General features: G+C 34.1%; 5 protein-coding genes and 1 long non-coding RNA gene across 6 annotated transcripts in view; 1 reads left to right on the top strand and 5 right to left on the bottom strand.

The window, feature by feature from the left end:
- Positions 1 to 9,981: 9,981 nt before the first annotated feature.
- Positions 9,982 to 13,922, bottom strand: Prosalpha2 (proteasome alpha2 subunit). The gene has a single exon (XM_076469117.1). The coding sequence runs from the start codon at positions 13,736 to 13,738 to the stop codon at positions 13,031 to 13,033; it is 708 nt and encodes a 235-aa protein (XP_076325232.1). The 5' UTR covers positions 13,739 to 13,922; the 3' UTR covers positions 9,982 to 13,030.
- An 8,766-nt stretch (positions 13,923 to 22,688) lies between these two features.
- On the bottom strand, positions 22,689 to 29,671 carry LOC143235618 (uncharacterized). Its single transcript, XM_076473852.1, has 2 exons — positions 27,871 to 29,671; positions 22,689 to 27,504 (listed from the first exon to the last, which is right to left on the bottom strand). The coding sequence occupies exons 1-2, from the start codon at positions 28,968 to 28,970 to the stop codon at positions 26,262 to 26,264; spliced, it is 2,343 nt and encodes a 780-aa protein (XP_076329967.1). The 5' UTR covers positions 28,971 to 29,671; the 3' UTR covers positions 22,689 to 26,261.
- Positions 29,672 to 44,257: 14,586 nt separating this feature from the next.
- LOC143233163 (serine/threonine-protein kinase H1 homolog) lies at positions 44,258 to 85,773 on the bottom strand. The gene is made up of 3 exons (XM_076469116.1): positions 84,165 to 85,773; positions 46,951 to 47,270; positions 44,258 to 46,365 (listed from the first exon to the last, which is right to left on the bottom strand). The coding sequence occupies exons 1-3, from the start codon at positions 85,125 to 85,127 to the stop codon at positions 46,362 to 46,364; spliced, it is 1,287 nt and encodes a 428-aa protein (XP_076325231.1). The 5' UTR covers positions 85,128 to 85,773; the 3' UTR covers positions 44,258 to 46,361.
- Positions 85,774 to 116,382: 30,609 nt separating this feature from the next.
- LOC143233162 (uncharacterized) lies at positions 116,383 to 118,337 on the bottom strand. Its single transcript, XR_013018005.1, has 3 exons — positions 118,180 to 118,337; positions 116,926 to 117,223; positions 116,383 to 116,539 (listed from the first exon to the last, which is right to left on the bottom strand). It is a non-coding gene; the product is annotated as an uncharacterized LOC143233162 (long non-coding RNA).
- Positions 118,338 to 137,861: 19,524 nt separating this feature from the next.
- Positions 137,862 to 139,082, top strand: LOC143233161 (cuticle protein 7-like). The gene is made up of 3 exons (XM_076469115.1): positions 137,862 to 138,019; positions 138,461 to 138,687; positions 138,832 to 139,082. The coding sequence occupies exons 1-2, from the start codon at positions 138,008 to 138,010 to the stop codon at positions 138,677 to 138,679; spliced, it is 231 nt and encodes a 76-aa protein (XP_076325230.1). The 5' UTR covers positions 137,862 to 138,007; the 3' UTR covers positions 138,680 to 138,687; positions 138,832 to 139,082.
- A 4,348-nt stretch (positions 139,083 to 143,430) lies between these two features.
- The window catches only part of LOC143233160 (uncharacterized), a 3,861-nt gene continuing 3,112 nt past the window's right edge, over positions 143,431 to 144,179 (bottom strand). The window contains exon 3 of the mRNA XM_076469113.1: positions 143,431 to 143,674. The gene's annotated coding sequence lies outside the window, so the exon portion shown is untranslated. The remainder of the gene's footprint in view (positions 143,675 to 144,179) is intronic.

Genomic DNA, 144,179 nt, shown 5'->3' with positions numbered 1-144,179 from the left:
GAAAAAGTTTACCTACAGAAAAACATAATTAATGATAGCATGTTTCTGCATTAAGTTGTTAATTCCATGTTTGAACAGCTGTTACACTTTTTGATGACTTCCTGTAACTAGTAGTAACAAAGTCGGAGCTCGTGTTTTTTCCCACAAACACTGGAAATATGAATGTTATGGTAACATGTTTGAGTAAGACATAAAAAAAGATATTCATTTGCAGTTAAAACTAAATAGATTTGTTAAATTTTGAATTACGGACGGATAAATTAAAATAGTGTTTTGGAAGTTATCGTTTTGAATTGGTAGAAGACTAAATTTGTTTGTTTTGTTTACCAAAAGAATTGCACTGCACTATTACTAATATTGGCACTGCATTATTACTAATATTAGCATTGCACTATTACTAATATTTGCACTGCACTATTACTAATATTATCACTGCACTATTACTAATATTTGCATTGCACTATTACTAATACTAGCACTGCACTATTACTAATATTTGCACTGCACTATTACTAATATTATCACTGCACTATTACTAATATTTGCACTGCCCTATTACTAATATTATCACTGCACAATTACTAATATTTGCACTGCACTATTACTAATACTAGCACTGCACTATTACTAATATTTGGACTGCACTATTACTGATATTAGCTCCCTAGATACTCACAATTTCTGCTTTAAGTTATATGTTTTACTGGCATGAGTATATTTTGGTTAGGCTTATTATAATAATCATTTAACAAAAATCATCAGATTACTTTTTCACACATCACAGGTACATTATAATAATTATTTTAAAAAATAATCAGGTTATTTGTTTCCCCACATCAAACATATATTTTAATAAAATCATCAGGTTACTTTTTCACACTTCACAGATGTTCTGTGGTACCTCGGTTCTCGAACTTAATCCGTTTCAGAAGGCTGTTCGAAAACCGAATCAATTTTTCCCATAAGAAATACTGTAAATTAAATTGATCCGTTACAGACCTCCAAAAATTACGCATTATGAAGCATTTTAAGTAGAAATATTGCTTATTTATACCTGTATAATAATACTTAAATGCAAAAAGTCAACCACAAAAACTATAAACACAATAAAAAACAATAAATGAAAATTTAACTGCACTTTACCTGTGCTGAGGAGAGCTGATGGCATAAGTGAAAGGTGGTGAGGAATGTGGAGAGTAGGAGAGTTATTATTGTTTGGAAGGGGAGTCACCTTCCATAAAAACGTCAGGTAACTCTTCTTCTGGTGTTCTTTCTCTTTTCTGTCTCTTTGTATCGCTACAACATGCTTGAGACTCACTGGACCTATTTCTCACTAAAAACTTGTCTAATGAGGTTTGTTTCTGCCTGCATTTTAAAATGTTTCTGAAGTAAGACAGAGCATTGTCATTGAAAAGGTTTATGCTGCAGTTTGCTACAGCTTTGTCAGAGTGAAATTTTTCCACAAAACTTTGTAACTCTTCCCATTTTCCACACATTTCCTTGATTAGTGAACTAGGAACATCCTTCCTTCCCTCCTTCTCATCTGAAGACACTTACTCAGATGCCTTCTGTTGATTCTCCTTCTGAAGGTCTTGGAGTTCTTCCATGGTGAGCTCAGTGTTGTGGTGTTTCACCAACTCCTCCACATCATCACCACTCACATTTAAGCCCATACATTTGCCTAGTGAGAGAATATCCTCGACAATAGGCTCATCCTCAAAGCCTTCGAAGTCTCTATCTGCTACTGAGTCTGGCCACAATTTCTTCCAGGCTGAGTTCATGGTCCTCAAAGACAATTCCCTCCAGGCTTTGTCTATGATCCTCAAGCAATGGAGGATATTAAAGTGATTTTTCCAGAACTCTCTGAGGGTTAACTCTGCGTCAGAAGTCACTTCAAAGCACCTTTGAAGCAGTGCTTTGGTGTAGAGTTTCTTAAAGTTCGATATGACCTGCTGGTCCATGGGCTGAATGAGAGGATTCGTGTTAGGGGGAAATAGCTTCGCCGTAATGAAACTGTACTCCTCTACCAACGCGTCCTCCAAGCCTGGTGGGTGAACAGGTGCATGTTCTACCACAAGAAGGGCCTTGAATGGCAACTGTTTTTCCGTGAGGTAATTCTTTACATTTGTGGCAAACACTTCATGGATCCACTCCATAAAAAATTGTATGGTGACCCATGCTTTACTATTAGCCCTCCACATGACATTTAGTTTACTTTTCAGGACATTATTTTTCTTAAAAATCCTCAGGTTCTCAGAATGGTACACAAGCAAAGGCTTAAGTTTAAGTCCTCACTTGCATTACTACATAACAATAGAGTTAACATGTTCTTCATTGGCTTGTGTCCTAGCAGTGACTTCTTCTCCTTGGTGATGTAGGTCCTCTTTGGCATTTTCTTCCAAAAGAGGCCTGTCCCTGTCTCATCACAGTTGAACACTTGTTGGGGAATAAAACTCTCAGCTTCTACATAGTCCTTAAATTCCCTAACAAATTTATCAGCAGCGTCTTTGTTAGAACTGGGGCCCTCCCCATGTCTCACCACACGATGTATGCCACTTCTCTTCCTAAATTTTTCAAACCACCCATAATAGCCTTAAAGGCATCACTTGTATCAGCACTCGTTCCAGGAATGTTTTTCAGGAGGTCAGCATGCAACTGCTTTGCTTTCTCACAAATAATGGTCTCAGAAATGTTGTCACCAGCTAACTGTTTTTCGTTTACCCAAATCAGCAACAGTTTTTCTACCTCTTCCATTGTTTATGATCTTTGTTTCGTAAGCACTGTCACTACTTTTGCAACACCAGCTCCTTTGATGACATCTTAATTTTTCAGTATGGTGCAGACTGTAGACTTTGCCATACCAAACTGTGTAGCAAGGTCAGACATGCAAACACCACTCTCATACTTCGCTATGAGATATTTTTTCACCTCTATTGTAGCTCTAACAACTTTTCATTTTGGTTTGCTGCTTTCATTATCCTTCTTTGAACCCATGGTGGCTTATTTAATCAGAATATTTGGAAAAACAAAAAGAAAAACGAGAATGTTCACAGCAGATTTTAACAGGGGTGTGGACTGAGCGACAGGTGCGGGTAAAATGTTTTGGGCAAGCTTGACGTGAGTCGAAAATGGTCGAAGAGTCGTTCGGGTCATCAGTCAGGTTATTTCGGGGGTTCAGACCACGACAGATTGATTCGGGAACCGAGTTTGTGTTCGACAACCGAGACATATTTTTCTTAAACAGTATTTTCGAAAACCGAATTGTTCGAGAGGAAGTAGTTCGAGAACCGAGGTACCACTGTATTATAATAATTATTTTTTAAAACTTATCAGGTTACGTTTTTCACACATTACATCGAGAGGGGAGTAGTTCGAGAACCGAGGTACCACTGTATTATAATAATTATTTTTTAAAACTTATCAGATTACGTTTTTCACACATTACAGATACATCATGACAATCATTTAAACATTATCACGTTATTTTATTCACACATCACAGATATATTGTGATAATCATTGAACAAAAATCATTGGATTACTTTTTTCACACGCCATATATACTGTATATTATAATAATTATTTAATAAAATCATTGGGTTACTTTTTCACATATCAGAGACACATAATGGCCCGGCACTCCACTCGTAATCCGAGGGTCGCGGGTTCGAATACCGGTCACACCAAACTTGCTCGCCCTTTCAGCTGTGGGAGCGTTATGATGTTACAGTCAATCGCACTATTCTTTGGTGAAAGACTATCCCAGGAGTTGGCGTTAGATAGTGATGACTAGTTGCCTTCTCTATAGTCTTACACTGCTAAATTACGGACGGCTAGCGCAGATAGCCCTTCATTAGCTTTGCGCGAAATTCAAAACCAAACCAGATACCTAATAGTTATTTTTAAAAAAAATCATCAAATTACTTTATTCACACATCACAGATAAATTATAATAATCACTTAACAAAAATCATCAGATTACTTTTTCACACATCAAATATATATTATAATAATCATTTTAATAAAATCAAAGGGTTATATTTTTACATATCACAGATACATAATAATTATTTTAAAAAAATTACCAGGTTATTTTTCCACACCTCACAGGTATATATTACCCACATAATCGAAAGAAACAAGTATATATAGTCAGTGGATTACATGTCACTGTAGCATCCATGACATTGTTAGGAGAATTTCTGTCACCTGTGGCTCATTACATTATATGCAAACATTTAAGCATATAAAATGTTTATATGTTATTAAGCATATCAAATATTTTTAAAATGATATATATATACAAATTGCACGGAATATTTATCAACAAACACATTTATTGTATGTGAAGACGACAAATTTCCGAGTTATCGACACTTATGTCGCTGAACTACGACTACAACTTGGGCAATTCCGAAAAATACTTAGATCACATGGCCTATAAAAGTAGACAATGAAACAACACGTATGCCTAGTAGCATTCGTAATTTAATACTTTTAACTTGTCTGTTGACAAGTTGTTGTTGTTGTCAGATATTACACTTTTTAAATATTTGTTGTTGTCTGTTTTATGGAACATCCACATTGGGTTATCTGTTGTAGCCCCTGTGGGAAATCGAACCTCAAAATTTAGCTTTGTGAGTTTGTAATCTACTACTGAGCAATTGAGGTACAATTTTTTTTTTTGTATACGCCTATTATAAACTAGTTTAAATTGTTTTTGTGATATATATTACAAACAAATACACGCCTAGAAAAAACTTGAAATGAAAATCTCGTCTCTGTTGTTATGGTGAAAACGTTGAACATTACGTTTTTATTCAATTTCTAAGTGCTTTAATTTAATCTCTCGATTGTATACGGATATAACTGGGTTTGTGTCTCACGTTGCAATCCATCAATGGCTCAGCGTTTTGTGTTTAACAACAAATAAGGCCTGGCATGGCCTAGCGCGTAAGGCGTGCGACTCGTAATCCGAGGGTCGCGGGTTCGCGCCAAACATGCTCGCCCTCCCAGCCGTGGGGGCGTTATAATGTGACGATCAATCCTACTATTTGTTGGTAAAAGCGTAGCCCAAGAGTTGGCGGTAGGTGGTGATGACTAGCTGCCTTCCCTCTAGTCTTACACTGCAAAATTAGGGACGGCTAGCACAGATAGCCCTCGAGTAGCTTTGTGCGAAATTCCAAAAACCATTAACAACAAATAAACTGAAAATTCTATGGAATTTACATCAGTTTTTCCGTTGTGTCTTACAATTCACGTTGAAGTAACGTCTTTGTCATGAGTATCATAAAGGAATTTTGTGATAAATAAGTAAAAAAGGCAGTCCCTATAGTAATTAAATCATCACTTGATTTGACAGACATAAACTTTCCGTGATGACGAGAAAACCCACTTGTAGAGAAAATTATATATTTAAAAACGGCTGAGAACCTAACGATGACCGAAGAAGGTCGAACCGTTGTTCGCTCCTCTACTAGTGCTTTATTTATCCATACAAGCCGTTTTTAAATATACAAACATAAACTTTATTCTGTGGAAATTTTCAGATGTAGATTGTTGTCATTAGACTGATGCCACAAGGTAAATAACTGTGCAATAACTTTATAATTTACTAAATTGGTGAACTGTTTCAGTGTAATCACACAACTGTTGGACTCAATAATTATTTTAAGTTCATAGTAGAAAATGTATCATGAAACTGTTTGTAGTTATAAATTTGCATGTTTTCCAAGAACTATTGGTTTGGGCCTTTTAATTCCTACAACACTTAACGTTAATGAAGTTATAGTTCTGGTGACTGTTTAACAACTGGGAATGGCATCTTAATAGCCAAAGTAGGGGCTGGCATACAACCCAAATTAAATCAAAGACCACAATGTAAGCATTAATATGTGGACTTAGATTTTATGCTAAATAAAAAAAATTTCAGGAGGTACAGAAATCCAAGCTTTAGTTAATGGTGTTTTAAATGGTAAACTCCTGCACAGATACTGATAGCAGGTATTTAATTTCAACTGAATCATATTCTCTCCAAGTTATAATAATGATTATGTAAAAACTTTAACTGTTGTGAAATGAAGTATTTGGAGACATTAATACAGAAAGAAAACAGTAGTGACAAGTGAAAAACCATGTTGGCTCACAAAGTGAATAAAAGGAACAAAATTAAAGAAAAGAATAATAAATTTAAGCAATTTAAATTGACTTGTATGGCATGAGATTAGAAGATTATAGAATATCAAGAAGGTTGGTGAAACAGGAAATTAGGACAACAAAAAGCATGTATGAGAAAAGGTTGGAAAAAGTAAAAATTAACACTAAGGATTTCCTTAAATACATTGATGGTACACGAAATGTTAGAATGGTGTTAGGATCCTTGAGGGGTGATAAAAGAAGGCTAGTATCTGATGATTATGAGATGGTTATTATATTTTGCTCTTTCTTCAGTTTTACTAATTAAGATTTAAGCAGTGTTCTACATCTTTAACAGTTGATAAATGGAAACAAGATCAAACAGGATGATTACATTAATTCTGAACTTGTCAAGAAAAAAATTGGGAAGTTTAAAAACAATAAGACTCCTTGGACAGATAATGTTTCCACAAGAGTTTTGAAGGAGACTGGGTAAATGTGCCACTTACTACTATTTTCTGTCAGTTCTTAGATAGTTGGCAAATACCAGAAAATTTGAAGATAGTTAATGTAACTCCTCTTTTCAAGAAAGGTTATAAAAATCTTCCCAGTGATTATGGACCCATTAGTTTTACATTAGTTGTAGAAAAACCTTTGGAAAGTTTATTAAAAGAGGCTTTGCAAAGTTACTTAACAAATTTAGAATTTTATTGGATAATCAACATGGTTTCACTATGGGAAAATCTTGCCTTAGAAATCTTTGACATTCTTTGGAAAGGGTACTGCTTATGTAGATGAGGGTAATGATGTAGATTTGGTGTATTTAGATTTTAGAAAGCATTTGACAAGATACCACATGAAAGGCTTGTAAAATAAATTGTCTGTGTAGATGTGGGAATAAGTTAGCAAATTGCATAGAAAAGAGGAAGGAAAAGAAAGCAAGAGGTTGTTACAAATAGACTTCAGTCAAACTGTATTAATGTCATAAGTGGGGTACTTCAGGGTTCTGTCTTAGGACCTTTGTTCTTTTTGATTTACATCAATAACATAGATGAAGGAATAGTCAATAAGTTACTTAAATTTACAGATGATATTAAGGTCTTATGTGTTGCTAGAAATGAAGGGGAGGCTGCTGCTTTTCAAAAGGATTTAGATAATTTATTGAGTTGAGCAAATAAATAGCAGATGGGTTTTAAGTATAATAAATGCAAGATGATGCATGCAGGATATCACAACTTGAATTATAAGTGAAAGTTGGATAGGAATAACCTTAAAAGTGTCACAAAAGAAAGGGATCTTGATGCAATAGCCAATCAGTCTCAACAGCCATCCAAGCAGTATGCTGTTGCTAATTGCAAAGCTAAACTAAAGAAATATTAAATACAAGTCCAATGAGGTTATAAGTTCACTGTACAGGTCACTGTTTAGACCACAATTGGAATATTGTAATCAGTTTTGGGATCCCTACCTTAGAAAAAACATTGAATTGTTGGAAAGAGTTCAGAGAAAGGTTTCTAAAATGGTGCCTGGGATGGACGGGTTTCTATATCAGAGAGGCTTAAATCTCTCAAATTGTTATCTCTTGAAAAAAAAAAAGTTAGGGGGAATCTAATTGGGGTGTTTTTGTTTGTAAAGGGAATTGATAATGCTGATGAATCATCTTTTTTCATATTTAACACTGAGAGTAGTAGGACTAGGGGACAAAAGTATAAATTTATGGCAGGGTAGAAGTTATCTTCAGCTAAGAAAGTTTTATTTTTCTAACAGGGTGGTTGGTATTTGGAATGGGTTGCCTTCAGATGTAATGGAAGCAGTGAATTTAAGAGTTTAAGAAAAAGGTTGATGAGTACATGAATGATAAGGGCTGACTAAGTTTTCTAAGTAAATTTAGAGTGTGTAATAGCCAAGATGGACCAATAGGTCCCATGTCATCACAAAACATTATGTTGTGAGTAATTCAATAGATGAAGAAATTAAAAAAAAAAAAAAAAATTTTGGTATACCAACTAATTTTGTGTTCTTATAGAATTTAGAGAATAAAATATTTTGAAAATAAACTTTATGATGAAATACATCATTAGATCTGTAATACATTAACTTTCACAGGGACTAACTGCATCAAGTGTCTTCTGATCTGATTCTCTTACAGGAATAACAATACTCTTTTAATTATTACATGAAATTATTCTTAAACCTGCTCACTAGCCAACTGATGTATTAGGTACCAATCACTGTGTCATAAACTCAAGAGTTTATTGCCATATTTAAAAGTGCTGAGGACTGGGAGAGCAGAAAATTACCTATAACTTTACACAGGTTTTGCATATACATGTTTACCAAATTTCCATCTGGTGTTTCTCCAGCTTTCACTTTTACATAAGAACTCTTATCCAAAAAATTCCCAGTTTTGATTGTGGATAACAGGTTTGTGTAATTTTATTGGCCAAGAATTCCTCAAGACCTCTTTTAAGTTTAAAATTAATTTTTACTTTTTCATTCATGTGGGCACTATTTGGCTTTTGTCTATAATTTAACTAAATATTTAAGCATTTGTTTAAGTTTACCATTAAGTGAATACTTTGTAACTGGCCTCACGTGACAGTGAAATACAGGTTTGTATTTATGGCACAGTTTGGTATTGTTAGTAAGGTTAAGTCGAGAGTTAATTTTTAATTCTTATGTTGCATTTTAACATGGAGATACTCTCTGTTTGTAATTCTTTTATATGTTAAACTAAATTAGAGATGGAGGCATGAGTACTAGGAAAGGCCTGTTATTTAAGTCATTGTTACTCTGTAAAGTCACACAACTGTTTATTTTCAATATATGTAGATTAACACAATCTCTTCGTTACATTGTGTAATGGTGGTTTGTTGTTTTTTATAAACTGTCAATATTTCAATTAAACATTGATTTCTTGTGTAAACCTGCACATTCTTCATTACACTTGACAGAACGCACACAAGATCCATGAATCTCCTGTTCTTGTAGGCACAATTTCTCTGCTTTGCTGGATATCAAAAGACACTACATAATTATCTCACAGAGAAATTTAAATATTTGTATTGATAAACCAACAGTCAGTAATATCTTGATCTCAAAACATTCCTCAAGTGATTTTTCTTACTATGCCGAGGAAACCAGAAGATTATTACCCAACGATGACTTTACTACAATTTAAATAAAAGTGTAACTTTACTTCTGTGTAAATGGTTCCCCCTGAATTTAATGATTAGGGTGTTAATGTAAAACTAGTACAATGCTTCAGTAGTATTAACTGATTTATCAACATCTTATAACTTGTATTAAGTGGTTGAGATATCAAAACATAATATCTTGGCATTCATTGTTCCTACAAGAAAGCATTTTAGAAACTAAGTAACTTTCATAAAGCTGCAATATGAGTCTTGCTCTAACCCTCTTAAAAATCCATAATTAGTTTTCATTGCATGCATCCATCTGTATTACACTTATAAAACTTCACCAGATAGTCTAAATATAAAACAGAATATGTCAACATTTCCATTCTTAATAGTTAATGAAAAGCACAATGATTAACACTGACTTCAGGTTAGTGTGGTCCATAAATGACTTATGTAACTTCTTTAGTTAGCAAGGTTACAACTGCAAACCTCGTGGTGAGTATGACAGAATACTGAACATTGTAAATAATGAGTAAGCTCTTGGTTTAAAAAATAGCTCATGATACAGTCTTAAGTGGGAAAACCATGTACATGAGCTTTCAATATCCAATAATTGAGTAATCCCACCAAACTTTGAGTTACATTTCATAAACTTATGACAGTAGGCTTAGCAAATTTTATTAACATCACACTTTATGGCAAATAGGTCTAGAAAGCACTTTTAAAATGCCTGTCTTTATTCATTAATAAAAAAAACTACAACATAAAAGTGAAAAAACAAAAAAAACTGTTAATGATGCCCCAGTATTTTATTAAACATCACAGCTGTAGTGTCACATCTTTCATCAGCAAGATACTGTTAGAGCTGGGACCTGCAAATTCTTTAATATTCACTTTTCCATCTCACTGTCCAAATAATATCCAAAGTTATATTTATTTATAATTCTAAAAACTAGACATCAAAGCTATTGGAGAGCACAATGTTTGTTTTTACTCTTTAAACAGTTGCAACTAATATACAGTTTTCCTGAAATAATAATCTTCTTGTGAACAATCCATACTATTTATTACAGTCTTTAAACTAATTATACTTGATAAATATAAAGATTTATATTTTAGCACAATCAAAGTTAACAGCGTACAAGTGCTGGGCTTTTGAACATAACAAGTATATTAAAATTACTTACAGAAATATTTGGTAGGAGTTTCACATCAGTAATTGAAGTTTACTATTATACTACTTTTACTCACAAGCTATAGTTTTGAAAAAAATAATGTTCAAAGAAAAATCATAATGAGTGCTTCAGTTTTCAAAATAATATGAACAACAAGGGCCTATTAATCAGGCACTTTCCAAACATGTTCATGTAATGACAACAAATACAACAATTTCAATGTCATCTGTATTATTTCTCTTTGGTTTAACAGTCATTTGTCTTTTTGATGCATAATTCACAAGTATAGTAACATACTGTATTTCAAAATGAAATACATTATTTTTACACTGTGTGGTACTACTACATAAAGTGGAAAGACTGTAGACCGAAGCTGTATTACTTTCTGTAATATCTTGTTTGCAAACAGAATTTGACTGGTCAAATATTTTACTTTTTGTTTGCTATTTTAACGTCTTTTGTGGTTGTTTTTCATTTTGCACAAAGCTACACAAGGGCTACCTGCACTAGCCATCTCTAATGTAAGACTACAGGGAAGGCAGCTAGTCATCACCATCCACCGTCAACTCTTGTGCTTCTCTTTTACCAATGAATAGCGGGATTGACCATCACATTATAATACCCTCACATCTGAAAGGATGAGCATGTTTGGTGTGGCAGGGATTAAAACTCACAACCCTCAGATTATGAATCGAGTGCCTTAACCATCTGGCCATGCCGGGGCAATTTTAACTTCAAACATTAAATTTTACTTACATGAATTTAAACTACAAGAAAATAAAAATGAACTAGTTTTTTGTCTAAAGCCTTCCAATAATCCAGTGGTTCGCAACCAGGGGTGCTCACATTCTAGGGGTGCGAGATAACATTTGTTTTGGCCACCTTTACCTTTATTCTTAAATAAATGATTACTGTGAGGGGTGTGAGAACATATTAAAATTTTTTTGGGGTGCAGAGCATAAAAAAGGTTGGAAACCACTGCAAGTAATCACAAAGCCAGTGTTGCATAAAGTACAGTATTTTTAACTTTGTGTATTGTAAATAAACATTATTATCAGTCATTAAACAAAATAACTTTTTTAATAATGTTCCATTATTATGAAGTTGTATTGCAAGTTTAAAAAAAAATGATGGCTACTGGTTGTATAAAACCGAAGGGTATAAAAAGAACAGGAAACAGTCAACTCCATAGCTTTCAATAGGAAAGGAACATTAAACCCACACATTATTATACATAGTTACAAGATAAATGAAAAATAAATATTATGCTATGACAAAATGAATTTTTTTGTTTTAACTGATCTCCTTGAAATAGCAGGTCTATAATTAAGCTTAAAGTTAATTGACATTTGGTTAATGTGTGGATGTTTAACACAGGTTTTATATTATTTGAAAGGACAAAAAACAAGTGGTTAACTTGACCAACTTACAAGCCCTTTTCATAACATGTGATTGTGCTGAATAAATATTGATTTCAGAGGTGTTAGGATATTTCTGTAAATTACTGAAACTGCATTTGCCGAATTGATAAAATATTGGCAGCCATTTTGTTTTGGTTTTAAAGTATACATGTTTAATGCTGGCAAAAAAGAGCTTTTGTCTTCATTTTGCTTATTGCTCATCTAATTGGCTGACAATTAAATGTTAAAACTTAAGCTGAAGATATTGTGTTGAAGTGTGAAAACATGCAAGTGTATTTAGGACTAAAAATAACTCGAAGTAAAAATTATTTTATTGCATAAACAAAAGAAAAGGTTGCTACTCTTAACTGTACTTATTTGTGATTTTACACGTGTTCAAGAATTTAAAAATAATTTTGTATATTTTAAAAATAAATTACCAACTGATACATTATTTTATAAGAAGTACCAATACAGATTCAGAATTATTCTTAAAAAAAAAGAAAAAAGTACATGATTGTGAAGTGGCAACATTTAATTTTCGTTATTTTCTCTAAGGGTAACATCAACAAGCTTAAAGGCCTTATTTTGGTCTAATATATTTCTGTTGTATCTTGTAGCCTTTTCAAAACAATGTAATGGTAAACTGAAATTTTAAATTAGAAAAATATAACATGTAAAGTGTCACACCCACTTTTGAGGGTCATAAAAACAAGTCTTTGAATTATAAAAATCTAGCTGTATGCTTGATAAATATTACTTAACAAGAAAGATTGGTCAATTGTTCACCATTTTTCTTTTAATTTCCATTATATATACTTTACATTAGTATTTTAGCATCCATGTTTATTTAAATATCTTTACCCCTTAACATTTTTGTTTTCCAGAATAAACATTTTAAAGATATGCATCAACTGAAAAATACAACACCAATAATTAAACAGAGTATATGTATTATTGAATATTTTTCTCAATACAATATGATAGAAAACTCCCAGAGAAAAAAAAATCAAATTCATTTAAAATTCACTTGAAAATGTAAAAGAAATAGGCAATAACTAGGTAACAATTTAATTGATACACACAAGTAACATGTAGTTAGCATTGTACAATACAATAATTAAGACTTGTAGCTGAGTTAGTTTTCTTCAAAATTAAGAAAGCTGAAACTGAGTGGTTATGAAATGTTAGCTAAATAATCCTTTACTTCAGATGGCAAAAGGCGTTGAAATCCTTTGGCATTGCAGATTCCAATTTCAATATTGTCTGCTGTCATCTGTCCCTCGAACCCTTCCTTCAATGTCAGAATCGCAGTGTGTACAGCATCCTCGAGCTCTAAATCTTCACTGTATCTTTTTTCCAAGAATGTTTTACCATTTACATGGTTTTTCCCCATAGCTGTGGCTTTCCATGCAAAATATGCTCCTGAAGGGTCACATTGAAATAAATATGGCCTGTCATCATCCCATCCAGCAATAAGTAAGGAAACACCGAATGGTCGGACTCCACCAGACTGTGTATATTCTTGCATGATATAAGCCACTCGTTGAACTAGCTGTGCTGTTGGAATTGGTTCATCGTAAGTCAGATAATACTGTTGAGCAAGTTTTCTTGCTCTCCTCACTAAGAGTCTATAATCAGGGCCCATTCCACTATAAACCATTCCTATGTGGTTTGTAATCATTTCTACTTTGTGTATACTATGCTCTTCATATAAAATAGATTTATGCTTTTTCTCTGTAGCCAGTACAACTCCATTCGAAGCTTTGATGCCAACAGAAGGGGCGCCAGCTGCAACTGCTGCAAGAGCATATTCAATCTGTACCAACTTTCCTGAAGGACTAAAAGTTGTCAAAGAGAAACTATATCTTTCAATACCTGCCATACCGATTAGTTGTACTGATAGAGTAAAAAAGAAATTCTTTACCTTTAAAAAAATTCCACTGCAATTCCACTCACACAGTAATGACAAAGCACTAATAACGAACTTACAGTACACAGGAATTATACAGAGCCCTCTAACATCTATAAGCAATTATAAATTATACAAATTGACAGAAGTAAAAATTAAAATATACTGTGATTTAAGCAAAATGTAAAAACTCATAACTTGAAAAATTTATGGTCCATACTCTTGTATTGTTGTTTGTTGTTTACGGTAAAAAAAGTTTGTGCTTTTCAGATTGTGTAAATTCAATAATATATTTTTAATATTTTATTGAATTTATGTTTAACTGTACAGAATTTACCTAATTTCCATTTTTGGAACATTATTCGTTATTGATAATATTAACTAAATTGACAAATTAACTATTTAATAAGTCATTTAGTATCGTCACTGTATTAGTGTATTTAAATCTGCTAATTTAACAATACGTATATGAATGTGTTCGTTATGGCCAGGTGGTTAAGGCACTCGACTTCTAATCTTGGGGTACTTGGTTTGAATCCTCGTCACACCAAACATGCTCTCCCTTTCAGCCGTGAGGGCGTTATGATGTGACGGTCATTCCCACTATTCTTAGTTAAAGAGTAGCCCAAGAGTTGGCGGTGGGTGGTGATGACTAGCTGTTTTCCCTTTAGTCTTATACTGCTAAATTAGGGACGGCTAACGTAGGTAGCCCTCGTGTAGCTTTGCGCGAAATTCAAACCAAACCAAACGTATATGAGTTATTACAAACTTTTATTTTTTTTAAAGATTGCCATACGTATAATATTCCGTAAAAATAAGCACACAAAAATCCCAAAAAAGTATCTGTCATGATGGTAATATTCATATATAGATGAAGACAAATACAGTCAAAAGCATGCGTATATGATACGTTATTACGTTATGAAAACAGATTTAATTCTCATTGATCATGCAAAATAAGGGGTCGAGTGTACATTTTATAAAGTTATGAAACTCAAGTATAATTTTTACTTCTGATTGCAGTACGATAGAGGTAGTTAACTGTTTCAGAGACCTGATGATAAATTCTAGAGAAATATCATTAAAATAAAATAAAAACACAGTAGTTTTGGAGATAGCAGAGGAGTATTATGCGAAAAAGATAACGTTAGAAATGTTTTAACTTCCGTAAATGCGTCTATGAAAACATAAAAACACGTGTTTTAACGGGCTTAAAAGAACTTTCATTGTTTGTTAACTTAGAATTAAGCACAAAGCTACACAATGGGCTATCTATATCGAAAACTGATTTTTAGCGGAGTGAGTTCACAGACATTCCACTACGCAAATGGGGGCAATAAAAACGTATATACTAGTAGTGATAAACAAACTATCTATGGCATCGTACACCGTTACTGTGGTCCAAACAAGGGCTTTTCACGTACGTTCCGCGTTGATAGTTGCAGTGCTGTTATGTACCACCACCAGTGAGCAGTTTCTTTTCAGGCATTATGAAATATAAAATCCGACTAGATGCAGTTGGACTTAGGCGTTTTGGATAAAAATATTCTAATCAGGACAATTATTCCTGCTGTCGTCACCTTAGATATCAGACACATTCTTATATCAATCTAGGCTAAATCCAATAATACACACTATATTCACTGTCCTAGACAACTGCCAGCATCAATAGCCAAAACAGTAAACTCATTATAATCATTAAAGAAATGACCCAGTCATTACAGTTGGTATCACATAAAAACCAATAAATTAAGGCCTGTTCCATTTGGATTCACTGTTATTTGATTTTAATTATGTGTTGACTAAGAATATAGCTCTCATTAGGTATACATGGAGGTAATATACGTTCTCATATAATGGAGAACACTCTTTGTGTGGTCCCGAATAACTTTAACTGCTCAACTAGGTCATGAACATTCCTAATGAAGCACTGGCAGGTTGCTTCAATGAAGAAAGTTGCTCAATAGTTTTGAAAGTGAGAAGAACAACACTTTTTCAGCTGAATTTTTGAATTCCTGGTGAACACTTTGAATTGTGAAAATTAGTGGAGGTCTTGTGATTACATCTCCCAATATCATACATTTTAAATAAACAATAATCAAGCACCTATCTCTCCAATATCTAGGGGATATTACATGTGACACTGCTCAACAGCTTAAAAATATGGATCACAAAGCCTTATTGTTGTTTTATTCCATCTTACTATCAACAAGTGTATTAACTTAATGACAATTTAGTGGTAATCACAAAATACATTTTATTACCAAAACAACAGTACTGATAACTCAGAAAGCAAGGAAAACATCATCTTTTCAGTCACTAGTTTCCATACCAACTGGTCATAATAGTAGTGATAATTGAGTGGTTGTCACAAAATGTAATCCATAAATTTTGTTGACAAGACAATACCAACCAGTACCTAGGAAAATAAAGAGTTGCAAACTCTTTTTCAATCACTGGTTTCCCAACCAAATGATTGTCCTAGATACTGGTAATCAAGTGCTAGTCATAAAATGAAGACCATACATCTTGCTACACACACCACCATCCAATAGCATTGAAAGCAAATAATACTACTTTCTTTTAGTCAGTGACTGCATAAACAACTGTTCTCCTAACTTCTGCTCTAGCAGTTAATCTCAACCATAGTAATAAAGAGGGTGTTGTCAGCAACTTGGTTGACCACTTCAGTTATCTAGCACTTCCTCATAATACACAGCCAGATAATATCTTATGCTCCTTCCCTTTCATCAGCTAAACTGAGATGATATAATACAGTACTCTCATTTCCTGCAAATAGTTGCTCTTAATCTATTATTCTTGAACAAGCTAGTATGTGAGAGGTATGTGAACTGACATCTAACTTCAAGTGGATTTATTACATTCTGTGTTAGTAACTTTGAAATTGTTTTTAAATGCAAGTATGAAATACACATTATCTCAGAGTGAAATATATCTCTCTCTGTTTATATGTATATATAAAGACCCCAACATAATGCTATTACTGAATAAATATTTTGTTTGTGTGTTGCTGGATTCATACAGAGTCTCGCGTATTGAAGTGCTAGTTTATGGTTGGCTACTCAGCATTTCTCTTAGACTTCTACTTTCCACGTTAACTGATTTCTTTGAATTTTATTTAGGCATTTACCTAAAGCACAATACAGAATTCAGTATAAAAAAAAAAAAAAAATATTCTGAATAACATTGCTAATTAGGTATTATTATTTATTTTCTAAACAAAATATATAGTTGTATACATGATACAACTTCACAACAGGTAACAGAACAATGACTAACTAGGAAAATATTTTTTGAAGAATGTTAGCAAATATCAATCCAGCTATATAAATAATGCTATAACTCACTGATATTCTTCATATGATTTTAAATGGACTATTTAACTGCAAAAGTACCTTTAATTGTTAATATTACCATTAATGCAATGTATTGAAAAAACTTGAGTTACCTTCTATCACATTTTATGCACTCAGTGTTTTGACAGTCCAATTCATATTTATCTGTATAAATATTAATTTTGATTCTAAGATGGTTCTGTACCAAAATTAAGTAATGCTTAAAAACAAGTAAAATAACTGGTTTAAAGGAAGTAAAATAACTGTTTTAAAGGAAGTAAAAAACTTACACAATCTGTACAAATTTAATTAAATATTTAAAAACATGCCAAATTATTTATTCTGGTTTTAAAATTGTGAATGTGGTATATTCACATTAAAAAAATACTTTTTTTGGGTTTTATCCAGAAAAAAAATTACAAAAGTTCTCACTTGAAAACATTTATTTTTATGTTATGTAAAAGTAAATAATTCTTTAGGTGCACATATGCTGCTGATGTCAGCATAAAAGCTCTTTTGATAATTAACAAAAGCAACTCTTGCAAAAAAAAGAAAGTTATTTCATTTCAAGATGCAGCTCTATTAAAACACTTGAATATTTTACTTAAGGCAAAGTAAACAGTTTTATTAAAGTGTATTAAGTAATAAATCTGCAGCTTTGAACCTCAGATGAAACTAGTTTGCTTCCATTTACAAAACTTATTGGGGTCATTGCCTGATATATAAATTAAAAAAAAAAAAGAGAGAGAGTAGCAAATCTAAAACTATATACATGGTTCCAGGAGCATGTTTTTTTTTTTAAATAGCAAAACCATTTTGGGCTATCTGCTGTGTCCACCAAGTGGAATCAAACTCTTGATTTTAGCATTGCAAATCTGAAAACTTAGTGCTGCTCCAGTGGAGGACAATTCCAGGAGCATCTGTATTCTTTATACAGTACACATATACATAAAATAAGCCTTTACAAGTAAATACCACAGTAAGTTTGAATAGTTTTTAAGCATAATTGACATTTAGTAACTTAATATTAACACTTACATAAAATTTATAACTTTTCACAAAGTAATCAGTCTTATACTCTTCATTTTTCATGAACCCTTAGAGTTCAGCTTAAAAACATCATGGGATGCACTTGTCTTCTTAACAATTAATCAACTGCATTATGTTTACTGTGAGCTACTATACTTCCTTGTGTGTTAATTTAAAGCTGCAACAAGCACAGGCTTTAATATGTCAAAGTGAAACAAACTGTTAAAATTGGGATTAGACCCTTAAAAAGATACTTAAGGTAGGGATTTTGTTAAAGATTATGAGTTGTGTTTTTATATGTTCCAATATTTCTCATAAAATGCTCAGAAAGAGGAATGTTGCTAACATTCTTTCTTGTGAAAACAGAAGAAAAAGCATAAATCTGCATCTTGTAGATATTGATCTCTTGATGGTAAAGAAAATAATTGAAAAATTAAAAATAAAGCATTGTGTCCTGACAGTAATTTTCCTGAAGGTTTTATGGGTGGTCAAATTTCAGATGAAAGTTACTCTTGAATTTTCAGTAGGCTGATAAATGATGAGCAGGAACCTGAGATTGAAGAGTTTCTAATATTGCAACTGTTTTTAAAGTGAGTGATAAGGTGCTGTGTAAATTACAAACCAGTTGGCTTTACTTCTCTAGTGGAAATAATTCTAGACAGACTGAAATGAAAAGTTTCACAAAATGAAACAGTGAAGTATCATATTATAAAAGAAAGCCTACATGGATTTACTAAAGAGAAAAACTTGCTTTACTAACCTGTTGTTTTCCATTGCAAGGATATTATTTATTCTCTGGATTACTGAAATACTGTACAAAGTTTAAGACTTTTGATAAGGCACAACAAGAAAGATTTACTATGAATATAAATTCAGTTAAGGTTAGGAGAAAAATACAGTTAACTGAATATCAGGCAGTTGGGTTAGAGAAAGGAAAATTTTTTTTTTAATGGAATTCACTGAAACTGGACACCTGTTATCTGTCTTAGGGTTTAGGTGCTTGGTTTTTTGCTGTTTACAGTATATTCCCTAATATTCCTATGGAATTTAATCAATGTAAAATTTATTGAATGCCTTTAAACTATTTGATATTTCTAGTTGTACTAAGGATGTTAAAGTAGTATGAATGACTTGAATCAATTAGTAATCTGAACAAATAACTTCAAATAATCTTAATTAGATGCATCGCATTTCAGTTATCATAACCAAGTACACATTTAATATAGATTAAAACCCACTGAATAGTGAGTTAAGAAAAAAATACTTGGTATAAAGATCAATATGTCATTTATGCCATTAAGACAATGGCTGCAATAGAATATTTGGATGTATTTTAATAAATGCTGATAAGAAGTAAAACGGATAATTGTTGCCATATAAATCAGTTGTTAGATATTGAGTGGAATATGGTGTAAAGTTTTGGTGTCCTTATTTAAGAAATAATACTGATTTCTTTTGGAAATGGTTCTGAGGAGGGTTACTAGAATGATTCTAAAGATGGAAGAGTTACTTTATGAGAATAAAGTACATTTATTAGGACAAGAAAGGTATTGTTCATTTATTTAAGGCACCCTGGGATATGTTTAGAAAGTATCCATTGCAGTTTTAAGCACTTTGGAAAGTTATTGTATGTTAAATAGGTAAATGCCAAGCAGTGGAGACTAGTTTGTTTTTTTTAATTTTGGACAAAGCTACTTGAGGGGCATCTGTGCTAGCCATCCCTAATTTATCAGTATAAGACTCGAGGGAAGGCAATTAGTCATCACTACCCACTACCAACTCTTGGACTACTCTTTTACCAATGGATAATGGAATTAACTGTCAGAAAGGGCAAGTATGTTTCGTGTGATGGGGATTTGAACCAGTGACCATTAAATTATGAGTTGAATGTCTTAACCACCTGATCATGCCAGGCCTATGGAGACTAGAAGTCATTGAATAAGTCCTTAATTCTTTAATCATTTCAGTGCACTTGAATATATGGTAATATTTTTTTTTTTACATTTACTTATGACGTTTGCAAGACTGTTTGAATAACTAACAATAGAAGAGCTTCTAATTTCTTTAGGCTGTATTACAAATAAACAGAATGAGAAGAAATAAGTTTAAAATCTGGAAAAAAAGTAGTTTTATTTTCCTGACAGGGTAATGAACTTGTGGAATTAAGTATATTGGTGGTAATACATGGTAGCATCTACACAAGGGTAATTCACAATTTTGTGAAGAAATTAAGAGGAGATTTCAATGGTTTTTTAAGTGGTTGGTATGGATTGCCTTGAAGGATCAAATGGTTCTTTGTTGTCTACACATTAACTTTCTTAAATACTCATATTCTAGCACCTGACATGCTTATAGTGATGCCATGAGATTCTTGAACTGTAATGGAAGCATTTCTAAGCAATTTCCAAACTGTTTGCCTCCTATTCAGTCATTAACAAGCAACGTGGCTATTGCCTTGTTGTCTATTAATATAGTTTTGGCAATGCTTCTAGCATTCAGATCTGTTCAAAAATACCTATTTTATATAAAGTAATAAAGTGTAACCTAAAACATTCAATTTAAAAATATCAAGCCAACATAAATCTTTAGCACAGCCATTTCAGCTACACTATTCGTCTAGATAATATAGATGATCAGAAAGCACTGAACAATTTTACAAACCGGATGAAATTAGCATGGATAAATATTTCTGTTCACAAAGTAAAGATCAATAAAAGAATCTGTTTGTGACTGGGTTTAAAAGTTTTACTTCAAACAATTCTATCATCTGCTATCAAATGCTTATTTAGAGACTGAGTCATGAAAAAAAAGTACTCAAGTGGATTCAGTATTGATCTGTGCCAATGTAATTACTGCAAATTAACTTCTTTTATTCAGTAGCCTTAGTTGCAAAAACTGTCAAGAACTTTAATAAAATATTGTAATACAAGTCACACTGTTTAAAAATCTATTGAATCTAATGTACTTCTCATTGTTTACCCATCAGCTTTCCTTACACATAACATAATTTTTTTTTATACATCATTTTGAATATAACAAAATGCATAACAAAAGAATAAATCTACAAGTATTAAAATAATTCCAGGGTTTGGTTTGTTTGTTTTGAATTTTGTGCAAAGCTACACAACGGATATCTGCACTAGCCATCTCTAATTTAGCAGTGTAAGACTAGAGGGAAGGCAGGTAGTCATCACCACCCACCACAAACTCTTGGGCTACTCTTACCAATGATTAATGAGATTGACTGTCACATTATAACACCCCAACAACTGATAGGGCAAGCACGTTTGGTGTGACAGGGATTTGAACCCGCGACCCTTGGATTACAAGTCGAGTGCCTTAACCACCTGGCCTTAATTCCAGTGAATATGTTTAACAGTTTTAACTGAGTAAGAGAAATTAAACTATTAATAAATAAAAATGCCCATATTCACTAAAATAAACTAAAAAGTAAAAAAAGCTATGGTTAAGGCTAAATTCAATAATGTATGGGTGTCTGTACATGAGTATGACCTAAAAAGGTCAAAATGTTGTTCTGTACTTTATTTTAAAGTTTTAATACTCATACCAGCCATCTTGAGAATACAATTTTATTTCAAGTGGGTTTCTCGTCATAACATACATGTAGGTGTTTTAAAGTATCATCCAATTACCTCAGCTTTCTGATAAGTACCAATAATTTAATTTAGGTTGAATGAGGGCATGATCATAGGGAGTAAAAGAAGGACTTCTTACAGTTCTTGAACATATAATGTGTTTATTTTTCAAATTTGTGCAATGCTACATAAGGGCTAGCTGTCCCTAATGTAGCAGTGAAAAATTAGAGGGAAGGCAGCTAGTTATTACCACCCACATCCAACTCTTGACCTATTCTCTTACTAATCAACAGTGGGATTGACCACACATTATAACACCCTCCCAACTGAAAGTGCAAGCATATTTGGCATGACATGGATTTGAACCCATGATTGCGAATCAAGTTCCCTAACACCTGGCCATTTAATTTGAAGCTTTGTATGTGGAATAAAAATGAACTTGCTGTCAAACAAAAGTCCTAACTTCATCTCAACCATGATAGCAATATGTGTACATTTCCAGGTGTAGCTCAAGAATAAGGTGCACTCAATGCTGGCAGCATAAATGCATATAAATGGCTTTAGATGACACAAATGTAAAACTATTTGCACTGGTCTACAACAAAATTTACTTGAAGGAGGGAGTTTGAAATTGCTGGTCAATCTATCTTTTCTTTGATAACAAATAGATAATCTAAAAGTCATCAACATCAATACTCTTTGCAGCTGAAAGAGAGCTGTTTAGTAATGGCATTTATTTTAATGGTAAAAAGAATCTGATATTGAAGACAGAGCTGGGGTACTATGCAAAAGATCAAGTTAAGAGTTCATCCCAGACAGATCTGGAATGAACTCTCTGCTAAATATGAATAAAAATTGATAAACTGTCATACAACCTATACAAATGAAGGTCATGTTATATGTCAAATCAAGTTGTAAACAACCGAAAAACACTGAGGTAGGAATAAAAGGGAGATGGTACAACATTTTAAATTAGATGTTATCTGTTCCAACTAATGTAGTGTCAGACATATGAAGAGCCAGTTTAAGATATAAAAGAGAGAAAGGTTAATTACAGTTGTAAAGACAGTATGTGTGAAAGAAAGATAAAATCCCTAAAGTCCACATCTTGATGGCTAAGGAGGAGAAACAAGTGGAGGTGATTGAATGAAAAGAAAAGCACTTTCCAACTGTTGACAATATTCTGTAAGCCAGATTGTAAAATTGTAATGAGATGGAACTAATATTTTCTCTTTATCTTTCAAATTTTGCTCCAACATACCCCAACTGGTGGTGAAAAATAATTTAATCTAAGATTTTTCTGATTTTGATGTCTGACTTGCTAGGCTTTGCAGTTGATTAGAACAGGATATTTGCCAAAGATATCACAACTTTGTTTCTGAACACAATGTATCCTACGTGGTAATCATATGACCATCATAAACGATACTATAAAAATGTAAAATTTTAGGTATGGTAAGGACAACTGCCTAGAGATTATGATCAGTTACAGTCATAATCATTACAGATGATAGGCTAATAAAGATAGGAGCAAGCTCAAAAGAACAATGCTCCCCCTGTTCCTATCAGTTTTTGTCATTACAACAAACATAGGTGTAGCGATATGTTTAGTATGTTCAGACCCCTGACAATGAACATGTAAACAGAGGTTTCAAATTTAGGGCCAAATTTAAAATTTAAAAAAAATTTCCTTTACATTAGGAGTTTCATAGAGAGATGTACAATAAACATTATAGTCAAATTACTAATTCTATTGTTCAGTTCTCAAGTGGAGGTGTTCTTAATAGCTAATATTCCTTGGTTGAAGAGACCAGCAAGAATATCAAGCTCTAGGATGCAAAGATCCCTCTTGATTAATTTAAAATACTATGATAATTGTCTTCAATGGATATTTCCTCTATAGTCTTCATTCAGAAAAAGAGTTTACTTCCATGAGATCTTTATGTTTTGACCAGAAAGTCCTCATACCTAATTTTTTTACCATCTTTGGAGAGCTAGCAAGTTACTTTTGTATAAAGAAGGAAGGCATCTTTGAAAGAGAACTTTCTCATAAAGTGAAATTGCAAACTGAGGTAGAAGAATAGAGAATGGTGACTTTATGACAATCATCTGTTTGTGGTTGATAATCAGTGAAGTTGAGATTGTTTTGTTTTTTATATAATGAAAAAAGAAATTAGGTGTTCACTTACCCAATCCTCAAAGAAGTCCTACTTGGAGATGTGCTATACTGTCAAAAGCTCAAAAAAGTGACTACTTTAACAAAACACGAATACCTTTCACCACATAGAGAAATCTGACAATTGAACAATTGTGTTATATGATCTTCAGAAGGAAACTTAGCAACAGTTATAAGTTTAATTAAATGTTTATGGTGGTAATTTAATGGCCGACTAGAGTTGTAATAGTATTCCTATATAATGTAAAAACATCTAGAACAACGAAAATGTAGCTTAGTGTAGAGCAATATTATCATCACTATCACTGTTTGAAATACTTAATATGACTTTGTATTTGAATTTAAATGCATGATCAGATGCATGATAAGCCTAAGGAAGAAACATCTATGTTCAAACAATGCAAAAATAATACTGTTTACCTTCATGATAAAGATATTTGTACACAACAGTGATATGTACACATTACAATCACCTTATATCTAAGTATAGGTTTTTCCTTTGAAAGCTGTTTCTCATTTGTCTTTATTAGTAGAAACTTGTTCAAGTCAGCAGTTACAGGAGATGCACATCTGTTTAGTTATTAGAGAAAGAAATGAAATCAGTAAACTGTGTATTTGTTATAACCTTGTCTAGGGATTTGGTATGTCTCAAAAGAGAGTACACAAATCTATGCTTCCTAGTTTTCAACATATAATAAAGTTGAATCTTGTCCGAATTACCTTAGAATTAACCAAAATACTTGGTAAAGCTGGACAATTCTAGTGAAATATACATGGTATGAGCAATTTGTCACTACACCTATCAGTCACAACCTGAAAATGTTGCTACATATAGTTGGATGCATTTTACACTATACAGGAAAAATGTAGTAACTGTAGTATTATTTTTTTAATATTAAAATGAAAATTATTATTTCTAAGTACAGGGTCATTTTATAACAACATTCATGCAAGTTCAATTTAAAATACTGAGAAAGCTTCATCAAGCCAGTTTTAGAACAGTAATAATGAAATTTTTATTACTATTAATGCTATTTTCCCTCTTGTCTGTTATACATACATGGGGGTGAACTTCATCCAAGTTTTTAAAAAATATTCAAAACTTTCCTATAATTAATTGCTTACCTTACAACTGACATTACTAGAATGTAAATAAAAATTATTTCTTTTACACTTTTCATACCATGTGAGATTTTATTTAGATGGTAAAAAACGTAGTAGTAAAAATAGGTAAAACATTTTATTAGTGCTGTTTTTTTGCAGGTAACTATCTTAATGTCTAATCTGGTTTAATATAAACCAAAGTAATATACTTTAAGTAATACTTAGAAACATTCAAACATGCACATGAATTGTACGAAATTTTGGGCTCTAAAATTTGGCCTTTATTATTGTTTACCTAAATTTTAAAAAATCTACATTCAGTCATTTTTGCCAGCTAAAATGATCATAGTTTTGCTAAAGTACTAGTTTATTTTCATTCACAGAATATTGATTCAAATATATTATAGTATATTTTCAAATTAGTCCTAAGGTACAAATTACCAGCTTTGAAAACGTCACATACATAGATGTATAAACATGCACATTAGGCCTACAATTATTCAGTTCTACTAAACTTTTCACAAGGTACAAACCAATAAAGATGGAAAACACAGGAATTTATACAATACATTATTCTAGAAGTGTCCATGTATGCTAAGAGGGAATTTGTGCATTTATGATATGTACTAAATAACAGATTTCAGTTATTTTGTTTATGGTAAAACTTTTGTAAATCCTTAATCTTTTTCAATTCACAATAACAATAATGTAAATAGCTCATCCCTTGAGGTTAAAACACTTTTCTTAAATATTACTGCTATGCTACTTTTCTGAATTTACAGCTGATGAATTATTATGAAAATACTGGTGTCTGTGACAATTTCACTACACTTCTCACAAAACTGAACTAATTATTATGAAGTAAAAATTAATACCACAGGCTTACAACTGTACAAAAATTTATTTTAATACAACCTTATTTCAAATCACCATAAAATAATTCATAATTTCAGAGTTTCCAACAGGACTGATTGAACATTACAGCATATTGTATTTCATTAAGTACACTGTCAGGTAAAAATCTGAATTTTTTTACATAAAAAATTTTCCCAGAACTTAAAGACAAAGTAAATGTACTTTTTTTTTAAAACAAGAATTAACATTAGGGCAAAATTATCTTTTGTAGTACAAAAAAAAAAGTTTAAAACTATTTTTTTTTCATGGCTGTTTTTACAATTCAAATATGGTAATTTTTGGGTTACTGTTAAGACAACCCTGTGATATGATGCCTAATTTTAACCTACATTTGAGTGTATAGTGCCTAAATAACTGTTAGTAATGAAGTCATTCTCTGGTAGTACTTGAATTGCCTCGAAAATATCACTAACAGTTATAACAGCTGGATGACAGCTCATCCTTTCATAGTATTTACTAATGGCTATTCTTAAAATGTCACTAGCAAACTCCCTGCAGGCAGAAAGCAACATTTCTTCTAATACTGAACACTTTACTGGTGGACACAATTCTTGAGCTTCTAGATGTACCCCAATTTCTGCTGTAATATTCCGCACTTCTTCAGCTGCAGAGGAACAAGGTATGTAAAAATTTGAAGTGTCAAGATGTGAAGAAACTTTGGATATCATACTAAGTTTTCCTTTTTCAGATTTCACATTGTCGTCAGTGCTCTGAATTGTAACCACATCCACGTTTACTTCTTCAACATTAGGTTGAGCTTTGGGGTAATCTTGAACCAGGTGATTAATAATGTTATCAGGAATAGAATATGTAGTTAAGTGTTTCAAATCCACAAGAAAAGAATCATTTCTTCTGGCTTTTGAAGTAAGAGGAGTAAATCCAAACCTACGACACCACCATGCTATTTTTTTTGTGTTTCCTATTTCATCTTTAAATTTCAGAAGGGAATCATGTTCTTCAATAACTTGTACAGCAGTCTGATGTACATGTCTTGCTCGTTGCCATTCAGAAGCTCTTTGTTTTCCAAGCGTCCATGAAAAGAATTGCTCTAAAGATGAGGCACAGTATGGATGGATAGAACGATCAACATCTTTTTTCACCAAAGGAAATAATTTCAAAAGATGCTTCAAGAAACTGTAAGCATCGCCACAAGTATGTTCATTTAGTAAACTCTTTACTAGACTAACTGGATCACAAGGAGGTTCTTTCAGTTTTAATGTGGGTTCTTTATTTATGATAAAACTTTCATTATGTTTATTAACTAATATGCTTGCCAAGGGTATTGGAGATGTTTTACATTTTGGCAAGTGTAAGAAGTTAGCATCATTAAACTGGCTGACTTGTTCTGTTCCACATACAACAGTATTTTCTAATGATGCCTTCTTAGAAACCACAATTAACTTTAATGGCTTTTTTTGAAACAGGTTTGGCAATTCCACTGTTCTTTCCAGTGGTGGTAACAGATCTAACCAAACTACTTTGAATATTTTTAACACAATCATCACTTGTACCTTCTGTAATGGAAAATTCCGGTTTTGCAATTTGTAATGTTGAATTTGGTATCTTTGGTAATGATGAAGCGGGTACAAGAATAAAATATTTTTCCCCATTAACAGTAATGTAAACAAGGAATAAACACATTTGTGGAAGAGAAATTCTTATTTTGAGTAATGCTGTTGGCTTTAACTAATGTAGTATCATTCAAAGACAGAGAATTTTGGGCATAAGAATGTTTCATATCTTCTGTGTTCAATGATGAAGTCTGATCCTTCGGAGTCAAGGCTTTATCATCATTATTTTGGTTTGGTATTTCTTTTCTTCTAATGGTTGAATCTGTACTGATGATAGTTTCACTACATCCTTGTGGACATGGTCTGTGTTCTCTTTTATAGTTGTTTCTGTTCGTGGCATATTACTATGTTCTTCTAGATCAGGTATCCCTCTTCATTCTTCTCTAAAGACAAAATTTTGATATCGTGATCATTAGTTTCTTTTTCTTCCCCAGACAGTGGAACAGAAAACTTTTTGTCTTCAGACTTGGTAGATAATAACCAAACTTTAAATACTGTTTCAGCACCTAATGTCTGAAGACCAGTGTAAGTCTTATCCAGTTTTAAGTTATGAATTACATCCACCGGTTTGTTGCGTGTGTCCCAAAAATGAAGCTGAACTCTGACAGGAAATTCTCCCCATCCTCTACGAATCAAGTGGAAAGGGGAAGAATTAATCTCAACCAAATCATTTGGTCTGTAACTCGGGTGCAAAAAAAACAAAACTTTTCTTACTGTACCACTAATGTCTGGACGTTCTTTAGTTCCTCTGACATAAACCATCCATTTGTGAGTAGCTTTATCACTTTCCGGTCTGCTGTCAGGAGCAAGGTATCGAGATACGTTGCCAACAACAAAAATATGATGTTCTTTAAACCTAAATCGACCTCCTTCAAATTCTTTGATGACAGGGGCACCATATCCAGAAGTAAAACTCGATCCTGTATTGTCTGTTTTTATCACATTTGTAGTTGGCATTAAGAATGAACACTGCACTGATGTTGGCTCTTCTGTGCTGTTACCATTTTTTTGTTTAATAACTTCATTTGTCTTAATGTTTTCGTTTTCATTCTTGGATCTATTTTCTACTTTTATGTCTGAATGTGAGTAAGGAATACATTTTCCAAGTTGCTTTTTCAGAGTAGGATGAACAGATGAAAAAACATACGAAGTATTAGCGTAAACATGAGACTGATCTGTTGAGTCCGAAAAGGTTGAACTATAATATTTTGCTATTATACAGGCTCTCAGATGGTCAATTACATTACGAGCTTTACTCAACATTTTGTCTATTCTATCTAGTTCTTCTTCTTTATAGGAAATTTCTTCCTCAATCTCTTTCAGAAGTATTTGTTTTATCTTTTTAGTGTTAACTTTTTTAGCATCTTCTTCACAAACTCTTAGTTTTTTCTCTCTGGAATCTATGTCAATACTTATATAATCAGGGTCTAAGTCTACAAATGAACGTTTGCGATCCATTTAAGAAAATATAACAATAAAATTTCAATGTTATCAAGTTATCCCATGGTAATGTACTATTAATATCATTTTAAAATAATTTGCACACTCAGTTTTGTGAGCTTGTACAAAGGATTCGATGCAAATTATACTTTAACAAATCGAAACTTCTTGAACTTGGAAGTGGAAAACTCTTGTAGATTGCCGAAGTTGCACTGTAATCAAATCCAAATTACAGCTTTCTGCCTGCACTAAATATTATAATTAGTAGTAGTTTTGATAATACAGTATGAAATTTATATCGTCAACTTGCAAACGAAAATTCACAACTGAAAACAAAAGTCTAACTGATCGTGTAAGACAATATCGTACAAAAATTTTTTTCTTAGGCACACTGACTAGCTACACAACTTCACGATACAAAATGTCACAACTTAATACTCAGTAGTTGATAATTAAAGTGGATATCGATGTTGTAGAAGAAACTACAAATGGTATGTGTCTATAGCAGTGTAGGGAAATTCACCCATAAATATAGGAAACGTAATAACTCAAGTTTAATTGTCCCATACTTTGCTTAACTACTGTACATATGACTTGCCGCTCATATTATTTTTATGGATAACTTTTTACTCACTAACCATTTCACATCTTAACTTACTTTTAACATTGTTCGAACACATGGTTTACATCACTGCTTCCCGCCATCTTAAAACAAACTTTTACTGGTAGAGGACGCATATATCAATCTCTCTCACACTCAAAAGTTAAGAACGATAGAAAAATTATAACAAAAGCAATCATCGACCATTTAGTCCTCTGAGACTGTTTTAGCAAACTCATCATTGGGAAAATGTAAAACATAAATTCAGGTGTTATTTTTCAGAAAATGATCGATTCCATGTTAAAATTCTTGTAAACTGCCGACCTCCACTACTGCCGTAGCAATTCGTTTTATAAGCTAATCGCCTTAGTAAAATAATAAAACTATACGTATTTTTCAAATTGCCTTTTGTACAAGGTTAGTGATTAAGGGTAAAATTTCCCGACAATATCATAAATCAATGATAAGTAGGGAATTGAATCACAGAATGAACTTCCTATTTATTGTTGTAACATGTTCTATCGTTCAGTGGGTTCTTTTAATTATATGGTAGAATTAGCGCAAAGTTCAGACCACGTAATGATAACTAGTTGATTTATTTTTTCACTGAGTGTTTACCGTAGCCACGTTCATTTCTAAGTTAAAGTTCATAGATCAACTTTTCAACATAAACTAATACAAACCTAACTTCAAATGTTTCAACTAGAATTCCTAGACTGATGGTATGTAAGCCCAACTTGCTTATAAAATTATGACTTATGCTAATAGATAAATGACAATGACGCTAACGCACCAAATAACTGAAAATGCACAGTAATTCTCACTCATATTACTGAACTGTACCTCATGGAATAATGGTCTTATAACGTTAATATCTGGGGGTGTATTCCTCAGGCAAACAGACTCCACATATCTCATTATGCAGCTTTGCAAAGAAATTAGTAACAACAACAACACTTAAATTAATTCACATAAATGATCAATAGATTATTTAAAATTTCAGATAATATTAAGGTATTGGGTGTTGTTAGCTGTGAAGAGAGGACGCTGCTGGTTTACAAAAGTATCTTAACCATTATATGTGCTGGGCAAATAAATTCTGAGTATGAGCCATCTTAACTCAATGGTGTTGAATAACCCTACCATAGCTCTCTATAGCTCATTTACAACTAAACTGGCACGCCACGTGGCTTCTTAGTGCCATCCTTACTACACTACCTAACCAAGATGTTCATTTTATAAAAACAAAAGCTTGGTCATTATTTAATGTGGTATTTGAAGCATGTTTTACTAAAACAGTGGCTAATTGCACATTTCATGCTAAGTAAGTGAGTTTACTGCTTTTTTACTTAAACATAGAACGTATACAGCATATGTTCTTGGATCACAACCTGTCTCTTTAACACTAGTTCTTATACTTATTTTCATGCACCTAGTCAGTCTTTTACTACTATAGATCTTTCTATAAGTTCTCCTTCACTTTTCACTTACGTTTCTTGAAGAGTCGACGGTAATCCATGGGGCAGTAATCATTTTCCAATAATTTTGAGAGACTGGCTTTGGTCGATGCCACCTAACCCACGTGCCTCGATGGAAGTCGGACCAGGCTAACTAGCCTTCTTTCACCACTTTCTCAGAACTTGATTTTGCCATCGATCGATGACTGTGTGGCAGCAATAACTGACTGTATTATACAGGCAGCTGCTCAATATATTCCTAAAACCTCAACACGTTTCCCACGATATCCTTGTCTGTGGTGGAATCCTGCCTGCTACATGGTACGGAAGGCTTAAAAACGGGCATGGGATACCTTTCAGAGATCTCCCACACTTTTAAACTGCATTGCATTTCAGCAGGCCACTACACATGCTCGGCAGGTCAGACGTCAAAGCCAAAAGGAATCTTTGATTAAGTACACCTCTAGGATTTCTTTTACCACCAGTTCCAAAGTCATAAGGGACAAAATTCGAAAGGTTGGTGGCCAATAGAGAGGATGGTTAATGCTTGTCTTGTTTGGTTCCTTGAATCAAACAACCTCCTCTCTAAGGACCACTCTATTCGACTTGAAATATCAGTCAGGAAACCTTTCTCAAACGACAACATTTCGTTTCTGTATTTTTTAATCTTGAGAAAGCTTATGATATAACGTGGAGGTATGGTATCTTGCGAGACCTCTACTAGTATGGGTTGCGATAGCAATTTACCGATTTTTTTTTAAGAATCGGGGATTCCAGGTCCGTGCGGGTTCGACACTTTCCCATTCTTTCTCACAAGAATTTGAAGTCCCTCAGGGCTGTGTCTTGAGTGTCACACTTTTCATTATAAATATTAATGACATCAGTGGACAACTACCCTTACAGTTGCAAATGGTCTCTTTGTTGACGACTTTCACACCTCGTGCCAGTCGTCAAATATAAAGTATATTGAGTAGCAACTACAGACTGAGCTCAATTATTTACTGACGTGTACCACAGCAAACGGTTTCAACCATTCTCCCTCCAAGACTGTTTGCATGCACTTTTGCCGTCAACAGGGTATTTAATCTTATCTTTAACTCCGTATCGGTGAAGCTGTGCTTCCCGTGGTCCCTGAGGCAAAGTTCTTGAGACTTATAATTGACCACAAGCTGGCCTTTATTCTACACATCAAGCAGCTATGTGTCAAGTGTACAAGGGCACTGAACATCTTTCGTGTCCTCTTGGGGGCGGATCGATGTTCTATGATAAAAATCTATCATGCCCTTATTCAATCAAAACTAGACTATGGGTATCTGGTCTATGGCTCTGCTAGAACTTCAGCCTTGAAAATGTTGGACCCTGATTACCACCAGAGGCTTTGGCTCTGTACAGGGGCCTTCCGCACTTCTTCAGTCCAAAGTTTGTACACAGAGTCTTATGAGCCCCCTCTACACCTTCGTCGTTTGCATATGTCTTTAATGTATGCTTCAAAACTTCGATCTTTACAATAGCATCTCACATGGGGTTGTGTTTTCCTTCCTCAGTGGGCCGCACTTTTTCATAATAAACAGTCTGCCACTGTTTCTTTTAGCCTTCATCTCCAGGTGCAGTTGAATGAATTGGGTTTATCTTTGGATAACATAGCAGTATCCACTGATCAGCTTATCTCACCATGGCTAATTATTATACCCAAAAGTAACCTTTCTTTGAGTCATCTGAAGACAGATACTTCTGATTGGAAGTGTCACCTTCTATTTGCTGAACATCTTTCGAAACATCCTTTAATTCTTATTTATACAGATGGTTCGAAATCAGATGACTCGGTGGGCTTTGTCATTGTTTGCCGTGATTTGGTTGTTGCACACAGAATTCCCCCTACAGTTTCTGTGTTCACTACCGAATTGTGTGCTATTTCTCTTGCCCTGGATCACATGGAAGCCATGCAGTGCACGAACTGTACTATTTATACCGATTCACTTAGCTTTCTGTTAGCCTAGGAATTGCTTCACGTCAATTCTCACCCTATTCTCGCTGATATTCATTTTTTCTTTAACATCTATTTATATCCAGTTCTTCTGGATACCAGCTAGCCGACATCGTAGCTAAGTCTGTCTCTTCTGGTATTATCACTGATGTATCTGTTCTCTTCATGGATTATGATTCTGTATTCAAGGCTCGGCTCTGTGCCAGTTAGCAGTCGACTTGGAGTGAGCAACTTTATTGGACTTTGGGTGTCTTGTTTCCATAAGAATTGGAAAAAGGAAGTTGTTCTCACTAGGCTACGCATTGGCCACAGTTTTTTTAACTAATCATTTTCTTTTATTTGGGACTATTGCACCAATGTGTAGTTTGAGTGATACTCAGGTCATAAGAAGCAACATTTTACCGTCTTGCTGTCATTGCGACTCTCAACGAGGGCACAATTTCAGACATCTTTTGTCCTAAGGTTTGTCCTTAACGTTGGAAAATGTCTCGATGATGGTGACACTGTTCACCTTACAAATATTTTTAGTTTTTTAAAGGCCATTGACCTTTTTAAATTTTAATTAATAAATTAGACGTTTTTTATGATTCCTTTTTGAAGTACAACTAGTTCCATATGAAATTAGAAAATGGCCGTAACGTCAAATAACTCGAAACCAGGACTGGAAAGGCCAACTTCATGTGACTGACGCTGATGTTTGAACTTACCCGTTAGTCATCCTGGCGAGTTATAATAATTAAAATTATACAACAGAGAGTCTTTTACAACTTCTATTACTTTACTTTCTGGACATGGCCGTAACTTCACATAACTTGAAATCAGGACTGGAAAGGCCAACTTCAGGTGACTAACGCTAGTGTTTGTACGTACCTGTTAGTCATTCTGGCGAGCTATGACCATTCAACTTGTGCTGTTTGTTTGTTTGTTTTTTGGAATTTCGCACAAAGCTACTCGAGGGCTATCTGTGCTAGCCGTCCCTAATTTAGCAGTGTAAGACTAGAGGGAAGGCAGCTAGTCATCACCACCCACCGCCAACGCTTGGGCTACTCTTTTTACCAACGAATAGTGGAATTGACCGTAACATTATTATAACGCCCCCTCGGCTGAAAGGGCGAGCATGTTTGGCGCGACACGGGCGCGAACCCGCGACCACCCTCAGATTACGAAGCGCACGCCTTAACGCGCTAGGCCTTGCCAGGCCTCAACTTGTGCTACAGAATGCCTTTTAAAACTAGTTACTGTAATTTTCTCTTACTGCTGTACACTGGATTTAAAAATTGTATTTCATGCTGCTTAAGTTTTAATTCAAACATTCAACTTTGTCTTCTTTTACCTTGATTGACTTTTGTGAATTTTAATATTTTTACTTTACTTTTAACTTTTTACCGGATGTTTTGGTGCAGGTAGCTTAGTTGCTTTGTGTCAGGAAACGCCAAACTCACCCACACATCCACTCAACAGTTTTTGAAGGAAATTTATTGATTAAACACTTCTCCAACATCAACAATATCAATTAATACCAAGCATTGTTAAACCGAAAACAACCAAAGAAGGTTGGAACGTTGTTCTGTACTTTATTTTAATTAAAGTTTTAATGCCCAAACCAGCCGTCTTATAAGCACTTGTTGTAAGAGTATTTATTAGTACCAGTGTTATCATTTTCTTTTCACCTAACAATTAGTAAGAACACTTTTATTTATTGCATTATGATTGTTAAGTGATACTGAAAGTGATAGACATTGATTGTTTTCTAATATCAAATTGATGTATTACTATAAATTATAATACTTCATTCATAATAAATGTAAACGGAACATCCTAAGTATGTGGGTGTTATCAAACCAATCTGACATATTGATATATTATGTAATTAAGGAAAAGCACAGCAAAGTATCACTATAAAGATTTGGTGTACGTTTCTAAAAGAAAACCTGAAATGGGAGAAGCTATAAAACTATAATAATTTGTTTACAATGTTTATCCTAAAAATATGTAACAGAGTACAAGTTTTGTCATGACAAATAGAGAAGTTTTAGCTCATGAAAAGGAGTCCTCTAGCTTTAAAAAACAAACATACACCTTAAAAAATATGAACAAAAAACAATCAAATTTGTTCTTTTTCAGAAATGCTTAGTTTTCTTCTCATAAATCATTAGTTAGTAAGTTGGATTTAAGTGTTATTCTTAACAAAGGTTGTATAAATACATCTGTTTATCTTGCAAACCTTCTGAAGAACAACAGTATTTAAATTTTAAAACATAGTACTTTACAATCTATAAAAATATAATATCTTATAATCTTATTAAAGTTATGAAATACATGTTTTTGCCAAGAATATTTTAGAATAATGGAAACTACCTAAAGAGAAGGAAATATATTTCTTTTAAGTCAACAAATATCAAAATCTGTTATTCATTGCTGTGTATCTATGTTACATAGTCAGTCAAAGAGGTTCGTTTTTCTAAAGTATATTGCCCTTGTGTTTAAAAACTTCATAACTGTTAAAATCAAATCTTTCAATCATATTGATTGCAGACTTTATTTTGTATTCTTTGTTTTTTTAAAAAGTTAGAAATCAAGTGATTTTTACTGCCAGTCTCCTCACAATATATTTTTCTTCAGTCTTCTTTCAGTATAAATTTTCACATTTTATCAGTTTGAATCCTTCCACTAGTAGTGTCACTAGATGCGTAAAAGATTTGGGTTCATGGGCATGGTAATTTTTAGTGATTTACTATGATATCTGTTATGGTGTTCTCTTCCAGTTTTTCAAGACATTAAATGGGGATTCGGGGTGCTTTCAAATAGAATCGTGACACAGGCCCTGTGTGCCAGTGCCTAGCAATGCCTTTGGCTTCCAAGCACATTTGTGAATATGTTTATCAACATATTTCTTACTAATGAATAAGATATAAGAAGCTAATTTGTTTACCATAGTCTAATATTTATCATATCCTTAATATTTACTTCATCCAATCATTTTGTTTGAGTGCATAATTTCTTACATTAGACACTTTCTTGAAATAAATATCAAAAATATTTAACAAACATAAATGATCAAAATTAAGAGGTCAACATTTTACTTTATTTTGGTTGCAAATGTCTAAAATATTTCAATGCCACACTTCTTTTGTACTTCGAAATATTTTAAAAAAATATTTTGGATATTACTTTATTTATCCTAGTATTTGTTTTAATATCCAAGCTTTAATTCACATATTTGCTTTTTCTTTCATTCATTATAAGTTTAGTGAAATTTATATCTTTTGGAGTTGTCACCTTTGTAAACTTTATTTTTCTGACCGTTATTTCAGATCCTGGAGAAAGTGTAGGATGGCCAGTTGGTTAGAGCACTCAATATGCAATCTGAGTTGTGCAGATTTGAATCCCTGTCACACCAAATATGCTTACCCTTTCAGCCATGTGGGCATTATAATGTGATGGTCAATTCTACTATTGGTTGGTAAAAAAGTAGCTAAAGAGTTCATGGTGGGTGTCAGTGAGTAGCTGCCTTTCCTCTCGTCTTACACTGCTAATTTAGGGATGGCTAGTGTAGATAGCCCTCATGTAGCATTGCACCAAATTTAAAACATACCAAACTCAGATGAAATAATTCAAGAATTGCTGGTTGCTAGGATCATCTTTTTTGTGTCTGTGCTTATTTTTTCTCTCATTTGTTAGAGTTTTCTTCTTTTGTCAGTTTTAAATCCCAAAAAGACTTCTTTTGTTTTGTTTATTTGTTATGAAGAATTCAAGTTTCATGGATCTTCACCTTGCAGTGTTTGTATTTTCTTAAAAATTCTGGAGAAATTGATTTGTTTATTACATTTGTTACCTGAAATAAACACTTCAGTGATACTGAACACTTATTTTGTGTTTGGAAATACAAAAGTAATTAATTCATTTTTTCACTCTGTACAGTACACACACACACACACACACACACACACACACACACATAATATTAAGAAGTTTTAATAACCTGTCTTTTTTATATAAGATGGTGTTTACTTCAGTGTATTGAAAGTGAAAGGTTGGTTGTTAAAATATGAAATAGTTATTATTATGTGGCATTTAAATTATGAAAATCTATAAAAATAATTTTATGAGGTTATTTAAGAAATTTGTATTTATTCATTACCAGCCAAAAAAAGTAATCTTAAAATTTTAGTGCAGTTTTATATATAATATGACTTTCATTAAAAATTTTATTATCATACACTTGTATTCATATAGTAGTATCTGATACCAGTTTTCATCAGCAGGTTATGACAGTTAAGTCATCTATTATCATGTCATTAAACAGTTTATACTATTCAAGGTCACAAAACTCATATATGCTTGTCAACAAGAGTGTAGTAGACTTGTTAGAACTTGCAGTTCACATTTCAAGTGTAAATTTTAATGATTTTTTCTTTTTCTTGATATATGTGGCATGTATCCTTTAAATATCTTTAAAACATTTGTCTAAAGTAAATAAGCAAAGATTAAACTTATTTATTCATTAAGGCTTGAATTTTTATTCATTTTATATTGCAAAACAAATTACAAAGTTTATTTATTTAGCTTTTGAGTGTTAACTAATACAGGCTAATCTGTTACTGAATCCACCATAAAAGAAATAATATGAATGTGTCTTGCACAAGTATATATTTCAGTATACAAAACTCCCTTCCAAATTAGCAGATGTTAACGAAAATTTTAAGAAGATTACAGTACAGACATAGGAACACAAAAAACAAACTTGAATGTGAGTGTCATATAATAGTTCACGTGACAGTGATGAAGGAAATAAATGTTTGTGTATTAGGTAAAAGCTGCCTAAATGATTGAATAGTAAGTAATGTCTAATGTTATATTTTAGTCTTTTGTTTCAGGACCATAATAAACCAATATGAAAAATAATTTTCCAATTAAATTACCTGTAACTAGTAGAAAGAAATCCAAAAATAATGTATAGAAAAAAAAAAAGGAAAAGTTTCTGTATGTGAAAACAAAATATTCATCAGAATGTTCTTTCATTTGTATTTCCTTGGCATGGAATTAAACCCATGTGAGTGCTGTTCCAACTGAGCTAAAGTGGCTAACAGTTGCTAGCAAGACACTTTTTAACAAGTTAAACAGTAACTTTTTCTTGTAGCCAAATCAAGTGTATTTAGTTTTAACAACTTTTCAACCCTTTCAGTTTCATCATATAGTGACTTATATACTGCAACCAAAAGTTATACATATTTATTGACCACTGCTCTTTTCCATTATAAAATATTATACATTGACTATGAAGGTTATTATAAGTAATAGAATGCTCCACATCCAAACATTTCTTTTTTAAAACTAGTTTAAAGGATGATATTTTAAATTATGTTCAGGAACATACAAAATGCTATGCTTTTAGTTACTGGTCTTACAAACTGAGGTATAAATGTAAATTTGGTTTGTTTGTTTTGAATTGTGTGCAAAGCTACATGAGGGCTATCTGTCCATAATTTAGCAATGTAAGACCAGAGGGAAGGTAGCTAGTCATTACCATCTACTGTCAACTCGTGGGCTACTCTTTTCCAATGAATAGTGGGATTGACTGTCACATTATAACACCCCAGTAGCTGAAAGGGAAAGTATGTTTTATGTGATGGGGATTGAAACCCATGACCCATGTAGACTTACTCCACTCAAATAATTTTGTAAAGAAACAGCATGAAAAGTATATTTTTTATCATTTTAGAAGTTAAACCAACATTTAACTGCCTTTTTTATTTATTTACTTGTTTTTGCTGAAGGCATTTGTTAATAATCTTTGTTCAACAACAATTTTGTCTACTGGTTGTACTAGGAACCAGCAGGTAGTGGTTCTACAGATATTTTTATTGGTTTCCAGTAGGTATATCATTCATTCTTTCTGGTATTTTATTCTAACTGGTTCAAAGTTGTTTTGCTCTTCTTACTGGTGTTAACTTCCTGCATGTATAATATTTTACATTTCTCTTGGTTGTATCTTAATGTTACATTTCTTTGAAGTTTCTGTGGCTTTCCAATGAAATATTTTGTCATTGACCTCTAATTGTTACATGTCACTTTGTTTTGCATAATGTTTTCAGTCACTTGTAGTTGTGTTGTTTAATACTTACTGAGTAAGCAAGATTTCATACTAATCAAAGAATTATTTGAGATAAATAGACATCTATAAATATATTTTCCAAACTTGGTGATTAAATATGCCTAAACTGCAACCTAGCTAAATGTTCTGTATTTGAAACCTTGGCATTATTGAATTATTTTCATGCTAATTTATCTGTTTTATATTGTTACTTTCAATAATGATTAATCTGATGTTTAAAAATGAAAATATTTTTGATCAAATCCATTATAATATCATGAATGTTGGAAACATTTACTGTGTGTTTTTAGTAGCATTACATTACATAGCTAAACTCAGGAGGAAAACTCATGATTTTAAATAAAGCAAGCAAAAACTGCTTTTTGCCAGAAACTGTTTTTTAATGGAAGAGTAATAGTTATTATGTAGTCAATACAAAATCTGCAGTGTGTCAATAGTTTAACATGTTAACACAGTTAAGGTCATCTCATTCACTAAACTTTAACTCATAGCTAGTTCTTATCTTTCAAATATTTACCAAACTTTTCCTTAAATTCATTGCATATATCACATATGAAAGCAAAATTGCAAATGCTAACCAAACTTAAGAAGATAATACAGTCTTATTTGAAGATGTCTCGTACACTGTCAAAATTAATATTTCTGTTCCTTGTGGAACCACACAATTAAGCATAAAAAACAGCTTAATCAGATCCCCTTCTTTTGTTTTTTTAAGAGAAAATTTCAGGGAGCTAAGCCTCTTTTTAAGATTATCTTTGTATCATATTAAACTACTTCTGAACACTTTCTGACAATTCAGTGCCCCAAGGTAAGAAGTCCATGACTGAATACTCAAAATTCTTTCTAGCTACATATCTATAGAATGAAATTATAACCAGTTTGTACTTGTATTTACCTATTTTATTGATATTTCAAAAAATTATTTGCCTTACCACTAGCATGATTATTTGTTAAAATTGAAAGTTTAGCCTTAGTACCACGAGATGGGGAAAATGGTTTCTGCAGTTCCAGTGTCTTTATTGATTTTTTGCATGGAAATAGAATCAATAGTATATGTCCTACCCATGTTTGATAAGAGAATTTCATCTTCAACTGATGTAGGTTGTTTCTCAATATAGAGTAAACAAGAAATATTACATCTTAGATAGAAAGATTAGTTGCCTTTGGTCTACTCTAAGCAGTTCTATAATTTTGATATTGTTCAACCTGTTTCAGTGAGATTTATGTGTGAACAAGATTTGTTATCCACAGTAACTAGCAAGAAGAGAACAAAAAGGGAACTAATAATTTTACCAAAACATATCTGGATTTACAAATGTTATAGAAATAGTACACTGTGAACTTCAGGGGAAGGGAATAAGTAATATTCTCAGTGTCTTGGTGTTCACAATTATATTGTGATCTGTTTGTTTTCTGTATAAGACTGTAACTAAACTAAATCTATATAGTCCTTACTACTTGCAGATCAGGCAAAGTAAATGTGTATAATAATGTGTTTTGTTTTTCTTTGTTAATGAAGTTGTAATAAAATACAACTGAAATTAAAAAAAAGGAGGGAGACCAGATTGTAATTTATGATGCTGGTGGTTACCAAAGATATTATCATTCTGTAACTTGTAAGTATCAGTAGCATAGTCAAACAGTCAGGCAAATAAGGTTTTGAGAATAATAATATATGTAAAGTAATAATGTTGGCAGTTTTGGAGTATTCTGAGTACATTTAAAAATAACTTTAAACACAGTTTTCTGTATCAATTCAAATCATGTTTCAATATTGGATTTTGTTAAAACATTGTGTATGCTATGTATCTGTTTGGGCAAAAAATGCTTACTTCTTTTGTGTATGTGTTATAATCTTTTAAATTTTCCATTGGTTACTTTTTAAAGTTAGTGACCAATTTCTCAGATCTGTTTATGTTGACTGTTACTTCCAGAGTGAAGTCTGTACAATGCCAATACCTGATGAGTCCTGGTACTGGGCAAAAGACCTAGTCAGCAATGGATATAGCAAGTGTTGGCATGTTTTAACGTATTCACCTTTCCTTTCATGCATGAAATTTTTGAAATAATAAAATTCTTTGAAATACTTAAATATTTCAAAAGTAAGATTATTGCTGACTTTCTAATGTTGAAAGGAAGCATTTGTGTTTTGAGATATGGATTTCATCATATATTAATTTGGGGACTTTAAAATATTTTTAGTATTGAAAGTACCACTGGAAGTATGTTACTGTAACTGACTCTGCACTGCTTTAAACAGCTTAAACTAATTCTAAGATTAACATGTTCAAATGCAAATATATAAAAATAGATGTACCTTGATTTCTTTTAAAAATTCAAATAAAAGTTTTGAGTACAAGCTTAAAACAACAAAATATGTTTCAAATGAATGGATGATTTATTAAACAGTTAGGTGTAGTCTATTCTTAGGTATGTAACCTTTTTTTTTTTTTTTTTCTCTAGTGGCTAAATAGTAGAGTCAAAGCAGTATTCCCTAAACTGAAGAAATAAATTACATACAAGTTGGTTGGCTGGTTTGTTAAGCACAAAGCTACATAGGGAGTTGTCTGTGCTCTACCAACCTAATTAAAACTATTAAAACCTAATTTTTAGCACAGTAAGCACAAAGAGTTACCAATTAAGTTGCTGGGGGTCATTACATACAAGAAGAATCAATCTTTAAAGCATAAGAAAGCTAAGGGATATGTATATCATATAAGGAGCATTAATAACTTTACTGATGTGCTATTTACTAAATATATTTTTTCTTGTATAAAAGTAGTAATGTTTGACACACTTCTACAACTGTCTGAATAAAACAGCCTGGCATTTGGTGAAAGTCGTAAAGGCTCTGCATTTGACAAATGATAGAATGTATGCTATGGGGTTTATAAAAATTACAGGCTAAAAAGCAGAAAACTTTTTGAATGAAATTACTCTGCAGGATATAATAAAAACATGTGAATGATATACTAACAAATTCGAAATTAATTTACCATGTATACACTGTACATTTGCCCATAATGTTGATGATGTGAACTTAAGTCAAAAGTTATAATTACAAAGGAAAATGTTGAGTGCGAGTTAAATTGGTTCCTTGTCTTTATTTGCTTATCATTTTTATTGATACAGCATGTAGTAATTTTTAATGCTCATTTTGTAAGGTTTGACAATTTTGGTTTTATAAAATGCTTAGTACTTTTATTATGAGTGGTCATTATGAAATTTTGCTTTTATATTTTAGAAAAATTTGTAGACACTAACATTTTGTAAGTATGAAGATGGACATTTTACACATTGTAGTATTTTCAGTTTTCATCTATACATATTTTAATGTAAAAATTTCTACTTTCTTTTAATATTTTGAGCAAATGTTTTTGTGAAGTTTAGAAATGGTTTTGAGAAAAGCAAGTATATAAAACAAAATTTTATAGCATGTCCAAATACAAGTAGATTTTTTGCATGTTTGTACACATATGCTCAGTATACATGTATATGCAAGTTGTTTACGTTACTGATGTATACTGTTAAAACAAGTGATTTTTTTTTGTTAGCCAGTGTGATAATGAATTTGTATATAGCTGGATAAACATACATATATGTATGTACTGACATCTTTGGCTGCACACATAGTTTCACCTATACTTCTAACAAATACCAAAGCTTTTATTTTAATCTCAGGAATTAAATCCTCATATTATGATAGAGAAATGTTCAAGAGAGTATAATGTTAATTGTTAACTTCTTTTATTGGAGTCTGGATATAGCAAAATTACGTTTGTATGTGATTCAGTAGTGAAATATGTCTAGTCTTAAACTAATGAATTCATTGTCTCACTGGAATAGTTTGTAGTTAAGCACAAAGATAATAAAGGGCTATCTGTGCTCTGCCCACCATGGGTATGGAAACACAGTTTCTAGAGTTGTAAGCCCACAGACATACTGCTTTGTTAATAGGGCGACTAAAGTAGGGGGAAAAAAGATGAGCAGTGTTAAAAAGTAAGAAATTAAGGTAAACAGTATATTGAAATCTTTACTTCTTTTTTTTTCAAAATGACATCTAATATTTTTTGTCTTTGCAGGTGCTTGCTCTGTATTTCGTGTATATATTGTTTATTTCAGATTAATATTATTTATAGTAATAGTTAATATAAAAGGTTCTGAAACTATTAGTTGTAATGTAGAATAGTAAATATCCAATGTAACAGGTTCATAAAGTTGGTATATTCTTTTAGGTTAGGCTTAGTTACATGAAAAGTAGTTTGTTAGTTACTTGAACTTGTAGCAAAAGTGTTTCTCCCCCAAGATTGAGAGTTCATAAAATATTCTGTATTAAATATTCTTGTGGACAAAGAATAATGGAAAATGGATATTTTAATTCATAAAATCAAATTATTTCTTGATCATTATTTGTTTCTTAGTTGCATTTAATAACAATTTCTCATAAATGTGAGAGATGGTAAAACATTAATTTTCAGCACATTTTCATTTATGTCCTGTAACCACATTTTGCATGAAATTGTTCTTAAGCCTTCAAAGTGTTAAATGTATCCACCACAGCAACAAAGAATGTGATATACCAGGTTAATGTTATTTATGGGCTTTTCTGGGATAGAAATACTCTGTAAAATAAAATTATGAAACATGATAATTTCTTCACATTTTCAGAAAAACTCTTTGCAAACAGATTCACCTAAATGAAATGACTGTTGAACAAATGTGTACCATTCAATATCATGAAATGAATGAATACAAAAAAAAATATTAGTTTGGTTATTCTTAACACTTCTACAAATTAAAACCATGACTCTAAAGTATGGTAATTAATACTGGGTTCCACCCTCCCCATTTACAATGTCAACCACCAATCACTTATTCTACTGAGAGTGCCAATATTATTTAAAATGTCCTTTCAATATTTTGTTAGTGGTTTTACAGTAAGCTTCTTAATCCTTGCAGTATCTAATTTATATTTTCATTTTAGATCTGTTAATGTATTAAATATTTGCTTTATGCCTATAAAATAAATGTAAGGGACATGATTTTTATATACTGCAAAAAAAAAAAAAACTTTAAAAAAAAGTTAAGTGCAGTCATTATTTGTTCTTTTACTGTTTACAAAGATGATTTAATAAATCACTGTAAGAATTAAAATAAAATACATTTATTTTTCACCTGAACATTTTTGATATGCCAAAAAATGTACAAGTAACTGCCAGATGTTGTTTGCGACCAAAATGTTTTTAATACATTCTGCACTTTTTAAAGAGAAATTAGTGTGGAACTAATTTACATGTTTTTTTTTTATTCGTTTCTCTAGACAAGACTGATTCAAAGAAGGTGTATCAGTAACTGCATGAAGAAATCTTCCAACATTATTGTTTAAATGTTTAATTAACACTTTCATTTCAGCTGACGCCATTATGTCTAACAAAGAATGCCCTCTTGTCAAATTAATATAACCTTGAAGAATGGGCCTAAACACAACGGGCCAACAATTTATGAGAAAAACACTCGTACAAGTTTTTAAAATTATTATGGTACAGTAACACTCCCTATAAAAACTCAGTACTTGCCACTCTACACAAATAATAATTTTGGGTTTACTGAAATATGCTTATGTAACAGTAAATTTACATAAGGAAAAATACAAATATACATGGTGTCCGAAGTAAATAACACTTGACACGAATGCATACTGATTATTTTGTCTTCCCCAAATCCTTATACATATGCCAATATTCCATTTATAAGATATTATGAAGGAAAGTGTACTTTCCACACCAAAGAAAATGCAAGTTATAAATTAAAAGCAAAATGGTATGACAAAAAAAATGACATTTAAAGATTATTAAGTGAGCATGCCACAATTTGACAAAGTATTTTAAAGCAGTATTAAAATAATTGCACTATGTATAAATTTTGAATTGTTTTAGAAATATGAAAAATATTTTATTGTTACAGAATAAACAATAATAACACAAAGGAAGTCCAGAAGTGAGTAGTAAGAAAAACATAAACTTGTATAATATTTAAAATTAATCTGCCTAAAATAATTTTAATGTAGGTTTTGACATAAACATAACAAAACTCACATTTTGAATTCTAGTATGAATTAAATTCTTAATTTATGTGGGAAAGTTTCATATTTTTGCACAGGAATAGCTAAAATGTTGTTTCAGGATTTAAAGGTACATTAGTTATAATTACCCTAACAACAACAGAAAAACCTTTTTGAATTAAATAACTATTCAGGTTGAACATAACTTATTTGAAAAATTAAAACTGATAAATTAGGACTAATGAATTTCATTATTCTCAAATTATGAAAAAAGCCAAAATTATATTTTTTAAAGTTTGTTTTGGTACTAAAAAGAGAATTACATAAATAAATAATAATCATACACTGTATGGGTATAAATGCAAAGAAATATTCATGACTTGAACAGAATACACTTGTTGTTAATAGTTACAATAAATGTAGAAAAGAAAAACAAGTTTATTATCATATTGTGTTTGAAGTAGTTAAAATTAAATAACGAATTAAAATATAAACCTTGAAGAAGAATATTCTGAATTAATCTCAGTTTTTCTTTTTGTTTTTTCCCATAAATAGAAGTTGGACATACAAATTTGACTGTATATATAATCAAAATACACAAACATTGGCATAAAGTGTACATTTACATCTGATTACTTATTATGTACAGCACCTAAAAATATTATTAAGCAAATTATGAAACAATATCTACATCTGTTAAGGTTAGCTATTAAAATGGGAAAGATCTGTAAAACTGTAAAAGATTATATTACATGTACCAATATAATCTTTATATTTTAAATATTTTAATAAAATAAATACTTTTGTAAATTGGTATTTTTTTTATATTGATTATGTAACAGCTGATGCTACTAGTAGTAAATTCTGTTTATTTTTTAAGTGATATTTGTTTTTGTGATCCAGAAAGGTTTGTACTAAGACTGTTTTTACCATTATTTCTAACAGTATTTATGAACATAATTATGATGACAACAATTAAACATGAGTAAAAAACAGTTTTACATGTTTGAAAACTTTCTTTTTCCTGTATTTTTTTTACTGATCACAAAATAAAAATGAAATAACTTAAAAGTAAAACAAGAAAAGATGTGGCAAGTTATGAAACAGATCTGATGGTTCGTGAAATCTTCAATTATCAACATAAACTGTCTCTGTGGGAAGTTTACTCCTACAAAGTTGCTGTATGCAAAACTATCTGTAAGAAAAACACAACATTAAAAGTATATTCCAACATAAAATTCACATTCAGACTATATGTTTAGTAAAAGGAATTTAATGTTAAAATCATTATACAATAAATAGTTATTAAAAGCAGGAATTTTGCCATAAGAAAGACTTTGTGTGTGTTTTGGTATCCTATAACACCATCATCAGGAGTAACAGTAGAAGGCATGGTTAAGACTTGTATACCCACATGTTCATGTACATATTAAATCATGTTAGTGTGTGTTCAAATCTTGGTAAATTGAATAGATTGATTGTAAAAGTAGAACTAGAAAAGTCTGAACAACATCTTAGGAAATATGTGAAACTTAAGTATTGAAAGTGACGTTTTCTAATCAAGAAATATGACTAGTATATATCTAGTATAATATGACCTGGATGTGAATTGGTACTTCTTGGAATGTAGCTAAACCTAACTAATACAGCTTACCATGTTTAAACAGAAAACAATGAACAAATTAGAGAAAAAGTACAAACTGGTAAAATAATGTATTCAATTAAAGCTGTACATAAAAATTTAACGGAACTAAAAGTCCTATACCTTTGCAAACATTACCTTATTATTTCTGCTATTTCAGGATCTGTTTCAAGTGCCTTCAGGTGGTGGACACCTACCCTACGGTGTCCAGAACGCAAGGACTGGACAGACTTGCCTGAATGAACTGACCATCCAGATCCAGATTTCTGACTAGCAGTATAAGGAAGACCTTGTGCAGAGAGTGTAGTGGATTTTCTACGGCCTGAGGACGGACTTCTGGACTCTTCCATGATCCAAGGATGCTTTAATGCTTGGGCTGCTGACATACGTTGTTGAGGGTCACATTGGAGAAGTGCCTGCACAAAATTTTTGGCTTCATTGGAAACGTCTTCCCAAATCTGTTAAGAAATGAATGTCTAATGTAGTGTGCAGCCGTAAGTCATGTAGTGCACAGATTATAAATAGTAATTTTCTTTTCCTATAAGAAATAAATAAATATTATACTTTTGGTTAGCTGGGAGGAATATATTCTCACAGATTTTCTACAGTTAACTATCTTGGCTGTTGGTAAATCTTCTTGATTAAAATACTGCTGGTCAGATTATTTGAAAGCAATCACAACACGTAATATTAGTAATAATATTAGGTGCAGAACAAAGGCATAACTACAAAATTTAACCCCATCTATAAAAAGTAATTTGGTCTCCTATGTTTTCTTTCCCATAGTTGTAGTTATTACTTACACTTTCACTTGAGAGTATGTGGTCAAATACTATTTAAAAATTGAATTACAGAAAGTCAATTAAACAAAAAACTATTTATTTTAATGAATGTTGGTAACAATGTTAATCTTTCAATCACCTTCCTGTGACACAGTAACTCAAGATGGAATCTGAAAGTGGGACAAATATAATGCTTTTAAGAAAGATATTTGGTTTGAATTTTGCGTGAAGCTACAGAAGGGCTATCTGCGCTAGTTGTTCCAAATTTAGCAGTGTAAGACTAGAGGGAAGGCAGCTAGTCATCACTATCTACCACCAGCTCTTGGGTTACTCTTTTACCAACGAATAATGGCCAGGTGGGTCAAGGCGTTAGAGTCGTAGTCTGAGGGTCGCGAATTCAAACACCTATCACACCAAACATGCTCGCCCATTCAGCCGTGGAGACGTTATAACGTGACTGTCAATCCTTCTATTCGTTGGTAAAAGAGTAGCCCAAGAGTTGGCTGTGGTTGGTGATGACTAACTAGCTGCCTTCCCTCTAGTGGTAAACTGCAAAATTAGGGACGGTCAACGCAGATAGCCTTCATGTAGCTTTGCACAAAATTCAAACCAAACCAAAACACATACACACACACACACATACAGTATAAGTTATAGTTTAATTTTCTATCACGGTAACAAATTGGTAAAAGCTATTATTCCCATATGCCCTCACCAACTGTGCACAATATGTTGTGCTACCTTTCACTTAGCATAGATGTAAAACCAAATTTATCATTCGTCTTCCACCATATTCAATCTCCTTTCAATCACTTAGTTCACCTTTTCATTTAAACTACACCAAATTACAACTTAGGTCTGCAATTCTGATAAATAAATAGCCCAGAATACATCTCAAAGCATCTACAAGAGGACCTACTGCCTGAAGGTAGATGTGAAATTGTGCTCCACTTTGTAAGTATACAACTCAAGCTCTGTTCATATGTGTACATCTAAATCTGCCATCCAGCTTATATTGTAGTTTAAAAAGAACTACATTGGCAAAATGAATTATAATGCAAATCCTTCAGAAGAAGTATAATTTACAATGGAAAGCTGTATTGGATAGCATCTGTAATAAATGCTTAACATACTGTTGTTTTCTATTATCATTCTAATGTAGTTTAACTTTTACAATGAAAAATATGTAGTTTCCTCTGTAATCTCACATATTTTGTAATCTTTGAAATTCGTGCTGAAACTGAATGTAAGTGGTTGGACAAGTTTTTATGTTTAAGTTTTTCTTTCTCTTTTAACTTACACTACATGGTCAAAAGTATGTGGACACCTGATCATCACACCCATATTTACTCGTTGAACATCTCATTCCAAAACAATGTGCTTTAATATGGAGTTGGTGTTGGTTTCCACCTTTGCTGTTATAACAGCCTCCTCTTCTGGGAAGGCTTTTCACTAAATTTTGGAACATGGCTGAGGAGATTCTCTCCTATTCATCCACAAGAACATTAGTGAGGTCAGGGACTGACTGATGTCGGGCGTGAAGACCTGTCTCACAGTCGGAGTTCCAATTCATCTCAAAGGTGTTTTATTGGATTGCAATCAGGGCTCTGTGCAGGCCAGTCAAGTTCTTCCACACCAACTTTGGCAAACTGTCTTTATGAAACTCGTTTTGTGCATGGGGACATTGTCATGCTGAAACAAAAAAGGGCCTTCCCAAACTGTTGCCACAAAGTTGGAAGCACAATTATCTAGAATGTCGTTGTATGCTGTAGTATTAACCTTTCCCTTCACTGGAACTTAAAGAGCCTAACCTAAACCATGAGAAACAACCCCAGACCATTATTCCTCCACAAAACTTTTCAGTTAGCATTATGCATTTAGGCAGGTAGCGTTCTTGTGGCATGCGCCAAACCCAGATTCGTCCTTCAAACTGCCAGATAGTGAAGCGTGATTCATCATTCCAGATAACGCGTTTCCACTGCTCCAGGGTCCAATGGCGGTATGCTTTGCATCATTCCAGCCGACACTTGGCATTGCGCACACTGATCTCAGACTTGTGTGCGGCTGTTCGGTCATGGAAACCCATTTCATGAAGTTCCCGACGAACAGTTCTTGACGTTGCTTTTAGAGGCAGTTTGGAACTCGGTAGTCAGTTTTGCAACTATGGACAGACGATTTTTACGCGCTACGCGCTTTATCACTCGGCAGTCCCGTTCTGTGAACTTCTGTGTGGCCCACTGCTTCGTGGCTGAGCTGTTGTTGCTCCTAAACGTTTCCACCAAACAACAAGAGCACTTACAGTTGACTGAAGAAGCTTTATCAGGGCCGAAATTTGACGAATTAACTTGTTGGAAACGTGGCATCCTATGACAGTGCCACGTTGAAAGTCACTGAGCTATTCAGTACGACCCATTCTACTGCCAATGTTTGTTTATGGATACTGCATGGATGTATGCTTGATTATTTGCACCTATTAGCGAAGGGTGTGGCTGAAATAGCCGAACCCACTAATTGGAGGGGTGTCCGCATACTTTTGGCCATGGAAAATTAGCCCCATAAAATACAAGGAATGACAAAATGTTATCTTGTCCTAGCACTTTTGAACAGTATCGTGTGTGTGAGTGTGTCCAATCTTGCTAGGACAAGATAACATTTTGTCATTCCTTGTATTTTATGGGGCTAATTTTCCATGCCATTACAGAATATAAATTTCAACACTATGGTAAAGCTTCACTGATCCCTGTTGACAACTGAATAAGTCAGGGTGAGAATACTTATCATTCTTCAGAATTCTTGTATACCTGTACCAAGGACATGTCATAAGGGTTCAGCTTGTTTTGGAATTTCGCACAAAGCTACTCGAGGGCTATCTGTGCTAGCCGTCCCTAATTTAGCAGTGTAAGACTAGAGGGAAGGCAGCTAGTCATCACCACCTACCGCCAACTCTTGGGCTACTCTTTTACCAACGAATCGTGGGATTGACCGTCACATTATACGCCCCCACGGCTGGGAGGGCAAGCATGTTTAGCGCGACGCGGGCGCGAACTCGCGACCCTCGGATTACGAGTCGCACGCCTTACGCGCTTGGCCATGCCAGGCCCTGGTTCAGCTTGAATGAACCCATTGATCACACTTAGGGTGTGTCATGGTACCACATGCAGGACCTGCCATGGCCAGGTGGTTAAGGCGTTCAACTCGTAATCTGAGGGTCCCGGGTTCGAATCCCCGTCGCACCAAACATGCTCGCCCTTTCAGCTGTGGGGCGTTATAATGTGACGGACAATCTCATTATTCGTTCATAAAATAGTAGCCCAAGAATTGGTGGTGGGTGGTGATGATTATATGCCTTCCCTCTAGTCTTACACTGCAAAATTAGAGATGGCTAGTGCAGATAGCCCTCGTGTAGCTTTGCGCGAAATTCAAAAACAAACAAACAAACCTTATGCAGTGTTAAACTATATAGAAAGATGCTAGCATATAGTACTGGTGTATTCTAGAAAAATCCATTTAATAGCACTCAACAAATGAACCTTAATACAACAGTGTTTAACACTATATTAAGTTTTGTTGCCACGATAGGTCCAAAAAACATAGATACTTGTTAGTAAAGCAGAGAGTTCGCGTCAAAGCTTTACATTATGCTGGTTGGACTCTCCAACAATTTCTGCAGATTTGAAATGCTCCCCAAACACTTTCCTGTATACCTTGGATCGGGAGAAAAAGACAAGTAAATACGAAAATAAGAGACAGAACACCTAAACTCAATGATTCTGATGCTAAGTATCTTCGTTTTTGCAGACTAAGGGACAGAAGGAAGATTGTCATAAATCTCAAGCATGAGTTAAACGACCATGTACCAAAGGGCAGAAAAGTGTTCAGATCTACGATATCAAGACTCAACAAGAATGGAATATGTGGTCGTGTCGCAGATAAAAAAACAACAACCACCATCACTTCGATCTCCAGATATTGTCAAGAGACTGAAATGTGCTAAAAAGTACAAACACTGGACTGTTGAAGATTTAAAAAGGGTGTTATGGAAAGATGAGTTCAAATTTGAAATATTTGTTTTAAAGCATAGGTTGTATGTTCTGAGGAAGAAGGGTGAAAGATACCTCAATGAATAGCACCTAATATGAAGCATTGGGGAGGCAGTGTGATGGTGGTATTTTTCTGCTGAAGAGACAGGATATATTTGAAAAGTAGATGAATGAATGGACCATTGCAAGTACTATCAGATACTTATCCGTCGTGATGTATCAACTGGCTTGGGTATTATTGGTTAAGGATGCGACTACCAAGCAGATAATGATCCCAAACGCTCATCCCACCTGGGCAAAAATTACCTAGCGAAGATAGAAGCTGATTGAATGATTCAAGTGGTGCAGTATTTTCCAAAAAAAACAATCTCAACACGCATGAGCAGATCTGGAATTTGATAGATCAAAAACTTGTCAAATCAAAAGTTACTTCCAACGCAACTTTATTGGAGTGTATTAGTAAATTTCCAAAAAACACTTGGTTAAATATGTTGTAACAATGCCTGAAAGGTTGTCTGGAGTTATTAAAACGAAATGGTGACACAAAATATTAATTGTTTGCTGCAAGCAAGCACTTCTACGGGTTTTCTGTAGTACTAAATGTGAAGATTAATAAAAGTTTAATGTTTCACCTGTGGTTTATCTTTAATTGCTGTTTGAAAGTAGCCTGAAATCTAATTTTTGACATTGTTCTAACACTTTTGCACAGTACTGTATATGTGTGTGTGCATGTATGAGATATATGTATAAATCAGTAAGCCATGTAAAAACCACAATTGATGTAAAGTGTAAAGTCTCGTTACGAAGAAATGTACTGGAACTTCATTTGGATGTTGTTTGACCTTTTTCTGAGAGTGGTATGTAATGACCTTTTCGGACATACTTTTCGACTAGAGGATATCTTTTGTATTTAATGGCATTAGAAAACAAAGAAATATTTATCAACTTGGAGCTCAAGGACCACTCAGATAGAGACCTGTTACAAATGGTACCCTAGCCATAGTAAGCAAAATGCAGAATCTTGTAACAGGTGAGAATCCGTGGGCACAAAAAGAACAGCAATGGAAAAGTAATGCAAGTCATATGTACACATATTGCTTCTACAACACATCTGGTCTGCCATTGCACATTTAAAGCAGCTGTACAATAAAAGAGGCGTCCATATCAGTTTACATGCAGATATATTGGTCAAATAACCAGATGTAGTACGTAAAGATGAACACTGGAAAACCATCACCCTCTTAAGGTAGATAGATTATGAAAAGTATTAGAGAGGGGGATATATTGTGCTTCAGACATGACAGTCTCACGAAGAGGCCTTTTGCAGTAGAAACTATGTTATGGGGTTCTTTCAAAGATGCATGGTCGTCGGAGAGAATATGACCGAATGTGGTGGCATTAACTGTAACGACGTCACGAGGATTCAATCTTTTTAATGTAACGTACTCAACCTTCGTATATTGCATAGTACGCTACTGTTAGCTAGGGTATCACTGGAAGAAAGGAAATATTTCCATTAACAACTGCACATAAAAACTATTCACATTTATGCAGACGTCACTCAAGAATGGATAAAAAAGGACGAACAAATAACTTAGAAGACGAGAAAGTGAAACTAGATATATATTGAGGACATAATGGGGGAAGGAGCGGATACATGGTAAATAGCCTACGCTCGTTGTTAACATAGCATCATTCATTTTATCAACCTCTTCAATGTAATTGTATATCGTATCGTTAAATAGACTACAGACATACTTTTCCAAGAACCGTGTACATAAAAACACATTTAATGCTTTTAACGACTTAACGCGTTTGTGGAAGTTGTATTTGGGGGCAAGAATTTAAAATTACTTTGAATACAGACAAACCTCGCATCAAATGTTTATTATATTAGGCTCGTTTTCCACTTCGTAAAGGCCACAGTATCAAACATTTGATAAATAAGCTTGAATTATTCTAAAACAAAAATTCAGAAATTCCCCGGCAACTTTTTAGATACACAAAATACTTTTAGTCCAACTCAAGTTAGCACACATAGGTCGACTATTTTAAGCGGAAAGATTCTTAAAGTGTACAAAACGCTTGTTTGTTTGGAATTTCGCACAAAGCTACTCGAGGGCTATCTGTGCTAGCCGTCCCTAATTTAGCAGTGTAAGACTAGAGGGAAGGCAGCTAGTCAGCACTACCCACCGCCAACTCTTGGGCTACTCTTTTACCAACGAAAAGTGGGATTGACCGTTACATTATACACCCCCACGGCTGGGAGGGCGAGCATGTTTAGCGCGACGCGGGCGCGAACCCGCGACCCTCGGATTACGAGTCGCACGTCTTACGCGCTAGGCCATGCCAGGCCTATGTACAAAACGCAAAGCAAGAAGAAATAAGTCTAACAAATTCCCTCCTCCTATTTGGTAATTTCTGTTAATTCTTTATCGCTCATGTATTGCAAACAATTAGTTTGAGAAACAAAACACCAAGAAATTTCGTCTCCAAATTAACTAACAGTAAATTTAGCCTATCAAGTAACTTTTAACAAAATTAAAACGTATCATTCTCCCCGAGGAAGGATTAACAATCCATAAGAGGTCAATAGAGCTTAATTTCATTTGTTGTAATTTTAAAAAATCTAAACGCTGAAAAAATTAGGTATATATATTTATATATATATATTAAAACGCAGCTTAGAGATCAGGAATTTTTTTTATCTCTATCTATCTATCTATATAATGTTTTAAAATTACTATATACACAACATGAATAATGTACCAGTCAACGATATACTTATGTAACCTACTACACACCAACACATGAATATACATAAAAACTAGGTCTTTATGAGGTCGCAGTATGCATATTAGTCAAATACGTGTTGCGTCATGATGAAAATAATGGTTTTTTTATTAAAGACGTACGTTTAACTTGAGTCCATGCCGCAAGCATAATTCATAAAGGGAGCCTTTCTTCCACCCAATGTGAATCACAGGTCTCTTTCGGAAGATCGTTTACGTTTAATAAAGAAACCATTGACTAACAGTGGAACTTGAAACTTAACCTCTCGATGCTGACATTGCGTGAAGACGCCCAGTTTTAACCCAGACTGTGAGGAAAATAGAAGCGTTGAATACTTATAAAATTATGTCTGGTTCTTATTAAATCATATGAAGCCCCACCCACCGGGTAACAAATCCATTCTGATAGACAGATGCGAGGCCAGGGCGAGACCTTACAAGTAATAACTTCCCACTGTCAGAGAAATGTATGTTGTTGTTTGTTTTTTTGCAAGCATACACACATACTCACATTCTTTATATCAAGATAATGATTTACACATGTAATGATGCATAAGAGGACTAAGCTATATTTATGGCAAGTTCTTGTAAGTATATAAAAACACACACAATAGAATGCCAAAAAAAAAAAAAAAAATAACAGACGGATTACTAGATTACACAATTTCATATTCACTTGTACGTATATTTTTAATGAAGAAATTTATCTACAATATGTAGATTGACATTTTGAAGAAAACAACTGTGCAGTTAAAGTAACTTCAGGGAGCTAGGCTTCATCAGCCTGTGCTTTTATATTTTAGAAAGTAACAGCGTGTTTGAATAAAGACTAGATATTTGTTTGAAGTTGCGTTAACAATAGCGATTTTGAGAAAGGTAAGTTGGTACTTTGTTTTCTCTCTAAAAAACTTAGGCTAATTCTTTAGTGGATTTTACACATTGACTATATAAAGAACTACAAATATAAATGTTATGATACAAAAGACTTACTATTTGTTTTACTAATAACTTGTTTATAGTAGAAGTTCCCCATCAATTTAAAAAAGCTGGTTAGATTTTCTCTGATGTTTTATTATTAGTTGTTATACACTTATACCATTTGATTGAATTATATGAACTCAAAAACGTTTGAAAGGAGTTACTGTAAAACATTTACCACCAATTTGACTTCACTAATAAGCCCACCGCTGGTACAGCGGTAGGTTTATGGATTTACAACGCTAAAACCAGGGGGTTCGATTTCCCCGAGTAGACTCAGCAAATAACCAGATGTGGCTTTGCTATAAGGAAAACACACACACATATGAATAAATAAATCTTAAACTTAAGAAAACCACAGTTTTATGGCACACTATTTGAAAAGGTTTTGTTTAAAAATCCCTCTTACATAATTTCTCATGAATAGATTATGTGTATTTAGAGTTATGCAAAAATTACACAATGGGCTATCTGTGCTCTGCCCTCCACGGGTATCAAAACCCAGTTTCTAGTGATGCGAGTCTGCAGACTTAGATTAGCAAGGAACTTTTCTGAACCACGTGCTTATGCCGACACTGCATAAAAACTGAACAATATCGTGAAAATATTGGTTTTTATAAACTTATTGATCAGAAATAAATGTAAGTTTTTGTAGTTTTCTTCTAATTTATTTGGCAAACAGCCAATTTTCCAACAACAATTACTCATAAATCACAATATTATTCTGACCAAAATAATAATTTTCCCTCATAGAATACTTACCAATCGAATTTTTGTTATATATATAGGTTGATATAATAAAACACACACACACAGTGTAATATAGTTATTGTCGTGAAGTTATCCACCATGCTGCCAATGTGTAAAGACTATAGTTACTATTTCTCTTCAGAATACAGTTATTATAAACGTTTGGTAACTATAAACAGAAATACTAAAAGCAGTGTGTGTGTGTGTGTGTGTGTGTGTGTGTGTGTGTATAAAAGATATTTTAAATATAATTATATAAATACATATTATGGTTATAGGTGAAAATTAAACCAGTCATATATTAAAAAGACTACTAAAAACATTATTTTACTCACTTTACTATAGTGTACGTGGACGTGGAGTGTACTTATCTATGTATCTGACCGAAAAATAACCACAATGTGGCACCATCTATTGAATAGCACCACAAATACAAATTCCATAAAAAAAATTCACATTTTGGGCTTTAAAGATCCAGACAGAAAAATGACTACGGTGTGTACAACATTATTTGAAAAAATAATATAACATAATTTTAAATGAAAGTGATCTCGACTTTCACTAGAGCTGTATACGAGAGTGTGATTTTATCTTTATTATTGTGATTTTTAAAGAGTACTAAAAATGTTCTTACAATACTGTTACCACTTTTAACACAGAAAAACATTACATTTTATATTGCGTAATCTGAACAATATTCCCGTGCAGTGCTTTCCAGAAAAGTTCTATTTGTAGAAAGTGTTTTTTCTAAAAGTTTTCAATGAGGTTTGAATACTGCGTAGGACGGCGTTTCTGCTAGTAGGGTATAATGCTCATTGCGTACTGTTTCACACAGTCATAATATATAGCTAGAAAACACGAACAGAAATTAGAAGTGTGCCCTGAACTATATATATATGCACAATATGAGTTCACTGAGTATTTAAGTGGAAAAAAGAAGAAAAAGTTTATTTTAAAGTATGCCACACGTCTTCTAGTTTTTACATTAATAGTTATTTGCTCAAAACCATAATAACTTGCATAAAATAATAACAAAAAAATAACTACACCTAAATATTTTAAAGTCTGAATAGTATTTCATATATATATTGATTATGTACATGCTACTTTGACTAGCTGGTTCTAACAAATTAAAGGTCTTCACTTGGGTTTATGATATCGTGTACTGTATGGACAGACATGTCGCTTAAAAGTACCTTGAATTTTCTGCGCGAAAACGTTAAATATCCGTGAAAATCGCATATGTGATATACCAAGTGCCCTACAAATATCATCCACTATTATGTTCATTTGTAAATCACGAGATTTCCGTTTCCTTTCATACTTTTTTGAACAACAACAACAAAAACCCACTAAAGTCTTAAATTCCAATCTATGTAGCAAAAGAGTGTCGTTACGGTTGTACACAACTCTTAGCCCAGTATGCAGGTTTAACAAGAGGTTATGTCCAGATAACAGACACTCTGGAGTACTAAGAAATTTTGAGTGACAACTCAAAAGTAACGTACGAGTAGTGAAATACAAAACCACGTTGCTCTTGAGCCAAAGGTTTATATATTACATGGAATAAAAAAAAAAACAAAAAAAAAAGCCTGACAGCAATCACGTACGCTAGATAATATTTCATAAAAGAGTTCGAAAGCTATCTGTATGTGTGTGTGTGTATTAAATACGCTACTCTTAAACTTGTCTAGAATTCTTCAAGTGGCTATTGACTTGGGCGCTTCTATGTTTTCTACGGTCTATTCCTTACGACAAAGAAGTCTTTAAGGTAACTCGCCGCTTTTCGAGAGCGAAGTATTCTTTATTTATCTTAAATAAATTACATTGTAAGAGCACAACCAGCCAAAGAGACCTTGTTTACAAAAGGGCTTGTAAAAGAATTGGAGCCTTGTTGTTCAAGGACCCATCCTTACCGACCATCAAACAGCTGCTAACAGACTACAATTGATAATGCCAAGTGACAGGCCAGCCACTTTACACAAACCGTCCAAATGCACAAAATACAAAAAAATCTGAACCTGCCTTCGAAAGCGACTAAACAGAAACTCAGACTACATTTTTTTTTAATAAATTCGACCGTACGTATATATTAGTAAATTAGGTAAATTCTATATTAATATAACGTTTATATACATTACCATTTCATCGTGTTTTCCTGTTTTCTTTTTAACTTTTGTTTTTAGTCAAGTGCAAAGCTATACTATCGAAAATGGGGATTTTATTGTCATAAGAAATAAACATACGAGTGACCCAGACGAGACCTTTTTTTTTGGCTCGGCATGGCCAGGTGGTTAGGGCGCTACACTCACAACCTATAGGTTGCGAGTGCGAATCTCCGTTCTATCGAACATGCTCACTCTTTCAACTATGAGAACGTTGCAATGTGACAGTCAATCCCACTATTCGTTTGTAAAAAAGTAGTCCAAAAGTTGGCCGTGGGTAATAATGACGAGCTACCTTCCCTTTTACTACCCATTTAGAGAGGACTAGCGTAGACAGCCCTCGTGTAGCTTTGTGCGAATTTACAAACAAACCAAACCTTCTTTTCATGATCCATTTATAGTTGTGTTTTATAATTCATTATTGCTTTTAACTTATATTTCTTTTCCACGAATACTGATAGACAGTCCATTATCTGAAATGTTAACTTTTCCAAAAATCTCCAAGAATTTGTTACGTTAGTTTTAATTTTGAATGTCTGTATGATAAACACGAAGAAAATTTTTGTTCTAACTGAGACTACAAACAATTTATTTTTAAAATTAATAGTTGTCCGGTGAGCCAACAGAGTTTTGCGGACACGATTAACCCGCGGGTTAACCTCCCTCTCTTTCCCGCCTCAATTTCTCCCTCGTATCAAGAAGACGCTTCATAGGTTTAACTGTGAAGTGTGTGCCCTGGTGAGTCAGCAGAAAGGGTTCGGACTTACAACGCTAAAATCCGGCATTCAATTACCTGAGCTAGATAGAGTAGGGATAATCCATTGTGTAGCTGAACTGGATGAAGTGAAGACAGTTCATTGTGTGTCTTTGCATTAAGAGCTACTTGTTAAATGTTTTCACGCCAGGTTATGTTATGATTATTAGAACTGCTTGTTAACTGTTTTCATTTAACTCGGAGGAAAAACTTTTACAAAAAAGTCATATTTTTCTTAATAAATCAATTATCTTTGTCAATTGCAAGAAAGAGCCAATTTATTTCAATGTTTTACAGAGAAGAAGTATGCTCTATTTTATCCTAATGTGTTTGTTTGTTTGTTATGAATTTCGCGCAAAGCAACTCGAGGGCTATCTGCGCTAGCCGTCCCAAATTTAGCAGTGTAAGACTAGAGGGAAGGCAACTAGTCATCACCACCCACCGCCAACTCTTGGGCTACTCTTTTACCAACAAATAGTGGGATTGACCGAAACATTATAACGCCCCCACGGCTGAAAGGGCGAGAATGTTTGGTGCGACCGGGATTCGAACCCGCGACCCTCGGCTTACGAGTTGAGTGCCTTAGCCACCGAGCAAATTAAAATAATAATTAAATATTTATAAATATACTTGTTAGAATTGTGAGCGATAATGCCAAGTGACAGGCCAGCCAGTCATACACCAAACATGCTCACCTTTGCGCGAAATTCAAATCAAACCAAAGAAAGAAAAACATGTTCCTCATGCTACCAGTAGAACTATTCAGTATCAGCCTAATAGACTTGAGAATACAAGCTCGATATCTATCAAATATACTTCTATTTCCTCATAAATTAGAGCGGCGTATGATGCATATGTACGTTAAATTTAAAACTATTTTGAAGCCTCAGTATATTGTTACAATCCACGTCATTACGTTCAATCATGCTGTATCTAACGGCTACCAATCTTGTCACAAGTGCAGTGTCATATACAAAGCACACTCCTCCAACCTACTGCTTTTCGTCATCTGTCTAGCGTACAAAGACGATAGGTTCCCAGCGCCCGCATTAGGACGTGAACAAGCTATAGTAAATCCTATATAAAGGAATGCATCATTTAATTTTTTTTTTATTTCTGGGGCATTTACTTTTTTGCTTTTTTCCATTCCACAAAACAATTAAGCCCTCAGATATAAAGTCTGGAAATCTCGACTGATAGAAGAAACTTGAGTGTAAAATACACTATTTTTACAAAAAACTATCTGTGCTGAGCTCCTAACGGGTATCGAAACACAGTGTTTAGGGCTATAAGCTTTCAGGCTTACTGCTGAGCTACTGGGAGGTCCACAAATACCAGTGAAATATGATATTTTTATATGTTTTTTTTTTGTGTACCGATCAGAAAAACTTTCTAGTAATGTTTTTAAAGTTTAAATTATCGTGGCAATCTATTATGTTTGTTTCCGTAAAAAAGTAAATAAATAAAACTTAACTTGGAATTTATTCTTAGAAATTAACAGCTATAAAGTTGTTTCTTAAATGTTACAGGAGGAAAGAGGGAAATAATTAGGTAACTTCAATATCAAAATTTCAAATTTTGTCACATTCAGACCAGTTGGTTAAAAGGTAAAATATTATCGTACGCGGTTAGTCCGAGACTTTTCAAAATCATTTTATTTAGTTACAAGGCTTGGTTTAGCATTCCTTGGTGAGACAGCGATAAGCCTTCGGAGTTACAACTCTAAAATCAGGAGTTCGATTCCCCTCGTTTGACACAGCAGATAGTCCGATGTGCTTTGCTATAAGACAAACACACATACACTTTGTTTCGCAGAATATGAAGCTGTGTGATTGTTTAAAACGTGAAGGAAGATGGCTGAACTAACAGTGTTTGTATACTGTATGGCCTATATATTTATACATGCCTTTACTTGTTGCGCTGATTAATTATAACATAACTGATTAAGTTACAACAATAGTGAAACATAACAGGCGAATTTTTGTGTAATTTGTAAAACTTACTAACAGTTTCACGTTGACTTCGTAAAGTGATTCTGCTTACACCATGGTAATCTTACATAAAAATAAACAACATCTATAATCGTCCGCATCAGATTTTTTGAAGGCCAATAAACATGCTTTTTTTAGTAACGTTTATCACAACGTAAGTTTCACAACGATTCACACTTATTTTGTAATATTTTATAATGTTTATCTGTATGACACAATCAACTTTTTAATGTCTAACTTAGAGTAGCTTTTAATCCTTTCTGAAGTAAAAGTGCAACCTGAGTCGTTTAATTATACTGAGAGTCAACCACAGGTATACAGTATGTAATACATCCTTGTGCAAATTAATTGAAACAAGACGAAAAATCACGATTTTTTCATTTTTTTTGCGTTTTATTTCTGAGAATCCAAAAATTACTCACAAATTAATACATGATGTGACCGCCTTTATTTTTCAGATCATTAATCCGCTTTGGCATCAAGTCCACGAGTTGACTGCAATCTTTACTAATTTTTGGATCGCGGTACCACACCTCAATTATGGCCTCAATTCGCTTATCTTTCGTAGCACAGTCTTTTCCCCGAAGTCTTTCTTCACAAATCGCCCAAAGATTTTCAATAGGATTTAAGTCTGGAGAGTTCCCAGGCCAGTCCAGCACCTTTATTCGCGTTGTAGTCATAAAATTCTTCACAAGTTTCGATTTGTTGCACGGAGCCAGATCTTGCTGAAAAATGCCAGATCCATCTGGAAATCTCTTTTTCAATCCTGGAACGACTCTTCTCTGCAAAACTTCGATGTACTCGCATCATACTTTCTACGATATGTAAGCCTCCGACGCCATAGTAGCTGAAAAAGGCCCAAAACATCTTCTTCAAGGGATGTTTTACGAACTGATTGATGCGAGATTCTCGAAGTTTCTCACCTGGAGATCTGCGAACATGCAGACTTCTTTGACCCTGTACGAAGAAATTAGTTTTGTCACTGAATAAGACCTTCCTCCATTGTTCTTGCGTCCAGTTCTTGTATTTCAGACCTCATTGATACCGTTTTTTCTTCATTAAGTTGGCAAGAAGTTGTTTTTTGACTGGTCTCCTTACCCTTCTAACGCAATTTCAAAAGACGCAATATTCCTCAAAATTTCGTCATATATCCCAAAAAATAGATCTACCGTACTGCAAAACACAGCTAATGACGCCGTCTGTGTGAAAAAATGACTATTAAAGGAAATCAGCGGGTCCAACGAGCCTACATCGGCCGCCATGCTGAAAATATTGTAAAATGACCATTTGTTTCAATTAATTTGCAAAAGGGTGTAGTTATAGTTGTTTGAACTCAAATAACAGGAACTAATGGCGGTACTCAAGCAAGAAAACTTTTCTACCTTTGATATGAAACCACTTTTGTTCCTTTTTTGTTTTTACAAAATAACATAACAAACTAAAATTTTACTTATAATAAGCATTTTTAAGAGTCCTGCACAGATTTCTTAAGGAGACCTACAAGTTTCAAGTGGTTATCATGATAATATACATATATAATTGTCTCTGATGGAAAAAGATCTACCATTCGAAAGACCTGGGGTAATATGGTTTCGTATTTTTTCTATATTTACTTATGTATATACATAACACTGGAAAATTTTATTTTATAAATAAGTTATAGCAGAAGCTATAAAACCAAGTATTTTCTACAAGTATGGAAATTTAATTTTTATAAAAACCTGTCTGAGTACAAGAAAAATATTATAAGTTCAGGAAAGTAGCGAATAATGAAATATATTATTCTTACGTCAAAAAATATGTCGATGAATATAAAGCACGTGTGTTTTGTGAAACCAACAATGTGGGTTCCAAAACAATTAAATTACACGTATACACACACACACACGCGTGAAACAATAGCACATCAAACACAACGCTGGAACGATAATAAATACGAAACAGACAGCAAATATCCTATCAAAACAGTCCACGCAGTTGTATACACGTTCACGTGAACATTACTAACCGAGTGATTCAGTACTGTATTACAGACGAGAATTACCGTTGATGAAACACCCGAAAACATCAGTCTCCATAGCGTCATTTAACTTCAATTATCTGAAAAACCTAATATACCAAAATACGTATATGTATGTATACACTAAATGTTGACCTCAAACTATTTACATACATCAATTCCAGCATTTAATCCACAGAACGTAATAGTTCTGTCACAACAACAACCGAGCCCGTTAACCTATAACAAACTGCTTTACGTCAAATCTAGTGCAGCAGCACATTAAACACACTGTTTCACATCCTGAACTTCATGAGTCTCCTGCCATCTAAATGTGTGGTCCCGAAGTTACAAGAACCATTCTAATATTAACATTGAGATTTACGCTTTCTCTTTTATGCATGACAAAAGCGGACGTTTTTTTTTTTAGAAGTATTAAAACTCTCCCACTGCGAATATTTAATAGTGGCAAGTGGAAAACGAGATAAAATTTTACGTTTCGCTGTAATTTAATTTAAATTTGTTTAATACTTCACCACAACAGTGTAGACTGTCACGTGGAACCTGCGTTAAATAAATCATTGCATTAGTAGTGAGCTGTTTAATATTTTACAAATTGTTTGCTGTTAAACGTTAAACTGCGAAATGTGATAGAGTTATCTGTACTGTGCTCATCACAGAAATCGAACTCCGTATGTTAACGTTATATGTCCTGAGGCTTCGGATTGGTGCTCTTTCCTAAAAATCATTTGTGGTTGCATAAAATTACTAAAATATATTTCACATGTCAATATGCTATTCCCACAGAATTATATTACATCAAAGCTTGTGATATTTCGACAAAAGACATTTAACTGCAATTGAAGACACGATGTGATGGGCTCTAAAACAACAGTTCGTTAGACAAATATACAACCAGTCCACGCATTAGGCTTAAAGGAAACGAATTTAAGAAACGTAAGTAGTACATCTTTTAGACCACGACGGTATATTATTGTAAATCATGGGTACTTTGCAGCAATACATAATTGTGGTAAAAAATTTGTATTGCTCTCAATAATTATATGCCACGAGATATATAAGTAAATCAATTACGAATTTATCACTTTTACTACTTATCAAACTTTCTTTACATGCTTGGCATTCTTTAATGTTGAGCACTAATTACAACTTACTTGGCCTGGCATGAATAGGTTGTTAGGGCGCTCTACTAGTAATTTGAGGGTCGCGGGTTCGAATCCCCGCCACACCGAACATGCTCGCCTTCTCAGCCATGGAGGCGCTATAATGTATCGGCCAATCCTACTGTTCGTTGGTAAACGATTAGCCCAAGGGTAGACGGTGGGTGGTGACGACTAGTTGCCTTCCCTTTAGTCTTACACTACTAAATTAGGAAAGACTAGCGCAGATAGCCCTCATGTATCTCAGCATGATATTTAAAAAAAACAATTTTAGTTGCCTTAAGCTGTTGTTGTTTTTTTCGCTTGTAAACTTTCTGGTTTTAAAGGTTATTTAGGGGCATTAAAATACACTATATTTGTTCCCAGGCTGGTTTCGAGTACAACTGTTTTTTTTTCTGCTAACTCATTTCCACTATTGGTTATAACTTGCTTCAGTTTCAATATAACTAACGAATGTTAATTCAAATAAGTCAAGTAAGCTGATATCGTGTTACAGGAAAGACAGTCTCGGTACTTCTGGATTTTATTTAAGTTCTGAATAATTGGATAAAAAAAACGTTAATTGAGTAACCTTATGAAGTAGTCACCAATTTATGAGAATATCACAGGCATTAATAAGAGTTTTTGCCAATCATATCATGCTGAAGAAATTATATATATAACTACACGCATTGAATTTTCTTTACAGTTTCTTTGGGAAATACAGATTGCCGCTTTTTCTTTCTTTTGGTATCAAGAGTTACTTTATAGTTCCTAAGTTTTGATACGGCCCGGCATGGCCAAGCGCGTTAAGGCGTTCGACTCGTAATCTGAGGGTCGCGAGTTCAAATCCCGGTCGCACCAAACATGCTCGCCCTTTCAGCCGTGGGGACGTTATAATGTGACGGTCAATCCCACTATTCGTTGGTAAAAGAATAGCCCAAGAGTTGGCGGTGGGTGGTGATGACTAGCTGCCTTCCCTCTAGTCTCACATTGCTAAATTAGGGACGGATAGCGCAGATAGCCCTTGAGTAGTTTTGTGCGAAATTCAAAACAAACAAACAAGTTTTGATATACACAAACGTTGTGCCAAAAAACACATGAAAGACAGTTAAGAATAACGTAATAGCATATGAACCACACAATCTCATAAATTTTGCACCGACGAGGACTATCTTTATTATTAAGTATCAAAAGGACGGTTGGAATACAATAGACGCAGCGGATCGAGACGCTAATTATTTCGCGAATTGTTTGAACAAATACTGTTTCGTTGTGAACTTGATTATGTCGGATTTCAATACTAACCTCAAAAGACGTTTCGGTTTCTTGTATGATCTAATTTTATGAGTACCAGATGAACGTAAAAGATAAACCGCCACAGAATAATTTTGTAACCACCTTGGTAAAGTTTTTATTTTCGTTTCTAAGTATAAACCATTGAGATATATGATATACATGACAAATAGAATGTTTGTAAGTGTTTTCTTATAGCAAAGTCACATCAGGCTATCTGCTGTGTCCACAAAGGGGAATCGAACTCTCGATTTTTGCGTTGTAAGTCCCAGCGGGGGAGCATGATAAATAGAAAGTGCTCATTAATTACTTAAATTTCGTGTTTGTGTAAGCAACATAATAAATAAACAGATGATGTAAAACTAGATGCAAGTTCTTTTCAAACTACCCATAACTAATAAACTACTTAAACTTGTATTCTGCTCAGTTTTTAATTACAAATGAAGAAAGCTCTTTTATTCTACACGCATAGAAGTGTATGATATATAAAGTACATAATCTGAGAAAGGTACGAAAAATGTGTAATGTCGTAAAACTCGATCTTTGTTGTTTGTTTGAATTTAAGCACAAAGCAACACAATGAGTTATATGTGCTCTGCCCAGCACAGACATCGAAACAAGGATTTTAGCGTTGTGAGTCCGCAAACATTCCGCTGGGCCAGTAGGGATCAAGTAGATCTTTATATGAGGTCTAGTTGCCCCCTAGCGGAATGTAAAGTTAGAAACTTTTCGTAAGACGTGAAAACTGATTAAAATCAACGAATCTGTTTTCCTGGTAGATACTTAAAACCATGAGGTTTATAATTCAGATATTGACTCCTCATTTAGGAGGCGTAATTTTTGAGTAGTTTAAGTAAAGGAATTTTATATGGGGAATTCCGTCCTACGAAACCCGATTCCAGTTTTTCGCTCTTTCAGAAAAACAAAAACCCAACTAGGATTTTCAAGGTGCTGACCTCTAGTTTTCATTCGTTCAGTGAACAAAAGCTTCTGACTAGGTTTCTCAAGGTGTTGACTTATCATTTTTAGTATAACATACCGTTACGTGCCAAATAATGAAATAGGACTACTAATCATTTTGTGTATGTTTTCTTATAGCAAAACCACATCGAGCTATCTGCTGAGCCCATCGAGGCGAATCGAAACCCTGATTTTAGCGTTGTAACTCTGTAGACTTGCCGCTGTACTAGCGGGGGCACTAAACTGTCAAAATCTTTTTACCTGGTCTTAATGATTTTATATATAAATAAGAAAGTGTTTTCCTTCTTTTAAATTGCTTCGTACATGAAAGCAAAAATTAGTGTAATATACACAAAACTGAGTTTCTTAAGCGATCCTCCAGTAGACCCAGTGATTAAAATCTGGAGTTTGGAGAAGTGGATGGTTAGCAAAAGAGTTGTATCGTAGGCCTAACAAAACTGTTGTTTAACATCGAGTTACTGATCATCGACGTTGGATGAAATGTTTATTTATTTTAGCACAAGCCTAGAAATGCGCTCTGTATAACCGAGAGGAATCGAACCACGGTTTTTTGCGTTGTATGTCCGTAAATTTACTGCTGACCAACTGGGAACGATATATGAAATAATGAAAATACACTACACGTTCTTATAGTACTCTTTATTTATTATACAAACTTACTTTTAACGCGCAGTCGACACACCTTGCAAATACTTAATTCTTACTTGCACCAGAACAAAAGTCTAAAAATGAAAAGAAAAATTAATACAGAAAAACGTATCACATACGCCCTTTAAAAAGTAAGCAATATAACAGATCTCATATATAAACTTAAAGAAAAAAATTTACACAAAATAAAACAGCTCTGCAATCAATTTATACGATAATTAAATCGAATTGAAACATAGGGATATCATTTAACAGGATATTATATATAAATTATACCCCATATTAATATAGCACTTTTCTAAAACACTTCTTATAAATAAAGAAAGGGGGAATTTATTTGCGATTTCCAAGTTAACTTGTGACACAAGATGAAAAGTAAAAAGTAACAACTTATTAAATTTATTTTTCAGAAATCAGAACAGAAATACAAATAGAAAAGTTGCAATATGTTTATCCCCCGAAAAGGTATTTTTCTAAAACATCACAATGGTACAGAAAAAAAAGAAATTTGTCTTGAATTTCGCGCAAAGCTACTCGAGGGATATCTGTGCTAGCCGTCCCTAATTTAGCAGTGTAAGACTAGAGGGAAGGCAGCTAGTCATTACCACCCACCGTCAACTCTTTGGCCACTCTTTACCAACGAATAGTGAGATTGATTATCACACTATAACACCCCCACGGATGAAAGGGCGAGCATGTTTGGTGATGTGACAGGGATTCTAACCCTTGGACCTCAGATTACGAGTCGAGTGCCTTATCCATCTAGCCACGCCGAGCCAACCAAAAAAACAAAACAAATTAATAAACAAACTTGTTTCGAGATCTCAGATCACAAGTGATCTTATGAAGGAATATACTAAAAACAAAACGATAAACAAAGGGGTATGGAATAAGTGCACATTACAAACGTTATGAGGCGCATAATCTTGCATCAAACAATGAACAAGCAACGTTTAGCGAAAACCGATATACACAGTATTAAATTAACAAGACAAAAGAGGGTGGGACGAAATTAAAGTGAAACGTGGATGGTTAACAAAGGTAATAATAATACTGTGTAACAACATTTAATTAAAGTGAAAAGTGGATGGTTAACAAAGGTAATAATAATACTGTGTAACAACATTTAATTAAAGTGAAAAGTGGATGGTTAACAAAAGTAATAACAACACTGTGTAACAACATTTTTACTTTTTCTTGTTCCTGGGCAAAAAAGTGTTATTTCTCAACTGCTTTTGTTTAAAGTAAATGGAAAAAAACACCTATTTTTTCCTTTAAACTTTGCTTTTGTGACCTGGAAGCGTATAACGAAAACATTATGGGAGACTATATTTGGGGTCGATACGTGAAAGTTATTTACATTACAGTCCCAAATCTCGAAAACTACTCACTTCTAAACATTTTTGTATAACTTTAGTATAAATACATGTAAATCTTGATTCATATGTTGTTTTATTCAGACCTTATGTGAATGAAGGTGTGCAAATTTGCCCGTTTTTACATTGAAAATAGGTTAATTTCTAAATTTCATTATGCAGGTCACAAAAGGAAAGTTTGGAGGGAATAATGGCCATTTTCTGTACTTTTACAACATAAGTACTTAAGAAATAACACATACAATCCAGGAACAAAATTTATGTTACGTAGTGTTATCCTTCGTTCATCTTTTAACTCGTTGCTTTCATTATTTCTTCTACAGTAGGCTAAGCACAGTGCTACGACACTACAGTAGTGTTTGTAAACGTCTGTTTCACTGTTAACAAACCATAAAATGTAAATGCAATATATAATGAACATGTAAAAACTCCTATCAGATAACATGCGTGCTGGTTTTTTTCCATATTTATAAGTAAAATTTAAAATATGGAAAATAAGTATAATTAATTTCAAGTCTTCCACCCTCCAGCACATGCAACCAAGGGAACACAAAGCAGTAACTCGGTTTCGTGTCCTTATCAGTCAGAATAATGTTAACCCGTCCGCCTGACTGTCGCCATGGTAACCTTTTGTGTAAGAGAATCCCGGCAGTTACTAGTTCTTTTTCTCTTATTTGTTCACTAAGCCTGACACGTAGTAATTACTTTAAATAAACACTAACGTGATGGTATCAACATATGCACGATTAATATACACTTATTTTTTTCTAGCATGAGTTTTATTTTGCACAACCTAAACAAGTATGCGAATAAACCTGAAACCAATATGACAGTTTGGTTCCCACAAAATAAGAATAAATATAATTTATGTGACCGAAATGTTTTGCTTTTAGTGCTGTCGAAACAGTTCCCAGTGACTGAATGATAAAGATGAGGTACACGTGTGTATGAACACTATGCTCGCCAGAAATATACATGTGATACGTACAACGGAAAATAAATTATGTTTCACCAAATATACAAAGAAATAAAAAGACACATACGTCTAAATCTATTGCTCAGCCTGACCTTTCTGATATTTACCAGCAGAGTCAATGAATCTTTAAAAATATATGTACATATATCTTTAAAAACATTTGAAGCGATTGCACAATGGAAACTTCAACATACAATGAGTTAAAAAAGTAATACGTTTAATGAAAAAACGAAAGAGAACATCGCAACAGGAAAAAAAAAAAAGTTAAATACCTAACGTCCAAACGTTGTAGTCAATTCATTTATTGTACTTTTTGTAAAGCTACAAAAAATTACGCTCAGCTATCCCTACTTTTGAATTGACATTCTAAAGGGGGTGATATACCAGACAACAGCAACCACTGCTAACTCTTCGTTTACGCTTGTCTTACCGAATAGTGGGATATGATCGTCACCCACGGCTCTAAAGTGCGGATTACGGACCTCGGACTCACATTCCGAGCGTGCTAGCCACAAGGTCATGGATGACCCTATATAGTTGTGCATTATTCATGGGTACATTACGATGTAATTCAGATTCATATATGTTTATTACAATAGTACTCAGTTTTGCGGGTCCTTGTTAGTATATATAATTACCAGCAATTTTCGAATGTAAATGCACAATGAGACAGAAGACTTTTAATCGAAAACCCACTGTGTGAGAAGAACAAAGAATTGAACCACAACGATTCGTTAGCCTTCCACTCGTTGCCGCAGTGTATGATGGGCTTTAGAATTTTTGCCAATAGGCTTACTTTGTTTAATCTCATAGGGCAGTAAGTTCCGTACTGACAGGAAACGGGTGTTGCCTCGTGTCTGTCTAATAATACTTATTATAACGATTCTCACATCATGTCAACTCGCCGCTCATAAATCATAGCAAATATTGCCCACAAAATATATTTATATAAAACAATAAGAACCATCAGATTTAAATAGTGACAGTTAAGAAACTGTGTACTACAGGTATTTGAATTGTACCTATTATTTGTCGTGTGTGTATATCTTATCTATCATGTGACGTTGGATCGTAATTATCTAAGAAACTTACATATATCTTCATATTTTTATATGTATATACGTGGAGAAGCTTCAATATTAAAGTAAATAAACATTAAAAAAACAAACAATGTTATGTTGTTAATTGTTACCTGAAATCTGATTTGTAAATGAATTAAATAAAAACTGGCAGTAATTACAATTAACTAAACTTAATTCACACACACATACACACTAATAGTTGTTGTTCACGAAAACTATGTTTATAAGACCTAGACCACTAATTTTTTTTTTTTTTTTCATATTCCAGCTGGTTTATGAGCTATGTGGTATCGGACAGAATGCCTCGTCGACATTGGATATAGCAGATGTGGTGTGGTTAAGATACTATTACATATTTTACTTTACGTTCAATGGTGGATTATTAAAATTACATTGTTACAGGTACTGCTTGAATTTGAAGTAAATTGAAGACGACTACAGTAAGTTGTACCATTTTCTATCTACCACGGATCTTTAACAGAGTCTTCACTAACTTTACTGAGTTGAAAAAAACAACAACACCCAAAAGGTTTCTTTCTTACCATGTATGTTACGTTACATTAAAACTCTGCTTACGTCATTGAATCGTGTGCTCATACATAAGCAAGTGTGGAGGGTAGAAATTTCACTGTGCTCATAATCAGAGTCTGTCCATAATGTTAAAACAATTATAAATGATTTGCTCTTTTGTACACAAGCCTGTTTCAAGGTAATTTACGTAATATCACATTATTCCCCTAAATGTAATGAGAAAATGTGTCAAACACACACTTGTTTGACTACTGTGTTCGGCATGTTGAAATGTGTCTTGTATACATGAGCATTATGGTGCCCTTCTCTATTTTTCATCAAGTGGTGAAGCGAGTGTTTTTACATATATCACCACTTGCGTTATCTCTGCATCGTACGTATATCAAGCTACCGTATTTCTGACCATGAACTCTCTATACACGTGTATGACTAAGTTGGCTTACATCTTTCATCATTTTTAAAGTCCAGTGGCACATACCGGACTTCAAAGTAAAGCAAAAATGACAGTTTTCAAATTCAAAGTTCAATACAAAAACAAACTTTCGTAAAGGCTAATACGTTTTTATTTTTAACTATATTTTGTATTTTCAAGAATAGACCATGTTACAGGTTAAAACTATATTTTCATTAAGTCATTCCTACTTATCAGTTTCCTTTTTCATTCAGAGAAAAGCACCAAGCTCGTTCAACGTCAAGTTTGTTTCTTAAAAATATTCGTAAAACAAAGTCTATCTGCACCAGCCATCCTTAATTATGATCTGATGGACGTAGGAGGTAGGCAGTTAGTCTATCTGCACTAGCCATCCTTAATTATGATCTGATGGACGTAGGAGGTAGGCAGTTAGTCAAAAACACCCACTGTCAACTATTGGGTCACTCTAATCGAAAAGAGAGATTTGACCGTTACTGTAGTCGCTTGTCCACAGCTCCAAAGTTCGGAGCTCGATTTTGTAGCAACGGGATATAAATCGCAGATCTTTAGAATCACAGCCCTGCACGTTAGTCATTAGCTGCATCTGACTCAAACAATTTGAAATACAATAAAGCTATTATTTAAGGGGGAAAAGAAATTGTCAGTTAATTTCAGACTAAGGCGCATATACACTGACGCATAAATATATGAGAGATATTCCTTTTTATCTCTATTCTATTGTATTATTTAATGGTATCTTCTATACTATAGCATGGGTATTTATCTACAATGCCATTTGTTAATGAAAGGGAATGAATTTAAATGGTTTAATAAGTTATAACGACTTTCCTTATTAGCTACCTCGTTCTGGTGATATTACAATTATGTTTCAGTTATAACGACTTTCCTTATTAGCTACCTCGTTCTGGTGATATTACATATATGTTTCAGTTATAACGACTTTCCTTATTAGCTACCTCGTTCTGGTGATATTACATTTATGTTTCAGTTATGGCAACTTTCCTTATTAGCTACCTCGTTCTGGTGATATTACAATTATGTTTCAGTTATAACGACTTTCCTTATTAGCTACCTCGTTCTGGTGATATTACAATTATGTTTCAGTTATAACGACTTTCCTTATTAGCTACCTCGTTCTGGTGATATTACATATATGTTTCAGTTATAACGACTTTCCTTATTAGCTACCTCGTTCTGGTGATATTACATTTATGTTTCAGTTATGGCAACTTTCCTTATTAGCTACCTCGTTCTGGTGATATTACAATTATGTTTCAGTTATAACGACTTTCCTCATTAGATACCTCGTTCTGGTGATATTACAATTATGTTTCAGTTATAACGACTTTCCTTATTAGCTACCTCGTTCCGGTGATATTACATTTATGTTTCAGTTATGGCAACTTTCCTTATTAGCTACCTCGTTCTGGTGATATTACAATTATGTTTCAGTTATAACGACTTTCCTCATTAGATACCTCGTTCTGGTGATATTACAATTATGTTTCAGTTATAACGACTTTCCTCATTAGATACCTCGTTCTGGTGATATTACAATTATGTTTCTGACACTCCAATCGGCATTTCCATTCCTAAATGAACTTGTCCTTCGCTGGAACAGCGGTAAGCCTTTAAATTTACAACACTAAAATCAGGGGTTCAATTCCCCTGCTTGGACACAGCAGATAGCCCGTTGTGGCTTTGCTATAAGACGCACACACACTGAATAACCTTACAAACATTTAAATAGAAAGGAAAAAAAGTCCCAGTTTATCAAACGAATAATTCTAAAATAAGAAAGTACACGTCCTATGTGTTCCTACTGAATATAAAACGTAATATGAAGTTTATTTTTAATATATCAAGTAGGACAACCAATGTGTCTTTCAATATTGAAGTTTTGCTTTGAGTGCGACGATTTATATTCAAAATATTATTTTTTACACATATTGTCGAACCTATTATAATTCATTAAGTCTTCTAAAATCTCTACTTTTTTTGTCATATTTAACGCAATTTAAAATGCAGACAAAGGATTTATCAGATTTAACGTATCTCAAGAACACATGTCTGTTAAATTCTGATAACCTGAGTTAAGTCAGCTGTGCTTGTTCATTGTTGAGCACAAAGTTCCACAATGAACTATCTGTGCTTTTCTCACCACGAGTATCCAAAACCCGGTACTCAGCATTATAAGCCTTCAGGAGGCGAAACCGGATGAGAACAAAGCAAAATAGTACCCTTTCATCTCAAACAATATAAATGCAAAATATCCTGGTTGAATAATACATGGATCTAGTAACGCATAACCAAAATATAAAGAAATCAGTGATTAATCTCGTTTTACGGATTACACTTATATCCGAACTATTGCAACACGTGTATGAAAGAATACATTCTTTAAAACTACTACAACGGTTTGTTGGTGTGCGTTGAAGTTTTAATACGTTCACAAGGCCCGGCATGACCAGGTGGGTTAAGGTGCTCGACTCGTAATCTGAGGATCCCGGGTTCTAATCCCCGTCGCACCAAACATGCTCGCCCTCTCAGCCGTGGGGGCGTTGTAATGTTACACTTTATCCCATTATTCGTTGGTAAACGAGTGGCCCAAGAGTTGGCGGTGGGTGGTGATGACTAGCTGTCTTCCCTCTAGTCTTACACTGCTAAAATAGGGACGGCTAGCGCAGATAGCCCTCGTGTAGCTTTGCGCGAAATTAAAAAAACAAAATCAAAAAACTTCCACAAGACTCTTCCCCAGTTCTCAGTTACTAATATAAGGGTTCAATTAAGAGCTATAAGTGTAGAAAATATAGCCCATCCAGCAAAAGTGCGTGAAGTGCGTTTACTCGCTACAAACACTTGTATACACTTAGACATGGTGGGGACTTCGATAAAGTTAATACGTTTTCTCATCAAAAGATTCTGTTGTTTTATATTCGTAAAACTCAAACAAGAACAATGAAGTGGAGTTAGATGACCAGAATAGGAGGAAAGGAAAACCTAAACTAACGAAAGTTCCCAAGTATTAAATACTAGACGGGTTCTTCCAGTTGACCCTACTTACGAAACGGTCTCTTTTCTTACAAATTAACGATAACAGTAAGATATTCTTGGAAACCATTAAAGGAGAGGAATATTGAAACCTTCCAGACTTGAAACGTCGCCACCATGCTGTGTGATGCTTCACACATACTGAAATATTAAATAACGTATACATCACGGTCAGTGTTAAGCTAAGGTCGAACGTAACCTAGTATTTTCTGTGGATATTTAACAAGAAAGAAAGAAACTTAAAACGTATTTTTTTTCTACAAAGCTCAAAGAGCTATCTTCTAAGTTACAGTTAACCTACATTTTCACCAATAGTGGTATTTCACATTTGAAATACAGAGTTACTGTTTATTTTACATACTCGTAAAGAATGATATAGGAAACGATCGTGTGTTTGAGCCTCATAACACCAAAAAAAACATAAATATTCATGCTTCCACAAAGTTGAACTCTTACTATGCGTTTAAAGAGTAACAGTATACATTCCAACAAATGCTTGATTGTTCACACACACACACACAAGCTACATAAACTTTATCTATTAACAGTTTTAACTTCAACCCCAACAGGATAGTCATATGTAGTTACATTGAAAGATAAACGTTCAAACAAATTAAGCACAATAATTTCCTAACATGGACAATCTGATAACCTGTGTTCTAAACGCACGATTCAAATGTGTGTGAAATTCAAAAATAAAAAGAAAGACCTGGGATTAGTAAAAGACAGACGGAGTTCTTAAGCACCAATTTTGGTATTTTAACTGAACGCTGATAATACAGTCATCATTAAAATAATTTAAAAGAAGTGGTTGTGTAGAATATTTATTCTAAATTTTAAACCAATCTTTTTTTTTTTTATTTAGAATACACACGAAATATTTTGATTATGTTTTTTCGTCAACCGTATTATTCTGCTACTTTTAATATGTGAAAATCACTGGAAAGCATTACTGCGCAAACTCGAGTACAAAAGTTAACAAATAAGGGGTAGTAATGACCGCTCATTTTATGTTGTTGTTCGAGTTTGAATATTTCAAACTCGAGTACAAAAGTTAACAAATAAGGGGTAGTAATGACCGCTCATTTTATGTTGTTGTTCGAGTTTGAATATTTCAAACGAGAGTACAAAAGTTAACAAATAAGGGGTAGTAATGACCGCTCATTTTATGTTGTTGTTCGGGTTTGAATATTTCAAACGAGAGTAGAACATCTCTTCACCTTTTCATAACTGTTATTTTCAAACTTTAATGCATCTTAAAGTATAATTATAATTATCACTTTTTTCCGATGTGTATTGCTATTAATGAGACCGGCATGGCCAGATGGATAAGGCATTCGACTCGTAATCCGCGTGTCACGAGTTCGAATCCCCGTCACACCAAACATGCTCTCCCTTTCAGCCGTGGGGGCGTTATAATGTGATGGTCAACCTCACTATTCGTTGGTAAACGAATAGCTCAAGAGTTGGCGGTGGGTGGCGATGACTAGCCGCTTTAATCTTACAATGCTAAATTAGGAACTGCTAGCGCAACTAGCCCTCGAGTAGCTTTGTGCGAAATTCAAACAAACAAACAATTCATGTTTATATATACACGTGGAAAAATGACGATTAAACTGTTTTGTTGAAATAATTTTATCTTATCATGAATATTAATTTTAAAAGTTAAATATCTGTTTAAGATGAATAATAGGCTTAACAGGTTAACATGGCTTGGCATGGCCAGGTGGTTAGGGCGCTCGTCTCCCAATTTGCGGGGCGCAGGTTCGAACCTAATAACTAAACATTCTCGCCCTTCCAGGCATGGAGATCGGGGGGAGGGCGTTATAATGTGACGGCCACTCCAAGTATTCATTGGTAGAAGAGTATCCCAAAAGTTAGCGGTGGGTGGTGATAATTAGCTGTCTTTCCTCTACCGTGTTTCTCCGAAAATAAGACAGGGCTTATATTAATTTTCACTCCAAAATATGACACTAGGGCTTATTTTCGGGGGATGTCTTATTTTGATATATTAAAAAAATGAAGTTATAAAGTAAAACTATTAAACTAACCATTTAAAATGAACTATTATTAAACTATTAAACTAACTGATTAATACTTAAACAAACTAATTAACTAACTATTAAACTAATTAATAAATTAATGTTTTTATTTCTTTCCTCTTCCTGCTACTCTTAACTAGGGCTTATTTTAAGGGTAGGGCTTATATTAAAACTATCCCCAAAAATCACACTAGGTCTTATTTTATGGGTAGGTCTTATTATCGGAGAAACACGGTAGTTATTCATTGCTAAATTAGAGACGGCTGGTGCAGATGGTTCTCGGGTAGCTCCACGAGAAATTGGAAACAAACCAAACGTTGAGGTATGCGCATTTGTATAATATATATGTATATATGGATAACAATCATTAGAGTATCTACACAGGATTCGTGAGGAAACGGTTTATGTGAAGTAAATAGCACATTGAAAATAATCCTTTCAGCCCAATCAGGTTTCTGTAAGCACTAAATGTTACGACACGTGCAGCAAAAGGAGGAAGCTGTTTTAGGGTTTATATGTAAAAAAATACGTAGTTTACGTTTTTTAATATTTGTTTATAAGAAAGGTAATTAACAAGTGAAAAATAATCCTTTAAATGGAGGCGTGTTTCGAGCCCCTTCCAAATATTTATAGCTGTACCAGATTATTTCTTAGATTTATAGGTACCACTGCTGATCCTGACATTAAACGTCATTTTCATTTCGCGTTAGTTTAACGTATTTTGTTACTGATCTCCTTACATACGTGTACGTTCAGTCCTCGTTCTCAGTGTTAGGGCAGTAAAATTGAAATAACTGACAACTGGGATCATTCCTCGGAAAGTTTATACATTTAAACACAATATTTTTATTCTGCTTTATTTATTTTAGAGAGGGGGTAGATGGAGCCACTTGATTCTACCAAATTTCACCGAAATTGGTTTCTCACAAACTGTGACACCAGACAGACAAGTAACTTTTTTTTAAATGAACAAACTAGAAGCAAGATACCTGGTTTATGATGTTTTTATACTACAGGCTTAGGAATACATTCTGGTTTGTTTTTAATTTTGCGCAAAGCTACACGAGGGCTATCTGCGCTAGCGGTCCCTAACTTATCAGTGTAAGACTAGAGGAAAGGCAGCTAGTCATCAACACCCACCGCCAACTTTTGGGCTACTCTATTACCAACTAATAGTGGGATTGACCGTGACATAATAACACCCGCACGGCTGAATGGGCAAGCATATTTGGTGTGACGGGAATTCAAACCCGGGATCCTCGGATTATGAGTCCCATGCCTGTACCTCTGGCCATGCCGGGACTTAGATTTTGTTTCGTTTCTTTAAAATTTTAAACTTAATACTTTTTTTTGCCACAGGTTCGTAGTCCAAAAAATCTAGAAACTTAAACTTATGTTCCACTCCTTTACACTTTCACTCGGAAATTCTTGTTAATAATTAACCAGCGTGTTTGAACTTTTCAGTGACTTCAAATTAATTTGTCAAAAATCCTATTAATGACTTAATAATCTGTATTATTTTTTTTGAAGTACAAAGTGTCATAGAATATTATAACGTTCTTAACATTTGAATTAAGTTTCATACATATTATGTTCGTAACACGCAGTAACGATGAATTAACATACTAATCATTTTCAAGCACCACCTTAGTTACAACCGTTGTTTCTATATAAACCACGCCTATCCTTTCCTTTGTGCTAATCGTGCGCCGTGCACCTCCGAAACGGAACAACGATCTTTGACCGTTTCTCCAGCTGCCAGTGGCTTCAGTCAACAAGGAGTTAGTTCAATTAACTCTTGTCAAAAGCATCAGTGGCAATTATTGCATGTTCTGTACATGAGAAATTTTAACATCTGGAAATCCAAAAGTCAGTGTTGAATCTTGTACATAATTAGAATGAAAATAGTGTTCGCTATTATTAATATAAAATAATTTACGTGAGGAAAAAAAACACGATACTTTTGTCTCGTCTCGTATCAATTTAAATTCCAAAACTTGTATTCTTTTGAAGTACCATCGAAAAACAAATAGAAAGGAAAGGCTGTCAAGAACTAGAGATCAACACTGTAGTTTTTTTACTTTTTATTTTTAACTATTATCGGCTTCGTTTAACGGATACTCGCGGAACTTGCTGCTTTAATTGTTCTATACGCATATGCTGCACATGCGCTTAATCAGTAAACATGGAAGTCTACCAACAAACCAAAGCAATGAACTTTTTCATTTAAATTTGCTCTGAAATCCCTAAAAAAAATTAGCTCGAAACTCACTAGGTGAGAGGGAAATTTAAATGAATAATTTAATGGAATGTAAAACCGTCGTTGTAGCAAATTTTACAGTAGATGTAAGTTTATCGCAGTTTCCACAATTAATTACAAGCGTATTTATATATAAAAAGGATAAATGATACCTTCCGCATCAAAACTGGTCTATATAAAACTATGTTCTTACACATTTCATATTACTATGTCATACAGTTGTGCGTTTGTAATGAAGTATAAAGCTACACAATGGGCCATTGTGTTTTTTTTTCACCACGGGTATCGAAACCCGGATTCTAGCGTTGCAAGTCCACAGACTTACAATGTGTCAATGGAGGTGGCTATTTTGTACATCGCAGAAACGATCAAATTATTTATCGACTATTAAACCAGAAAGTTATAAAAACATATCTGTAAACTATACAACTATTTTCACGTAAAGGTATTCAAGAAAATAAAGGTCGATCGAACGAAGTCATAGATTATATGCTCTTCGGATCACTTACATATAATGAACACATTTTGTAGATATTTTTAGATTCATCATGGAATTTCTAGGAATATCTTTGACATACATCTTGATCCAAAACATAATATTTGTGTTTCACTAACTCTCTATAATAAGTAGCCACTACTGATTGACTTGTTTATAAATAATAATAAGTAGTCTCATAGGAAGTGGCTACGACTGTTTTGTTTGTCTAGAATTAAGCACAAAGCTACACAATGGGCTATCTGTGCTCTTTCCACCACGGGTATCGAAACCTGGTTTTTAGCGGTGTGAGTCTGCAGACATACCGCTGTGCACTGGGGGCGGCTACTACTGACTCACTCCTTTATAACGATAATAATAAGTAGCCACGTAGGGAGCGGCTACTCCTGACTGACTTGTTTATAATAAGTAGCCACATAGGGAGTGACAACTACTGACTGACTTGTTTATGATAAGTAGCCACATAGGGAGTGACAACTACTGACTGACTTGTTTATGATAAGTAGCCACATAGGGAGTGACAACTGACTGACTTGTTTATAATAAGTAGCCACATAGGGAGTGACTACTACTGACTGACTTGTTTATAATAAGTAGCTACATAGGGAGTGACTACTACTGACTGACTTGTTTATAATAAGTAGCCACATAGGGAGTGACTACTACTGACTGACTTGTTGCCCTTCTTCTAATCAGAAGTTCTACTTTAAGAACGCTTGTGCCTGAACTGTGGTTTCTCGGACTTTGAAGATTAATCGATGTTACATGAACTACTGTTTGTGTTGAAAATACCATGTAACAAATTTTCAACGACTCAGACGATCAGTAATGTTGACGTTTACCAAACCAAACCCGATAATTTTTAATAAGTCCCAAATTTAATTAAATTTTACTTAAACAAAACAAGAACAACGAATCATTAATTCGGTTACACACACAAAGAGAGATACGTAGCAAAAAACAAAATATCTTTATTTATTTAATCTTGAAGAATACCTAATATATAAAATATAAGCGTGTTTTCTAATACTTGGCAAATGATACAACAGTCTCGAGAACGTATGAACATTTTGTTCAGTAATTCAAAACTAATCAAAGAAGGACCTTGCTGTCACATCTGGCTTCTCCCAACTCTCAAGTAATGGACTGAAGAAGCACGTGACCTCGACAAGACCCCAAAATGACGCCTAAAAATGGCTATTGTCTTTGTTTCCCGCACATTGTTGAGGATTAGAATTAACAGAGGGCATCTGGCATATATCACTTGAGACTCTTTTCAAACTACTGCCTTCAACATTCTTATCTAAATTACACTTCTTACTCAGAAATGCTTTTTTTTCGGGAGTTTCAGCTACAGATAACTAACGGTCTTCGTGAAAATGCATGTACGTTTCGTTACTATAGAAACCGTGAAACTTACTATTAATTTTTTATAAACTGCACGGTACGCACATGTCAGTTTTAATGAAGTTTGATATTAAATGCCACAACTGTTTATTTGCCGTGCACATGACTTTTGTAGAAGACACGGAACACTACGATGTACTACGGCTCCAAATTTGGCAATGTTGATGTAAACAAGTTTAGCTCCAAACTGTACTTAACGCAACCACTTTTATTCGCCGTTTGAAAATGATAAAGTTATTTTTATTCGTTAACGATGTAGCCTAATAAATGTTTTATTCTCGAGTGAAGATTATTGCTTGAGATAGTTTTTTTATAAACGTACTTAATACTTTTTAACTGCAAAAAAAAACAAAAACGATAAAGGTTTGGTTTGTTTTGAATTTCGAGCAAAGCTACTCGAGGGCTATCTGCGCTAGCCCTCCCTAATTTAGCAGTGTAAGACTAGAGGGAAGACAGCTAGTCATCGCCACCCACCGCCAACTCTTGGGCTACTATTTTACCAACGAATAGGGGGATTGACCGTCACACTATAACGCCCCCACGGCTGTGAGGGCGAGCATGTTTGGCGCGACGGGGATGCGAACCCGCGACCCTCAGATAACGAGTCGCACGCCTTAACACGCTTGGCCATGCCGGGCCGATGGAACAAGTCCTGAACTCTAGTGTTTCGATTTTGTTGTTATTCTGATGAAAGATTTATTTGAAATAATTAATAACTGTACGTACGAATTTTGTTTCCCCAACTACGCCTTTTACATTATTGGTATGCATACAAGTGAACACAGAGTCCAGAAGAAGTTTCCCCAGTTGTCTTTTGTTTAGATGTGGACGAAGTCTTTAAAGTGAGATCAACATGTGGTGTTTGATTCTACTGTAGAAGTAGATTAACCGGAAGCAAGCTGTTATCACATTTATACATAACGCACGTGAAAAACTGTGCATTTATTACCCCCACCCACTTCCCCCTGCTCCAGCACCTCAAACCATTTCCCGCCTTACAATCCAACAAAGACTGACAAGCCCCACCCTCTAACTTCCACTATAGACTGGATGATGTATGTATATAATGACAAAATCAGTTGGTACGCAGTGACAATGTTCGTCGTTCCCAAAGCGCGAGTGCACGTGTCTTTTATAACAGTTTGTAGTCACGTACAGGGGTGATTTACTTAGGTTCAGGACAATGATTTACCTCATACACTGTACATAAACAAAAGTACTGTAATGTTAACTGCTAATCAAAGCACCTACAATGATATAAATAATAACTAAAAATCAACGGGGAACAAGTATACTGTATAGCTAAAGTAAACATACTGTTCTTAACATTGTTACTAATAAAGATAAAAACACATAGTTTCATCGATTGAGTTCTCTGACTGTTAGCGATGTTTTTGACCACAATCTTGATATCACCTTACGAAATTTGGCCAGCTTAAAATATTTAGGTTAGACCTAAATTTATCTACTGAGTTAACAATGAAAAATTCTCTCTATAGGATGTTCGAAAAATCTGGAACCATAGGTGATATGCAGCTCGGACGTTCGAGCTTAGTTGACTAATACTTTCCCAGAACGTTGGATTGATAGACGTGGCCACCAGGAATGGGCCCCAAGATCATCGAATTTGAACTCCCATGGTTTTATTTTTCTGGGGATTGCTCAAAGTACGTATTTACAAGGATGCTGAATGTCTGAAACAACGAGTTCGCGACGAGTATTGGATCAATGATTCGAATATGCTTCTCAGTATTCTAACAGAATTGGAATACCGTTTCCAAACTTGCTTTGGATTACAAGAAAGCATGTGAAATATATTCTATAAAATTTGTTGGAGTGCCTAGGGTTTCAAAGTACTCAAACACTCTATATAATGAAAACATTAATATAATGGGTTAATATAAACGGATATATTAAACATTCTAATCAATAAATTTAATGAAAATAACATTAATCATATATAGGGAAACGGTTCTGCCTGAAATATCCCATGCATTAACCATGAAAATTTGCTTTAACAAGAGTAAACCACAATCTTACAATTGATCAAATCTCTAACAATACGAGTTTATAATTTGTTTAAAAATATAACAATTAATTAATGAGGTTAAGTTATTAATAATGCTTCATTATACATTATTACAGAAACAGTCCATCGCATTGTTGTCTCAGATGTTATGCCAGATGAACAACTGCAGTTGTTTGTAAAACATGTAACATGCTATAATATGCAGAGCAGATACAAGCATTTTACTGACGTAAAGTACATGTTTTACGGTAACGAATTATTTAATTAGTACTTTTACAATATCAAAAGAAAGAATTTCACGAGTTGATACGCAGAGAAGAAAAATGAAGAGATTGAAAATCATTGCAAATATTTTTTTTCTAGTGTAATAAAATCTTAAAATTTTCAGAATGGTTCATTGTAACTAGTTTTTATAACGATCATTAAATATATCATATTCCACGAAATATTCACCTTATAAACAATGAATAAAACCACATCAGTAGAGCTGGGGAGAGACTCCATTATTTAAAAAAAACAAAACAACCAGAAACTTTAAATAATATCACATTTATACTTATCTAAATTTCAGAATTAATTAAGTTATAGTCTAAGTATATGCTGTGGCCCAACAGTGGTTTTGTGTTGCATAATAAAAGGCAAAAATAAATGCATAATCTGAAAAAAAAATTACTTGTATTAATATACACATGTATGTGTAACAGTTTGAGATAGACACTTTGACAAGAAATAAACTAATATTTCTTACTTCCGTAAGCTCACCAATCAATGTGACATCATCTGAAACTTATAAGGGTACAAAGAGCTACAAGTAAGTTTACTGAGATTCCGTTGTTTGAAACAAAGAAGACATTGTTCCTGTCATACAAAATAGATCAATATAAAGTCATGACCTTTCGTCTTAGATATTCAGAAACATGTACTTTACGTCATATGAACCGGTACTCAAATTTTTAATTATTTAATAGTCATCTCTGAAGATTATTATCAATCATAAAAAAACGATTAATTTATTTAAGTACACTGTACAATCATAATATTTTGATATAAATGAATTAACACAGTATTTTATCGTATAAATATATAATGTCATCATAGTATACTTGCTCTGATATTACGGCTACGAAAATTTCTTGTAATACACTAATAATGCATACTTTGGTACATGTTAGTGTTACTGTTAGAAACATCTGTTTGAATTTACAAGAACCCCACAGATTTATGGTTCTTACTCATTCACGAACACGTAACACAAATAAAATAGAATGATGGATGGATGAAGAAAAGTTTAAGTTACAAAGTAAACATTTTGAAATCACTGTAAGTGACCTACCTCAGCCGACAGGTTGTAAGAACCCTTCAGAACCAATTTCAAAATCAGAGCATCCTGTCTGGCATCAAATGGAAAGTTCCCAGAAAGAAGAATATATGATATGACACCAATTGCCCACATGTCAACAGCACATGTATAAGGCCGACGAGCGACTATTTCTGGTGCAATATACTGTGGAGTACCACAAACAGTGTGCATGAAGACATTACCATTAGGTTTACGTGTGCTAGCAAATCCAAAATCTGTTATCATGATACGAGAATCATTTCCTGGGTGATAATACAACAGATTTTCAAGTTTCAAATCTCTATGTGTTATACCTACACTATGAAGATAACTTGCACCACATAAAATCATCTGTAATACTCTGGCTGCATCAGATTCCATGAAATACCCATGGGCTTCAATTCTGTCTAGTAGATTGCCACCTGTTGCCAACTCCATTACCATGTATATCTTATCATTGCTTTCAAACACTTCTATAAGTCGGATAACATTCGGGTGATTAACTCTTCTTAACACTGACAACTCTGCTTCAAAAGCTTCCTTTCCTTTCGGGGTTTCAATCAGTTTTATCGCGTAAGGTTGCTTTGTAATTCTGTGTTCCACACGGACCACTCGACTAAAACTTCCTTTTCCAATAACAGCTTTAATGTCATATCTTGCTGTGATTCTGGGGTCGTAAACAGTTTTCGAACAGGAACGCCTAACTTGTCCGGTTTTGTCTGTTTGGCGCTTTCGTTTGCCTTTAATTACAGAGCGAGAATAACCATTAGAACATGGATTACTAACCATAGTTATCTGGCGGCCAGTGCCAGTTCGACGACGCCGTCCTTTTTCCCTAGGCGCTTTCCTGACTTTCACTTTTGGAATGTTCACTTCATACACTGGTTTAATTGTACTTTCACATAATTTGTTATCAAAGTCACATTTTTTTTCAAGCTTACTGTCTTTACAACCCATTATGTATGTACATTACATAGGTTCTGAACTTCGTATAACAAAGAGTTAAATTATAAATTTAAATATTGTATAGTACGTATACAGATACTACGATACCAGCGTGGACTTACTTTACTGGTCAATTATGCGAAAAGAAGCTCAAGGTTCAAACTAGTCAGTCAAAATCTCTACTCTTTCTGCACACTTCACACTGATCACAATACTAATTACTAGTACGACAGGTCATATTCACACACTTACCGACAGGTTTACAATGAAGTTGTGCTTTCTTCGAAGAAAATACAAAATGACACGAAACGAAATCATGTAACGTCCGTTGAGAGAAAATACCGTCTTTCAATTTTTGGATTTGCTCTCGCAGAAAATTGAAGTAAAGCATTTTCCAATCCTAACAATGTTTTTATTCGACGGCGCGCGAGCCACGATATTCCACCACATCCTTCCGCTGAGACCTCGCTAGTAATGATGTCGTGCGTCAGTGGTCTTACTCGATTGTTCAAAGGGCATATGCGCAAATTATAGGCAAGTGAGAAAAGAGGGTAGACCCTATAAATTATAATCACTTAAACTTACTGAGAAGAAGGCGGATGTCCTTTGTGTGGTTTTCATATATATCGCTCCTCTTTAAGAACGGTGTAGACTACACAGGAATCGTGAAAAATAAATTGTACACACACGCACACATATATTTGATAAGAGCTTTAACTGAAAATGAAACATTCCAATTTAGTTATGTAAAGTACAATGATAAGTGTCATAAGAATTACTTTTTTTTTGCTAAATAGATAAAAACTTTTTTATACGTAGGGATCAACTTTATGCATATGACGTATTTGTCAGTTAACGTGAAAAAAATTATTGGAATAGACTTGGTTTGTTTTTGTTTCTTTGTTTTTTGAATTTCGTGCAAAGTTACACGAGGGCTATCTGCGCTACCTGTCCCTAATTTAGCAGTGTAAGACTAGTCATTACCACCCACCGCCAGCTCTTGGGCTACTCTTTTACAAATGAATAGTGGGAATGATCGTTACTTTATAACGCACCCATGGCTGAAAGGGCGAGCATGTTTGGTGTGTTGGGGATTCGAACTCGTGACCTTCAGATTACGAGTCGAGTGCCTTAACCACTTGCCGGGTCATAGACTGGGTACTTGAAACTGTCGCTCTGTATATCAGTAATGGATATTTTGAGATGTAGTTTTGTTAGTTTCTTTTAACGTGAGTCTAAATATATAAAATTTAAACATTTTTTTAAACGACAAAACTACGGAAGGTGTGTGTTTTCTTCTAGCAAAGTCACATTGGGCTATATCCTGTGTCCTCTGAGGGGAATTGATCTCGGATTGTAGCGTTGTAAATCCGAAGATTTACCACTGTCCTGCTAGGAGACGCTATGAAAGAGATGGATGGCATAAGGCTGATAACGCTTAATTTTTCTCTTTGTTTATGCTGGAGGTTGTTGTATTTTAGAATAATACAAAAATATTCATTAAAAAGAAAACACATCTAGGTTTACATGAAAAGATTCTGCAACAATGATATAAAACAAAATGGAAAGATAAAAATAAAATTAACACAAGTACAAAAAAGGGGTAAAATAATAAACTAAAGACAATACAATGTTTTGAGTTTTGTACTATATATTGCACTACTCACGGGCCAGTTTAAAATAGAATAACTACCTTTATTACAATACCGTTAAAGTACTTTTCATTGTACCAGTTGACTTTCTGTTGGCGACAGAGGTCCTCCTGGCGACCTTCCTTGATCTATCCCATCAAGGTCTTGTAAGTTTGGACCAGCTCAGTCTAGAGTCCTCCTTTATACTGAATCTGTGATGATGGTTAGAACTCCTTCCTTATATTACATTTCTCTTGGTTATAGAGAGCCTTAGGTTTTGTTAGATTTGCAGCCTACTCCAGATAGTGGAACTAAAATGTGTTTTTTGAGATGAAATGAGACAAGTTGTGATGGTACAGACAGAAGTTCCAGCTTTAACATCCTCTATGGTATTTCCTGTAGTCATTAGAATAGTGGTGGGGATGATATGGTAGAAACTGAGGTCTTTTCTTGACCTCGAATTCCGGTGTTGTTTTTGTTGCAACCATGGATGCCATGGTTTTAGATGTTCAATAATTATAGTTTGGAAGATTTCTTACCCTAGGAAGATTTTCTTTATTTTATGGACGAAATGGTCTGTATAGTGGTGGACACAAAACTGGTGCTGGTGACATCTCACGATATAATATCGTCTAATGAGACATATGAACAGTTTAGATTGGTTCTTCAATTTTTTGTGAGGGCTTTTCCTTAACTTGTGATAGCATAACGTTGGGAGTGAAGACTGGATTTTATTGACATTAAGGATCTGACAAGCACACATTCCAATAGCTTGACTGTTGGTGAGTTGTCAGTACCTAGTTGAGGTGGTGGTAAATCCACTGTAATTGATGCCAGAACCGCAGTTGTTTTGAATAGATCCTGCATATCTTATGCATCAGCAAGCAATTAATCTTCTTCAGTGGGTTCTGATGAACTAGATATGTGTTTGGCTCTCTATATTTTAGGGATTATTATGTAAGTAAATTAATGTATTCGTCGACAAATTTACAGAAGGGCTGTGAAGTAAACTCATGCACACCACATGTATTTTAAGGATATTTTATCTGTCATAGAGGTATCTGCAGTGGCAAAGTAGTTTGAAGTGATCATAATGAATTATGCGTTGGATAAGACAAAAAATCAACAGTAGTGAAAATCCACAAATGCAGATTTGAAAATGGCATCCAGACTCCATGACTACTGCCCAAGCATGAAATAAATACCAAACCACTAGATTCTATGCATCAGAAGCTGCAAGGCTTCACGATGCAACCGTTATGACTTCTTATAGAACAACAGGATTTTCCAGTCTCGGTTACCATAACGGCATCATAAATGCAGACTTAGATAGGCTGTTGTTTTTTGTTGTTTTTGGAATTTCGCACAAAGCTACTCGAGGGCTATCTGTGCTAGCCGTCCCTAATTTAGCAGTGTAAGACTAGAGGAAAGGCAGCTAGTCATCACCACCGACCGCCAACTCTTGGGCTACTCTTTTACCAACGAATAGTGGGATTGACCGTCACATTGTAACGCCCCCACGGCTGGGAGGGCGAGCATGTTTGGCACGACTCGGGCGCGAACCCGCGACCCTCAGATTACGAAGCGCACGCCTTAACGCGCTAGGCCATGCCAGGCCCTCTTAGATAGGCATAAGTGAAGGAATGATTGCTTCAACTGTATTTAATACGTGCGATCATTTGTTACACGGATGTCACCAGCTGTAGTCGGAGAGAACTGTCAGACACACGTACCATTCTTGTCAATATTGCAACAACCGCCTGAAGGTTGATGATGTGTTTTGACAGCAGCAAATTGAGCTAGTTTAAACTGGCAGGGCCTGAACTGGATCTAACTATCAACTTGGACAAATAGAACAATCAAACAATGCCTTACGATTATAATTACTGCTTTGGAGAACCACGGATTGAACATGCTACATGGATACAGGATTGATTTTCAACTAGCTGCTATCTAAGAAACCAGGAACAGCTTGGTAACAGCTATTCCAGGCTTAACTTTACGATGATAACAAAATACTTGAGTTTAAGACTGTAGTTTAGTTCTAAACAAAGTTGTTTGGGGGAAAACGTATCACCAGTGATCGTTGAATGGTTTTCACGTTTCGCCGAGTCTTGCAGCTCTCACGCTGAAACGGCAGCTCTGAGCACAGAGTTAAATGTTGATTTTAAGTTTGTTTGTTTTTTCATAGAAATTCCGTGACAGTTTGTTTTACCAAAATGGAATATTTATCTCAATGTATTTTATCCATTGGAAAACCAAACTTATATGTGTCACAAGGCTTGAAACATTTCTTACAACTCTGGTTTAGTAACAAACTTACCTGTTTGCGAATACCTTAACACTTTCGCTCCAGTGTCTCTCATATATGACTGACATGGTTTTATGGTAATGCTTTGCTCTATTAGCATATGAGTGACGCACAATATTTTGTTAAACCCATACAACATATTCACAATACTTTAACTTTATAAGAGGCTATAAGGCATATTCTTAAGCTTTTCTTATAGTTTTATAATAATGTATAGGAAGAAAAACACTTACTTCTATACACGTGTATTATGTCACAATACAAAAGTGAGTATATATGTGTGTATATTACAAAACAAACATTTGAAATGTAAATCCTTGTTGAAAATAATGATTTATTTTTATTTTTCAACTGAATTATTTATTGGAAAAATAAAATATATTTCTTGTTAGAATAAAAACGATGTGAGTGACATGACCGTGAAAGTAAATGGACTTTTATAGAAGCCAATATAGATCTAACCCATTTCTTGAAATTACCAAAACCCATATTTATACCTAATAACCCTGAATCTTTCTATTTTCTATTTAATATAACATTCTATTTAATATAAAAAATGAACTTGGGCTAAAGAGAAATTCCACAAGTATGACCTTGGGAATGAATGTGTTAAAATAGAAGACAAGCATTGTAAAAATGCTTCTAACGCATTGAAACTTGAGAAACTAAAGACCTGCTTGCGATTCAGGCAGTGATAAAGTCATTCGAGTTTGACTAACAATTACAAATGACTGACGAATGTTCTGCAATGTGATATATTTTCTTTGCGATCAAATAAGTGGCAAAACACCAATTTAATATGAGCAACGTATTCGACATAGCTTTGATAAAGGTGCTTATATTAAGCAGCTAGGCTAAAACGTGTAATTCTTCTTCATTCTAAACGTAATTTGTCTGCTTTTCACTAAAACTTATAAATACTGAAAACATAGGTGGCGTATTAATCAACTTTCTTTCAACTTACGGCTTAGATCGCGACATTTAGAGGAGCACCTCTTAGGTGAGGCCCGGCATGGCCAAGCGTGTTAAGGCGTTCGACTCGTAATCCGAGGGTCGCGAGTTCGAATCCCGGTCGCACCAAACATGATCGCCCTTTCAGCCGTGGGGGCATTATAATGTTGCACTTAATCCCATTATTCGTTGGTAAAAGATTAGCCCAAGAGTTGGCGGTGGGTGGTGATGACTAGCTGCCTTCCCTCTAGTCTTACACTGCTAACTTAGGGACGGCTAGTGCAGATAGCCCTCGAGTACCTTTACATGAAATTCAAAAACAAAAACTCTTAGGAGAAGAAAAATTAAAATATGTTTAATTTTAATTAGAAAAATAATGTTCGCATATTTACACTCATTTCATTGCATTTCTTTTTTTTTCTTCATATTCATGGATAATTTTCTTGGTGAGTCATTAAAGTAGATAGAGGCGCAACTAAAATAGTGTGTACAGAGCGCCAATTAACCTTAATACGCCCCTGCGTGGCAAAGTATGACCGGCTGATTAGGATACGTATGAGCTGTTTATACTAATGAAACTTATCTGTTTGGTTTATACGGTAATATGATGTTCATTATGTAAAGAAAAAAACCCTAATTCAAATTGATCAAAGTGCAAATAAAAGTTTTATTTGACAGTTTGACATTTGGAAACTTTCATACGCCCCTCAGTGGCTCAGCGGTATGTCTGCGGATTTAGAACGCTAAAAACCAGGTTTCGATACTCGTGGTGGGCAGGGCACAGATAGCCCGCTGTGTGCTTAATTCAAAACAACAACGATAGTGAGAAAAACAAATAATTTCAGTGAGTGTTTTCTATTTTTCATAAATATCTTATTTGGATCTTTTTGACTTTGCCTTAGTATAGTAATTCTTCTAGATCCTACCTGAAAGTGTGCATAAGTTTGTTTGTGATTAAATACAAATTTACAAGATGGGCTATCTGTGCTCTGCTCATCACGGGCAACGAAATCTGGTTTCTAGCGTTGCAAATCTGCAGACATGCTGCTTGCCTCTGGGGAGAAGTTTGTACAATAAAACCAATTAATACTTAACATGCATGAACATAGAACGGGCGAAGTTAAGTTAAGATTTCCTTGTCTTATTGCAATAAACTTATTGATATGGCGAGTAAAGGTATGTGCGTGAAATGTGTTTTAATAAACTATTCTTTCAATTCGGAGTAGACATTTATCTCCATTCAATGACATATTTTTGTGTTTTCTTTCGTTGAGGCTCGGCATAGCCAAGCGTATAAAGGCGTGCGACTGGTAATCACAGGGTCGAGGGTTCGAATCCTCGTGGCGCCAAACATGATCGTCCGTTTAGCCGTGGGGGCGTTATAAAGTAACGGTCAATCCCACAATGCGTTGGTAAAAGAGTAACCCAAGAGTTGGCGGTTTACACTGCTACATTAGGAACAGATAGCTCTTTAAAATGCTTATGAATATCTTGGCTAAACGTTTAAATATCTATATCCTGAAATGAAACACATAAATATTAATGTAGCTTTGTACGAAATTCAAAAAAATAAAAAACTTCTTTTCTTTTTTTTATAACTGTTTTAAAATTCACTCCGTTTCGTATGATTGTGAAACAAACACAATCTCTCTTGATCTCTGTTGTAAAATGCACTCCGTTTCGTATGATTGTGAAACAAACACAATCTCTCTTGATCTCTGTTGTAAAATGCTCTCCGTTTCGTATGATTGCGAAACAAACACAATCTCTCTTGATCTCTGTTGTAAAATGCACTCCGTTTCGTATGATTGTGAAACAAACACAATCTCTCTTGATTACTATCCTGGAATCGTAGTTTTGCCATTCATTATTTGAAACCCACGTTGGAGAGCTTCTTTAAGCCTATCTTCTAATACAAGCTTGAAGAAATAAATGAAAATAAATATCAATAAATAAACAAACCCAGTGTTTTCAGAAGGAAAGGCCCTCTTTCGTCAAGGGTGAAATGAAAGAATTGGTATTGGTTTGAATTTTACGCAAAGCTACTCGCGGGCTCTCTGCGCTAGCCGTCCCTAATTTAACAGTGTAAGACTAGAGGGAAGGTAGCTAGTCATCACTACCCACCGCTAACTCGTGGGCTACTCTTTTACCAACGAATAGTGGGATTGGCCGTCATATTATAACGCCCCCACGGCTGAAAGGGCGTGTATTTTTGGCGTGACAGTGATTCGAACCCGTGACCCTCGGATTACGAGTCGAATGCCTTAACCACCTAGCCATGGCGGGCCGTGAAATGAAAGTTAAGAGAAATCAAAACTAAGTTCAGGTAGTATTTAACGGATGTATATATATAGTTCTTGTGTTGAAACTAACATATGGAATTGTTTTCTCGGAGTGCACTCTGTGTGTCTGCACAGAGATATGTAAGCGCTCCCGGCTAGTACAGCGGTATGTCTCCGGACTTACAACGCTAAAATTAGGGGTTCGATTCCCCTCGGTGGGCTCAGCAGATAGCCTGATGTGGCTTTGCTCTAAGAAAACAAACAAACAAACAAACAAAAGATATGTAAGAGAAGTTTTGATTGAAGTGTTACACCGGAACACTTAAACAGTTGTAGTTTGCAAACAATGAAATCTTTTGAAGTCTCGTTTGTCACTTTTCTTTTTTTGTTTTGAGTTTTCTAAATTCCTAATGTCAATCAGAAATGCAACATAGAAGGGTTTTATAAACACATTTTCAATTGATATAGTAACAGAAAAGACACGTCTTAAGGACATTACTATACGAGGCTTTCAGACTTGTTGTCAAGATACTTACGTCGCTGTTAAAAGTAAGTAAAAACGCTCACCAGCGACTTTCTTTGATTAGAGGACGTCTTTCAATGTCAGAGTGCTTGGGCGATTGCGCTTCTACAAACGCTTTATCCCCAAAGTGTATAACTTGTAATAACATTCCCAACAGGAAATGACAGCGTTAACGACAAATTAATGCTCCTTGTGAACGTCATGTGTAAGAATTGTTATGTTTAAAGACTCATTCTGTTGACTTTAGACACGAGTTGAAGGGTTTACAATTTTTTAAAACTATATATGGTAATTTAATTATTTAAGACGAACACCGAAAAAGGGGCAATAGCAAAAACATAGTAATCACATAAGAGGGCTATTCAGAGTCGTTTTGCTGCTTTGCTGAAAGTAATTCAAAGAGTAATGTATTTAAAAGTAACTATCCTTTACAAATACACTTTATAAAGTATGTATGTATATATACATACGTTATAGCAGATTTAAATATAATAAACTGGGTTACTTGCGCATGTGTGTATATGTATGTATATATAAAATTGTGGATTTACACTACAAACTGCTAAATACGTATGCGTGTACTGAGCTAGATATGTATGTGTGTGTATTTCTTTATATATATATATGTATTATGGTGTATTTCTTTATACATATATATGTATTATGGTGTATTTAAACACACTATATTGAGCTAGATGTGTATGTCTAAACATATATATATATATATGTATTATGATTGTCACAATACATTATGTTATATATGTATTGTGTACTTCTATGTATATTATGATAGGTGTAATACACCGTGTTAGATATGTACGTGTGAATGTCTATATGTATTAAGGTGGATACAATACACTGTGATACATATATTTTTGTCTATGTTTTTCTATATATATGTAAACATATGGGAGATTTAAACACAATACCCTGAACTAAATATTATATTTTATGGCGGATTTTAACGTAATACGGTGTGTTAGATAGGTATGTAATTACGTCTATACCTAATATAGTGGATTTAAACACAATACACTGATGTTAGATTTGCATGTGCGTGTATGAGTTCGTTTTGATGGCCATACTTACATACTATTGTCCTATACCTAATTTCCATTGTGTGAAAAACGATAAGGCACCTCTTAAGTCTTCCGTATGTTAACAATAGGAACCACACTCTACGGGGATATCGACTTCAAACTTCGCGTTTAAATATACTAAAGACGCAAAAGTCCATTCTCATCGGGAGGCTTGACTGGCTTGTGATTTAATGGGATTACTGTGATTCCAATCTCTTCAATTATCTTTCTTTCCAAAAACAATCGTTGCTTTCGAAGCGTGACTGGAGTCGTTATCTTCAAGTTTACGTTTATTGTTTTGCTAACGGTGACAAGAGAACTGCCCAGCTTCAACTGGGTTAGAGTGTTCGCTTTAGCAACTGTAGCTTTAACGTTACTAAAGAGGGCGTCTCTTTCCCGAACAATGTGTTGTGTGAGTTTCTCTCTACGGATGAAAATACAGAAAACTTCCTCCATGGTAATACCGTGTCTACATCTTTTATCATCGCTGTTTATTCAAGCGAATCACAAGGGCGTGGGATCAAAACATTTATCTGATAACGAAAGAAATCGAAACCATTTGATGAGCTCTTCGTTACTTTCTTATTTACCGATTTAAGAGAGAGCACGTGAAGTCATCGATTTCAGTTAATATCATAAACATGAAAAAAAAACCTCTTCTGTGGTATTTCAGGATAACCTTTAACCTAAAGCTGATCTCTGAAATTCTGAATTCATCAATTTTTTGTTTTCACATCACTAATTCATTTTTATCTAAGTGTTGTCACAGTACTTGGAACTTCTAAATGCTTAATAGTCTCTGTTTCATACAAGTCATTTGTGTTGCCATCTCCAACAACTGGTTTACTTTGACCACACGACCAAGGTGCTTGTAACGAGAACAGGTCTGTATTGTACATGCTCGATTTTTACTGAGTGACTTACAGGGTGAATAGACTGAGTTGATAGTTAGCTTGGGCAACAAAGGGTTGATAGTAAGTGTTGTCCACCAGAGACAGAGCTTGTCGATCCGACCTAGTGGACAAAAGACACTCTTTTAACTAACTTGATTCCAGAGTTTAGTAAAGAGTTAAAACATCAGGTTATAACCCCTTGAATAATAGTTAAAGGAAGCCTAGTTTACTTAAAATTTAATAGTATACAACAGAAGTGTTCAGTTTAATTAACCAAACTCAAATCCAAAATGGAAGTCACAATTTTACGGTAGCTTCCTGTGAATCATGAATCCTCAAATTCATACAGGTACTTTGACTATTAGGCCATGCTTGACCCTCTAAAAGGACGAGTAAAATTGTCTGTGATGATAGGAAATAAAAATTATCGAAGAAAGTACTTTCACTGACTGTGACGCAACCAGATTTCAAGGGATCAGTGTATCCAAATTACACAGTAGCTATTGTTAACTACTGTGGGACTCCATGAGGCTGGGGGTCTCGAAGACCTACGGTTTTGATACAATCAATAAGACTTAAGGATTTATTGTTGTAACATATTTATTGCCTCTCTGTTTTTTGGAAATGGGAGTGGTTGCCATCACTGAAAGAAACCTGAATAACGTTTTTATGTTAACATAACATAATGTTTAGGAACAACAGTCAGTCCTTATCATTCATATATCTGTGAAGCCTTTTTTTAAACTCACTTAGCGAGAGAACAAATCATTTCTCAAGCATGACAAAAAAAGTGCTTATCATTACTGAGTTTGCGTCACATACACGAAACTGACGAAACGTCACCAACTTAAACCAGTTCACACTCTAACAGTTGCCCCAGCATGATCAGGTTGTTAAGGCACTCGACTTGTAATCTGAGGGTTGAGGGTTCGAATTCCTATTATATCAAACATGATCGGCTTTTCAGCAGTTGGGGCGTTATAATGTGGCGGTCAATCCCCCTATTCGTTGGTAAAATAGTAGCCCAAGAGTTGGCGGTGGGTGGCGATGACTAGCTGTCTTCCCTCTAGTCTTACACTGCTAAATTAGGGAGGGCTAGCGCAGATAGTCCTCGTGTAGCTTTGTGCGAAATTCAAAACCAACCAATCAAACGTTTGAAAGAGCTATAATATTAGGCAAAAGGTCTTGTCAACACTGGGTGTAACAGACATAGCACGATTGTTATATTCTTCATTTACTTTCACTTGGAAGTTCTTATTTATAATTAGATGCTACTAGGAAGGAAAATAATATTAACAAATTGAGATATAACGCTCAATAATAAGCAAATTGATATCATATTACTTGATTTTCAGTAGCTAACCAGATCGAAGCAATCGTGATGACCAATTTACAATGAATAAACGAAGTGGAAGATATAACTAATAACCGATGTACGAAAGTTATAGTTAATTGAATTAGCCCAATATTATATATAGTTTTTTGACATAGAAAAAATAATTTAGAACGCATTTTAAACATATAATTACGATGTCCAAAAAAAACATAGGAAGAATATATATGAAAATATTTTGCTCTACCTACCGATCAGTTTTCCTTTTCCTTTTATATTTCAGTCAATGCTGTTCTTAGTTATGCAAATGAAACACGAATACTGTATGTTTTAGGTTTCGATGTAGTTCGATCATTTCAGAATTTGGCGACAAGGAGTAAAATGTATTATTTTTTATATTCTTATAAAGAAGTTAAAGTTAAATTTCGGCACATTAACTTACACTAGTTCAGTAAGCTATCATTTTTGGATCATATTTGAATAGATTATATAGTAGTAACATTTAATATTTGAACTAAATGTTTAAAAACTGACAACACATAGCAACAAGTTATATTAATATTATGTTATGTTATTAATATCCTAATCAGCAAGTCACGTGATAATCACAGCTCATATAAAAGTCGCGGCGATACGGAATGTATCTGAACTACATTTTGACACTTCTTGGCACCATGTATGTAGCATAATGCAACCAAAAATCGATCGCTTTGGAAAGTATATGTTAGAGATATTTCTGAAGTAAAATATTCTTATACTCGGACCATAAATATGAGTTCATGGTTTTGTTTGTTTGTTTGTTTGTTTGGGAATTTCGCACAAAGCTACTCGAGGGCTATCTGTGCTAGCCGTCCCTAATTTAGCAGTGTAAGACTAGAGGGAAGGCAGCTAGTCATCACCACCCACCGCCAACTCTTGGGCTACTCTTTTACCAACGAAAAGTGGGATTGACCGTCACATTATACACCCCCACGGCTGGGAGGGCGAGCATGTTTAGAGCGACGCGGGCGCGAACCCGCGACCCTCGGATTTCGAGTCGCACGCCTTACGCGCTAGGCCATGCCGGGCCGAGTTCATGGTAATGGATTTACATTTTCCAGACTGTGGTATCGGAAAACAAAGGAATATGGATCACTTGATGCACCAGGACAATCCAGAAAGAAATAAGCAACAAGCTGAAGTACAACCATGGTAAGCAAAGCTCACTTTTCGAAATCTTGTGACATTTGTGAATTCACGAACAAAAAGGTCGGCACCGAAAGCCGCCCACAGGCCCCAGGCAACAGTACGTAATATTGTGAAGAATCTACGACTGGAAACGAAACCAACAGGGTATGGGTTCACCGAGGTAAGGCTTCCAGTCTTACTTCTCGTTTAGTCCTCGCATACCTAAAACAGCTGAAGAAATGAATGGATATTCATACTATTCAATACGAAGACATACCGATAAATTCACCGAACGCAGAGCAGCGCCTATGATTTTCTGTGCCATTGGGTTTTTGAAACGGGTGTCGGAAAATCGTCAACTTTGTAGATTAGATGAATTACGGAAAGTAACATGGAAGAATGGTGCGTTTTATCATGACAGTCTTACGACAGAGACGTTTGCGGTGGAAACTACGCTGCAGAGCTATTTTCAAGATGCATGGTCGTCAGACAGAGCATGACTGGTCGTGGCGACTGGACTGTAACGACGAAGTGAAGTTCTGAAATGGTTTCAATATAAGTTACTAAATCAACTATTAGCATTATGTAATAGAAACTCTCTTACTACAAGTATGGTTGTAGGTTCTTTTGTATTTAGAGAGTAATATGTCAAATTAGTATCGAAGATAAATATTCGAACGTGAATAAATATATACTTTGTTCTGTTTGGTTTTTATTCAGTAAGTATTTTTTAAAGACATTCCTTAAAATATCGAATTTTTGATTGAGAACGATTTGGTATCAACTTACCTTGTGAGTGTAGTACGCTGAAGTAAGCTCATAATTACATAAAATGGTATAACATGTTAAAGTTAATGCTCTTAATTGCTTAATTAACTGATTCTTATTCCAATAATATGACAGGTTAAATTAGTTCCGGTAAGATTTCGAAAATATAATTAAGGCTGAAAATGGAAACTTATTTTGCGTTTATATCAATGAAAAATTGAAAAACTGTATGAAATTGTCAGCTCCTGACAACTAGGAGAGATTCGTTGTTAAGTGCAAAGCTACACAATGGATTATCTGTGCTCTATCCACCACGGGTATCGAGTTTTATCGTTATAATCCTTTATATTTCCAGCTGGGCCACCGGGAGAGGGGAGAGGGCGCAAACAGAAAGATATAGCTAAGTATAAAGACTATGTCTTTCTACTGAAGCCACGCGTTCGCCATCTTACCACAATTAATTGGAAACCCCACTGAGACCATTTAAATAGTGTGCTATGAGAGTTTTCTGTTGAAGTTTTTAATTTTATTAAAATTAAAATCACAGGATAATAAATATAAAATACTTTTCTATAGTTGAAAAGTTGGCCCGACATGGCCAAGCGTGTTAAGGCGTGCGACTCGTAATCTGAGGGTCGCGGGTTTGCATCCCCGTCGCGCCAAACATGCTCGCCCTTTCACCCATTGGGGCGCTATAATGTGACGGTCAATCCCACTATTCGTTGGTAAAAGAGTAGCACAAGAGTTGGCGGTGGGTGGTGATGACTAGCTGCCTTTCCTCTAGTCTTACACTGCTAAATTAGGGACGTCTAGCGCAGATAGCACTCGAGTAGCTTTGTGCGAAATTCAAAAAACGAACAAACAAACAGTTGAAAAATTATGAGATTTTTAATTTTATTTAATAAATCTCCCATAGAATGCGTGATTTCATATACATGTACCAAAGAAATATCTGACTTTAGTTCGTGCAACTGAGTTATTAAAAAGCGTGTAATTTGAATTGGAAGAAAACACTCGTTAGGTTACGTTACTGGGTTTGTTATGCTTACTGTAAATGGGAAATATAGCGATAACAACGACGTAGCAAAGAAGACACCAGTGGAATGTAGTTGATATACTTTGAAGTCAAGCACAAATCTACCGAAACCCGGTTTCTAGCGTTGTAAGTCCGCCGCAAATATATTGCTGTGCCACTGGGAAACCGACAGTGGAATTTCTTTTAATTTTCTTTCGATTTTCAAATAGAAATACTTAATAATTATTTCTTTTCTTACAAGAAGGAACGTATCTATTCACCATTTGTTACTAGTTCTGATTGAACGAACAAATTCAGACTGATATTGACACAACACATGGAAGTAGATTTCGCTTACGTTTGTTGGAATAAGGCACATAATGTTTTAATATCAACGAATAACGTTGCTATTGTTTTTTTCACATATAAATAAAAACAAAAAGATAATAATAATTAAACAGTACAATTCAGAATCTATCACTTACCCTGATTCTGATATTGTTATAGCTTACTGTAAGTACTAATATTAAGGGTTGGTGTAAGAAAAGGAAACCCGTTAATAATTATAAAAACAAAGAATCGTTTCTATTTCAAAGTTGAGCGTTTCTATGATTGGTGTAACAATGTACTGATAAGGAAAAGTTCTACTTAAGTGATAAATGAATTAGTTCTCTAAAATCATCATAAAAACAAACTTAATTTTACACTAACACATGTTACAGTAATCCTACAATAACATAATAATTTATCAAAAAAAGGCTTATATCAGTAACCTGGTATGTACATAACGTGGCTCTAAATCAATGCAATTACACGTAATTATCCATAATGTATATTATTATTTAAATTTATCGAGCAAGCAGCGATCAAGCTCAGTAAAGTGGATATATCAATCTTACATTAAACGTGCATTAACACACACCAGCTTCGATGGAGTTTTGTTTGGCACACGTGTGTTACAGACAGTTCCCCGTGTTTGAATACTAAGTTCGATAAAAATTTACTTGATAATAGGTAATTAACGTAAAATGAATATTTGCAAGTGGAAGATCTTTTCACATCCCTTGGTCTATATGCTGTTGCTCCCCAAGGCCGAAAAGTAAGGCATATTTACAAAATTACTGGAGAATAATAGCCATATAACAACGTAATAGTATAGTGGGATTAGCTTTGTATGGGTGTGGTCAGATGGCCATGGACAGTTTTCTGGTGATTTCACCCTCTGCATTAGACTAAACAGTGGCATGCTCTATACATATATACAGATCAGTGGTTCTATAAAAAAATGTGATACTCATTAAAAAACCAAAAGATATAAAGCTTAATCAAACTTGCAACTCTTAAATTCTGATTAGAAGAGTGCGTTTTGTGTGTAGAAGATATTGTGCCGATTATTATTTTCTATAATGAAACTAACTCTGTATTTTTCCCAAACTAAAATACTAACAATAAGCTGTATTTTGTATAATACAACGAAACCGGCTTCACTTTTACATTGTATGACTTAGGTGCTCAAAAGAGATTACTGATATTTGTTTCACTTTATTTATTTTTAAGAAAAATTATTTGATGCTGGGGTTAACACTTCATTTTTACCTTTGCCCCCCAGTGCTACAGCAGTATGTTTGCGGGCTTACATCGCTAAAAATCGGGTTTTGATACCTGTGGTGGGCAGAGCACAGATAGCCTTTTGTGCTTAATTCCAAATAACCAAACCTTAATATTTACTGGTGATTAGTGCTTCAAAAAAGGTAGCCATAAAAATATAAAATTTTCAAAACATTGTTGCTAGACAACACCAATAGCTTATTAGAAATCTAAATATACAGTTATAGAAAGATAAAACTTAAAAAAATAAAATAAAAATTATAACATTGTTTAAGAGATAATATTACAGAAGGATCTAATTTATTATGAATAATAGAAAATATTTTCAAATGTTTTTATTTTTTGAATTTCGCACAAAGCTATTCAAGGGCTATCTGCGTTAGCCGTCCCTAATTTAGCAGTGTAAGACTAGAGGGAAGGCAGCTAATCATCACCACCCACCGCTAACTCTTGGGCTACTCTTTTACCAACGAATAGTGGGATTGACCGTAATATTATAACGCCCCCACGGTTGAAACAGCGAGGACGTTTGGTGCAACGGAGATTTGAACCAGCGACCCTCAGATTACGAGTCGCACGCCTTAACCCACCTGGCCATGCCGAGCCGTTTATACTTTTATTCTTTGATAAAGAAATTCTACTGACTTGCCTTTCTGTGCCAAGTTTGAGAAAGCTTATTACACACCGTGTACAGAAACAGAGTTTACGAAATTAAACCTGATAGCTCTATATTATCACCTGACATCCGCTTTTATGTCATTTGAAATCATAAAATTATGTACACTGATAAAATTTACAAACTCAACATTTGTTGAAAATAACGACTAAATTATTTGCGAATTTTATAGATGTCTTAAGTTATTAACCAGAAATTACTCTTATAATAGAAATAGTCAATGCGTGGCGGGGGCTGATGGTGGTGGAAGGCTGTCTATCAACTTACTCAACGTGAATCACGGCTTTTCGCCATAGATTTAATTATGTGTAAGACTGCGACTCTATGGCCATCTAGTGCTCACAATTTAAACAATCTAGCCATAATTAGAGTAAACAATGTGTCTTGTTTAATTTTACGAGAAATATGTGTATAAAGATGGAACAAACAGTTAGATGTCATTATATTTCTCTTACCGTTAACCGATATCTAGGATATACATGCAAAAATACATACTTATTTCTGTATAACAAATCCATGATTTCTAAATTTAAAATTTTTATTTGGATCAGGTGTATATTTTGATTAAAATCACATTAACTTATACAAATAAATACTAAATTTCAAGTTGGCGTCGTACTTAAAACAAGTAACATGTATAAAGTGTAACATGATACGATATGTTATATGATGTTCACTTGTATTAAACATTTGTTTTATTTGAAAATTGTGAAAAATCTTATGTTTTTTAAACCTATGCTAAAGACCTGTTAAATATTTGAGTGAACAAGTTTATAGACGTGTTTGACCACAAAACTACTTTAAACACTTTCAGTTAATGTCACAAAAGTTATGTTAAAAGTCACAATCTTGTAGGAAGGTGAAAGCATAGTTCATTATTATGTCGCTAGATGGCAAAGTTTGGTTCGTTTTGAATTTCGCGCAAAGCTACACGAAGGCTATCTGCTCTTACCGTCCTTAATTTAGAAGCGTAAGACTGGAAGAAAGGCTGCCCGTCATCACCACCCATCACCAACTCTTGAACTACTCTTTCACCAACAAATAGTGGGAGTGGGTGTTACATTTTAACGCCCCCACAGCAGAAAGGACGAGCAAATTTGGTACAATATGCATTCGAAACAGCGACCCTCAGATTACTAGTCGCGAGTCTTAACAACCTGGCCATGCTGAGCGTCTGCTAAAAAAAAAAAAAAATCCATAAATATTATAGAATCCTGGTAAACAACACATTATAACTTAATGCATCAACTGATTTCAAATAATCTGTCTTTAGTACATTTCAACTGAATTTGATGATTTTGTTTTCTTTAATAGAAAGAGATTATTCTAAATTAAATATTTCCTGGTGTAATCAATATTTATATTACGGCAAGATGATCAATGTGTATTTTTGCTCTCATCATTATTTTTTATAATAACTCAAACATAGAAAATTATATTGCTATTATCCTAAGTGCACAGGTTTAACACTTGTATAACTTGCTTAGTACTTAGCATAACGAAATAGTTAATTCAGGTATAAACTTTTTATTGTCTCCCAGTGGATTTTTTTTTTTTTGAATTTTGCAAAAGGCAAAACTAGAGCTATCTGTTCCTGGTGTAGCACTGTACGACTAGAGAAAAGGCAGCACCCACTGTCAACTCCTGGGCTACACTTTTACCAACGAATAGTGGGAGGCCCGGCATGGCCAAGCGTGTTAAGTCGTTCGACTCGTAATCCAAGGGTCGCGGGTTCCAATCCTGGTCGCACCAAACGTGCCCGCCCTTTCAGTCGTGGGGGCGTTATAATGTGACGGTCAATCCCACTATTCGTTGGTAAAAGAGTTGACGGTAGGTGGTGATGACTAACTGCTTTCCCTCTAGTCTTACACTGCTAAATTAGGGACGGCTAGGGCAGCCAGCCCTCGTGTAGCTTTGTGCGAAATTCAAAAAAACAAAAAAAGAAAACAAACGAATAGTGGGATTGAGCGTCATATTATAAAGCCCCCACGTCTGAAAGGGCGAGCATGTTTGGTGTGACGGGTATTCGAACCCGCAATCCTCAGATTACGAGTCAAGCGTCCTAACTATCTAGTTATCCCAGACCAAATCGATTACCTACAGTTAAAACCAATCTTTCTCATTTTCGGTATTGAGGTCCCTTGAGTGGACCTTAGAGAGTTAGGTGAAACCTTGACCTATTTCTCTCGTAATTATGGTATTATTAATAATTTTATGTTGTAGGCAAATGTTAAATGTTCATTTACACGAATTCAAAACCTCAATCAGATCCATGTTCATTTATGTTCTAACGTTCATTATTTACGCTCAGACACACTCGCTATATATGTATAGTACATATATTGCTGTGTTTTTCACATTGTTGGCTCATTTTATTTGTATTTACATAAATACCCTTTTTAATACACTATATAATAAACAACAGAATGATGAGTTATGTAGGTCTACTAATAGGTGGCATATTAATAAACTTATATAGTATACACTGCTGGCCAAAATCTTACGGCCAATGAATATAAAGAATAAATATGCATTTTGAGTTGTTAGACTCCACCTCTTATTTGAGTAGAGCTTCGAAAGATGACAATATGAAAAGGGAAAATTAAAATAAAAAACGTTTTTAGCATTTAATAGGGAAAATATGAACACTATGAAATTAGCCTAAATACTAGCTGGTCGAAAGTTTAAGACCATATTAAAACGAAGCGTTAATTGGTAAACACGTAACGAAATTTAGTCATTTGTGTTCAAGCATTAACGTTGTCAACATCTCTCACTGACATCTCCTGTGTTACATTGTGTAAAAACATAGTAAAGGTTAAAAAGTTGTCAGAGTTTGAACGTGGCAGAATTGTCGAGCTGCAAAAGCAAGATCTCTCTCAACGTGCCACCTCTGGTGAAATTGGCCGTAGTAAAACTGCTATTGCAAATTTATTAAAAGACCCTGATGGATACGGAACAAAAATTTCAAGACGTCGGCCCAAGAAAATTTTGCCGGCGTTGAGCAGGAGGATTCGACGGGTTGTCCGGCAAGACACCAGCCGATCGTCGAACCAGATTAAGGGCCTTACGGAAGCACAATGCAGCTCAAGAACAATAAGACGACATCTACGAGAGAAAGGCTCTAAAAACCGTAAACGTCTCCTTCCACACCACGAAACAGCTCGGTTAAACTTTGCTGAGAAGCACCAAACATGGGACGCAGAAAAGTGGAAGAAGGTTTTGTTCTCTGAAGAGAAAATATTTAACCTGAGTGGTCCAGATGGTTTCCAACGTTACTGGCATGATAAGGATATCCCACCGGAAACATTTTCTACACGATACAGTGGAGGAGGTTCCATCATGATCTGGGGTGCTTTCTCCTTCTATGGAACAATTGAACTTCAGGTTATACAGGGGCGTCAAACAGAAGCTGGCTACATTGGCATGTTGAAGAGAGCATCCTTCTTGAGTGAAAGCTCTCGCTTTGGTGGAAATGACTAGATCTTTCAGCAGGAGAACGCTGCAATCCACAATGTCCGCATGACAAAGGACTTTTTCATGGCGAATAAGGTGATTCCTTTGGACCATCCAGCGTGTTCGCCCGAACTGATCCCCCATTGAAAATGTTTGGAGGTGGATGGCAAGGAAAGTCTATAAAAATGGACGTCAATTCCAAACAGTGCATGTTCTTCGTGAAGCCATCTTCACCACTTGGAATAACATTCCAGCCAACCTTCTACAAACGCTTATATCGACCATGCCAAAGCGAGTGTTTGAAGTTATTCGCAATGACGGCCGTGCAACTCACCACTGAGACCTCTTGTTGGGCATTTCCTATCCTGTTTGGGACTTCTTTTTGGTATGATCTTAAACTTTTGACCAGCTAGTATTTAGGCTAATTTTATAGTGTTTACATTTTTCCTACTAAATGTTAAAAAAGTTTTTATTTTTTCTTTTCTTATTTTCATCTTTCGCAGCTCTACTGAAATAAGTGGTTGAGTCTAACAACGCAAAATGCACATTTTTTCTTTATGTCCATTGGCCTTAAGATTTTGGCCACCAGTGTATGCTTAATGGTGAGAGAAACTCATTTCCATCATGCATGATATAACGATCTAATGCACGAAACATTTCGTTTTCACGTAACTTTTTTCTTGAAATACGTAAATGATCTGCTTAGAAGTCTATCATGGAGTGGTTGCATGTGTGTGTATTTACGTAGAAATTCAGAGTTTGTTGAGGGGGAAGATTTATATGTGCTAGTAAGTATTGTATTTTTTGTTTGTTTAGTTTAATTTTAATTTTCATGGGTGAAACATTGATCCAGTCTGGACAACCGTATTCTATGATTGGTCGTATATATTATCTGTATATTTTTAATACGTTAGTTGGTGTTGTTCATGCATTTACTGACAGACTTCTAAATTATTTTTTTGCTAGATTTTGTTTAAAATCTCATTTATATGATTTTGCCATGCTAATTTTGTGTCATAGATGAGATCAAGTAATTTTGATTACTATTACCTATTTGGAAAAGTGTTCCATCTGGTTTGGTTTGTTTTGAATCTCGCGCAAAGCTACACGAGGACTATCTGCGCTAGCCGTCCTTAATTTACCAGTGTAAGACTAGAGGGAAGGCAGATAGTCATCATCACTCACCACCAACTCTTTGGCTACTTTTTACTAACGAATAATGGGATTGACCGAACATTATAACATCCTAACGGCTGAAAGGGTGAGCACGTTTGGTGTGATGGGGATTGGAACATGCGACCCTCGGATTACGAACCAAGTGCCTTAACCACCTGATCATGCCAAGTCAAGTGTTCTTATAGTTTGGGGCTGATTTTGATTAGTTTCTTTAGTTTTGCTAGTACAGTACTAAGATTTGCATTCTTAGTTTGTTTATTTTTATTGGTTTGTTCAACAGTATTTAGCGATATTATTTAATGACAGCTCTAAATTTGCAGCCAATAGTAATAGCGTTTCAGAATTATCTCAAATAGCTACATCATCTGCAAATTGTGAAACAGTAATTTTGGCCGTTTAAAATGGCATGATGAAGAATATGGGGCTAACTGCTCCTCCTTGAGGTATCCCTGCCTCAAGAGTAAAATACCCCTAGTTGGTGCTCTCAACAATTTACCCGACTTTTTCTATTTTCTAGAAAGTTTGATAAGCAAAGAGTAATTCCTCATGATGGTTCCATCTGTAACATCTGGAACCTTACACCTAGATGCCAGATTGTATAGAAAGCCTTATCTAAATCGGGAAGACAAACAACCGTGCATTTTCTTTTGCTAAAACTATATATTGCGGTTTCAGTTAATCTAACTAAATGATATATGGTTCGCCGAAATTTCCTGAAACCGTTTTGTACTTCCAGTAATTTAGAATTGTGTTACAGGTAATGATTTAATTTTTTAATTATCATTATTTCTAAAATATTTCCTACGCAGCTGGTCAGGCTGATTGGTCTGTATCTTTGAGGCTCATTTGTTGGTTTTCCTTTATTTAAACATGAGAATATTCGTTTGCTTCCAAGAGAATTACCAGTCGAGCACCTTAACCACCTGGCCATGCCGGGCCAGCCTAGTTAGTTGGAAACAGTGATAATCGAGCAAACACAAACAAATATATTAAGTGAGGCTGAAATAAAAACGCTTTAAGTTGAACAGCAAGAGCCATTAAGACCAATTGCTTTTTTGTTTATTTTTAGAACAAAGTCACACTGGGCTGTTTGTTGTGTTCGAAGCGGGGAATCAAGCTCCGGATTTTAACGTTGCAAGTCTACAAACTTACCGCTGTTCCACCAGGGGACATCAATAAAACTAACTTTTACAGTAAATATTATCTCACTTGAACCAATAAATGAACATTCTATAATGTACTGTTGTGTTATCAGTATCAATGGTGCGAGAACACTTAGTTCAAATGTTACAAAACCCTTATTTACGACTAGTGCTTGTTTCACACAAAAGTATGCTTAACAGTATGTTCTGAATTAACGAAAATAAGATAGGCTCTATTTCAGATCTCTTGGTGTTGTTGAAATATATATACATACAGTGTGCCCTAAAAAGTTGAACTATTACAGATAAGTTAGTCGAGTGACTCGATGCAAAACAAATGGAGTTTCTTGATTTGTAATTAAGCACAAAGCTACAGAATGGATTATCTGTGCTCTGCCCAAAATGAATATCGAAACCCGGTTACCAGCGTTGTAAATCCGCATACGTAATGCTTTGCCACTTGAGGGTAGCAAACACAGACGGTAAACCTTCAGCTACACGTAAATTTTACACAGTTGGATATTATACCACTCGATTGATTGGTTAAATGATGAAATAATCACCTAGAGAAACTGTGGTCCCTACTGAATTTAGTTTTCAGCAATAAGAAAATGAAAATAAATGTAATAAAAAGGTTTTGAAAATTAATTTATGGAGATGTTTTGGGTTCCTTATACAATAATAATTTGCCTATTTATTGTAGATTAACTTATCTCAGGAATATTTTCACCCTTCCCATTAAATTGGCGGAAATATGTAGCCCGTAATATAAATTGACACCAAGTTATCTAACTAGTTATAAAAATAACTCAAACTCGTTTTATGTGGATGCTATTTCAGATAAAAATAAATAAATAAATTGCAGAGCAAAGTAAATTTTACCTCATTTTCTCTAATACAAATTTTGACTAAATTTTTATCTAAAAAAATACTATAAAGTAAATTTTTTTCACGAAACTCTAATAACAAGGTTGAACTTTATTTTTTCAATTACTTTTATTACAAATCTTATTTTGCAAAAAGCCACTGAAAAGCAGACTAAAAATTGGTATTTAAAGTTTTCAAGATATTTTTAAAGGGCATTAAGTTCCCCTTGGGACAGCAGAAAGTTTACGAATTTACAACGCTTCAATCAAGGGTTCGATTCCACTTGGCGCACACAGCAGATAGCTCGATGTGGCTTTGCTATAAGACAAATACACAAAGGCCATTAAAACCAAAGGTGATAACTCTGTATATCGTAAAAATTAACTGTTGTAGTTTAACTGTTTTTCAAGGCCAGTGCACAATTGAATATGTTGTTTTTTTTCTTTCAAGGCTGTTCTTTGTCTGATACTTAGATTTTGTAAAATATCAAAAATGTTTTACAATAGGTTCATAAGAAATCACAACCGACTTTGCGACAAACATTTATATGGATTTGTTCAGCGAGGTTTACAAGTCAAGAACAACGGCTTTAAAACATTTATAGTAATTTAGTGAAATTTCCAAGATGAACACATTTACCGGATCTCTGTCTAGATGCCTGTCAAACTATAAATGTCACTGTTTACAAGGAGCATGTCCCAAAGACAATACGTATTGTGGTACTTGACAATTCTCAATATCATAGCATTACAAAGTGCATTTAAAATTAGCCTAGATTCCATGAAAATATGTTGCGTTAGCAGTAAAATAATGTGGTCTTGATATGTTTTATTTTTGTTTTGGAATTTCGCACAAAGCTACACGAGGGCTATCTGCGCTAGTCATCTCTAATTTAGCAGAGTAAGACCAGAGGGAAGGCAGTTAGTCATCACCACCCACCGTAAACTCTTGGGCTACTCTTTTACGAACGAATAGTAGGATTGACCGACATATTATAATGCCCTCACTGCTTAAAGGGCGAGCATGTTTGATGCAACGGGGTTTCGAACCCGCGACCCTCAGATTACGAGTCGAACGCCTTAACCCACCTGGCCAGTTTTGATATGTCTCGTTTTGAACGTTCCAGACGGTATCAACTGTTACGTATTATGTTCAGGCTCTGTTTTGTACTGATAACCATCTAAATCAAGTAAGCTACTACCATAAGTAAAATTAATTAGGAAAAATGTGTTCTTATAGTGATGTTAATAATACGTGTGAAATATTCATAAAAATATTAATTGACTAAACATAAACATCTTGTCATAACTTCATTGTTATCGGTATTTTCTAAAACACTAAAAATTAGTGAAAAACAAGTTAATACGATTTTAAATAACTTAAGTTCTTCTCCAAAAGTCAGTATAAACAATGAGTAAAATACCGAAGAGACACTCTTAACTTCCATAGAAAATAATTACGCCTTTTTTATATAATGATAAAAAATAAACACTAAATGCACTTTTGGATTTAGAAAAGGCATTTGATACAGTATTCCATCAAATTGTATTAGACACTTTACATTAACTTGGGGAACTTTTATAGTTGAAGACTTCAAACATTGGACATTGCATGATCAAGTTGTTACGGCACTCGACTCGCAATATGAGGATCACAGGTTCGAATCCCTGTCCCACCAAACATGTTTCGCCCTTTCAGCCGTGTATTATAATATGATGGTCAATCTTACTATTCTTTTGTAAAAGAATCACCCAAGAGTTGGCACTGGGTGGTGCTAAATAGCTACCTTCCCACTAGTCTTTCACTGCTAGATGAGGGATGACTAGCGCAGATAGCCCTATGTAGCTTTGTGAGAAATTGAAAAATAAACAAACTCAAAACATTGATAGTACTCGCCACAAATAACAACCAAAGAAACCCAGCATGACCAACTGGTTAAGGCACTCGACTCGTAATCTGAGAGTTGCGGGTTCGAATCCCTGCCACACCAAACATGCCAGCCCTTTCAGCCAGGTGGGGGGTTATAATGCGACTATCAATCCACTATTCGTTGGCAAAAGAGTAACCCAAGAGTTTGCCTTCCTTTTAGTCTTACACTGTTAAATTAGGGACGGCTAGCGCAGATAGCCCTCGTATAGCTTTGCGCGAAATTAAAAACAAACAAACAAACCAACTAACTAAAAAGATTTGTTACGATTCACCACAGTCCTTTTTCTTTCCAATTAATGTTATGTGTTCGTGTTCGCTTGATTTTTGCTGTTTTCACCTTACTAAAAAGATTTGCTACAATGCGCCACGGGCCTAAAAAAGGTTCTGGGTTTGCTTTGTTTGAAGATATTTGTGTTTGTTTTGAAAATATCACAAGATAAAAATTCTAATGTGTTGAAAGTTTTGTTTAGTGTAAAGTAAAACCTTACACAATGACCACGAGTATCGAAACCAGGTTTCTAGCTTTATAAGTCATTAGACTTTCAGCTGAACCATTGGAGTCGTGTTGAAAAAAATTGTATGTAGTTAAGCGCAAAACTACAATGTGGGCTATCTGTGTTGTGCCCACAGTAGATATCAAAACCCGATGTTTAGCGTTATAAACCTTCAAACTGAGCCACTGGGAGAGAAGCGTGTTGAAAGGTAATTAAATTTACATATGTATTGACTGAAAGTGATGAAGACATAATAATGTATCATCAACTGTACATTTTTCCATTTTCTTAAACCAAAATTATCTATTTACCTCAAATTTATGACATACAAATAATCACTTAATAACAATTAAAAGTGAGGTAATTATCTTATTTTCTTTTTGGTTCGGTGTTTAGGGATTGTTTCAATTGGATGATCTTTACCTGTGACGTAACATAATTATGAGCCGAGGCCTCTAAGCATTCTTGGCCATGACATTCAACTATATAAGGTAAACGAAAAATGTGGAGGTAGGACAGTTTGCCTTGTAAGAAAATCCAAGGTTAATTAAAAATTCCGTTGAGTAAACTAGAAAGTGAGAACACTGCCCACGAGGCTCTTGGTGATGGTGACACTGAATTCCTACAATGACAATAATTGATACACCAAGATACTTTAAGGCAAAATCTTGACTGTATCTATTAAAGAATGACTGATAAAATATCTTTTTACGTTTTACGTCTACTATTTCCACATTAATATTATTAATATGCTTTTGATATTAAGTTTATTTTGAATTTTGATTTATAAAGAGTCCCCTCCCCACGGTGGCACAATGATGTGTTTGCACATTTACATCTCTTCAAAATTTTGAAGATTTGTACTCTCAGTTTCGGTTTGTGTTTTAGTGAACGCTCCCGAAGAAGCTGTAAAGCGAAACGTTGAGTGTTTAACTGAATAAAAGCAATCATTTGGTGTTATAAATTTGTTTATTTCTAGTTCTAACAAAGATATAACTGTTATAAGGTATCTATCAGTATCTATCGCATTTGTTAGTTTGTTGGTCAAATGTAACCGATGTTTGATATTTGTCTTTCAGAGCTTTCTTTATAATGTATTAATGGCTACAGTTCTAGATCTGTTTACAGTAAGTAGTGCCTCTTGACTTACGACACTTACTAGTATCAATCTTAAGTTTTAACAACTGATGTTATAAAATAGCAAAATATCAAAGTAAAATTTCTCAATTTTTAGGAACCGACGTCACATGGCAAGTTGTTATTTAGAGTAATCAATAATAGTAAAAAACAACTCATTATTCAGGACTTAGTCTAGTGTTTATATGATGCTCTTTCAACTCAGAATAATTCTGTCGTGACAGTCTGCTTTTTTATAATATTTAGATGGATTAAATATGATTGTTTTAACAGGCACAAAAAATTAGGGAAATATTCTGTTAGACTGAGTTTCAGTCTGTGAGATGCAGTTTTATATTTTAACCATTTAAACTATTGCGCATTTAGAACATTTTACTCTACTAAGAAAACTATACATTTCTAACCTAACATTTCTAGCCTAATCAAACGAAAAATTTCTGGATATTTCAACAAATGAAACTGTGAACTTCAGGTTTAAAGTACTGAAATGGTTTAAACAAGCGGCATTTTAAGATGATTAACTTTTTTTCTTGGAACAAACCTTTTAGTCCAAAGGTATAATATCTTGAAGTGTATTTCTTTTGGATATAAATTTAGAATAACAATAAAAATGGAGCAACTCAAACCAGTAATTGTAAATAATTTATTTTTAAAGCTTTATTAATTTCTCCTAGGTGGCGGTTTGACTGTTGTGCATAGATATGTGCATGCATGCGTGGACAAGAGAAAACAAAACGTCAGTTGTCCTTAACTTTAGAACATTACCTTTTAAATAACGAACCAAGATATTTGTTTTTTATTAGATATAATGAGAAAGTTGTTACAATTAATAACACATGTTATAACTATTCCAAAATCAGTACTTATTTGACTCTATTGAAAATACATAAAACGTAATATTCAACTTACATGAAGGTTTCTGATCTTTTGTAGTTAATATTTTAACGTATTCTGACTTGTATAAAATACAAATAAAGACTACTCATGCATACATTCTATAATGAAAATACAAACTTAATACCGTGTAAAACATTTTACAGCTCTTATATAGGATTATTCATGCCACTGATGAGTGTAAAATTATTGAGAAATGTACTAAGGAATATTCAGGAGAAACTAGACTTTGGAAACAGTTCTTAATCAACGAAACTTAGGGTTAATATCCTGAACAGCTTAAAAAACTGTACTGCTTTTAATCATTTAGTTTTGTGTCGCTTTTCTTTAAACTTTAATTCTATTTCTTGTACATTAAAGTCATTGATATAGGGGGAAAATTAGTAACTTGTCTAATTTGGATTTATCCAGTATTTTAAACTATAATGGTTTTATTTCATTGACACAACACATCGAAATTACGGGTGTAATATGGTGTTCTAATAGGTTTGTACACTACTCTTTATATATATGTATATATATATAATTCAATTAACTCGTGTTGTCTTAATTCGTAATACAACGAGCATGTGAGAGTTGTCTTTAATTAGCGACTATTTTTACTAAAGTAATGTGTATTGAATACTACAACTGGTTTTCAAAGAAAACTTGAAACTCTGTATATTTAAATACATTTGCTTTTATACAAAAGCTTCGAGTGAGAAAAAAATCTCAAAAATGAAATTAACCTTGAATAGTTCTCTAAGAAAAAATACTTCACTGGAATACACTGAAGTATCAAGAACGTCTGTAGTCTTCATACAGCGATACATGTTATAAGGGTTTGACTTTATAAGAGGGCAAAGAACTTTATCTAAAAAAAAGAGATTTGTGTAAGCCTTTGATTATCTATGTAAGCCTTTGATTATCTTTGTGCTGGCACTGAAGACCAAGGTTATACAGAATACCACTGATAAACATCTGGTTGAATTGTGACGACATAAACCTTGAATGTTTTAAGTGACACATTTTAGGTTTTCAAAATGATTAAATATGTTTTTCACAAAAATGATTAAGAGATAAACCCGAATAAAACATTAAACGTTAGTTAAATAAAACCCAGATAGTGTTTAACTATTTATCCTTGACAACTTTATTACAAATTTCAATAACCAGGGAACACAGATTTGCATAACAAATAACAACTGTGCCTTGCACAATAATACGAAGACATTTTATAAAAATGTTAGATTATGTCTGGTAACTGTTTGTTTGAATATTTTTTCTTGTTTTCATGCTAGAAAAACATAAATGATAAACTTTGGAATTTAACAAAGATCATGATGCGATTTTTCTATCAATATTAAATAACGTCATCTGTCAAGAAATGTTATCTTGCACTTGCTTAAATTCATAATAACATCAGTATTAAATAACGTTATCTACCAGGAAATGTTATCTTGCATTTACTCAGATTCATAATAACATCAATATTAAATTGTCTTGTTTTGATTAAGAGAAGGAATCTTTTGGTTTCTATTTTCTTAAGCACCTGTAGTGTTTTAATACAACCCAACTGTATAGAGACGAACTTTAATGTATTGCTTTCTTTTAACATAATCTACCTGGAACATCTGAGTAACGTTAATCAGTAGTTTATTAAATTAGAATTTCATAAAAGTAAAAAGCAAAAAAAAGCGAATACCTGCATCAATTGTTTAGTAAATAAATTCCGTGAAAGTCAAAATTTTTATAACTACATGCAAATTATAAAATACAAAAAAAGGGTAAAAACACATTACATGGCATACAAGTATTTCAAATGACTGTTATAAAACGATATTAATTTATAAAGCAAAACTTCAATGACGAAGAAATGAATTTTATTCTGAATGAATACCAATTGCTATTTTGTAGTGTCTTACTTACATTAATGTTCAGGCTTCTTGGGAATCGTAGTTTATTTTATAGTTTTATTTTGGTAAAATAAATAAATTTAACGTAGATAAATAAAGCATGATACTCAATACGTGATCATGAGAAACGGTAGAAACTTCCATGTTGTTTTATGTTCATGTACACAAAGTCAAAATTTATTATAATGCATTTTAAAATGTGTTATTGTTTTGGTAAAATGTTACCTGAAAATACTCAAGGCTGTTCATTTTAAACCGCAATGGTTTTACTTCTTAGGTACAATGAATCAAAGTTATGGGTGCAATAGGGTGTTCTAATAAATTTGAACAATACTTTGTATATCTTTATATATCGCTAAGCACGGCGGTGTTTAGCTTAAGCTAAGACAAAATAATAATTCTAGTGTGAACGATGTTATCATTAGCTCTTGAAGTTAGCGTTCCTACAGAAATCTGGTGTTTCTTTAAAAGCCTTAAGTGCAGAGTGAAATAGGAATTATCAGTCAATAAGAGATGAATATTACATGACTGTAACATTGAGAATATTCAATGCTTTGTACACTATACAATCAGTGTGTTTAGGGAGTCAATCACTATATTATGTATGAAGAAAATGAAATCAATATACGTTATACTGACTTTTATTACAGACGTTCATAGAATACATTAACCTTCAATCAAGAGGAAAACGTCAAAACGTGTTATAAATTTGTTTTTTTATAAATGTACAATGATGCAGGAATATCGGTACCAAGAAGAGTGCAAACATGAATATTGGGATGACACAGATATGAATTTATCATATGGTCTTTTTTTACTGTATGTTCCTTAACATTAAGTCCCAAGAAGCCATGATTATGACCAGTGATAAATAATAATCTATTGTAGCCAGTTGTATGGTATGGTATCAATATTTGAGGTCATGTGCAATAAAGAAACTGACATAACTGATATGATGTTAACTATACCGCCCTCCGCTAGTACAGCCGTATGTCTCTGGATTTACAACGCTAAAATTACGGGTTCGATTCCCCTGGTGGGCTGAGTAGATAGCTCGATGTTGCTTTGCTATTAGAAAAACACAAACCACACACACACACACAGTTAACTACATTTGTTACCATTTAATTATAAACCTAAAACAAGTGTTCACTTGTCAACATTGTTTAAAAATCATTTAAGTGAAACAAATAAAAAACTTTATAATTTAATTTCAAGTTCAAAGTTTTATCATGGTACAAAAAGGAAAGTTCAGTGGTTTATATCCTTAAAATGAGTTAAGGCTGTGTAAAACAATTATTTTTCATGTCATAAAAGTGGTCGCCCGTGAAGAATCAGGCTCTGTTTTGTGTTTACTGTCAATGTGTTTTAAACTTCAGAAACAATTGCATTAAAATTAAAGCATGAAATAGTCCAGTGTGTAGCTTTGCACTGAAAACAAACAAGCAACAACTCTGTAAATACGTTTTCGCTGAAAACATTGTTTACTATGCAGGGAAACATACTAATAATGTGGTTGGAAATGAATTGTTTCGCCCGACATGGCCAGGTGGTCAAGACACTCGACTCGTAATCTGATGGTTGCGGGTTCGAATTCCCGTCACATCAAACATGCTCGCCCTTTCAGTCATGGGGGCGTTATAAAGTGACCGTCAATCCCACTATTCGTTGGTAAAAGAGTAGACTAAGAGTTGGCGGTCGGTGGTGATGACCAGTTGCCTTTTCTGTACTCTTACACTGCTCGATTAGGAATGTCTAGAGCAGATAGCTCTCGTGTAGTTTTGCTCGAAATTCAAAACAAACCAAACCAAAAAAAAAACAACAACACTGAATTGTTTTGTATATATAGAGAATTAATTGTACTGAAGGTTTGAGATAAGTAAATTATAATAGAAAATTTTTAAAGTAAAAATGAAAAAGTAAGGGTTAGCGACGCTCATCAATAAAAGTAGTTATTTTCCCCTTCAAACTTTGAAGCCATTAATAGTGGTCAACCAAGTGCAATGTTATGAGATTAGTTATTCACGAGACGCATACATATATGCTTATTCATTTTGTTTTATTGAAAATGAGAAACCAAACATGAAATACACAACATGAAAACAAAAATTATGAAAAAACCCGGGTATGAAGAGAGAAAAGGTCCATTAGTCATCGCCGTGTCGAAGTCCACAAATCGGAATCACTAGTTGTTGTTCTGTTGAAACAAAATAAAAAAAAAATCATATTTGATGTAGACCAACTCCAAACAGAATAACTCTTTAACTTTTTACCATATAAAGAATTATTCGTATGTAAAACTAATGTCACAGTCTTTGTGATTACCAATAGTAATAAAGAAACGAAAACAAAACTAGCACTACCGCGTGTTGTAAAGCACAACAATGTAAGACTAAAAAACAGAAACGACCATTCCAACACTTCAAAACCCAAATCTGGATACATTTTGTAATTCATAACTACTATCATCAACCATCCGTTAATATTTTATTTGCTAAATCTAAAACTGACCACCTGAATTTTTTGAGCTAACTTGGAAATACATTTTTTTTTTCAAAAGAACGTCTTTATGTTTCATCTTACCAATTTCACCATTTTATTATTCATCTGGACTTTCTCGAACTTAGATGCCGTAACGTGGGTAGTAATATCCAGGGTAGTAATATCCATGGTAAAGAGGGTTGTACGTGTTGTAGCCAGTATACTTGTAATCCACTGGTTTTATTTCAGTCTTATGGATTAAAGGATTGTAGACATAGGGACTGTACAGTGGGTGGTTGTAGAAGGTGGAATACAATGGGTTGCCATAGGCGTATACCTTTTCCTTATCCTTTTCAGCAAAGGCAAGGCAAAGGGCAGCAGCAAATAGGGCTACAACAAACTGAAAATATGGAAAAATGGTTCTTGTGAATAACAATACGTGCACTACAATTATTGTTAAACTGTTAAAATATCCTGTGTTCCTTTGCACATAAAATAATTTTTACTTACGATTTCAAAGTGTTATAGCACTAATTGTAACGTGTTTGCAAGTAATCAGCTATCACGTTGCTCTAATGGCTATTTCTTCACCAATGAAATAATATTGCAGCTTTATTATTTGTTTTACTTTTTATTTTGTTCAATTTCCATAGAAGTTAAACGTCTAGAGCACCTTTTAGAATATTTCTTAAATAAAATAAAATAACAACAAAGGTGATTTTAATAAAAACAGCTTTATTATTCCTCACTTCGAATTTTTTATTCTACGGAATAATTTTAATGAAAACTAAAAACAGTTCCTAACTGTGCCATTCTCTGACTAAGGTTTGATGGCTCCATGATTGCAACTTTTTAAAACAAAGCCCAAACTATTCTTCAATAAGTTTGTTTCTTGAATTTGGTGCAAATTTTCTCGAAGGCTACCTGAGGTAGCCGTTGTTGGTTTAGAAGTGGTTGACTAGAGGAACATGCAGCTAGGTAACACCATCTGTCTACAACTGTTGAAGAAAGTGGGAGCATTTTAAGTTATGGGATTCGAAACCGCGAGCAGCAGCGAAGCGCATTAACCACCAGTCTATATCCAGCCACTCTTGAATAGGCACTCAACTAATTTTAAATGTACTTAGAATTTAAATATTTACTTAAAAATACAAAGTTAAACAATAGAAATATAAACGTAGATAACACAGCTCTCTTAAGATTTATGCATTTTAAAAATATAAACACAGATAACATAGCTCTGTAGAGATTTATGTATGTTAGAAATATAAACACAGATAGCATAGCTCTGTAGAGATTTATGTGTGTTTTAACATCATCAAAACATTTTGAAGATAAAATTAACTCTTAACTTACCAGTTTCTGCATGATGTTGATGAAAATTTCAACTTGATGCTTAGAAAATTGTACGACGATTATGACTAGCTGTTTTACAACTAATGAAGAATACAAGTCACAGCATTGTTTTTATACTGTTTTAATCAGAAAAAAATTATCTTAAAATAAGCAATTTGAAGTATTTCATAGTGATTGGTCGCCTTTTTATATCTTAAAACTTTTAATAATCCAATAGCAAGTCTCTTAGCAACAATGTCCAAAAGCGATAACCAGCTCATCAACTCATCTGCAAGATCATTTTGTCATAAGGTTATTGTCAAGGTTACGTAATGTAACGAATCGTTTGAAAATCTATTTTCTCTTTTGTACACCGTTCATGTTTTATTCTTCAGGTTTGGAGAAAAGTGCTGATAGGTTAATGTGTGACAAGAAACTTTGTGACGTAATGTCACACGTTCATAAGAGATTAGTTTTAGTTATCTTTGAAATCTGGCATGATTTTTTTTTTTGTTCGGGAATATAGATTACTAAAATCTTTTGAAAAATCTAAATATGTATACGTATAGTGTATTTACGTACAATGTTTTTGCTCACGAATGGTTACTTTGTACAATAAAAAACAATTAAAGTAAAACATGAACTCATTCACGTTGAAAGTGTGTTTCAAGAATTAATAATAATGAAACTAGTCTCTCGTTTTGTTTCACACAAAGCTCTAACACTTTAACACGATTTTCTGCCACTTCTGTTTACATTGTAAAGTGCAACAACATACCTAAAGCGAAAAACACATATTAACCGTTTTAACATTTCAAAACAAAAATCTGAAGGTATATTGTAATTCTTCATCACAATTGTCATTTATCAATTAATATTTTATTACGTTACATTGAGGTTCATGTCTAACATATATTAATCCAATATATTTTAAACCTTTGTCAATCAGTATACAGTACGTTTTAAAAACTTAACTAATCTCGCGTATAAATAAATTTTTACTTATCAGCAGATTTAAAACAAGTTTTAAAAACGAATTTATAAAATCTTGATTTCGAAAAAAATCACTTTTGAAACATCTGTGCTTTTTACTATTTCATCTAGATTCACTTTTCTTTTGCACAAGTATAATATTAGTAGTTTTAAAGTGTTAGGAATTACCTAAGAAAGTTAAATATGAGTGTAAATACATCACTATATTGTTCCATCTTTAATAAAGTTTCTCAGTGAATCAACAGTAAATTTATGGACTCCAAACCGTAAAATACAGAGTTAGATTCAATAAAAAGTAATCGGTAATTTTGTAGAATAAAAGAACACAAATAAAAAGTAATCTTTCGTAGATATGCTTGTTTCTTTCTTTTCGAATTTCGCGCAAAGCTCCTCAAGGACTATCTGCGCTATCCGTCCGTAATTTAGCAGTGTAAGACTAGAGGAAAGGCAGCTAGTCATCACCGCTCACCGCCAACTCTTGGGCTACTCTTTTACCAACGAGTAGTGGGATTGGCCGTCACATTGTAACGCAACGCCCTCACGGCTGAAAGGGCGAGGATGTTTGGTGCGACGGGGATTCAAACCCGCGAACCTAGAGGTTATGAGTTGAACGCCTTAACCCACCTGGCCATACTAGGTCAAATAGATATGAAATAAAATATTAAACACACGTCATCTGAGCACAAATAAAATCGAATATTCACGTCTAGTTTGTCTATTACAACTTCAAAATTCCTCACACTTTGCCCCCTAGTGGCGCAGCGGTATATCTATGGACTCCCATTGCTAGAAACCCGTGGTGGCCAGAGCATAGATAGTCCATTATACAGCTTTGCGCTTCATTCTAAAGAAACACGTAAAAAACAATCCACACAAGTTATATTAAATATATTTGTAAACACACGTAATGAAAACTTCCGACAGATTTTAATTCACTATTTTTTTTATGAAAATAAATAATTCACAATGTTATGAATTACACAACGCCTTGAAAGTCGAAGGTAAACACAATAAGATTTAACAGACTTGAATAATCATAGTCATGGAAAGTTAGTACTTCAAGTACATTTGTGGCTAAAGTAGTTTTAAACAGTAAGCAACGCTTTATGTTATCTGGTTTAAAGTTGTTGCTATTATTACAGACTTCTATGTAAATGTATAGAGAGTTCACTTTTCCATTATATTAGTGTAGTGTTATCAGGGCTGTTTCGGCGTATTTTACTTAAAATATAATCGTGACCGAGTTTTATCTGATTAATCAATCATTATGTTTTTCATCAGTTAATTGAATTTTATTTTGAGAAACTATCACATCCTTTATAAGTTTGCATAGTTTCCGCTAAGCATCAAAAGAAACAACAACAAAAAATTACATATGATATTTTAATAATTAAATCCTTAGAACGGAAATCTTTAATAATCTTGATATATCATGATCTGAAAGAGGAATCTCTAAACACGGGTTATTTGTAATATTATTATTATTTACAATAAATTAATAAAAACAGTTAAGCCTTTTCAGCCCTGAATCGGGTCGTTTTACGTTGATATTTATATTGAAGTCTGCTTGGCTGATTCTGGCCTGGCTAACTTATTCGGTGCCGCCTTTGTTTCGTTTTTTCTCTCCCGATAATTTTATAATGTCCCATCGCACTTCATACCTTAAACAAGTAAAAATTAAACACAGACAAAGTTTCAAGTACAGTTGAATAATCTCTCATGTGAAGGGACGAAGAGGAACCACAACGTTCCTGATCACCCCAGTTAGGGTGGGAAATCTTGAAACTTCTTTCTCTATAAACTAAACCCCTGTTAAGTTCGTCTGCGTTTGCGTTAAGCCTTTTTCCATAAAAGTTTGAAAAGAATGGGCTGAATGATTTCATATAATACGAGCTGTAACGCAGTAATTCCAATTAAATAAATTATAAAGTAAAGAGTTTAGCAGCTATTATTTGATATTAAGTTCACTGTTATTTCTGGTACAAACACTGAAAAGGTAGAATACAGAACGAAAAAAGAAAGTCGAGTAGTCTTCATTTTTACAATGAGTTAAGGTCGTGAAAAACTGTTATTATGACGTTTAGAAAGGTGTGGTCATTTGTAAAATAACAGGATTTGACCTTGAAAACACGTTCTCTTTTAGTACTGTCAACCCCCATATGTTTTCATCTATTTTAGAGTCTGAGAAAATTGCTTTGTAGTTGAAGGTTGAAGAAAGGCATGGAAAAAAACGGAACGATATAAAAGGGGTTTGTTTGTTCAGTTAACCTTGGGGATTTTCACTCACACGTGTATGCATAATCAGAAATAGAGTTAATAGTAATTCACTAATTACACTTTCTAGTTTTTCTTAACCTTAAAAATAAAAACTGTAAAGGAGGATACAAAGATTATCTAGGGGCGGAGATTGGCTAAAGTATATGTAAGACCTGAAAATAGTATTTCTGTGTGGATAAAGGGGTATGACCCCCCAAAATATGCTGTTCATATAATTCACATGGAGAGGTTTCTAAAATATACATGATATGATAGAACGGGGGCATATAGTATACGGGAGTCTTAAAATTATTGTCAGGAAACAAACTGCCCCCATAAGGTAGACTTATAACACTCCCCACGACTACCTGATTTCCCCCGCTATACGTTCCAGGGTTTGTAGTTTGGGGAAATTGCCCTTCTTTATTTCACGTTACTAATTTTGCATAAATGATAAAAATAAACATTGAAATTTTAGCCGTCCTTGATTTAGCAGTATAAAACTAGAGGGAAGGCAGCTAGTCATCACCATCCATCGCCAACTCTTGGGCTACTCTTCTACCAGCGAATAGTGGGATTGACCATCATACTACAACGCCCCCATGGCTGAAAGGGCGAGCATGTTTGATGCGAGCGGCTGTTATTTAAACTTAGCGCGAACTAGCCTATTGTTGAGTCTTGTGCTTAATTACGAACAAACAATAACACAAATTTGGTTTCTTTACAGCAAGATTAAGCTCACAGTGTCTTTGTTATAATTTACACCTGTAGTTGTATTTTTGTGTTGCTTATAAATTAAATTTACAAACTCTTTCCAGATGTCTACAGGGATCCTTGGCCATGAAAAGAAACTCACGCATTTTAAATATTGCCAGGAGAACAACGCTTGAGTTTCAAGGTGATGGTCCTGAAGTGAAAATGAAAAAAAAATACAAAAAATCACTCAAATAAAATCTCAAGGATTTGTGCTGCCGTGAGCAGAAATAGAACCATTCTTGAACGATTAAAATGCATGACCTTGACATGAATAGTTGGAACTTATTGTCCTTCTAGTAATAGGAGTCACCTTTTACTTTTTTTTTTTATCATAACCTTGATTCTTTAAATAGTTCGTACGAACAAGTGATCCACAATTTCTCTCGATAATTAAGTTTAAAGTCACAATGTGATTACGTCCCTAAGCGTTGTTGCTAAGTGTATAAAATCGTTGAGTACTGACTGTTCTTTACTGATGTAATCGAATATCTAGTTTGTCATGTTAATATTTCGAACTCCTTCGAAACTGTTCACAATAAACAAACTGACAACTTCTCTGTTCATTCAGAACTGTTTGTGTGTTTTAGAGCAAAGGCAAAGTGGGCTATTCCTTGTGTCCACCACAGGGAATCGAATCCTCGATTACAGAGTTGTAAGTCCTTTGACTAATTGTTGTTCCACTGGGGGACAAAGAGTGTGTGTAAGGTTTAGTCTGATACTCTGGTAAATATCTGATTTTCGGATCTGGCGAGTCAGGTGTGCGGGGACGTTATAAGAGTGACAACCTTTAAGCTTGGACGATGGTGACGCTCCTAACTAACTGTTTTGTCTCTGGTCTGTCAGGGACGGCCACATGTATTTCAATGTACCTCGGTTTTGATATTTTGAACTTAGCACAAAGAATTCCCTTCTCGTGTATTTTTAAAAGCGCTAGAGAAAAAGATGCATATGATATTTATCACTACGGTTTTAGATCAGACAATTGCAATAACATCCTTAAAGTTTCAAATCTGAAAAAGACTATAATAACTAACCAATATATATATATACATTTATCCCTATAAACTTCACAGTTTTATGGGAAATTTTCTAACAGTAAAAATAAAAGATAACTAAAATATGTTAAATCATCTAAATTCAGTAATTTTCTCCGTTTAGAATAAAAACTCTCCAATTTAAAGGAGAGCGGAGTTATTTTGAAATATTTGATGTTTGGTGTTTGTCACTGGGAAAGTTGTTGGCCGAGTAATTTTCCAATAAATTTCAATCTTCTGTAATGGTTATACATCACTGACCACACACACACTAACATCAATAATATGTATATAAATATACACACACACTAACCTCAATAATAGGTATATATATATATATGTATACAAACACACACTAACCTCAATAATACGTATATATATACACACTCAATCACATACACACGCATGTATTATACAGCAGTACTCATGTGAAACAGCGGCATCTCTGCAGACTTACAATGCTAGAATCCGGGTTTCGATACTCGTGTTTGGAAGAGCAGTAACATATTGTTATGCTTTGTACCTAACCTTAAACACACAAATTATACACATTTACACAAACCCACATGCACTCATTTACGTAAGCATACATGCATTATACAGCATTATTCACAATTGTCTTCAATAAAACACACATTATATATATATATATATATATACATTGAAATTTTGAAAAATTTAATTAAAAAAAACGTTTTAAAAATAAGTGTGTGTTTTTCTTATAACAAAGCCACATCGGGCTATCTGCTGAGTCCACCGAAGAGAATTGAAATCCCTGATTTTAGCGTTGTCAACCATAGACTTACCGCTGTACCAGCGAGGGAACTTAAAATAAGACACCAATATTGAAAAAAACAACAAAGAACAACAACGAAGCAAAATTGTTTTAAATAACAAATTCGTGTAAGAAAAGTATCGGTTTGAAACTGGACTATTAATTTCAAAAGCTAAGATGTTTTTCTTGTCGAATAATTACATTAAAATTCCACATTTAAATAATGTAATAGCTAGGACACAAAATTTCATGTGAGAATTAGTAACAGAATACACAAGTAAGACATTAGTGACACCGAAAATTATTTCGGAATTTCGCGATTTCGCATGTTAAAAGAAACGCTATCTAAAAACACATACTAAGTTATAAAGTTTTAGAAATTGTCATATTTAATTTCTGTTGGAAACGAGATGACCACAGCTAATTAGTTGTTGGTGTATATTATTGCGACCATTATATTCTAAACTGCTTCTCTAAACCGGAATATTGTGAACAACTGAATTTGAACACGTTAAAAACGCACTGCTTTATTCAATCGTAGAATAAACTGAATATAATAAATTTTTCACCATCTCTGGGGATTATATAATATAAAATAGAGGTGTCTGTTTTAAATTTCGCGCAAAGCTATACGAGGGCTATCTGCGTTAGCGTCCTCAATTTAGTAGTGTAAGGCTAGAAGGAAGGCAGCTGGTCATCACCACCCACAGACAACTCTTGGGCTACTCTTTTACCAACGAATAGTGGGATTGACCGCACACTATAGCGCTCCCGCGACTGAAAGAGCAAGCGTGTGTGGTGTGCCGGGGATTCGAACTCACGACCCTCAGATTAGGAGTCGAGTACCTTGATAACCTGGCCATGCCGGGCCTGTTTGTTTTTAGGCACAAAGCTACATAAAGGGCTCAGTCCACCACTAGTGTCGAAAAAAGACAGATAAATATGTAACTATAATACTGAATCAAGGTAGGTTCTTAAGAAAATATGCTAATATTTCATGAATAATTATTTACACTCTTTAAGGTCCCCTGCTAGTACAGCAGTAAGTCTACGGATTTACAACGCTAAAATTAGCGGTTCGATTCTCCTCTGTGAGCTCAGCAGTTATCCCGATATGGCTTTGCTGAAAGAAAATGCATATACACTGTTTAAGTTACAGTAATTACTACTTTTTATCGTCTCTTTCGATAATTCGCGGAGTTACAGAAAGTGTATAAAGAATCAGTAGATTAATTATTATTTAATACAAAATGATCTATACGGAAAATTAAATTGCGAATAAATAAAAAGGGAAAATTTTGTTTCATTTTCAAAATGGGTTTAAGATTTAAAAATCACGGTTAAAAGTGATTTTTTAGGGTTACAAAGGTGTAAAAATGACCCAGTAACTGGTAATTGATTACTAATACAAAAAATAACTAAAATATTAGACTTAGTGTAAAGAAATTTAAATTAATATGTATGATCGAATCACATTTAAACATTTTTCTCCTTTTGTAATGAATAAATTTTCTTTTGTGATTATCTGTTTGCAATGACTTCAGAGGTAAAACGTGTTGCTTTTAGAAAGTGAAATACATTTTTAGTGCCATCTAGTGAACGCAAATAGCTTTCTTGAAATTCAGAGAAATTAAAATGTGCTGCCATCTATAGCAGAAAGTATGCTATAATCTTATGATTTAATTTAAAATCTTGTGAATCTAATTAATGTTCCTTCACATATATTTTGTTCAAATAACTAAGAATTTTCAACTTTTTACTAAAAATGGATAATTAATGGTGTTCAGTGTTCTAGAAAAGGTGGTTTGTTGATGGGTGTGAAAGAAAATTAAATATTTAGGTTATAAATGTTTGAATTTCAAATGTCTGTGAAATCGAGTTTATAAGGCTGATAATATTGACTAAATAAGTGTGTTGTGTATAAATATTTCATAATGTATATTATCTCAAACATGAAAAAACAACATAAAAAGAGCACCATTTTTAAATAAAATATTAAAATAGTTTATTAAATTGTTGATCTTTCACTGACACATCCTGATGAAACTTTCACTAACACATCCTGCTGAAACTTTCACTAACACATCCTACTGAAACTTTCTCTAACACATCCTGCTGAAACTTTCACTAACACATCCTGCTGAAACTTTCACTAACATATCCTGCTGAAACTTTCACTAACACATCCTACTGAAACTTTCACTAACACATCCTGCTGAAACTTTCACTAACATATCCTGCTGAAACTTTCACTAACACATCCTACTGAAACTTTCTCTAACACATCTGCTGAAACTTTCACTAACACATCCTACTGAAACTTTCTCTAACACATCCTGCTGAAACTTTCACTAACATATCCTGCTGAAACTTTCACTAACACATCCTACTGAAACTTTCACTAACACATCCTGCTGAAGGCTTTCACTGGCATAATCCTGCTGAAACTTTCTCTAACACATCCTACTGAAACTTTCTCTAACACATCCTGCTGAAACTTTCACTAACACATCCTACTGAAATTTTCACTGACACATCCTGCTGAAACTTTCACTAACACATCCTGCTGAAACTTTCTCTAACACATCCTGCTGAAACTTTCACTAACACATCCTGCTGAAACTTTCACTAACACATCCTGCTGAAACTTTCACTAACACATCCTACTGAAACTTTCACTAACACATCCTGCTGAAACTTTCACTAACACATCCTACTGAAACTTTCACTAACACATCCTGCTGAAACTTTCTCTAACACATCCTGCTGAAACTTTCACTAACATATCCTACTGAAACTTTCTCTAACACATCCTGCTGAAACTTTCACTAACATATCCTGCTGAAACTTTCACTAACACATCCTACTGAAACTTTCTCTAACACATCCTGCTGAAACTTTCACTAACATATCCTGCTGAAACTTTCACTAACACATCCTACTGAAACTTTCACTAACACATTCTGCTGAAACTTTCACTAACATATCCTGCTGAAACTTTCACTAATACATCCTACTGAAACTTTCTCTAACACATCCTGCTGAAACTTTCACTAACACATCCTACTGAAACTTTCACTGACACATCCTACTGAAACTTTCACTAGCACATTCTACTGAAACTTTCACTAACACATCCTGCTGAAACTTTCTCTAACACATCCTGCTGAAACTTTCACTAACACATCCTACTGAAACTTTCACTGACACATCCTACTGAAACTTTCACTAACACATTCTACTGAAACTTTCACTAACACATCCTGCTGAAACTTTCTCTAACACATCCTGCTGAAACTTTCACTAACATATCCTACTGAAACTTTCTTTAACACATCCTGCTGAAACTTTCACTAACATATCCTACTGAAACTTTCTCTAACACATCCTGCTGAAACTTTCGCTAACACATCCTGCTGAAACTTTCACTAACACATCCTGCTGAAACCAAGGTTCTACAAATGATACAAAACATTTTACCATAAGTTTTACAGGTTTTTACTTTTTATTAATTCGTTTAATGGTAAAAATCAATGTTAAGTAATGAAATAAAATTGCCTGGAAGTTTTTACTTACGCGCGTATGTGTTTTTTTTATAGCAAAACCACATCGGGCTATCAGGTGAGTCCACCGAGAGGTTTTATTTACGAAACCTCTGACCTTTATCGATAAGTGAAGATAATTAAAACACCAGAAACATGACTACAGGCTGTTAGAAATTACTATCAAGCTAAAAAGATGTTAAACAGTAATGGGAGGTTAACCATGCATCTTCTCATATGCGAAATCATTCAAGATAAAAGGTAGCAGGTAAGAAATGAAATTTGTTATTTTGAAATTCGCGCAAAGCTACTCGAGGGTTATCTGCGCTAGCCGTCCCTAATTTAGCAGTGTAAGACTGGAGGGAAGGCTGGTAGTCATCACCACCCACCGCCAACTCTTGTGCTACTCTTTTACCAACGAATAGTGGGATTGATAGTAACATTGTAACGCCCCCACGACTGAAAGGGCGAGCATCTTTGGTGCGATTCGAACCCGTGACCTTAGGATTACGAGTCAAACGCTTTAACCCACCAGGCCATGCCTGTCCTAAGAAATGAAATAGACATCATTCGTGAATATTCAATAACTTTTTTTAGAATTTTCGCTAGAAGAGGTATCCTCGCATAGCTATCTTATCTGTAATTCTGGATAAAAAAAAAGAAAAAAGGTAACAGTAGAAACACTCACATCCTTCTCTGTATGAATATATATTATGAAGTCGTTTCTTAAGAAAGACACATGATACTTGTGATAACTGACTTGACGAGCACTAGTTTTTCGAGTGCAGCGACAAATGAGGCGTAGTATCATATAGAGAAAGCTAAAAATAGGTAAAACAAGTTTCAACCTAGAATATTGTATTGAAAAATGGAAAATCTAAAGTTGCAGCAATGTATGTGTGTCAGCATTTTCGTTGATAGAAATAGAAATATTCTCTTTGAAATGTACCTAATGGTATCTTAAATATTGTTGTTTTTGGCCCCTAGTGGCAGAGCGGTAAGTCTGGAGACGCTAAAGACCATATTTCGGTACCCGAGGTGAGCACAGCGCGGATAATCTATTGTATAGTAATCATATTCATTACTAACTAGTACGTGATTTTACATGGAATTATGTTCATTACTGAGTAGTACATGAATTTTACATGGAACAATGTGATTACTAAAGAGTACATGATTTACATGGAATTATGTTGATTACTGAACAGTACGTGATTTTACACGTAACCATGCTTATTACTAAACAGTACATGATTTTACATCAAGCTAAAGAGATATTAAGCAGTAATATTCAGTTTATTTCGGCAATACAGTACTCGATGTTACGATAGTTAAAAGAGATTGAACAACAAACTGCAGACCGAAACATGAACAGATAAAAGCTATGGAGGTGGGTTAAATCATGTTATTTTAAGTAGGTGTCAGCACGATCACCATGGTAAATTTGAAGGGTAAAATTAATAGGCGAAATTTTCAAAGTAACAGCAGTTTAATTGTAATGTTTTTTCTCAGTTTTCAGCATAAAATAAACTTGAAACATTTTTTTAATTTCATATTATAGGAGTTAATAAATCTATCAAATTACTCAAACTGAATTATTATATTTTGTTATAATAAGATTATAACAGAGTGTGATAATGCTAGATTAGTGTGAAGGTAAACACCATTTGTCGCTAACTCTTAAACTATTCTTGTTAGATCAAATATTCATTCTTATGACGCATCTACGGCTTCAGAGTTCATAGTTTAATTTTTTTTTTAAACGATAATGGAACGTGAACGTTGGAATATCAATTTTATTGTCCGGCACATCAATCAGTGGTCAGCTTTCGGTCAATTACAAAACACCCTATACAATAAGTATACTCTTTAACATTTCACACAAAAATATTTTGTCAGTTGTCTATATATATCTTGAAATAAGAAGCAGAGAGCACTTAAGCCTATGTTGGTGTTTGTTATTAAGCACAATGTCACCCAAAGAGTTACCAGTTCTCTTCGTGCCACTAGTATTGAAACCCGGTTTCTAAAATAAGTTCGAAGACATACCGCTGTGCCACTGGGAAGCGTTTATGAAACACCAACAAGTACCAGCAAACATGCACTAGTTTATCACGACTGATACTCCATTTTCTGGGAAAACAATTTCAAATAAAATAACTTTTTCTACTAATAATATAGTGAGATTCAAAATAAAATTACATACATATATATATCTATATTACGTTACGTTTTCGTATATATATATATATATATATATGTACTTAAAAAGTTTTATTTATAAAACATTTGTGTCTTGTCAGAAAATACTTACCATAAACGCCTATTTCAGTATTAGAATATATTTTGTTTATTTGAAGTTAAACACAAAGCTGCATAATGGGCTATCTGTGCTCTGCCCATTATGGGAATCGAAACCCGGTTTCTAGTTTCGTGAGTTCTCAGACATGCCGCAGTGGGGCACATAATATGTTTTAAACTGTTTTCTTTTTCACCAATACATCTTTCCCCCAGGTGGCACAGCGAAATGTTTGCAGACTTACACTACTAGAAACCGGGTTTCGATACTGGTTATAGTTATAGCACAGATAGCTCATAGTGTGGCTTTGTGCTTATCTACAAACAAGCGTACATCTTGTGTTTAGTTTATGTAAGAGACTTTTGAAATTTATAATTTTCAGTCGTACTTAACTTACACAAGAGAAAGTTTTAGGCGTGACCTGGGAATTTCCATGTATGTAGGTCAAAACAGAAGGAATAGAATGTCGCGCAAATATCAAGAAAGCTGAACTTATATTTACTACAGCGTTATTATACGTTGAGATTCCTGGTAGACTTGAACTGGGTAGGAGACTCGCCTATCTATTACCACACCTATGCTCTCTACAATTGTGCTTATTTTATCTGATTACAAACACATTCAAGAATAAAAATGTCTTTGATGTAAATTCCGAGTTATATTAGTTTGTGACTAAATTCTGCAAACTGTGGAGTTTAACAATATGAATCAGTCTTCTTCCGCTAGGTGTTGTTGTCCGATGTGTAAAAATATGCTTTCTTGGTGGTAACAAACTTTTGTCGGTTATATAGTAAAATATCATTAAGCTAAAAGGTGAATAGCTCAATGTTAGGAAACATTTGTTGAAACCCCGTATCATAAAGTATTTGTTGAAACCCATTATCGTGAAACATCTGTTGAACACTAGTATCGAGAAGCACCTAATGAGGTTCAGTGTCAGAAAACAGCTGTAGAAACCCATATCATGAAACATCTGATGAAACACATTATCATGAAACATCTGATGAAACACATTATCATAAAACATCTATTGAGGCCCACTGTAGGGAAGCATTTGTCGAGATCCATTATTGGGAAGGACCTATTGACATCTTATGCCAGAAACACTTTTTGCAACCACACAACATAAAGTATCTGTTAAGACATAGCATCGAGAAAAAACCACATTATCCAGTGTCAGGAAAAATCTGGTGAGATCCAGTAACAGAAAGCAACTGTTAAAACCGAGCGTTGGGAACGGTGTGTTAAATTTGTTTATTTCTTGCTTAGCTACACAACAAGCTATCTGTGTCCAGCCTACTGCGGATATCAAATCTCACTGTTTAATGTTTTAATCCCTCAGACTTATCACTGAGCCACGAGAGAACATCTGTTGAGATATTTTAAAACCCAAATCAAACGTTATTTTACGTTGTTAGAAGTACAAGAGAAACAGTGTCTGGTTCAAATCATAAAAGTTATTTGAAAGAGAACGAAATAACTGATAAGATATATATTTGCTAATATGGTGAGCCATTTGTTATGAAAAGCTTGTATATTGTGTAGGTTAGGACAGAACTGATTCTCAATGCTTGTATTAGTGTACTGTCAAAACATTTAAAATGTTCGAAACTGTTTGTGGTTCTAATAGTTAGGTTTGGCTTGTTTTAAATTTTGCGCAAAGCTATTCGAGGGCAATCAAGTGTGTTAAGGCGTTCGACTCGTAATCCGAGGGTCGCGGGTTCGAATCCCGGTCGCACCAAACATGCTCGCCCTCTCAGCTGTGGGGGCGTTATAATGTGACAGTCAATCCCACTATTCGTTGGTAAAAGAGTAGTCCAAGAGTTGGCGGTGAGTGGTGATGATTAGCTACCTTCCCTCTAGTTTTACACTGCTAAATTAGGGACGGCTAGCGCAGATAGCACTCGAGTAGCTTTGTGCGAAATTCAAAAAACGAACAAACAAACAGTTGAAAAATTATGAGATTTTTAATTTTATTTAATAATTCTTCCATAGAATGCGTGATTTCATATACATGTACCAAAGAAATATCTGACTTTAGTTCGTGCAACTGAGTTATTAAAAAGCGTGTAGATAACCCTCAAATAGCTTTGCGCGAAATTAAAAAACAACAAAACAAATCGAGTGCAATTTGCGCTACCCGTCCCTAATTTAGCAGTGTAAGATTAGAGGGAAGACACCTAGCCACTATCTCTTGGGCTACTATTTTACCAACTAACAGTGGGATTGACCGTGACATTATAACGCCCACACGACTGAAAGGGCGAGCATGTTTGGTGTGACGGGGATTCGAACCCACAACCCTCAGATTACGAGTCGAATGCCTTAACCACCTGGCTGTGCCGGGCCACTAATAGTTACGACTGTGTTTGTTACCATTTATCTATGAAACAGCATATAAAACACTTCTCTTTTAAGCGCTTTTAAAATTGACAAAACATAAATTGAGTTAATCGAGACAATCTTCGAGGCCTTGGATGTAGAAAACGTATATTTTTTATATGCTTTTTGTTCTTAACGTTTTGCATGAAATAAATAATACTGAATCGTTTAAATTAAATACAAACAAACCACTGACTTCATTTTACTGACTGATGTCAGTAAAACGGCAAGGACTGACGTCAGTAAAACGACAAGGACTGACGCAATTAATATATGAATTTTTATCCTTTGAACAACCCTTTCTCATGCCACAAACTGACTTCTTAAAAAATCAATAAATACTTTTAATTTAGGTAACAAAAATACGTGCGTATATTATTTTTAAACAGCTAAAATTAATTAAAATTTTTATCTGTTTATAAACAGGAAAATCAGTTACGTATCAGAACATTTTCTATTATAAGATGATCTCATCGACGTTCATGTATTTTAGCATAACGATTGGAAGAATATCGAATCTGATAAAATGATAAAATTTAATGAATAAAAATAACTTAGCGTTTTAACATTTTAAATGCACAAAAAGTTTCTAATATGTTTGTTAATGTTTTTAAGGCAGTGCTTCTATAAACAGACTGCTGTCAGTCTGCCAGCGTCATTATGTGTGTCACCCCCTCCCAAGTATCACAGCTGAAGTCAGCATAGTTACGGCGTTAAAAATCTGGTTTTGATAACCGCGGTGGGCAGTGCACAGAAAGCCCTTTATCATCATACTACTGAACATACTGTTAAAGTAATAACGTCTGCCTTATGCTGCTTTTTCATTTATTTGAAATTAAGAGAAGATTTTTAAACGGAATCTTCACAAACATTTTATAATTTTAAGATGGGATGTACATATTCCCGAAATATTCAAGAATAAGTGCTTGTTACTGTACAAACACACTTTTCAACTGTTTATTGTTGTTTCCATCGTTCTATTGTTTATTATTAAAGTTCAATTCCCGTCGAGTAATGGTTATTAAACGGTAATATGGGAATGACGCTCTATGGCTATTTCGATCACTCGAAAAACTAACCTGAAACACCAAATAACATTCTTCTGTTGAAGTCATCTTAGTCTAATTACAATTTTTTAATAAATACGAAAAATAAAAAAGGTGTTATTATTTCATGATAAAGCATTTTTCATATTTATAGTGCGTTTTGATGCAAAATATTTAAAATTATTTTGTTAAATTTTCACAAAGTCTTTAAATAACGTTAGTTTTTGGAAACTTCCGGGTGTGTGTGCTTTTTTTTTCTTATAGCAAAGCCACATTGGGCTATCTGCTGAGTCCACCGAGGGAAATCGAACCCCTGATTTTGGCGTTGCAAATCCTTCAACTTACTGCTGTGCCAGCGGGGGAGGACCCTTCCGAACTCGAGTTTTGTACACTGATACTTGTAGTCATTAAAACAAGGCAAACAAAACAAAATCATGAGGTAAAATTGAATTATAACTTTTCGAGTTTAAAATATCTATTTTTGTACAGCTCTACGTGAATCTGAAGTATGATATTCCAGTAACCTTGAAGAAGACGAGTTGAAACTGGGTGTGGTGACTAGATGAACAAATCAGTGGCCTTGACAACTTTGAGACCCTGAAGAAAACCTTGGCTGTTTCGGTTACAGAAATGACTGGTACAACTGCCTTCAAAGCATTGTTATGTGAGGATCTCCTTCCTATGCTGTTTTTATATTTTTAAGTGCTAGTTCACCGATGGTGTAACATATATAATTTTACAATTGTGTATGTATATCTGTAAATTTCCACAAATAAAAATCATTATTTTCATATATTTTATAAAGACCACTGTGTATTAAACACTTTATAAAGCGTACGGTCTCAGTAGGTGAAATTATTCTTTTTTTTTTGTTATGTTCAGTAAATTAATAAAAGAAACAATAAGTTTGACAACAATATTAAATGTTATATTCCACCAGTTAAGACATACTACACCCAACACATTGGCAGTTCAATAAGTTCTAACTAATTCATTAATGTTTCAAAGCAGTATCCGAACTTTAAAGTTGGAGACGGTTGTTCGACGCAGTCTATATATGCGTGATATTTTTTTCACTAAATTTAAAACATTTCAAAAGTGTTGATATCTGTTATCTTTTCATCAGTGACTATTATATTTTCTATTCTTATTATACACCTTACCAATCTTTAACTCATTAAAACTTAAATACAGTAATTGATTCTGCCTTATGATTTGCTGTTCTGTATAATTATCAGACAGACAATAGCACTCACTGCTTGAATGGGGATGGCTCTGATTGTTCGTTAAAATGGTGATTTAAATATCTCCTCAACAGGTCATTAGAACTTTATAATACTCTACAGTGTTTTCATTTATAACAATATCTATATAACAAGTGAGTCACAGGTTCTAGGATTGTCTGTAAATATCATACAATAAAGGTTGCATTTCTTGTTCTTCTTTCTTCTGTTTCTTTTTTTACAACATGATAACTGAGAAGAACAATAACACTGGTGTCAACCAACTTCACTGAGATGACATAGTTCCAAACACAGTGTCCACTTTTATGAGTATTATTAATAGCCAGTAGTATTTAAAAAAATCGTAATTCTAGTGTGAACAATATTATAATAACCCCTTGAAGTTAGCTTTCTTACAGAAATCTGATGGTCCTTTAAAAAAAAAACTTAAAAAAATACAGAGTATAGCAGAAATTATCAGCCATTAATAGGTTGTTTGTTTTTAATTTTGAGCAAAGCTTCACGAGTGTTATTTGCACCAGCCGTCCCTAATTTAGCAGTGTAAGACTAGAGGGAAGGCAGCTAGTCATCATCACCCAACTCTTGGGCTACTCTTTCACCAACGAATAGTGGGATTGACGGACACATTATAACGCCCCCACGGCTGAAAGGGCGAGCATGTTTGGTGGGACGGGGATTCGAACCCGCAACCTTCAGATTACGAGTCGAGTGCCTTAACAACCTGGCCATGCCGGGCCTCAATAATAAATACACATTAGATACTACAGTTAGAACTTTAATGTGTTTAAAACTTGGTTATAAATACAATCTTTCTTTGTTTATTGAAAAGCTTCGTTAACATACAATAACAAGTAAACACGTAAAGAAAATCTTTTTAAAAAAGAAGTAAATGTAAGGATGGCTAATATTAATCTTTCAAAAATAATACAAGATAGTAGGGATAGCACTTACATTATCCCTACGTAATAGAACACGCAAGAATTAACAAATATAACTATTCAATCATAATTGAGCTTAATTTATCTATTTTTGCCTGTTAACATTCTTCTACACTTTATAACTATGCCATCCTTACTGTCTTGTTTGTATTATTTTTAAGGATTGATATTAGCTCTCTTATTGTTCTTTGTAGTGAAATATTTAATATTTTTTTTATTTTAGAAATACGTCTATCGTATTTATCTTTACGTAACAAATCCACCCATTCCGTAACAACCAGGTTATCCCACCTCAAGTTGCGATTCAAATCTTTGTATTCCAACAACTGACATAACAACTTTAACTGCAGTTGTCGTGATTGACGAAAATAATTTCAACATAGAAATTGACCGGTTTTCACACGGCTGTAAAACAAGTTATTTTAACGCTTTGCACAACCATTTAAGTTAAAATAACCTTCTCAATGTTAGCGGATAGATGTTTGCTTAAGCTACTGTTTAACCACCTGGGGCAGCGGTAAGCCTTTGGACTGACATAGCTTCTCTGCGGTTTGATATAACAGATAATGCAATGTGTTTTTGTTTTGGATGATATAACAGATAACCCAATGTGTTTTTGTTTTGGAAAAAAAACAACACAAAACAAACACGAATCGCTTTACAACGCAAGTATTGTAGTGTTTACTAAAAATAATTCAATACAATTTACTTACCAATATTAACAAATTAAGTTATTTCAATTTAGCCTATCATGCCAAAACAACTCTAACTCTGTATAATAAAATGTTTAGATCTGCAAATTATAAAATATTCAGCATTCACTTGACTTTACGCACTTACTTAATCTTACATGAACGGCACGGCATGGCCAGGTGGGTTGAGGCGTTTGTCTCGTAATATGAGAGTCGCGGCTTCGAATCACCGTCGCACCAAACATGCCCGCCCTTTCAACCATCAGAGCGTTATAATGCGACGATCGCTCCCACTATTCGTTGGTAAAAGAGTAGCCCAAGAGTTGACGGCGGGTGGTGATGACTAGCTGCCTTCCCTCTAGTCTTACACTGCTTAATAAAGGACGGCTAGAACAGATAGCCCTCGTGTAGTTTTGCGCAAAATTAGAAAAAAAACCTACATGTATTTAGGTATTTTTTACATAATTTTTGACTGTAACTTCTGCTATAAAATACGATGGTATGGTACTTTTTCTTAGATTTTGTTTGACTTCTTATCTTTATGCACAGGCGGATATGACATTGAATAAAATACACATTTTATATGTGTGTCAGGATGTAAAAGATTTCTCTAAATAAAATCTAATATAATCTGTTAAAATACTTTGACTAATGTTCACCTAGGTATCATCTCTGATGTATACTATGACCAAACTTTAACAGAATATTAACCGTTCTTTATTTTTTTCAAATAAAGTTATACCAGTTGTTGCGAATAGTTTAAATTAATGTTTAATTAATTTTTGTGATTATGAAATGAAAGGCTCTACTTCTACGAAACAATTTTAATAGAATTGTACGTACGTAGAGCTGTTGTGTCTATATCTTCTCTATGAATCTGGGTCAGATTGTATTTAGAGCTCTTCGTAGTTGACTTTCTTTTGAAACGCATACACATAATACGTTACCTTCAGAAATTCGATTCACTTTAAAACTGAGTTATCTTAACACAATACCAATTTGTTTCCACCCTCACCCCAACCAGGTAGAAAAGGAAACCGAAAATTTGATTGTGAAAGGCCTAAACTAAAAAACAAAATGCTAATATATATGTATTCAGACAATACATTACCTATGGTCATTCTTTGTTTTTCGTTGTTTTAAAAATCTTTCTTTTTTGGGCAATCACCAGCCGAAAACAGTTTTTTTAGATCAGTTATTATTTTGCTTGTATCTTAAATCTAATATAACTCGCAATACGCATTACTTTTAGGATAAACCATTCAAAATTTAATACAAGTTTGCCATTTCGAACACTTTCTTCTAAAATTTCACAGTAAATTTACATGATTTTAGGTTCTGGACCAACTGCTCGTCATCTAGTCACTGTAAAGAGTGACCATTTAAAAATAATGTTGATATTGCATCTGTTGTTACATACTATCTTGCAAATATCATTCGAATTGATGAACGTCTCCATTTGTTGAAGATATCTTTCAAAAAGCGGGCTTTTGTTTCCATCTGGATTTCTGCTTAAAGTAGGTCAATTCTCTATATGTTATTTGTTGACCACTTGACCTTCAAAAGTCAAGTTTTTTTTGTTTAAGGCTCTAAAAAATAAACCAATAAAATAGTAGTAAGATGGCGAAGCCTGCTGTCCTTCAGAGCTGCTTCCTTACTCTTCTGATTTTCGACACTACCCCAACCTAATTTTCGCCCTTCAACTAAGTAGTTAATCTGACTAATTACAACACATGAAGGGAGCAACAAAGGTAGATTGAATGTCCTTATTGTTATTTCCCCATTGCTCGTGTGATGGGGAAAAACATGTGGTCAGACTATAAAAGAGCACCGGAGGAGAGACCAAAATATACTCTTACAGAGTCAAGTACATACGATCCAAGCCTACCAAAATGAGCAAACTGGTAAGTTGGCAAATCTTTTCTAAAGGGTTTATGCTATTATAAATGTAGTTTAAGACAATTTTTTTAGTGTTAAATATCTAGGAAGCTTATTTTTGCTACAATAAAATATGTTAAAATATAGGATATGTACATTACACACAGATTCTTAGGTTCACGTTTTAAGAAGCGTCTGATTAGTCGTTTCTTATTCATGGCTATAGTGTTTTAAACAATAAACCAGCCAATTCATATTTCATCTGTCCTCCAGTGGCACAGCTGTATATCTACGTACTTACATCGCTAGAAACTGAGTTTTGATATCCGTGGTAGGCATTGCACAGATAGCCCATTGTATAGTTTTGTGCTTACTTACAGACAGCCAATCAAAAACTTGAGTAAGAAATAATGTTGTTTTAATGTGTTTTTCCAATAGTTATCTGAACATTTGCTTTCTCTCTGCAGTTTGTACTCCTTGTTGTTGCCCTTGTGGCTACCGTCGCCATGGCTCAAGTTTTGAAAGACGCTGCAGGCTACACCTACGATATTCAGACTGGCCAGGTGTCTAGCCCAGTGACAGGCAAAGTGTACAACACTGCTCCTCACTACTATGGTTATGGTTATGGTTACCCATATGGCCTCCACCACTACGCAGGCTATCCTTACAATCGTGTGTTCTACTAAACTGTCTTGTAAGTATCCGAAGAGCGCTTTTGGAAAATACCTGGCAAAATGACTAAAATACATTTTAAAATTTGTGGTTAAAAAATACACGACAGTTTTGAAACATTTTATTCTCCCAGTTTCCATTAACACATTTTCTTCTGTTATTTCAGCATGATTGACTCTACTAATGTTGACAAAACCCAATTGGCCATAGATCCAACAACGTTCCTACTGACTGTCCACCATTGACCAGGCGAACAGCTTTGACTACTGTGTATATCATCAAAACGCAGTTTATTACTGTCATTGTTAGTCAGTCAATATAAATCTCTTCTTTATACTGAAAGTTTCTCTATCAGAAAGACCACAGTGATAAAAACTTCAATCTTTAATCTTGTATATAATAAAAAAATCTCTCCAATTTCCTTGTTTCGTCTCATTAATTGATGAATATTCAAACGATTATTTAATTACCATTATACTTTGTTTATGGTCTTGTTAAAAATGTCGATAACATTACGTTTCTTTCATTATAAATAATTTGGGAAACGACAAGTATTTTCACGGAACTAGCCATCTGTTCAAGCAAGGCCTATATTTTCAACAACCCAGAAAAAAAGTACAAGTTTCATCTCTTTTTAAATAAAAAAGCTTCAAATTAGTATAAAAAAACACAGAATATAATGGTTAATCTATTCAAGATACTAACGCTAGTAGGGCCTAGCATGGCCAAGTGTGTAAAGGCGTTTGACTCGTAATCCGAGAGCCGCGGGTTCGAATCCCGGTCGCACGAAACATGATCGCCCTTTCAGCCGTAGGGGCACTACAATGTGACGGTCAATCCCACTATTCGTTGGTAAAAGAGTAGCCCAAGAGTTGGAGGTAGGTGGTGATGACTAACTGCTTTTCCTCTCGTCTTACACTGCTAAATTAGGGACGGCTAGAACAGATAGCCCTCGTGTAGCTTTGTGCGAAATTCAAAACAAACAAACAACGCTAGTAATTACTCGTTGCCATTTATTTCTGTGAAAACAAAATCTATGGATGCTACAAAAGTTTCGCTGAAACAGTTTCTAACAAATGAAGTTAATGACGTTAAGAAATACTTCATGATTATATCGTACTTAGGTATATTATTTTAAAGGTAGTGATTTAAAAAAATTAAAACTAAACAAGGAGGTTTTAGTTAATGCTTCTGTTTATTTGTTTGTTTTTTTAATTTCGCGTAAAGCTACTCGAGGGTTATCTGCGCTAGCCGTCCCTAATTTAGCAGTGTAAGACTTGAGGGAAGGCTGGTAGCGATCACCACCCACCGTCAACTCTTGGGCTATTCTTTTACCAACGAATATTGGGATTGATCGTAACATTATAACGCCCCACACCTGAAAGGGCGAGTACGTTTGACGCGACGGGGATGCGAACCCGCGACCCTTAGATTACGTACGACTCGCACGTCTTAACACGCTTGGACATGCCGGGCCGCTTCTGTTTATTATATTGATGCATTCAACTCTCCCTTTGTTGTTACTGAAGAACATGGACGTACCAAGTTTGCATTCCAGTGGCGAAGTGATAAGTTTGAGGGCTACTGGTACTAAATATCGGGTTTCAATAACTACGATGGACAAAGCACACATAGTCAGTTGTTCAGTTTTTTGCATGTTTTATGTATACTAACAAACAAACACACAAAAAGTTTGTTGTATTTACAAATTTTAAAGACAGATTTATATGATGAGAACAAAAGGAAAACAGTTCAACAAAATTTTAGAGAAAGAACGTATTTAACAGAAATTTATAGGTTAAATAAAAATGAATACCACATATAAATACAGGTAAATTGAGTAACAGTGCATCATTTCACTTACAGCATCAAAATAACTTTTTAACTATGAATCTTAACTTATATACAGTGGCTCTATAGTTATCCTAAAATTAAGAACTACTAGCGTTATTTAGAAATTTTATATAGAGCTACACAAAATGTCATTTGACCATGGTCAATCCTAATTTTGACGTATTAGACTTGAGAGAAAGCAACTAGTTAACATTATTAATTGCCAAGGTCTGGTATATTATAACCGCATAATGGAATTTGACTTTGTCCTTTTCTCTCATAAATTCGGAAAAAAAACTAACAACTTGACCACGTCTGATGTTGCCAAAGCTTTAATAAGAATCGATATTTTTGTTTGAACAGACGTTGAAATAATGCCAAACATTTTATGGCTTAGCCACGAAGAATTTGTTAGTTGACCAAAAATACAAACACCTGTGAGGGAGCTTTCTCTTTTTTGACAGTGGTCAAGACAACTTCCTATTTCTTTCAATTCAGTTTTATTTACATACTATCCTCACAATTCTTAAATATTTTGAAAAGGAATTGTACTGGAGTTCAACGATGATTGAAAACTAAGCCTTGCGAGTCCTGCATTTTTTACTTAAGACCCAAAAAACATATATTATTATTTAATTCTTACAAATATTTTAACGTATTCCGAGTTGTTTTCAGAATACAGTATTAAAGCTGGATTAATCTTCTTGGATTGTAGACTTTTATATTAAGTTAGGCTTAGATTTATTTTCGCGTTTGCTTTAGTGTCGGGCAGATTCTTTAGATTATAAATAGGGAAAAAATTGAAAATTCAACTGAAAATAAGGATCTTTGATTATTTGTAGAATTACTCAAGCAGTATCCAAAATAAAATAACTTAAAATCAAAATTACAAATTTGTAAAATTAAATCAGTTTCTTAACAGATTTATACGCTTACCTGTAGGCCAAAGTAAGGGTTACAATTTATAAGATTGTGAGTGTGGTTATAATTATTGTAAAGCTTATAGCTATTTGAGGTATGACCATACTGAAAGCTATATACGTTGTGTCCATTCAATGGTCATATGAAACAAAGAAAAAATAATAGAGAAAATAAAAATTTAAATGAATATAGATATCATCATGATATCTACATTCTATTAACATTTTTATTTTTCTATTTACTTTTCAGTTCTTTATAAACCCATTGAATGGGCACAACATCTATAAGCTTTCAGTATGGTCATGTCCTTGACAGCTATAAGTTTTACAAGAAGTAAAACTACAATGAAAAACTGGTACAAAGCTGACAAAATAGGGATTAACTTTTACAAATTTGTGATTGTGCTTTTTATTATTGTTTCATTACTTTTTGTAGTAGGATCGTTAATTCATTTTAAACTTTGTAATTCGTAACAGACAAGTTTATTTTTTATGTTATACCTGGATAACGTATATTCTTTATCTTTAGAAACTGTTGCCTGTCTATCCATAGATATGTGGTGCCATCTATTGAGTTTAGTTGCGTTTAGAATATATTTAAGTACATATATGATATGCTTACCATGTATTAAAAACATTTATATATATTTATCGGAGTACGAAAAGTGGATACCTACAGAACAGCCACGTAAGATGAAGAAATAATGTAGTGATAGCCCCAACTGTCTGAGAGCTAACTCCACTGTCGTTATCAGGTAGGTAGGTAGTAGCCGAAAAAGTTGCCTTTTTAGAAAGTTTTAAACTGTTATACCGACAATGTCAAGGACAGTTTTTTACTATATTGTTAGTATATATACGCATAATATATCATGACCAATACTTTTAATGGTTGAAGTTTTGCTTAGGAATTCACTAGGGTGAGTTTTTGATGCATGAATTATTTGGAAGCCATGCCGATCTCTACTATTAAGTACTACCGTACTTAATAAGAAAGTAGTTGATCCATTTGTTATCACAAGCACAGAACAACGGCATTAAACTACATTACTATTGTTCTAAGGTGGTGCAGAGATATGTCTTTAAACTTACAATGCTAGAACCTGAGTTTTGTTACCCGTGTTGGGCAGAGCACAGCAAGCCCTTTGCTTAGCTTTGTTCTTTATTACAAAGAAACAGGTTATTGGTGAACATTACACCTAACTTCACTGTTTTCAAAAATTATATTGAGAAGATAATAAGCATCTAGCATAAATAGTTCAACCTTCATATCTTTTGTTTTCAACGATTGTAATTAAAACATTATTATTAATTAATTTTTAAATAGCTATCTAGAGGCACAGTGGTAAGTCTGTGGACTTATAACTCCAAAAGACGACTTTCGATACCCTTGATGAGCACAGCACGTGTATCCCATTGGTGTGGCTTTGTGCTTAACTAAAAACAAGGGCCGGCATGGCAGGGTGGTTAAGGCACTCCACTTGTAATTTAAGGGTTACGGGTTCGAATTCTCATCACACCAAACATGCCCGCCCTTTCAGTCGTGGAAGCGTTAAAATGTGACGTCAATCCCACTATTGGTTGGTAAGATAGTAGCCCATGAGTTGGCGGTGGGTGGTGATGACTAGTTGCCTTCCCTCTAGTTTTACACTGCTAAATTAGGGACGACTAGCGCAGATAGCCTTTGAGTAGCTTTGCGCAAAGTTCAAAACAAACCAAACCAAACTAAAACAACACTTAGTGTGAAAATACTGTACGAACAATTTGTGTAAAATCACTTACTTTATAAGTACAATACCTAGAAGACCTTCTCAGTAATTAGTGGTATTACATGCAGTAGTTATGGTATTTTGTTTGTGTGTGTGTAACCCAGTTTATTAAAGACCTTTAACCAACAAAATGATGTAATTACAGGCAATTTACTGCATAAATTGCTTAGAAAATATGAACTCCACTGGAAATTCTAGAATTACTACTTTTTTGATAATAAAACAATGCAATCGTTATCAATTGACTCTATTTTGAACATTTTTATTGACTTTCATAACTATGAAGTACACAGTATTATAAATCACCGTAAATATGAAGTGAAACGTTTGTTAAGTGTTTTGAAAAATGATAAATGATTTCCATTTGTCCGACAAATAAAGTCTTATAGCCGTACACCATTTTCCATATTTGTTAGATGGTTTAAACATCCTTAAATCACAGTTTGATGATTGAAAAGTCCTTCTTACCCAGAAACTGTTCGTTTAAAGGCTGAAAAAAGAAAATATAATACAGTTAAAGTGGCAATACATTTTCAATCTGGAACAGTAAAGAACACATAAGAAAAACTTGAAGGATAATCGAATTTCATCATAAATGTTTTTTCTATTTACTTTACATTTCTATCAAACATTGCAAAAATTTAATGTTAATTCACATAAAATACTTCAGTTCTGGTTAATTTAGTAATGATGGTAATGTCTGGGATTTCATAGGAAGTTTTTGAAATATTTTACTTGTGTTTTGTATTAACAAATGCATAGATTTCGTTTTGAGTTTACTTACTGATAAAAGTATATTTTATTACGATTCCCCGCTTTTCCAGTAAGTAAGATTAGATTTTAGACCATTATTTGCTGTAAAACTAGAGTACTGGATAATAAACGTACATTTTAGTATTTAAATCAACATTCAACATTTAGTAACCGAAACGATGTACTTGTTCTAAAAACCAATCTTATTTTCTGAAAAAGCTTTGTGATAAATAAATACACAG

This window comes from Tachypleus tridentatus, chromosome 12 (genome assembly GCF_004210375.1).
Source record: "Tachypleus tridentatus isolate NWPU-2018 chromosome 12, ASM421037v1, whole genome shotgun sequence".
NCBI classification, from domain to species: domain Eukaryota; kingdom Metazoa; phylum Arthropoda; class Merostomata; order Xiphosura; family Limulidae; genus Tachypleus; species Tachypleus tridentatus.
The sequence above is the reverse complement of the archived record's forward strand: the minus strand, read 5'-3'. Positions and strand labels throughout refer to the sequence as shown.

Bases quoted from the DNA above. Each gene is read 5' to 3' on its own strand.
- Prosalpha2 (XM_076469117.1), bottom strand. From the start codon at position 13,738: ATGGCAGGTATTGAAAGATATAGTTTCTCTTTGACAACTTTTAGTCCT.
- LOC143235618 (XM_076473852.1), bottom strand. From the start codon at position 28,970: ATGGATCGCAAACGTTCATTTGTAGACTTAGACCCTGATTATATAAGT. The intron at 27,505-27,870 runs CTAGAAGAACAT...TCATTACCAAAG, and splicing joins AATGAAGAGGGATACCTGAT to ATACCAAATTCAACATTACA.
- LOC143233163 (XM_076469116.1), bottom strand. From the start codon at position 85,127: ATGGGTTGTAAAGACAGTAAGCTTGAAAAAAAATGTGACTTTGATAAC. The intron at 47,271-84,164 runs GTAGGTCACTTA...ATTTCTTAACAG, and splicing joins CTTACAACCTGTCGGCTGAG to ATTTGGGAAGACGTTTCCAA.